This window comes from Argiope bruennichi, chromosome 6, assembly GCF_947563725.1.
Source record: "Argiope bruennichi chromosome 6, qqArgBrue1.1, whole genome shotgun sequence".
NCBI classification, from domain to species: Eukaryota; Metazoa; Arthropoda; class Arachnida; order Araneae; family Araneidae; genus Argiope; species Argiope bruennichi.
The window spans coordinates 81,836,205-81,973,651 of NC_079156.1; the positions used below are offsets into that span (position 1 = coordinate 81,836,205).

A 137,447-nucleotide genomic window follows, 5' to 3' on the forward strand; every position below is an offset into this window, starting at 1 on the left:
CTTTTAACTTTCTTATACACAAAGAGAAAGTTTTGAAATGGTTGAAAAATTCGACCTTGAGATTCAATGACAGAACAGCGAAGAGTTGGATTATTTCAATTGTTGAAGCCAAATATGAGGATGGGACGAAAAAAAAAAAAAGAGAGAGAGAGTCCCATGGATTGTATACATAAATGAAAGCAAACATACTGAATTTTTTTATTACTGATAATTCTCTAAAATTTTCAAATTGGATATGTTTGTAAATTGCTGAAAGTTCCTTAAATACTGAATGTAAAATAAAAATTCTTAATAAAAGAAATTTAATTCTGATATACCATGACAAAAGTACATGAAAATAAATTATAGTCTGAACATAAATAATATAAAGGAATTCGATCTTCATGGGTAAAATAATGTTATTATAGAAAAAGTTCTTTTATTCTCCATATTTTCATTTATTAAAGAATAGTATATTGTTTGAATACACCTTATATTGAAAATTCTCCAGTTCTTGTTAAAAGAAAATAGTTAAGATTTATTATTATTACTATTATTGTGCCAGAGTTGCACTTCTCTTTAAATTTTGCTTTGATTGTTAACTTAAGCAATCGCAACTTAAAAGTTTATCTTTTATATATATAGCGTCATTATAGATACATGACGAAAGAATAACGCGTCTATTTTCAGACTCAACAACAATTAATATTTTAATTTCAAGCTGGTTGACTGAAATGCGTTTGTCTAAAGTTTCTAATGCACGGATAAACAAAAATAAAAAAGTATTATGATCTTATAAATAATTTGCTATTATTTATTTTTATAAATGATTTACTGGATTTACCATTATTTACTTTTTTAAATACTTTACTTTTATAATTTACTGAATATATTAAAGACAGTAAAAATAAATTAGAATTACCGACAACAATTTGAGGATAAAATTTTCAAATTATCAGTGATGATATTATACCCTGAATACCATTTATTTTTGTAATACCAATACCGAGATTAAAACTTTTTATCCTCTACCACCACCTGAGTGTAGAAATCCATTAAAGGCATTATGTTTGTTTCTGCTAATCTTTGTTATCGCAATAAAATAATAATAATAAATAATAATCACTGTAATTAAGAATGACAAAAACAAAGGAAAAGGCTCCACAAAATCAAACAACTTTTGTTCTAATTATTGCGCTTCATTATGCATCTATTTATTGCTGGTCGTAAAAACTTGAATCCTATTCAAACTTATAAATTGCTTTTAAATTACATTAGAATCATATGTAAGAAGGACTGTCCATATTCATAAGGACTGAGAGCGTATTTCTCTTCATTATTCTATTTGATATAACATCACTATCTGAAAAATAATGAAATTTAGAACGCGGTATTTTCATCCAAATTGTAGATCATATGAAATTTGGGAGCAAATTCTGAAAATGAGAAAATATATCAAAACAGGCATTCTTTTTAATTGCTCAATAAAACAGCGAAAAAAATGCCATATATACAAGATTTATCATGAACGTTGTGAATTAATTTGAAAGGAAACCTTTTGGGCATTTTTAACTAATAATTATTTTGTGACACTTCTTATATTTAAAAGAAATATAATGTATATTTTTATTTATTGCATTTATTTTACATGCATATCGCTTCGTTTAATGAATATATACATTAGTAAAAAAATTATCGTAGTTCTAATCATTATGTTAAGATGAATGCCTATTTGTAAATCTTTTAGGCATATCTATAGTTTTTGTCCGATCTTGATGAAATTACGCACATATGTTCAAAAAATTTTATTTTTCATAAAATCGATTTCATTTCTGTTCAATTTCTTCACTAAAAAATATAATTACATACTATATCTATAATAATGCTTGTTTGTTTTGATGAAATTCAACCTAATTTCATTGTTCCAACAATGGCTTTGCCAATTTTGAAATTAAGATTTTAACAAAAAATTCATTATTTGGATATTAACTCCGAAATAAGATTCTCATTTCTTCTTTTATTTCGCAGTTTATGCATTTGTTAATGCACATGCGCAGTAATTTGTAGCAAACAGAATCTGTTACATTCATAAATTTTCAGTTTTGTGAAATAATAAGACAAAATTTTAAATAAATGCATTTTATATTAATAGCATAGAAAGAAGATCAGAAAAGTCAATGATCCGGGAGAACAATTAGTTAACAAAGGTGGCTAATTATAAATAAATATCAATATTAAAGGAGAAAAACAGCGACACGGAATTAACAGTAATGAATTAATAAAATTTTAAAATAAAGTAAAAATTGTTTCTTTTGAATAAAATTTTCTGTAAATATCTTAGAAAAATATCGAAATCATATAATCAAAAAGCAAGCTAAACAATTCCAAGACATCTGAGCCAAAATTCTTTAATTTAGAAGAAGCTCTGATAGAAATAATTAACATTTTAAAACATTTTCTATAATTAATGCATAGAATTTTAACGATAAGAAAATCTTGTTTGAAACGTGAGAGAAATGATGAGTCAATAAATCTTTTATATCTCAAAGAGTCCATTAAGTCACGTAACAATTTATTTGCATTTAGACACTAAATATGAACTCTCACTAACGGTTTTTTAAAAAAATCTAGTGCGTTAGAAGCAACATTTCTATTCAATTCGAAAATAAAATCTGAATATTTTGTTATATTTTTCTTTTTCTTTTTTGATTTAAAATATGAAATAGATTCTAATTTTTCCCCCCTTCAATGAATACTTTACCGATAAAAGAAATGTAGAGTGAAAAGAAAAAACACTTAGTAGCATTCTCTATACAGAAAACCACAAAATGACTAACTGGGATATTTCCATTTCAAAAAGACCACTTTTGAAGCTTCTGTTCCAGGAGTTTACAAATCGTGTCTGAAAGGAACCTTTGTTTGCTAAAGACCGCCTAATAACAAGATGGGAAATGTATGGATTCAGCTATGTAGGCTGCAACAGTAGCTTCCGCTGCTTAAGACACCACTCCCCTGCCAAAAAAAGAAAGAGAAAATCCGAATGTAAGTTTTGGCCACGCCAAAGAAAACTATCTCATCTTTGTATCGGATCCAGATGAATCCTAGATAGGAGTGCAAGTAGCTTTATCAGTAACTGTATCTGTCGACGGTCCTTCTGAGCTGGGGAATATCGGACTGTTAATCTATGTAAACTGTAACTGTATCCACCGATGATGGTTCTCAATCGTAAGCGAAATGAACAAGATCTTTTAAGATTGTGTTTTCCTCTATTGTAAGTTTTCTTCTGTTGATGAATAAGCTTTAGAATAGCATCTGCAGTTATACCAGTGGGTTGCTTGTGTGGTGATGGACTTGATAGAACTAGTTTGAGATCGAAGTGTCTTTTGAGGTCATGTAAAATTTTAGAACATTCACCTACTTCTGCTTTACGTTTAAATACCAATGAAACGAATTGGTGTATTCATTTACTTCCGTGGAGGAAAAATATTTCACGATTTTAAAATTTTGATCACTCAATGGCAATAATTGAAAATGACAGAAGAAAGTAATTAAAATTTGAAAATAATTGTTCTTAAGATAATTATTCTAAGACGAAATGATCATCTCATTCAAGAAAAAGCTAATTTTGTTTTTATTTTCACCAATTCCCAAATATTCTCTTTATGTCAGTGAATCCTAATTGTTGGTATGCTAATATTTTGTTCAAAACTATACTTTTAAATTATAATTTAATTTAACTACACCATCTCAACACATTTACATGGTTAGTTTTATCCATGCAAAGAGCAGTTTACATGGATAACACACTTCACCCAGTGCAATATTCACAGTTTTATATTGCATTCATTTGAAGAATAACCTTAACGAAAGGTCCTCATAATAAATTTCCATGAAATTACCGAATACATATTTTTAATATATCATTAAAATTGAAATCTCATGTATCAGTGATGACAGTTAATGAATTTCACCAAAATTTTAATAAAGCAACTTCAACAATTCATTTAATATTTTCAGCATCCATATACAGTTATAAAACAAATCAGACAACTGTATAAACCCAGATTATAGAAGAAAACGCGTGTCCGGGGAGTGGAGCTCTACACATAATAAAATACTGTTGCATCGAGATTTGACTCATCTGACCATGCGTGAAAACTGCCCATTGTCCATTCGAGAGCCACGGACCCTTCAGATGTCCCTGCTGACATCAATTGCATTTCGTCCCCTAAGTGTCAGGCAGGGAGTATTGAATTTCAGCCATCAATAGGAACCCTTTTTCATTCATCAATAGATCGTTGACAGTTGCCCCGAAAATTGTCCCCTACGGATCCGTCTGTCGATACCGAAAGAGCAAAGATGTATGAAAGTTTATTGGAATTGATGTATGCATAGAACAAAAAGCATGGAATATGTTTTATGTATTAGATTAGGGTTTATCATTATGAACATATCAAATTGCATAAGTGAAAAAAAGTTGTGATGAGTGTGAAAAAATAAGTGAGTTAGAGGTTAAAAAAAATGCATAAATGGAATTTCTTTACCTTACTGCGAAGCAGAAAACAATGCTTTTTGTATTAGTTACATTTTTTATTATTTATTTAGAGTAATTCAAAGTTATATCAGCTTTAGAGTAATTCAGTATATATCAAAATCATATATATTTGTATCATTTTATTTAAAGTAATTCAAAGAGATTCGAATTGATATTTATGGTGTATGATTATATATATATATATATATATATATATATATATATATATATATATATTACATAAGTAAAAAGTTTATCATAGTCATGCGTATTTTTTCAAATGCAGTTAATTGGTAAAATTAAAGTTTTTTTCTTTATTTACCTTTGCGACCAGCTGGATTACCTATAGTTATCGGTTGTATTTCATTTCAGTTAGATTGTTAGACGCAATTTCACGTTCATGATTCCATCAATTATGAAATATTGAAGACATTATTTTTATTGTTTTACAAATTATGCGTCTCTTACATACATGAAATTTCCTAATAGACCATGGACCACTTTTGACGATATCATAGGATCATAAAAATCGTAATTGTTTGATTCTTCTAGCTCCTAAATATAGCAATAATGTAGCTTCACATTATTTACTTTAAAATAATTATTTTTAAATTATGAACGACACCTAAAATGAAGTCGCATGAATTAACTTTAAACGCATGGATTTTTTCTTTTTTTTACGCATTTTTATTTAACATATTTTTATACCCAATTCAGCTTTTTTGATGCATTGATATATTTTTTCCGGCATCCTGCCAGGTTCATGTTAACTCTGTATTTCTCTAAACCACTAGAATCTCCATAGCGAGTGCTCATTGTTATAGAGTTTGTTTACTGCTTTCACATAAATAACTATAGAAAATAACCTAGGATTATTCACTGGAAGTTCTGTATACAGTGCTCAAGTGCGCCAGATCACGTTTTCTAGACTTGCGCAGTATGAGCTTGCACTATAAATGAAAGTGCCAACAACCGTTCAATGGCACAAGGGGAGAGAGTCAGGCGAAAAATCCAGAATTAATGGTTTCGGTATGCTTATGAGAGAGAAAAAGTGGAGTAAACAGAACGCTTGTCCATTGTGATTAATGAAAACCCCAGAGTTAACTCCGGTTTCCGGATATATTCTTACCCTTTCGAGCGAACAACTGTTGCTGGAAAAGGGATCATACTTGTTTCCTATTTCTAAATGCAAATATTATGGATAGTGCAATTTAATAACGAACTTTAAAAAAAAAATGGGATTTTGACGTTTTTTTAACCAGATGCACAATTTTATTAGTTAATTTTTGATATAACGTAGTCTATTTTACTGGGAAAACCTCTATGTACCACCAATATAAATTTAATTTCTACAAAATCGAACTAAAAAAAATCAAAATTCCTTGTTTGCGAATTGTTAATAGTAACTTTAAAAATATTTTTAAGAACATAAAGTTAATTTATCGCAAAAGCGGCGCAGAAGATTCTCTTAAATTCGACAGCTTAAAAGTTCTATAGAAAGTGTGGTGCAGACTTCAAAAATTTATTTTCAATTTTTTCCTTCAGATAATGATTATGAAATCGACAGCTGAATCTGCAAACACAATGGACAGATTAATTATTTATTCAAAAACTCCATCGGAAATAGTTGGGATAAATAACTAATTATTTTGTTAAAATAGGTGACTACGTTGAAAAGTCGATTTTTTTCGAAACTATGAATTTTTTATTTAATATTCTTTATGTTTTAACAGGTTCCTTTATAAAACAATCAGAATTTTGTTCCCAAGTCTATTTTATGGGAGGTTACATTGATTTTTATATCTGCAATAACTTACATTTTAATACTGTTTTACATCTTTAGATGCTATTTTCTTAAATATAGAATATGATAGAATTTTCTTACGGAGCACTTCATAAATTAAAATCAAATGCATATTCTTTATTCAAATTTGGTATAATAATTTCTCAATATATTCTACAGTTCTTGAACAAAAGAATAAATAATCCATTCATTTAGAAATATTTTATAGTTGTTTTAATGCTTCATAATATGAAAAAAATTGAAAATTTCGTTTTAACTATCAGTCGATGACATTATTTAAAGAATGGATATAAATACAGCTTATTTTTTAGTTCAGGAGCTAGATAATATATTCCTTATCTGCAAAACTTTAAGCAAATCATTTGATAAACTTCTAAATTAGAAAAGTTTTGGTGTATACCTATTTTTAGTAAAAAAAAAAAAGAAAAAAAGAATGCTCCTTTTTTCCAATTAGAAAAAAAAAAAAAAAAAAAAATTGACACTTACCTGGCAGATTTTGCTTTAATAGATTTTTTTTCAATCTCTTTTACGCAAATATTCAAAATTATAACAGTTTTCGAAAATTTTTCAAAAAATCCGTTCCGAACGTAGTCACATACTTTAAATGAAATTAAATCATCCTCATCTATTACTGCCATTTTTACCTATTAAATTAGGATGACAAAATTTTGCAGACGAAGGAGAATTCATCTTGACCTCCCACTTTTACCGAAAAAGGTCAACTATCTCTCTCAACTCTACTCATTTTTCTTACTCTAATGGCTAAAACACCGGCAGTTAAAATTAAGGAAACCCCCCACATCTTAATAGGCGGTTATCTAAAAGCGTAACATTTGTTCAGGGAAGGGAGACAGTTAAGTCATGTTTTAGTGCGTCATTTTATACTTCACAAACATTTTCACACGATGTTTTCATTTTGTTTACCATGTGATGCGGTCGTTAAAAATGATATATGCGTTCCGAATGTCAGGTTGTCAATTGAGCGTCGAAAAACCTAATGATGTTCTAAAAAAATGTTCGGTCTTTTTCTAGGATGTACTATATTAAAGTTGTTTTTTTCCCTCCGAATTTTGGGATATAATTTCTTTTATACTATTTATGAATAAAATTTTCAAATTCAAAAGAAAAAGTTTATAAATATTGTTAGCAAGATGCTGCACAATTTTAATTTATGTTGTTATTTCTTTATGCATATTTCTTGTGGAAAATTGCATGGATATTGCCGTCAATTGCAAGAATGTGTTAAATGAGGCATTATTTTTCGATTATCAAAATTGCTGGTAAAGTAAAGAAAAAAAAAATGTCTTCAGGTTTTGAATTATTTTTATCGCTTGTTTTATTTCTTTTTATTTATGATCTAATTTATACAACAAGATAATTAACTTAAAGAAATATTGATTCGCCATATTCGTTGACTTATCTTCTTAAATAATTCGACCTTTCTTAAAAGCAGTACGAAATGTCATTACCGAATCAATATTTGTCCTTTTTACATGGTAGTTTAAAATAATAATGTTTATAAGTTAACACACTAATCTCAAATTGTGGTATACGTGATTTAAAATTCGCGCAAAACACTCTACAATGCCAAAATTAGGACGTACACATTTTTACATCTTATGGAGAACTAACTCGTGACAGACAGAATTTTCAAAATTTTGATTACATTCTTAGTAAAAAAAAAAATAATAATAATAATAATAATCGTGATTTTATTGTGGTTTTTTTTATTACTTAGAAACTTATAATCACACAGAAACCATTTTTACACTACTTTAAATTTTAAAAAATAGCTATTCACTGAAACCAATTTCAATTTTGTGAAATATTTGTATTTTTGAAATGAATTTTTTAAATTGGTTTCAGTATATTTTACAATAATATTTTTCTGTTGTTTCAGAAATTGTGTTTATGGACACTCGCGTTGCATAAATTTTAAATGTATCCTTTAAGTGCAAATTATCATTGCTATGATTAACAATGAATTTTTAAATTCATTGTTTTTTTAATTCATTGTTACAGATATATGGATCAATCTTAAACCATTATCACGCTATGACGCTCCGAAGTAAAGGTTCGAATCTTATTTAATTGTTTAAAAATATTGAGGTGCATAATAAAACGAAGTAAAATTTACAATATTCAATAAAAATATTCGTTTTTCATTTCCTATGATACCTATTCTGTATTTTTTGCACTCACATGACTTTTTCTAAATCAACAAACATTTTACAAAATCACATTAGAGAGTTTTAATGCTTTCAAATATCATTGTCAAAAAGAGCAATTCGAACGAAACCATGGATGATCATAAGTTATATAATCTCAGAAAAGGGGTATTTTTCAAAGAATTAAAGCATACAATACAGCAGAGAAAATTTTGCATGTAACCAATTCACCTAAACCAGTTACTTCTGCTCTTTATAATAGAGAGTTCGTCAATCTCTCAAAGCATATTGTAATAAATAATGACTGATATCAACCTAATTGAATCATAATATTGTTATTTACACAATTCATAGTGAACTGCAGGTCGTAGGTGACGTCCAAGAGAGTGCTAAAAGACCAAACGGGGCCAATGGACTCTGAGTGAAGAGGGAACCGTAACTGGAGAGGGGCTTTGAAGAATCGTGAACAGGGCGGTAATCACAAGGTTCATTTGAAACGTCCATCAACTAATAGGATTGCTCGACACCTTTCCTGAACTTGGAGCAGACCACTCGCCATCCATTTGGTTGGGGGATTTTTACCAAAGGTACACCTAATAAGGCCACCAACAGAGGTGATAAAGCGGCTTGTGGGTAAAGGTCAAAGTACTCCAAAGTTCAAATAATCCTTAAGTTGCTTTAACAAAAAAAAAAAAAAAAGTTTTAAAAATTAAAATTTTTTTTACACAAATTTTTATCCCTAACAGGTTTTTTTTAATAGTAACTTTAAAAATCCAAAAGGCTATAAAGACAGTGTACAATTGTATTTTTATGATCTTATATTACCATAAATTATATAGATTATTGTCAGCAAAAATACTCCTGAGTCAAGGGCATGGCCACTGCAATTCAAGATGATATAGTTAATCCAGGCGCCAACCTTAAAGGGCACTCCAGTGACACAATATTATATGATTAATGCTTCTTTTTCTAAGTCTAAGTAACATAACACTGGAAAAATAATATCACGCCCCAAGTGCTATCTACTTTTTCACGGTAAACCATAACAAAATCTTTTTATGTCCTGACCTCAATATATGAATGATCTTAAGAAGATTTGCATTAAAACATGCAGGAATGCGATAATTAGAAAATTATTTATTTTATTTAATAAACGTATAAAATTCTGCTTAATATATGAAATAAAATACAATGCATATAGGTTAACAATTCTTAAACTTTGACCAGAATTCAAGCTACTTTTCTAAGAAAGTATATTAATTCATTTTAATTCCAATTTTCTTATGAAATCGATATTTTATACATGGGGTAACTATTTATAAAATTTATTGCCTAGTGAAGGCAGTAAAATTTACTTATCTCTTTGTAAATCAACTTTGATCATGAAAATCCCGTAGCAAAATAAGAATTAATTTTACGTAATGATGAAAATTGCACGTTCTATGCCTAATAAATCAAATATGTCTTGATAGTAGTTTCTCTTAAAATGTCTATACCATTTAAGATCTCTATCTTTTTTTACTGTGAGAAAATACTTATTTTACTGTAAGATAATATTACTTAAAAAATAAATATTGCAGAAGCAGATTGCAGTCTTTTTGTCTTAGGGCATAGATATACAGTAACAGAAAAGAACAACTAACAAAATTGTCATTACTATGACCAGTTTGACACTATTAAGAATACAGTTTTATCACATTAAAACTGCATGAAAAAACAGGTAGTATACGTTTCCTTGGACCTTATTCATAAATCATAAGTGAATCATTGCTTTAAGCTCAAATATTTAGCATAAAATGAACCACAAATTAATAAAACTTGACATTTTTAACTCTAGAAAAACTGTAGAAACTAAATTCGGGTCCTTAATAATGTTACATTTGTTTTTAATATTCTTGTTAATTTTTATCAAATGCAAGCTAGTATTTCATACAAATTTTCAAGTAACTTATATTGTATTTGATGCAAGTTTTAATATCAGATACAATATTTAACATATTGTAATTGATATCAAACATAAATTGCATTTGATTCAAGTTTTCTGCAATATTCTTTCAGAAATATTTCAAGAGCCGAGCGGAAGTTGAAAAAAGTAGTATATCGTTGACGATCCAAATATTTTTCTTGTGTCCCAAACATTTGGTATGAAATAAATAGCAGCTGAAGCAACTTTATCCGTTTGCACAAAACATTTGGTTCCTCTGAATTTTGTTTTGCTCTGAGCACTCGAGATGCGCTTTTGCCCGAGCCTTTTTCAGGTCAAGTGCCGAGGGTCTTTTCTGTCACCGAAAGATGACTCTTAAATCCTTTTGTCGATGCAAAATGGAGAAAGAAATTTTGTCAACAAAAGCATTGGGGATCGGATTTTTCCATGCACAGTTACATACTTTGGGAGTGGAAGGCTTAAGTTATTAATAATTTTTTTTTAAATAAAAAATCCTGAGTTTGATTTATAAATAAAGATGATATAATTGTTAATCTCACATTCTGCTGGTCTTAAACTAAGGTTAGAGGAGTAAATGTTAGCCACTGTTCTTTTCAAAGAAAAAATATTATTTTTTTAATCGAATTCCTACTGATTAAAATGGTTTTGAGGACTCATGAAAAATAATTTACGAATTAAATTTTTTGACAGAGCACATTTTCTTTTAAAAGATTAAGTAGGATTTCCATTTAAACTTTTTTTTTCCATTCGTACGAATTTTTGGTTTTTGATTTAAAAATTTTCAAGTAATGCGAATTGAAGGAGAGCATCGTAAAAATTTAAACATGCATTTAACTAGGAACATGAAGAAATCTTTTTGAACTAATTTAATATTTTTAGCCAATAAGAAATAAATGTTTTTTCCTTCATTTTGTGCATATTTTTTTAATGTAAAATAAATTAGAGAAAAAACAGTTAATACGAAAGAATGATAGAATGGGGTCGATACTTCCTTTGTAACCACAAAGGGTCTCACCTCCAGCAGCTAATATGCTGAAAAGCATAAGCATTGCGACAATGATCTGCACCTAAGTAATACCTAGCTAAATTATTATAAATTAGTCGCCTATAATGATCAACTGTATCGCAAGAATATTGGATGTATTTATTTTCAAATTGATGCTCATAATTCGTCAACAAATTATTTTTAAACATAAAACTGTGACATTGTTCTTTTCAGTATCTCGAGACTACCACTACTACTTCGCCAAGGGACGAGATGCGGAAGAACGAGCCCTTTCTAGAATTCTTCGTCATTTTTGGGTAATTTCGTCGCATTCCAGGTCATTCGTAGCTTTTAAAGCAGGCTTATACAATATTGCTAGGATATAATTTCTATATACGAAGTCAGCCCCATACCATCTGCATATTCGATGTTTTTATTTTTAAAAAATGGCGTGTGATCTTCATAATAAATTATAGATCTATATCAAATTGGGGACGAAACCCGTCAAAAAGAAATCTGTCTATACGTATATGTACATGAATAAGATTACTCAATCAGCGCAGTGGTCTTCCTGAAGCTTTCTCGCATACACCAATAAAGTACATGTCCTTCCTTTCTCCGCGTTAAATTATAGACCCTTGCTGAGGCCGCGAATTGTAAACGACTTATCTTTCACCAGTACAAGACACTTCTGAACGGTAGTCATGAAATAGAGATGTTTGGTGTGAATCTAGCATTTTTACTGAATCCACCGTTGTCCATTGACACCAACATTTGACACAAATCTATTATTGTAGTCACAACGTAACATACAGAATTTCATTGGTTTACGTTTTTACATTTATATCCACGCTAAAATACAAATCAACAGACTTCCAACCATTTGGCGAATTTGGTTCAAAATTTGATAAGCATCTATATTTCTAAAGTTAAACTTGTGTGCTAAAATTTATCTGCTCTTTTCGTTTTGTTGTCATCGAATTCATTTGAATTGGAGCTACCAGGCAGACAGACTTCCTTTGAATGGATTTCGGTCAAAATTTTATAGAAATCTACTGATTTTATAATTCCATATAACAAATTTCAGCAGTCTAGTTCAAAACGTTTTTAATTTATCGTGTTTACAGATAGAGACATAATGTCAAAAAGGTGTTTTTAGTATTCAGCGAAATTTGAAATATAAATCTCGAGTTTGTCAATTACAAAACTTCGTATAGGCAACAGTAAAAAAAGTAAACAGCGAAATGAATGAAATTTGGCACTTTAGCTTATAATCGGAATCATAGATACGTGACGGATTTTTAATTACTTATCTATTGGTATATCTATTTGGATATTAAAATCAAAAGTTAAAAAGGAACTTTATATATATGAAATTACGTATGTCAACTTTAATTAAAATTACATATCTATTACTTATTATTTCAGATATTATGTATGTTACATTTAATGGCTTAAAGAGAAAAGCGTACGATTCCAGAATGCAGACTTATTTCTCTGAATTACATTTCAAAATTAACATAAAAATATTCCAATTACATCAATATCCGAGAAAGTCAAGGAGAGAATACTCCCGATGATTTACTAACCATTTAAACTCGTACCCTTAATGCATCGTTTTGATAAACATTATACACATTTTAACAAACAAACTTGAAAGACCGAAAATACTGATTATTCTCAATTTAATGTAATGAGCTCGCTAGCACAAATTGAAACTTGTTGAATGACACAGAATCAATTTTTTTAAACATTATAATTTTTTTTAAATATGTGAGATAAGTTGTTTAAAAAAAAAAATGGAATTTTTTAAAAGTAGACGAGGTTGATGCTAAAACGCTTTGGTGCAATACAGGCAAATATAAAATTTTTGTTTTCGTTTATTTTTGAATACCTAAACCATATATTCAATCTGCATGTGTCCGAAAAAGCACACAAACAGATATGGAAACAACAAGATTCAATATTCACTGAATCACTGTACGTTCCATTAGGCATTTTCAGAAATCCTGTTCAATAAGGTTGTGGCTTAGCAACCTAATGAACCATTCCATTAGAGCACAGATGGAATAACTTCGTCAGGAAAACACTCCAACATCCTGCCGTTAGGTTAACGAATAAAACCACCCCCACAGAAAGAGAAGAGGAGGGGGAGTTGCACGGAAAACAACAGAATTGTCCTAGTCTGTACCCCGTCTTTCTTTATTTTATTTTATTTTCCTTCTTTTTTTTGCCCTATTTTTATTTATATTACGGATATGGTCATCATTGAGTAGATTATTTTGTTTGCGCAATTGCATCAAGGCATCTAGGTTCCATTTTGCGATTCATTCGTTGTATGAGTTAGTTGCTTTCGTCAACATGTTATTCAATAATTCATATGGAAGGTTTTGCAGATGTAAAAACAAGATTGCGGGGAACCGCAGAACACTTTTCCCATTTTTGAAATTGCTTGAATTGACAATTGCGGAGAAACTTAGGGTGTAAAACATTTCATTGAAATGTAATTCAAATTTATAATGCTCGGAGTTTAATGGAGTGTGTATGTTATAGAAATTTTAGGGATGAAATTGCTCTTGTTTTGGAATATAAGCAATTTCATATGTTAAATTAAGAGCAAGGAACATAACTTCATCAGACAACACATATATGGGAATGTAATGCTGTCATATATGTTAACAGGTTTTCACTTCCTTGGCAAGTACAATAATAGTGGTGTTACTGTTTGAATTCAACGCCGATGGTGGGAATTACTTCTTTATGAGAAGCTGGTACATGTGCTGCTCCTAATTAGAGCTATTATGTCTACAATAGAATCCGAATGTTAGAGAATGGTTGCATCATTTAACTTGTCGGTGGCCAAGGCAGGGTCGAGGTAATTCTTTATTCTATGTCTTGATAAAAGCCATGATTATAATAATGGAACAACTCTTCATAACGACAGCGAATTATTTTCTATTATTTTAAGAGTTGAAATTTTTTTATAACATTTTCTTAAACTAATGGGGTTTACCCCAGGTACAAGGAAGAGAAACTTCCCGTACGATGTATCTTTCATTATCTCATCACCCCGAATGGACATAGTAACGGTGTTCGACTAAATAATCCGCCGATGGCTGAGTTCATCTTTTAAGCTAAGGGTTTATATCATGATCGGTGAGGGTCATTGAGGTCAACCATGGTTCCTGCCTTATATCTGCCACGGAGGCGTCCAGGTCATTCAATAAATCCGTATATCTTCGGACTGCACAGGTGTAATTCCGTTGTGGCTCTGATATTTTCTTTTCTTTTATAGATATTTTTCATAAAAGTTAATTTATTTTTAAGTAATTCCTTGCTCCTATTATTTGTGTTAAGAAAATTAGTTTTTTAAAAATCAATTTTCGATTATATATAGGTGTCCCTTTAACATATAGTTTTTAGTTTTCTACATAATTTTTGCCAGAATGAAATATAAAAAGATTAAATTTAAAAAAATTAGAAATACTAATTTTTATATTTTTTTTATAATTAGAAATTTTGAAGATTTTCCTTCGTTTGTAATATTAACATTAAAAATCCATTAAAAATATTCACATTCATTTCAGTAACGTAAGCATATTTCTGAAAAATATTTAACTTTGAATGTATCTTTTAAATATACTTAAATCTGTTAGGAAAAACCTTGGAATATCTGAAATTCAAAAAAGTCATTTTTTTTGTAAAGTCTTCAATTAGAAGAAATTATTATTCAGCATTTTCTCTTGAACTAAAATATGTGCTCACACTGATAAGTTTCATGAGACGATTGTACAAAACGTCATATTTATTATACCGATGACAATGTAGGATGGTTTTAAAGGGTTTTTTTTTTTTTTTTTTTTTTAAGTATAACAATCAAGACAATGAGAGCAGGTAAAAGATGCTTTTCCACAAATACAATTAAAGAGACCGAATATATAAATTCTGAGGCCGAAAATGTTGATTAGCGAAATATACTGAAACTATTAAATATTTAGGCTTCAGAATGCAGAATAAAAGCACTCTCCAGATAAATATGTACAAATTTAAACATGTTCTTCTTAAACTATAAATATTGACTACAAATGGAATTGCGTAAAATTTGATGATTAGGACATTTGCTGAATTATTCAGTATTAGCAAGAAAGCAATATATATTTGAAATATTATCTCAATAAACATGAAATTTTATCGATTAACATATTTAATTAAATTTGTTTTATCATTAATTAAAAGTTCATTTATGTGCATATTAACTGATTCTCGTTCAATTTTCTCAATTGTAAGTATTTTGTAGGTAAAAAAAAAAAAAAAAAAAAAATTATTCACAGATGGGGCGAGCATTATTTTTGTGAAATACTTTTGCGCATTTAGCAAAAAAGAAACAAAGTAGTAGGCTCTTAAATTCATCTTTGGATAAATTTAAGAATATATTTCAATCAGTTGTGGGTAGACTAAGAAACGATGGGGAATAAGGAGGTATAAATAAAGGAGAACAAGAAAAAAAAATTCAAAATCATTTTTTTTTTCATATCACTATATTAAGTTAAAAACTGGCTAGAAACAAAACTAGTAAAAAAAATTAATACCATTGATTTCTGCCACTACTGCTTAAAGCTTAAAAATAGCAAAAAAGCGGCTAGAATCGACTTTTTTTTCCCACTAATTTTCGAAGTTTTTCTCTTTATTCTACCATTATCTGTCAAGAACTCAATTTCGTAAGATTAATAAAATTTATTTTATCTGTATTTACCTATAACTTTTGGTGGGACATTCATTCCAAATTTAAAAAAAAAATCATTAAATTACTTCAACAAGCAATTTTTAATTCCTGATATCACCATAATTTCCCCGCATATATATATATATATATATATATATATATATATATATATATATATATATATATATATATATATATATATATATATATATATATATATATATATATATATATATATATATATATATATATATATATATATATGTGTGTGTGTGTGTGTCCTTTTTAGTGCAAATTATTTTGCAAGATTCTGAACAAAATGATCATATTATAGCCCACCTCGAATTACTTTGTCTAGATTTTTGATTTAAATCACAAATATCTTCTCAAAGCCATCCTAGCAGCCTTTTAATAATGCATTGATTAAAAAGCAAAAGCCACTCATTTGTGAACTTTAACATTTCACTCACTCAGAATGTTATAAGAATTAATCAAAATTACTCAGAAATTACCAAACTACGTCAACAGAAAATATATGGAAACAAATAGAGCGGTAGCCGTTTTAGATTCCTGACTTAAGATAACACTCTTTTTAATATTTCTTTTTTCACACCATCACGACATTTACGATTCAAACATCACGCCGACGATTATCTTACAACTCCCTAAGAAGCTTATTCAAATTTTTCAAACAACGGGACATTGAATCATTTCAAGGATTAAACCTCTCTCATAAGCCTTGTTCCCATGTCATTACTATTTATGAGACTTGCATTCGTTTTTATTCAAATCGCCATGCTTTGACAGCCGAGACGAATCATCACAAAATAGAGATATCCAAAAACGATGGGCGTGCTTTTTTCCCTTCGAAATTTCTCGCTGGGGAATGGCATCACATACCCAGCGACACCTACTGCCACGCGACTCAAACAATGGTGACCATTGCTGGCCTCTACAAATGGGACTCGTGTTAAGGCTTAGATGCACGCGCCAACTGTGGGGTCTACAATACGAATGTTTTTATCCCAGCGTGGGTTGGTACTTGACACCAACATGGGAACCAAACGAGGCGTGATTATGCTAAATTTTCGCTCAGCTTTTGTATTTCATTCTTTTGTTTCGATTTTTTTTATACCGTGGGCTTCTGGAGTCCGTGTCCAATGAGGTTTATGGATGGAAATCTCTTGAGAACCGTTTGATCTTACTTTATGGGGCTTTGCGGCCACGTGTTTATGCTTACAAGTCAGACTCATTTTCATGTAACATTGATTTTTCAGGATTTACGATAAGTAAGATTATAAGCTTCATATAATAAGGGATGAGGTATTCCACGGACAAAATATAATCATAATTGATTGTTGATGGAAGAGAAGGTAAAAAAAAAGATGTATTTGATTAACACTCGAAAAGGACAAATGGCAATTGATTTCATAACGTCTAAGAAAAAAAACAATGAATAATTTTTTAATTTACTTATAAAAAGTATAATAATTACTTATATAAAGCAGTACGAAAACTTCTTCTATAAAATAAGTGAGCCTAATGTTTTAAAAATAATTTTTCAAGCTGAACAGATAGGAGTGATTTAATCCAAATACACAAAGCAGTAAAGAATTAAGCGTTATATAAGTTATCAAAAATGTAATGAAACTGCAATAAAATCATTCATTTTTTTTTAATTGTTAATCTAAGCATACATATTCTTCAGTTTAATTAAAGGTACAGCAAAATATAAATCACATTAACCTTTTCTAATGATTTCGCAGTCTCCAAATTACAAACTGACAGACTCTACAATAACATTATACGCTTCAAAGTGATCAGTACTCTTAAAACAAATACTCTTTCACACTTTCTGCAATCTCATTTGTTTTCTAATTATTCCCTTGTATTCAGCATTATAATCACATATAATAGTAACTTCCATTTATGAAAGAGATAATGATATGGTCTGTGGTGATAGGGCTAATTATGTGATTATATTAAGGTTAAAAAGAAATAGTTTTTAAAATACAATACAGAATATAATTCTCAATAGGGTAATAAAGTCATTAATATCATTATTTAATAAGATTTTTAGACCAAAATTGGGACAATTTGCTTTAAATATTATTTGATTTCTAAAATTTTTGTTGTAATTTCTATTGACATGGGAAAAAAAAAAAAAAAACCGCGACTGTTCCAAATAAACAGACAAAAATAATAAAATATCATGCTGTAGTTTCTCATAAGTAATGATGACCTGTTTATTTACTAGTCTACTGATTTACAAGCATTCATTTCTTAATTTATAATTTATAAGCAACTTTCTACCAATTACCATTTCTACCATTTAAAAGGTATATTTTGTAAAGCAATATTACCAACTAATTCAAATAACAGTAAACATACTGCTATATCTTAATGGATAGTCTGCCAGTCTTTAGAGAAATATAGTAGTCATCTAGTATATCTTTAAAATAACTAAGAGTCTTCCGAATGTTAAATTATCTAAAAATTAATTGATTATTTTTCTGTAAATCCTAATTGGAAAATAGCAACATTATCAATCATAACTAATGCAAAAGCTGTTTGGAAACCTAATCTACATTAATACACTGAAAATTATTGTTTCATTTCTATTAATATCTTTTCTTTTTTACGATAATCCAAGAGAGAAGAATGCTACAAGTTATCGCTATTACAACTACAAGTAAAAACAATTAATTGATTCCCTTTAATCAAAATAATCTAAACAATAAACATGATATGATTCTATTATTGCTGGTACATTTTCTGCAGGCCCAACAAGATAGATAGGACGTTAGCATTCATTCCCTTTAAAAAATGATTCACATTTCAAATGAACTCTCACCTAGGTTTTTATCTATGACTCTACCCTCCATTATAAAATATTATGGCCTTCACTTTACTCATGACTATGATACTTTGGAACATGAAAGAGCTTCTTCAAAAAAATGGCCGATTTATCACCACGCTTTAGCACATTTTCTTCAAAATCCGCGCTAACTCTTCCTCAAAAACCTGCCTACCATTAAAATATCGACAAGACCTCTCAGCCCAGAAACGCCACATTAGTGGTCGTAAAAGCACTATAAGCGTGAAAGAGGCTTTTGGAGGCACTCACACTTGAGGAACAGAGTACCATAAACTGGCCGACAATGCCCAAGTGTGAAACTCTCTCTTCTGCGGGACTAAACGACCTTTAAAATGCATCTCTTTCTTCAGGTAACGAGCGCCGGTATCCGTTACAAAAACCCTTTTTATTTGCTGTGTGACGTGTTCTCTCTTCATCACCACTTGAGGTGAGAGTGCGCTTTTATTTCGGCACACCTTTGGCACTTTCTTTTCATTTGCTGAAGGAAGGGAAAGAAAGGGAAAGAATCCCTCTTTTTCTCCCTATTTTAAAAGGAAAGGGAAATTTGAATTTGTGAAGCTGAAAGGGAAAAACGAAGTAGTTCTGGAGATTTTCGATATTATTATAATAAGTATTGTAGATAACAGAAGTTAAGTTACAATACAGTAATGGGACACATTTGTAGGACATTACTTGGGAACCCATAAAACATGGTTCGCATTGTAATACCAGATTAATGATTAGACAAATAAGAAATGAGAATTCGATATCAACTATTTGACATATTAATCATATCCCCTGGCGCTATAATGAGGTCTCTACTATTCTTGCTCTTATGTTGAATAAATTTTATATTGAATACGAATTTATATTCTCAGAGCACTCTTTAATTCATGTAAAAAATTAAAATCATTTTAAGGTTACTCTACTCGGTGTCTGATAAGTGAAATGCAAGAAAGAATGGATATTAATGCCCACGAGCCTATCGCAAAGATGAGACCATAGGCGAAAAATTGCACCTTTTTATACTCGGCTGTTATACAAATGTGTCATTGTAATGTTTTTCGAAATCATAACTTCATTAACGGGCAAATTACAAGAAAATGAATTAAAACTACAGCTTGCAGTTTTTACTAGTATTATTCATAGTTATGTATTTATATATAAAAAATATCAGTCATTATTTTTAAGATTTAGGGTTCACTATTATAAAACTTTGGAAAATGTGTTATTTTATTATTCAAAACTGAACCAACTCCAAAACCACTTTCCAAAACAACTTGTAACCACAAGAGACCCCTCCCCCCCCCCTCAATAATTATTAAAAGAATGTAGCGTTAAAAATTTTTTTGCAACGTTTCGAGAAAAATATTAAATATTAAAATGTATATTTAAGGCGTAGTTCTCAGTTGTAGATCTATATCCAATTAATTTTCCATGTATATTTTGCATTCTTTTCCTTTTGATTGTTACATGAGAATAGAAAACCAGCTCTCGTTTCCAATCCTCGTCACAAAGATGTAAGCAGGTAAATTTAAATTTAAATTTAAATAAAGATATACATACATCATGAATTAGGAATTTCCATCATTCATTTGTTAATTGTAACTTATTTTTTTCTAGTTGACGAGCTGAAAAATATTCCCAATGCAAATTTCATATATTCTTACTCATATGTATGAACACACTGCAGTTGCGAACGAATAATTTAGTTCACTAACCTGATAAAACAAGAAAATTAGAAGAATTTTTATTATTATTATTATTTTGCCATTTTATTTATTTATTTAATTTTTTGTCAAAAGTTAGTAATCCAGTTTTCCCAAAATTTAAGAATTCGTTATTATATACAGAACCATTCAAGCACTAAATACGGTATTTTCATGATTAATAATAAATCTTATATATATATATATATATATATATATATATATATATATATATGGTAAATTGGGCATTTAACATGCCAAGTCAAAATTATTACTAAGCAATTAAGTGTTTCTTTCTAAATTATCTTTTACCGTATGTGATAAATTTTTTTGCATATCTCAATCAACTCTCATCGCTTCATTGTTTAAATAATTATGACTATTTCAATCAGCTTTCATCGCTCATTAAAATTTTCATTTTTTTTTTATAAAAGTGTCATCATGAAATCCAGAAAGCAAAAAGTCAAAGGAATATTTATGAAACTAACTTATAAAATAAATATTTCCTGAGTCAAAATCTATTAAAAGAAAGATACCTTAGCCGGCTGCTCCGATCCGTCCAAAGCCACAAGGGAAATATGAATGGACAGACCTCCTCAACAGTGACACTTAACTATGGTCCAGTCCTAAGGACCATCACCAGCCACGGTACAATCCTTCCCGTTGGAAGTACGCTCGTCATCGATAGGAGGTATATCCACAACGGAGGGGAGAACCAACAACCATACCGGAAGCTTCTCATCTTCATTTCTGAGGTGGCCCCCAGTAGAAGATAGATACATTATATTTAAAGCGCGCCAATGCTGCTATAACTAAAACACACATGAACTTAGCTAAATTAGAAATAAATATTCAGTTTAATTTGTAAAAAAAATGAATAAAATGGAATAAAAAAAGTAGAAAATCATGAATCTGCCCGAAAGACTTTATCAAGGGCAGGTATCATCTTTCAAGATACTCTTTCAGGCAGGGATTTTTTTTTTATATAAGGGGTGTGATTTTCATCGTAATATTGACCTTCGTAACCTGAAAAATCCCCCCCCCCCCAATTTTTTTTTTTTTTTTTTTTTTTTTTACGAAATTTTATCATACTTATAAATAAACTTGCTTAAGAAAGTATAAAACAAAATAGAACATGATGACGTAATTTTCATTTTTAGTTAGAAGACATCACATTTGCACATGCATGAGTTAAGAAAATGCTTAAGAAATGGCGACCTAAATAAAGTTTTTTAAAATCTAAATTTATATTCTTTTCTTCCCCCCCCCCCTTTTATTTAGAGGAGAAAAAAGAATTAGATTGAAAAAGTATATTTTATAAATATTTTTTTTCACTTTCAAATATATAATTATATTTTTTAAAGCATCATTTGATATTATTGATAATTTACTTTCGAATAATTAAAATAAAGGTAGCTCTAAAAACTTTAAATCATCGAGTAAACAATTAAATTTCTTCTATCAAAAAATATCCCTGTTTAAGAAATAGACAATGATTATGCTTGCTGTAGAAAATTCATTAGACAATACAATTTTCAACCTCTTTCTTCAATTTCTAAAACTAGATATTTTTTTAATTGATTTTAACTTGACTCTGCATCGGTAATTTTTTTTGGGACAAATACTACCATAAACTGAAATGACAAAATTCATTATGTATCATCTTCATAACTTCAATTATAAAATTTTAAAATCTAAAAAATATTAAAGAAAATTATAAGAAAATTCAAAAATTTACTTAATTATGGTTATCTATTAACCGCCTGACTGTTGTTGACCATCTGTCGGTCTGTTATTTCAGAAGCATGTAAATGCGATAACTCGAGAACGCAATATATCAAATATGATATATTTAAGGCAAGTGATTTTGTGACTATCGATTTTGAACTACAATTGCGGCTCTTCATCAAATTTTGGTTTCAATAAATAGAGAAAAACACGTCTAAAGCACAAATTCGATTTTCGGATGCTGTTAGCCGCATGTCAAAAATTACTCGCCAAAGATCATTAGATAGATTCAGTAAAAATGCCCGATTCACGCCATTTTGTACGCTAGCACAAGGTAAGATAAAGAAGCCCATTGCCTTACCCAAAGTCCACAGTGTTTTGTAGGGAAGGAGGGAAACAGTTTTATTAAAGAGCACGCGGGAAAGTTTTCGGGAGACCACTCCTATTGGTTTTATTTAGCAAAGGGGTAAGAAACATAGTTCCGAGCAAACTTTAGCAGGTAAGAACTTCACGCTCTTTGTGTACATACACTCGTGTCGAGAGTTGCCGTCAGTAAAGATCTAAGCAAACTTAGTGAAGGAAGGTTCACACCTATTTTTTTTCCCATGCATTAGTATTGAGGGATTATTGTCAAATCTAGATCTTTGCAGAATTCAGAGACCAATTTATCACTTCAACAATACTATTGCTGCTGTAACATTTTCTGCAGTCAATGAAAAAAGATGTCGTTACGTGATATTATATCCATAAGAAAAACACAACTGCGTATAATATTCAACGTCTAAATTCATGTTGCCTTAAGCTAAATTGCAGCAATATATCTTTTATACCCTTCCCTTCCTAAAAGAAGCACGTTGGATTCCGAAATTAAAGTAACACACACGACTGGCTAACATTAGTTTTAATTTAAGTATATTTAGGATTAGAGAAAATAAGCAGTTGAAGTAATTGAACAGAGAATGTCCTCACATTCTTTTTTTAATTTCTTGTATACGTAGTATAGAGAAAGTATAGTAATCGTCAAAAAATTCGAGATTTTGACGGATCTCCCCGTTTAGACTTCCCGTTAGAACCTCTCTATTTTAGAAAAATACATTTTTGGAAAATGCCCTTCCTTTTGTCTGTACTGTGACAAAAATAGCTCAAAAATGCTATGAGTTGGACGATTAAAATTTTGTATATGGTTTTTTACACTAAATTTGCATTTTTTAAAAAATCTAATTTTGTGTAAAATCTGTTCAGAGGAAACTTGTCTGTCAGGTTGTTCGAATATAAGTTAAAATGATAGCTACAATACGAAGAGAGCCAGAGAGAAAAGATTTGGTGCACAGATTTAATATCTATAGTGTTGACGCGAGTCAAATTTTGATCCAAATCTCACAAAAAGTTGATTGTATGTCTGTCTAGATTTTCAGAAGTATGTTAACTCGATAACTCAAAACCGCAGTGACTTAAATACATCAGATTTTATACAGGATTTTGTGACTACAAGGGCAGGCGCCAAGTACGTCAAATCTTTGTTTCAATCGGTTAAAGGAAAATGCGTCTAAAGCACAAATTTGGTTTTCGGATACTATTAACGATATGCCAGGGATTAATAGCCAAAAAACTCGCCAAGGATAACACAATAGATTCAGAGAAAAAAATGATAAATACATGTCAAAAGTTAATATATTTTAAATATTTTACGCCAATGCCATGCAAGGTGTTCTCCAGTATGACATGATTATTAGAGAGTGTGCGAGAAAGTTTTGGGAATACCATTCCTAGTTACTAACAGTATTCAAGCATTAATGTTATAACTTTGTGTAATGGGATGTTATTGCAGAGATATCTTGAGTTTAAGCAATTTTGGTAGCTGCCTCTTTACTAGTAATGAAGATTCTGAAACATTTTTCATATATTTTAACAGAGATTTTATATCATTTATACCAATAGATACTAGAGACTCGCGGTTATTACTAGAGAGTGTTTTAGTAAGAGGCGGATAGTAGATACTGAGGTCGCCGTTTTAGGGTGAGGAACAGGTGGGAAAAAAAAATATTATGACGTATATTTTAAGTTTCTATAGTCAAGAATAGAAGAACGTGAAAAAGGCATGATTTTCATCCTTACCCACCGTTCTATAAAGAGTACCTCATAATAAAGTGATCTTTTCTATTCATTAATTTGTTAAATCTGTAGCAAATGAGCAAAATCTCTTGTTATTACAGTGTTTTTACTTTGCCACCATTGATGTCAGTTTTTTTAACAAAATGTATGTTAACGAAACCAATTCATATAACATCATAGTCACCTGAATAGAATAATCCATTTTTAGTAAAGTCTCACTATATGATTGCTACCTTGTGGCATGAATATGACGGTGTATCGTTATCCTTCTGCCAGATTCTGAATGGGTAATTTAATTATTATTTTCATAATGAAATAGTAAAATATCTTTTCTTCCCTAGCTCATTTATTAATTTTTTTTTCCGTCAATTCACTCTCACATGAAAAATTAACAAATTAGATTGGAAATAAATCAAACAAGATTTTTCTTTCTTTTTCTGCTACAGAAATAAATAACTTAAATATAACTAATACATAAGTTAAATTTATATTTCAATTACAAGCTTCATTCAGTTTCTAGAAAGTGTAGATTGACTGACTTATCGAAATTAATTTGGCTAAATCCTTTGAGCTCTCTCATTGTTTTTCAGTTGTTTTCTAATGGGGAATTGAATTATTGTTTATCCTCTACATACAAAACCACAATTTTTTAAAATAACAATAATTTAATGTAATTAATTAAATTATATCAAAATAATTATTTTTTGTTACAACATAACATAATTACGATACATTTTAAACAAAACTTAGAAATCAACCATTGAACTATAAATCAATGGATAGCTATGGACATGATAGTGGAGTGGACATGACTGCCATCTATCGGATAAATATAGAACTGATTGCTAATTTGAAGATGAAAGCAGGCAGGCGCAACACAAGGAGTTCAAAACTTCAAAAAGTAGTTATCTCAGATAATTATTATACCTAAATAGATATAAAACTTGGCTAAAATTCAATATTAAGCAGATTAAACTGCATGTTTATCTTTTTTTTTTTTGCTTCCTTCAATTTATTTATAATTTTAAAATATACTTAAAAATATCTTTAAAGGTTATTAAAATTAGTTATAAAATCTATAAAGAAATAAAATTGTTGTAACAGAAAACTTTGAAATTTTAAACAGGTACAAAAATTGTTTTAGGAAATAATATACTTTTTTATTGAGGAAAAATTTTAGTTATAGATCTAATTTTGAAAAAAAAAAAAAAAACTTTTATTTACTGAGCATCTACTATCCAAGAAGTGCAAAATTTAGTAGTTCTGGATCAGTTCAACGATTAACCCTACATAGCGCTTTCAAAGAGTTCTTCATCACGCGTCATCATTTACACAAAGTATGTAAGCTTAGAAACATTATCATGTTAAAAGCGAATGGCACTTATTTAATACATTATTATTACAATAATGATTGGGGGGAAAAAGGCAGAGAGAGAGAGAGAGAAACCCAGCTAAGAATGCCTAGTTGTTTTTTAAAAGAATTTAACAAAAGTGATTCAAAAAATTTTTTAATTTTCGAGTTATGAAAAATAAAGAAATTGAACTCGGTATAAATGACACGTATAAAAGACACCCTTCGTAATCAAAGCAACTATATATACATATATATCAATTAGAAACTATGCAAATAAATCTTAAAATTTCTTTCACTGCTGAGTAGAAATTAATCTCAAGTCTTTGAAATAAATTGTATTCGAATGTGAAATGTAAGAATTTATCTGAAATCTTAAAATTTAAAAACTGTTGAAAAGGTACTGAGAATGAATAGTATACAGAAATTTGGATTTTAAGCATTAGAAAATTGAGAACCACCTCTTTTGAAAAATATTAAAGTTCTTATCATAAATATAAATTGATGTAAGAGGATGCTATTCCTAGAACAAATTATTATAAATGGATTTCATTTTCAACATAATTAAATATAAGGAATATTACTAGCACAGTTTTGATCTTCGAAACATATTTAGAGTTTACAAAAGTTGAATGAAGATTTATTTATAATTTTGTTCGAAATAAAAAAAGAATATAAAATTTCCTTTTTGGAAACGAATTAAAATGAAATAAATACTGAAGAAATAGACAGACAGAAATAAATATTTTCTGAATTACCTGAAGCAAGTCTCAATGAGAATCAAGAGATGAAGAATTTTAATACCTAAATTTCTTCATGATTTTACAATAAATCTGGTTGGTTTCTCAACAATTTCCACTTCGATACTAATTCTACACAGTTTTCAATAAAAAATATTTCTGAAAGTTCCTAATATTGCCATTCTCATCTTTGTTAACTCATATGAAGGAAATAAATATATAAATCGTTTGGAAAATAGGTAAATAAATAAAAATTTAAAAAAATCATTAATTCAGATTACAAACGCAAATGAATTAATAAATAATAAAATTCGTGCGAAATTCTGTAACAAATATTCTTCCTTCCGAATTGAGAAACTGAGTCAACTTTTCTTTATTTTGCGTATGGCAATATATTTTTTCCTAAGGAAAGTTTTTCTCTTAATTTTTGTGCTTCATCTAGCTTTAAATCGGAAGTAAAATTTATTGCGTACAGATACCTAGGTCCATTGTCGTCCTTTTTTCCGTACTCGATTAAGAATAATGCGTATTCTTTATAGCATTTCTAATCCGCGCGTAAATAAGAATGAAAATATGACCCAAACAGCTGGGTGCCTCCCCCTACTGGACCTTCATAAACAGTCAGGGCAGACGATCAATGTCAATAGCATTCGAAACCTCAATAGTAAACGGCTCCAAGCAAAGCAAACGATTTCTTTTGTTCACATATCCATAAATTCTGCGCAGACGACATATATTTTGCCCACTCTCTCTGTTTGCATCAACTCAACTCGATCACCATTGAGGTTGAAAAAAAATAGAGAGAGAAAATATAAAAGCAAATCGATGTTTGCATCAGAAAGTGAAAATAGGGCGTTCTTTCATCAAAAATTTTTTTGTTGTCATAATGCAGATGATATGACCATAAGATTTCCTACAGCCGTAGCCTTAAATTATTTGTTTACTTACTATAAACAACTATATTTTCCTTTTAATATTTTAGATTCTAAACAAAAATGCGAGAAGTGAAGTTCATACCACCCAAATTTGTTCACGGAATCAAATGTATTTTTTCTTATATATTCTGCTTTATATCCTATCTAAATGAAAGTTCAAAGTTAAAAAAAAATTAACTAATAAATTGTTCTAAGATTATTTCCATAAAACTATTCTTCACTATGTGTCTAAATTAAACAATCAGTTAAATATATATACAGTGGCTCAAAAAATTAAGAGTACACCGTACTTTTACTTGATAAATCCGAGTTCCAATATAAATAACATATTCCCGAGAAGTGCAAACATGTTTTTATTTTTATATATAAGAAGTGGTTTAATTTAGAGTAAAAATAAAGAAAAATCAAAGAAAAACTTCTAAATTGAAAAGTTCCAGAAGCATTTTAAATAAAAATGCGTAGAATTTCACTTCAAAAAATTGAGAATACACCAATGAAATTTTTACAATATCACACATAGAAACAAAGTGTCACTATTAAGTTGCACGTGTTTTGGCTCTTATAATGGTCTCTAAACGTCATGGTACCGATTTGACCCATTTTTGATGGTTTCTGAAGATATTTTACCCCATTCTTCTTGCAACACTTGTTTTAAATGGGTTCAGTTTCTAATTTTGTGTTTTTGTACCCCTTTTTTGGGTATGGTCCACGAATATTCAATGGCATTGATTTCGGAGTACTGTGGTGGTGTGTGTAACTGCTGTTTACAATGAAAAATTTACCATATTTTGAAGTTACGTGCATTCTATTTGGGGTCATTGTCCTGCCGGAAAATGGAATTTCCATCTAAGACCAAATTTTTACACTTTCCTTTAGATTGCTGCGACCATATGGTTCATCCAACTTGTTGCAGAAACTTTTCAAATCATAGGCAGATGTGTAAGTGCTGAGACTGCGAGAAGTGCCATTAGACAAGCTGTATATAAAAGTCGATTGTTAGAGAGAGAAACCGTTCATCAGCTGCAAATTCAGAAAAAGCTTTTGAAGTTTGCAAAAACTCATCAACTGAAGACTAATAACCTTTGGAAGAAAGCTATCTATAATAATGAAAGAAAACTCAACATTTTTGGCAGTGACAGCCATCCTACAGTATGGAGAAAGCCTAATACTGCTTTGGATCCAAGAAATTTACGTCCTACAATTAAATATGATGATGACTCCGTCATGATTTGAGGTTGCATGGCTTCATCTGGGGTTGGAAATTTAATCTTTATGGATGACATTATAAACGTTATGGTTTACTTGGATATACTTCGCAGCAATCTAAAGGAATATGCTAAAAATTTGGGCTTAGATGGAAATTTCATTTTCCAGTAGGACAACGACCCCAAACAGAATGCACGTAACGTCAAAATATGGTGTCTTTTTCATTGTAAACAGCAGGTACAAAAACCACCACAGTACCCCGATATCAGTACCATTGAATATCTATAGTCCATACTTGCAGCAGTGGTCCAAAAACACAAAATTAGAAACAAAACCCATTTAAAACAAGTGATGCAAGAAGAATGGGGTAAAATATCTTCAGATAAAACCAAAAATTGGTAGAATCGGTACCACGACGTTTAGAGGCCATTATAAAAGCCAAAACACATGCAACTAAATACTGACACGTTCTTTCTATGCGAGATATAACAAGAATTTCATTGGTGTATTCTCAATTTTTTGAGCCACTGTATATATATATATATACACACACACAGTGGCTCAAACAATTGAGAGTACACCTTACTTTTACTTGATAAATCTGATTTTCAATATAAATAACACATTACCGAGAATTGCAAACATGATTTTATTTTTACAAATGGTTTAATTTAAAGTAAAAATAAAGAAAAAGCAACAAAAAGTCTCTAAAATGAAAAATTTCAGAAAAATTTTAAATAAACATATGCAGATTTTTGCCTCAAAAAATTGAGAATACCCTAACGAAATTTTTTGTATTATCTCGCAAAGAAAAAAAGTGTCAATATTTAATTGCATGTCTTTTGACTTTTAAACGTCCTGGTACCGATTCGGCCTATTTTTGGTGGTATTTGAGGATATTTTACCCCATTCTTCTTGCAAACTTGTTTTAAATGGGTTTTGTTTCTAATTTTGTGTTTTTGAACCACTATTTCGAGTGTGGCCCACAGATATTCAATGACATTGATGTCGGGGTACTATGGTGGTGTGCGTAAATGTTATTTACAATGAATAAAACACCACATTTTGACATTACGTGTTTTCTGTTTATTATTGCTTTCTGCTGGAAAATGAAATATCCCTCTAAATCTAAATTTTTAGAACGTTCCTTTAGATTGTTGAGAAAGTATATCCACTTAAGCCGTATATATATATATTTGTTAAATTAATATATTAATTGACAATTAAGAGCTCTGAAATTATTGCAATATTCTATAATTATCGGGAACTAATAACTGCAGAAAGTTTGGAAATACAGTATGTAGCAAAATGAATGAAAAATCTATTACAATATTTCATCTTTATAAATATAAAGCATGCGAGATTAAAAAAATGCCTAAAAATGTTTATAAAAATTTGAACAATTTTAAATTGTTTTATAATCGCAATCACAAATATTTCTATTTTAAGGCTTGATTCATGTTTAATTACTTTCGTCACAACTTATTATTTTACTTTTAAAAATGCAGCAATTTTAAACAATGCAGCAAAATTAATTAAAAATTATACGTTGTTTACTTGCTACCTTGGGTGATCAGTTGACAGCACACAATATTGACTTTCTTGTCTGTTAAAATATTAATACGGAATGCATAACTATTTAAAATGTTGAATATATTTCTTGATAAAACTCAGAAATATGATTTTAAAGTAAACTGAAATAGGTACGAAAATGTATTATCTATTTCTATTTCTATTGTTTTCTGATTGAAAACAAAATTTGACCATGATTTACATTTGTAGTCACAAAATTACATCAGTAGCGATCGTTCTAATTCTCTCGAAGAGAGCGCGCCAAAGTATTACGTGTGTTTCATCTCCGTTAATCATAAAATGGCCTTGAGGCGCATCATGACTCAGTATTTCCACCTCTCAGAGAGCGCGGTTGAATACAAGCAGAGTAGCTCCCAAAGACAAGGTGCACGGTGTTAGTTGTGGAATAAAGATATATTTTTGATATAAAATGGAGAGTGATTGCTTTCAAAACTTTACATGGAGTCAGATCATGAGAAATAATACTATGGATTAATCAATCCTCTTCACATCCAAATTATACTGAATTAAATCATTGTGTTTATGAGATTGCTTTCGCAAGCCCAACACACCTCCTGCGAATGGAATTTGTTCCAAGTCTACAAACTTGTTCGGAAGTCCATAGACCAAATTTCATCGAGTTAGCTTTTGAGCTATCGCATTCACAGACTGATAGACATAATGTCAAAAAATGTGTTTTTAGATTTCAGGGAGATTTGAAACATGGCGATTCTTCCAAATCTTGAGTTTAATAATCACAAACATCTATACTTCGTATACGATAAAGTTTTTTTTTTTTTAACGTATAGTTTTCTTTAAACATGACCACTCAAAGACGGACAGGCAAGATGACTGACATTTGAGCAAAATTTTGCATATCTGGATCAAATATAAAACAAAATCCATCAATGAAAAGCCTAACCATCTTAGTGCATATGAATATGACAAGACCAAAATGAATGATTTGGCAGTTGAGTTTACATATCGGAATTGTATATCTTGCATGCGATCAAATCCATCGACTGTTTGTTGCTCTGTAAAATCGGATGTGTGCGAAAGCGATAACTTAAAAACGCAACAAGCTAGCTTTATAAATTTGTGTATAAAGCAGAAAATGAAATATCTGCATAGAATTTCGGACTCAAATACTCAAAGGAAGGTCAAAATGTATATCCAATTCTGAAAGAGTATGAGCAAATCGAAAAGTAAACGTTATACAAGAGAGCGGTTTCATATTTCCAGTGAAATAAAGACTTGAACATGTTTAATGATGTGCCACCTTTTGTAAGTGAAATAATAAATATAAAATTAAATAAACTTGAAGATAAATAAAATAATACAACAGAAATAAACTTGAAATATAAAATAAATTTTTATAAACTTGAAATTTGACATGCATTTTCTTCGGAGAGAGAAAAAGAAATTGATAATAATGACTATTTTAAGTAATTTTAAATTTATTTATTATTTATTTTAAATCACTCGTTCAAGCCTAGGAGATGGGAATGGAAAATTGTGGGTACATAAGACGATATTTTAAAAATAAACAGGGCCGGATTAAGCTCTATCAAAGGCCTCAGACAATATACAGGCCTCTTGCCCTTTTCCAAAGAAAATATAATATATATACTGATTTTTAATTTAAATCAATATAAGCAATTTTCAAATAACAAAACGTTTAATTATGGAGCATTTCAAAAGAATTTAGTATTACTACATATAAAAAGAAATTTTAAATAAAATGGTAACTAGGCAATACAGAACTTTTTAATGCATTCTAAATGGTTGAATAAAAAAAAAAATGTAGAGATGTGGAATGTAATCAATCAACCAACAGCGCAGAAACATATTTTTGATTTCTACGCAAATTTAAAAATAAAGGAAAATTTTAAGAATAATGTTCTTCAATTTAAACAATTCATTTTGATTAGAATATGCTTGATTAAATAAGTACATGGACTTGGAACTTGATGAAAGTGAATAGAAAAACTTGTAAAACGTACATAATATACATTCTTTTCCAGACATTCTGTTCTCCAGTTTCTGACACTAAATATTAAATTAAGGATGATATTTCAGATTAGCAGGTAATGGTCTGGATAGCTTAAAATATCTACCTCATCATCTGGTTCAAATAACTATCTAGCAGAAAATGAAAATAATTTCATTTCCAGCAGTGCACAAACTTCCAAGAACATTTACCGACTCTGAAAATTTTTTCAAGTAGTAATGTAAGTAAATTTATGCTTTTAAACAGTAAATAAATGAACTCATGCTTTAAGATTTTAATTGCAATCATAGTTTACAAAATAGATTCTTTGATGGACTTTTTTTTTTTACAAAAATGCAATAAATTGGAAAAAAATCGTGCACTTTACTTTTTGTGATATATACTTATTGCAGAAATGAAGAAGCTTTTTAATGTTCTTAGCATGATTACTTATTTTATAATGAATGTTTGCAGAATAATATCTAATAAATTGATTGACTTCATTTGGTTTGCAAGATCTGAGATGAAACAGGCTTGGAATAAAAAGTTGAAAAAATAATGAATGGTGCCAAATATAAGCACTGAGATATAAAATAAGTATCATTAATTGCATAATGAATTTAAACAAAAGGTGCTTGAGAAAAAAAAAATTAAAAATATTGTAGAATTATTACATAAAAGAAAACTAATTGGTCTCAAAAATAAAATTCAACTTCAAAAATGCTGAAATCCTTAGAGATGTGCCATGTCTGCACAATGTTAGGATATTTGCATTACATACTAAAGAAAATTTCTTTTTGTTCAAAATCAAAATTCACATTAAAATAAATATGAAGCTCTTAATTTTATAAACATATTAGTGTAAAATATTATTACTTAATAAGCAAATAATTAAATTAATGCAAAAATTACACAGAAATTCTTTAAATTTATTTTTACCACAGTACTTTATTTCCCTACTTTTGAGAATGTACTTGTTTTAAATTTTTTTAAAAATATGCTCTAATATGATCTCAGTATCTTTATTGAAAAATTAATATTGAATTTTAAACAACATTACAACATGCAAATTTGTAAAATGTATGCAGCTTTATTACTACAATATATAACAATTATAAAGTTGAAATTTCAAAATGTAGTCAATTAAATGGCAATGATTAAGATTGACCTGATATTTTACTTGAAAGTATGTAAAGAAATAAAATTTAGTTTGATGAAAGAGAAGTGAAAATATTTGCTATAAAAAAGAAAAGGTTTTAGAGGAAAAAGTCTTAAATAAACTTAGCAAACTTGAGGAGTTTTAGACAATGAGAAACAACAGATCTTCAATGGGGAGAAAACAAACTCCCATGTTTACATCATATACAGTGATGTGATGATGTAAAAAAGGGGATTTGAGTAAAAACATGATGCAAACACCTATGATTTCCCCAAAAACATTTAATAACTAGTTCTCTTTTAAAGAAAGAGAAATAAGAATTTTCCCCCCCATTCCTAAAATAAAATGCTATAAACTTCAAGTTTATTCAAACATCCATTCATTCTAAACAACGATTCCTAGTTTACAATTTTAACTATAATCAATCTTTATATTTATTTCCAGATGTATTCAATATTTTAGACAAAAATTGGCATATTAATAGTTTAAAGCATATACTATATAATAATGATGGACATTATTTCTTAAATTTTAAATAAAAATAAACTATTTTTAATTTATACACTCAAAATTTTGTAATTCACTATTATCTGTGATTTATCAAAACTTCATAAGAAAATTGGAGAAGATGCCATTAAATTGTATCTCATATCAGATGGATATAAAGTATTACCAGAATTAAATACAAAAGGTGAATGCCACCTACTTTTTCAGTTTTAACAATTATTAGAATTATAGTATCAAAATTTAATCATCTCACATTATGAAAAAAAAAATTCTTAAAATAAAAAGTTAATCTTAAAATATACAAAAATTGCAATAAGAAATCCCTATGCTCTCAATAAAATCAAATATTTCATCCTTATACAAAGTTTCATCTTAAAATATTTTCAATATTTGTCTTCATATAATATATAATTAATTTGGCAGAAACAAATTAAAAATTTTTTTTTTGTCAAATATAATTTTTACCATTAAAATTTTTAATTTTTGGCAAGCAATAAATCATCATTGTCAGTTAAATATGTTATAACTATACTGATCATTTTGAAATAGAGCACTTAATACAGCGAAAACGTTACTTGCTTTCTCATTTATAAATGCTTCTAATAATCTATAACCTGTTTCACTAGAAAAGAGCAATTTTGAACGAGTGCTCTCAAACTTGTTGATCCTATTATAAATTTTTACCATCTTTGATAAAACATATATGCTAATAAAATTTTAGAAAATAAGTTTTTTTTTCTTTTTTTTTTAAATCTAATGATAAGAAATAATGTTTATTCAAAGATATTTCAAGAATACAATTAAAAATGTATATTTCCATTACATTATTACTATATGTCAATTTTAAAAAGAAAACAATAATAACAACCCTTCTATATTATGTAAAACAATTTTGCGATCAGAAGCAATCAGTCTACCTCAATAACAAATACATTTCTATCTATCCCTGCAAAATTACCAAAAAAATATATGTCATTACTAAAATTGGAATTAACATTTCAACTCCATAATATTGTTTCATCAATTTTTAACCGTTTTAAAGTAATGCTATGCATGATTAAATCAAGAGTGATTGTTTAAAAGATGCTATCTATTCTCAATAGCAAAGAAACGTGACATTGCATTTTCATTTTTGGGAAGGTAAGCACTAATGTATAAAAATGTATTTAAGTCTATTATACAAATAAACAAAATCATATTTTAGGCATATTAGTTTTTGTTGAATTTGATATATTTTTATTGAATTTTTAAAAATATTCATAAAATCTACTTCATTAAAGTAGTTAAATATTAAATATATAAATATGTATTTTTTTTTTTGTAGTTCATTCAGAATTTATTGAATTTTAACAGTTACCAGATGCGAAATAAAACCTTTGTTGTTTTTAAATGTTCATTTCGATAGCATCAGTCCATTGTAGGATATATTATATATATAAAAAAATTAGCAATAACATTGGATATAAAGGTGACTAATTAAATGCCCCCCCCCCAGCCCATCACATTCTTCCTGAAATGAAAGTAGCATTGACAAGAATGAGAAATATGCTCTTAGAGAAAGAGAAAATTTCTAATAATAATAATTGTAATAACAAATTGTTATCTTGATATTAGACAAACAATGTCGTTTTGGGGAGAACTAATAAAATACACATTTTAAATATTCATTTTACAAAATAAAGCAACAGTTTGCAATTCATGTGTTTAAATTGTGCTATAAATAATGTGGAAGCCCAAAAAACATCAATAATAAAGGAATTTAAAGCTTTATTTTACATATATAAAGGTCACATACTTAACACACATGAAAGACGGCTCTTAATTTGGTAAAAGTGCATCAAATAAGTTTGAAGTGATTTGTTTGATCAGGAAATTAATCATACAAAATTAATTATCAGAAAAGAAAAAATATGAACATTATCTGGAATGAATGAACTACACAATAACATTTACACAATTAAATAAAATTATACATTGAAATACACGTCATACAGCATAGTTAGTTCTATGTCCAGCAAAACAGTTTCAAAAAAGATTATCAATGATGGAAAACATAGAAAGACTTAAAAATATAATTATATAAAAGCTTTTAATCATATGTTTTATATTGGACAGCAGTATCTACTTTATGCACAGAAGTAGAAAAATTGCACAGTTTTACTTCTTCGTATTCTGGAATAAAATGAGCTGTACTTTCTGCCCATTCATCAGGAATATTTACATCTTTGTTTGTGTATATCAAAACATCAAAGGAGCCTAGGAAAAAAAAATCAAAATATTCAATTTTATTATACAAAAACAATGAATAAGTATGATAAAATATCAAAATGTAAAGCAATGAAATTTAAGTTTTATTAGTTTAAGACAGAAAAAAAATTAAGAAAAAACAATAAAAGAAACATACACTATATTATATATATATAAAAATGGCAATTCTAAAAAAAATCATTAATACACAATTCAAAATTGAGCCAGAGCAAAGAAATGTTACAAAAATATTTAATTTATTAAAAAAAAAACTAAAATATAAAATTGTTTACGCAACAAAGTAAGAAGTTGTTTAAATGACCTTATTTCTGACAATTGAATATAATTTTGAATTAAATTAACATTATTTTAACTTCAGATGGGACAAGACTTGAAGGAAAAAATCTGAACTTCATGCAATAATAAATTGTGCTAAACATAAAACTGAGAAGGAAAATAAATCTAGAGATATTAAAAATGTGGTCAAACTATTACAGGATGCATAGATTAATTTAAAAATATAAGCACTTCATAAGTATTTTTAAGCACTTTTAGAGGGAGGGAGAGGGGTTAACAAGAACCAAATTTAATGTTGTTTTTTTTTAAATTATAGAACTATGAGTTTGATGAAGTAAATTAAGTTGGGTATTAACTAAGTAAGTGCTCCAATTTTATATAAATATAAAATTTATCAGGAATTACTTAATATTTTTCACTAATATTGAAATTAAATTATTTAAAAATGTTTTTTAATGCAAATTTCGTTTGAAAAATCTCATCAAAAGACATATTTTAAGATTATTTAATTACATAAGAATTAGTAGTATATATATAAAATAAAAATTATACTGCTATTTTATTAACTTTCCAATTCCTCAAAAAAAGGTTAAGAAAATTAAAAACTAGCATATAAAAATCAAGCTAATTTTATTTAATACATAAATGAAAGCTTTTTACTTTTTAGAGACTTTTTCCAAAACATTCAATTTTTTTTCTTCTAATAATAACTTTTCTCAACTCATTAAATTTTGTTAGTAAAAAGCATCTGGCTGGTCAAACAAGTACAACATTAGCTTTACTTTCAATTTCTGTAATTTCCTTTTCTAAGAGAAATTTCTTCACCCCCCCCCCCAACCACAATAAGCAATATTTTGAATGGGCTGGTGTTGCTGATTCTAAATTCTCTAGTAACATTTACCTGCTTTATGTGGCTATAGCCTACATGTTGTGCAACATATTTTTCATTCAACATATTTTCATTTAATTTAATTCAATTTTATTGAAATTAATATTTTAATCCGTGTTTTATTTTCTTTCAACAGATGCTTGTTTAATGCTGAAAATATTAAAATAATTCTCAAAACTTTCTGCATTTTTTAAATTTATGGCCTTCAAATAAAGGATTAAAAAAACTCATCCAATCTCATTTTCTAGACATGAAAACCATTGCAATACGGTAAAAATCATTTCAATAGAAAATCTATAAATTCTATGAGAACAGTATCTACATAACAAATTTCCATCCTTTCTGATGAAAATACAACACAGAACATCCCCCCCCCCCATATTCATTTGCTCTCTGCCAAAACAACATCTCTTGTTGATCCAAAATTTACCGAAGATCTATTCATTATGCATTTCAACATTTTTAAAATAAGCTACAGACAATCATGCTTGAAAAGCATACAATTTTTATCCGATACTGCTTTTGTGAGATGCGAACCTTTCAATAATTTGCCCTTCTTATGTATGCACTCAATTTAACAAGATACATTGTTAGAAAAATCTTTCTGGTATTGACAGTTTACTGAAAAAAAAAAATTCAACTGTGAAATTTAATTTTAAAAAATACAATCAATGTTTCACTTATGCATATCATATGCATAAAATGGATCATCACTCTGATACATTTGAAGAAATGATTCAATATGCTTTACAATATATTTGAAATAGCTGAAAATGTCTCCAAAACTTCATTGCATATTTTCTAATAAAGATATTTACCACCCTTCCCTCTAGTATAAAAAGTAAGAAGTAGCTGAAAATATCTCCCCCACAACTTCATTGTGTATTTTCTAATAAAGGTATTACCACCCTTCCCGCTAGCATAAAAAGTAGAGACTTTGGACAAAGCCATGAAAACCACAAATTTTTATTTTAAGAATCCCAGTATGGTAGTACTAGTTAAAAAAAAAAAAAAATGAGAATGGTCGGGAAAATTTTTGGTCAGCCAAATGAATACAAAATTTGGGACAAATAATTTTAGAGGAAGGGAAAAAAAAAAAAAAAAAAAGGATAATTTATCGAATGTTATTTATCTAAGATCTTGTACGGTTTTTTTTTTTTAACAGCGTTTACATGCATGTAAATGTACAGATCAACAGATGGTAAAATCATTGATGGATTTGGTTTAAAATTTGGATACAAGTCTATAGATGTTAAAACTGTGCCCCAAATATTAACCAATTTAGAACTTGAAGTTATTGTATTCTCCAGCGTCCAACCAAACAGAAACCAAATGTGTCATTCAGAGGTTTGAATCATGGAGATTGGGCAAAATATCGAGTTCGAAATTTTTGCCTTCTTTAAATAGTTCGTATACAAGAAATAAAGGAATTTTATTGGCATTAATTTAATTTTGGTTTCCTTTTTAAAGAGTAACAAATGACTTAAAAGTAAATTTAGAGCATCATGAACATTTCGCTTTATTTTTATTTTTGAAAACCTTGAATCATTCAGTGTATTCACTTTTAGAAGTCCAAAATAAATCAAATGCACATTTTCCGGCATTCCGGCGTTAAAAAGTTCCAAATTTTTGCACAAAAATTAATCGAAATAAAAATATTTAAATGATTCACTAATGATAAGTTACTAAATGATGTTCAAATAAAACCAACAAATACTTTACAAACAAATAATCATGTAGACATAAGCAAGGATGAGCAGAAGTTAATGTTAAAAACTTAACATTACATAAAATTACTTCTAAAAGAAAGGATTTTAACCTTATCTAAACAAGCAAAAGCAGATGAAAGAAGAGTCAAGCAAATGAAAAGGATATATTTTTTCCTATTCTACCAGTATGTCCCTACTTAGAAGTAAAAAAAAAAAAAAAAAATTTGCTAATCTCTGGATTTATTAAATCATAAAAAGATCCAACACCACAAAGAAAATAAAGAGTACAATCAGGCAGATCTAGCATAGTAAAAAAACAAAGGAGAATATAAACAACTTAATAAAAAATGTGTACCCTTATATAAAAGCTACCAAAAGTAAGTTTTTATGGATTTTTGAAGATGCTATGCATCTTGTATTACATAAAAAAAAATTAATTATCTCAAAAATGATAAAAATTGATTCTAAAAATAATAGAAGAAGTCAGAGCTCCTGCAGAAATGTATTATGTCTGTAATTTGGATCAAAGATCAATACTTAGAAAATAATAATCAACTTCAATCAAAACTTTTTTAAAGTTTTAATTTATTAACTAATTAGTTATTTTCTTTACACAAATACTGACACAAAATTTACATATTCCATAGAGGCATGCAGTCAGTTTGTTCTGAAAGTAGTCAAAGAGCTAATTTATTATATTGCTGAACTTACAACCACAAACTTTGAACTTGCATATTTTTTTTTCTTCCAGAATATTACAACACTTTATGACTATTATTAAGTAGAGAGTGAATCAGTATTTTGAAAATGGTGAAGTAATGTTTAAACAAAATCTTGTTTGAAACTAATAAAACCTATATTGGTATAGAAGATTGCTATAGCATGCCTAATATCATAAATGGTACAAATATTTCAATATATTGCATGCCATCTGATCAAAGATTGTATTTACTTAATTCACTGGTAAAGAACCAACTGCAGCAGCCACCCTTTGCACTTATGACTTTTTCATTAGAATAGTTCTGCATGATTGACTTATATGTATGAAGTTTGTATTTGTTAGCTGCAGTCTTTTTAACATTTCTTATCAAAATAAATGTAAAAGCAGACTGCCTGTGTACTCACACAAACACTTTAAAGACTGAAAGTTAATTAAAATCAGAAAATTCTTGGGTTGTTTTTTTTTTGCTATATTATATCACAAAAATAAATAATTTGCCATCTTAGAATTACAAAAAAAACTACCATTTTAATGAAATCAATTTCATTTATGTATTTCAGAATAAATTTGTTAAAAATAATTTGATATGCAATATGCAGCAATACTTTTCTTAATATGATGAAGTTCAAATTTATCCCAGAGTCAATAATAAGGGAAATTAAATTGACTGCCAATGTTGACTAAGCTTGGATGAAATAATTTCAACTAGCACTAATTTTTATATAACACAGTTTAATTTCTAATCAAAAACTTTTTGATGCACACAAAAAAAAAAGGGGGGGGGGGGTGTATAGCCGGATATCCGACTAGTTCTTTACATCTAATTTTGAATCCATCATCAAAAACGCTTAATTTGTGAAATCAAAACCACAGCTTTATCAAGGCATAACTAAATTTCTACACTCGTAAATAAAGTTGGAAATTAATAACAACATTCAATAAAATAAGTAAGTAATAAATTATACTTACAAGCATTGTCCAAAAGAGGAAGAAAGGAGACACTTGCTGTAATTTGACGAATAATATTTCTGATTTCTTTTTGGATTTCTTTGATATCCTTGGATTTTGGTTTTCCTCTAAATTAGAATTATAAAAATTAAAATTCGTAAAAGGTATCTATTATTCAATCATTTTTATGACACAGTTAAACAACTTTATTAATTGAAAAGCTTAATCAAAAGCCAAGTTCCATCTTTGTTTTTAATCAATATTTGCAATGTTACCACAATGAGAAGGTAGAGAAGCGAGACCAAGAGACTTGTAACATATAATCAGTAAAATATAAACAAGAATAACAAATATATTTTTCATTGTCAAAAACTTTTAGTAAAATACAAAGACAACGGAGAAAAAAAAAATGGTATCAAATAGTTAATTAAAAGGAAAGTTCCTTCTTCCTTCAACTAAATTCAATTTTTTTTGTAGTATTCTTCATAAATATAAAACAATCTGCTAAAAAAAAATGTCTTTTTTCAGTTTCATGACTACAATAGTATTCAAGTGACTGTAGTCATTATTCACTACCAGCATTATTTCAATTTTAAAAATTAAATTTAAAGAATTTCGTAAGAAAAAAAAAAAGGAGTAAATAAAAGAGAAAAGCTTCCAGAGTTTACTAGCAAATAATTTCAGTTCAGTTCAATGATGATGATCTTCTATTCTTGCTATTTTTAAGGAAATCGACATTTTTAACTATATTACATTTCTACTAATAATAAAAATGGAAGTTCTGTGTGTTGTGTCGGCACTCTACAGGCCAGACCGTTTGATTTAGAACAACCAAACTTGGCACAAAAAAATTTCACTGGATGGAAATGCACACCTCAGAGCAATTTTTTAAATAATCAGTTATAAATTAAGGGAAATTTTATATATCTTCAAAATTCTAAACAATTATGTTTTTAATGATTCATACGTATTTCATAGTCATGTAAATTTTTTCTGAATTTTGAAATTTTTTTAAACTGTCAAAATATTTTTTAGATTAAAGTACTACATTATATAATCTTGAAATTCAAAGCACTTTCCTTGATTGATGAAATATTTAATCATGTGCTTTTTGCTTGCTAAAGTATGCTGAAGAAAGAGTGTTTAATATCTGTATAGTTTACATGGTAAATAAAGGTGTGAAATTACAATGCCACAATATTTAGAAATTTAGAATAAATAAACCACTTATTAACATTTTAAAAAACTCTATGATATTATGGGGAATGTCCCCACAAGAAAGGTTCATGTACTCAATAAATAAAACTTAATTAGAATAATATAGCATTAATGTCAGATAATAAGCAAAATTATGAACAGGAAGTTACACTCACAACTTTTTTTTTTTATGAACACCTATCATAAGAATTGATCTGCATAACAAAGCAAAATTAATCTTAGCAAGCAATATTTTGTAGAAGGAGTGCTATAGAGACATAGTAACACCATATCAGATAGTATCTTGCATATCAGTCTGTGTTGTAAAAATGTTTGAAGAAAATCTTTATTTCTAGAAGCAAGAAGCGTTTTGGAAGGATAGCATTGTCAAACAGACTCAAAGAAGTTTGAGCAAGTGCCTGTGAAGTCTTAATGGACGAGATTGTGCCTTTAACCAAAATTATGGGAGGATAATAAGGGCAGCAGTGGGATGGGGGAAGAACATTGCTTGAACTACTGAATAGCTTAAGGAGTTGCATTTGTGTCACATTATTGATGAAATTTAGTCAAGAAGGAAGAAAATAATAGTCTCAGTAAAGCAACAAACTTCCAGTGAAGTAAGGAAAAGGCTAAAAGCACAGGAAGTTGTTGTATTATATGTTGAAAAAAAATTATCCTATAAAGGAGCATCTATGATGCATGCTACAAATTCATTCTTAATTGCTCTCATCTTCACAAAATTTTGAAGTATGTCAAAAACAAATTTGTTTCAACAAATTTTTCGAAGGAAAAAAAAAAGCAAATATTATAATTAATAAATTATATTATCAATTTGTTTGAGCAATCTGTTTCAACAAGGAACATATTGTCCTATTTTACATGCATTCCTACAAAAAAATATTTCACTTAATAAGACTGGAGAACAAATTATGCTTTTAAAGCAAGATTCCACTTTATATCTAAATGATTTATTTGAAATCAAAAATAACCAACATTTTCAGAAAACCAGCTAGTTGCCCGAGGTGATTATTAGTAAAAATAGAATTATTAAAAACATGGCTTATTAATTTAATTAACATCTTATCTGAATAAGCAGAAAATTTTGTTTCCCCCCACTTTAAAAAAAGGAGGGAGGGGAGGATGCTTTGCAGCCATAATTAATTACAGACGTGAAAAAAAATGGAAAGATCAAATAAATATGTTTCAGTAATATTTTTTTTTAAATTACATTTATTGCAGCAAAGAAATATTTTCTTTTACTAAATATTGGTAGCAATAATATAAGTATTTTTTTTTTTTTTTTTTTAAATATAGTGGCATAATATAATTATTTAGATCTGAACATGAACTGCCAATTTCTTTGCACTCAATGTTTCATTTAATAACAAAATTCCTATTTTTTAAAAATTAATTTACATAAGTTAAAATGAACATCACTCTGTACTATTAAAAGGGAAATTTCCTTCTGCCTTATTAAAAACATCAATTTTTTTAAAATGTAAAAAAAAAAAAAAAAAAAAAAAACCCAGCATGTATAAATTGATTATTAAATTCATCAACGTAACTATATCTTAATATAGAGCAATTACATTTCTAATAAGTCCATGAAAATCTAAACTTTCAGCAAGTATATACCACCCTCCCAAATTCTGAAGGAGAAAAAAATCACAGTTTTGAATTAACTGTCACTATGTCCTAGTTAGAATATTCAATTAAATAATTTATGTAGCTGGTTCTTGATAGCTTCTTCAGCAAGAAAGAGCTTGCTGATTCTCCAATTTGATAGAAAAGTAGCAGATACTGTTTTAAAAGCTTTATATTGTTATATTAATTGTGAAATGCATTCATTTTTCTGCCATTTCACCTATAACATTAATTTCCTTTTAAAAGAGAAATGTTTAAAATGTAATTAATACTAAAACTTTCTTGGTGAAACTAAATTTTTTAAAAATAAAATATAACAAAAAATAAAATTTTTCAGCATTGAAGCTTTATGTGTATTACAGCATATTTTTAATAATTTGTGAAATAAATTGGAGCATTACTCAATGAAAATTTGATTCAACAAAAAATTTATTGCATGCATATCTACTATATTATTAGGACGACTCTTTTCAAAATTTCCCATGCTTCAACATTTTCCTTATTTCACTATAAGGTTATAACTGCATTGAGGTTGTTATCTCTGCCTTTCTTGGTAAAATCTCCACAATGTTTAGCTATGATATAAATTATAGCTCCTAACTACAATTTAAGGGCTGTAAGGTATTTATTAAGGTAAGGTTAAGGCATTTGTATTTGCATGTTATGGAAATTATTTCCCCCTATATTGTAATATAAACCATGGAACTTACTGAAAAGACTTTCTTTCAGGCTCCATTTAACTATATATTTTACAGTTTTGATATTATTTTGAAAATAAAAACTCATGAATAAACAAGCATTAAACACAGACTGATAGCTGAGATACAGGTGGGATTCTGTATGTGCCATTAAGATGTCTGTCACGTTTCATTAAGGAGTAATTTTTAACATTTTGTGAATCACTCATTGAAAGATGACTTTAAAGTAAGGTTTGATTTACTAAAAAAACATTTATTAAAATAGGCAAAACAAATATACATAAATTGCATGAAAAAAAAAAGGCATGTTTTTATATTTTGCAATTTTTTCATTTTAGTTCTTTAAATTTTTAGAATGATTAATAATTATTGAAAGATGAAATTTGATAGGAATGATAACTCTCCAATGTATCATTTCAATTTAAAAATATAGTGAATTAATAATTGTAAATTTTATTACATACAATTAAGCTGTTATAATTTTGTTTGCAAAGAAATTGGTAGGAAATCTTGGAAAGAAATTAAGAATATTCATTACCCAGAGTCCAGTTCTCCTTCACACTGAATTTTGAATTCCCATCGCTCTAAAGTCTCTTTAGTGTGAAAATTGGATATAACAAGAACAAGTCTGTGTACTTCTTTAGTCATTAGCCAATCTATAAATATAAAAGATATAATAAATGCAATTTATAAATCTGTATTAATTTAACATGGTATCAAATAATTAACATTATAACACAGCTAAAAAAATTAATTTTAACAAAAATTAAAACCAATATTAATTTCTTATTTTGGATTATTTTCTTACTATTAAGAATACTTGAAGCAATAATGTATTTTAAAAAAATGCTTAAAAAACATTGTTTGCATATTTTAAAAATGCATTAAAAAATCTATTTATAGGGTATATAGTGGAATGTCCACCAAACTTCATAACAAATAATGAAGCTTCATTCGAGAAGAAAGCATGAAAATGTAGATAAAACAAAATCTGGCCTGAGTGAAGATTAGTGTGCACCAGCTGTTTGTCGCCAATATTGCAACCCATCGGATTCCTCTTCTAGCAACCGTACTGCTGTTTTGTTTACAATTTTTTGCAATGGTTGAGTTGTACATAAACTACAATTACATTATGAGAAATGTTAAATTAAAAATATTAAATTATCGATTAAAGATTTTAATTTTGTTCTTTATTATAATTAAAAGTTTATTAAATGAAGAAAGTTAAGCTTATGATTAAAAGTTAGTTTCTTCTTTCTTTTTTTAATGTCAATACGAACAGAAAATATTTATTCTTATGCAATTTTTTAATTATAAATATACGCATTAAAAATCCATCTGAATTCTATTAAAAATGTTAAATTAAAAAATGTGGATTAAAGATTTTAATTTTTGTTCTTTATTTTAATTAAAAATTTATTAAATAAAGAAATTTAAGCTTTAATTAAAAGTAATTTTCTTTTTTTAATGTGAATACGAACAGAAAATATTTATTCTTATGCAATTTTTTAATTATAAGTATCCACATTAAAAAAATTGCCTGAATTTTTAATTAACGAAATTGTCTGCATTCTCACTTTAAAAGACGGCTGCAATGGAATTCTTCGCAGTTCTCGTAATTCTTTTGGTGCTCTAACGGTTGGTTCCCTCGATAAGTTATGTCTGGAATTGTTCAGGAATGGATGTCGTGCAAATGGGATGTAAAACAGTATTTCGAACCTGCAGAATGGATGAAGGGTGAGTGGAATGTATTTTTTTTTTACGAGTTGAAAAAGTTAGGACAGAATGCGTGTTTAAAATTTTGTATGGAGAATGGTTTGATTGCATCTAAGTGTGTATGTCCGGTGTGTGATGAGAATATGAAATTGATTGATTTAGGAAACAGAATCGATGGAAAGATCTGGCGTTGTAGAAAGAAAGGATTGAATCCACACCACATTAAACGTTCTGTACGAAAGGGTTCCTGGTTCAATAAAAGTCATTTGGATTTAGGAACAATTTTGTGCTTAACGTACATATGGTTAAACCGAATGAGGCGTGAAAGCATTGTGAATGATTTAAATGTTTCAGCAAGAACGGTGACTGATTGGATGATTTTTTGTCGAGGAGTATGTGAGGATGCTTCTTTGGCTTTTGACGGAAAAATAGGTGGTGTTTGAAAGATCGTGGAAATTGACGAGAGCAAATTTGGAAAAAGAAAGTACAATAGAGGAAAGCAAGTGGAATGGAAATGGGTGTTTGGAGGAATAGTTCGATACACAAATGACTGTTTTTTGAAGTAGTGCCTGAAAGATCTGCAGAGGTATTACTTGAAATTATAAAAAGGCGTATTCTTCCGGGAAGTACCATCATTTCAGACTGTTGGTCATCATATAAGAGTCTTGAAAACGAAGGTTTTCAGCATTTAACGAGGAACCACAGTCTGACATTTAAAGACCCGGAAACAGGAGCTCACACCAACTCTATCGAGGGAACCTAGAGTGCAGTAAAAAGATCTTTACACGGGACAAACCATGTAGACGGAGAATTCGACGGCTACATGGCAAAGTATATTTGGCGCCGACAGAACAACGTCGTAATAACAGAAAAAATACGCTGATTCTTTAGTGAAATATCCAAATCGTATCCTGTCGAGACAACTGCTTAAATCAAGTAAGTACATTAATTCTTTAAAATTCTCTTTGAAATCCGTTCGTATAACGTACTTCATTCTCTTTTTTTCAATTGATTATGTTATCCACACTGTTCTTATATTCAATGTGCTAGCAAAGCCGTAGGATGTTTTTTTTAAAGTTAAAAAATTCTGCCCGGTGCCTTCTACAGATGCCTTCGGCATCTGTAGAAGGCAACAAGCAGAATGAAAAAAAAAAAAAAAAAGAATACTTATCAGTAAAAAGTCCTAATTATATGCCTGCAAATAGTAACCGTAACTGTTCCACGGAAGTATTTGTTTATTTTGTCCGCCATCTTTATTGGCGACTTGGCATTGTTGGCGCAGCTGGGTGCACACTAAAATTCACTTTTACCCAAAATCTCAGTGTGCACAAGGATGGCAAGTTGCACAGTACACATGTAAGCAGCAAATCATTAATAAACAGCCACAACAATACAAAGTATTAAGATAGAATACTAAAGACCAACACTCCAAAGTAAGAATACATTCGACTATCAGCATCAGCTCTTTTTCGAGCTTTTATAGTTTCTGTAGCAGGGAATCATTCTTGATAGATTGTGCCAAATGTAAACAATAAGAAGTAATACAAGTGTGATTATCTGAATAATAAAATTCATATAAAAACACTCAAGATTAAAAAAAAATTGTAGAATTATTACATAAGAGAAAACCAATTTAAAAAATAAAAATGCTGGAATCCTTGGAAATGTATCAGGTATATATATATGGAAAATGCACTTCATAATCTAATTCCTGAAATAATTTATCCCTGATTTACCAATCAAGAAATGGGGGGGGGGAAGAGATATTGCAATAATTTTTAAAACATACAAATGCATAAAAAAATAAAAATTCCCATACATACAAGATTTAAAATAAATAAACTTACGTCTGAGTTGCTTTAATATTGAAGCAATAAATGTCTGTAATTCATTGTCTTTGGTCATAAGAATGGCAAGACCATATTTATCTTCTCTAGAAAAAGACTCTACAGGATATATACCTCGCTGATAAATTATACTGTTGATACCATAATCTGTAAAACAAAGTACATGTTCATTAGAAAAATAGCAAGATTTCACTACTGTACACACACCAGGTGTTCAAATGAAAAGGTATGAAATTCACTATGGGTATAAATGAAAACTTTATTCAAAGTATAAACGATAGGCAAAAGCACAATGATCCCATTGATTAACGAGCCAAAGGATTCTTTGTTCCCAGAATTCCTTTTGATGTATTAAACATATCAAAGGACTTTTAATAAAATAACAGCTTTCTGCTCAGAAGTAATGTTTGATTACATATTTTTTTAAAATCTTATTTTTAGTGAATACAAAAAATTATAGTTCAAAACAATATAAATATAGTTACCTACATGTAAAAAAAAACTAGCCAACTTTTTAAGTACATTATACATTAATTATGTTAAAATATGTATTAACCTTTGCTAAACAATTTATCACCAATTATTTTGCTTGCATTATAAAGGTAATAAATTTAAGAGGCTGTATTTCAATTTTATTCAATAAGTCTATTTTTGTTTTTATTATATTTAATGATTTTAATCAGCCAAATTTTCAATAAATCTATTGTTTTCCCATGTTACTTTGTCTGATTCAATTTCCACTGTATTTGAATAAATTGAAAGTATTGCTTCAGAAACTAATTGCTTTTGATTAATCACACATATCAATAATTCTATATTACATCATATAAGGAATTATTAGATGGTATAAATGAAATTAATTCATTCTTCAAACATTTCAGCTTGAGTGCAATTTGAAATTTTTGAAAGAAAAACTCCTATGTAAAATCACTTAAACAGAATTCAAAATTATTTTATATTCCAATGCAAGAACTACAATATTTTTAAACATGACATTCAAAATTATTTTACATTACAAAACAAGAACTAAAAATATTTACATAATGACACAGGCAAGAAATAAAAAAAAAAAAAATATTACATAAAAAAATGAAATGTGCTAAACTTAAATTCTGAGAAGTAAAATAAGCAAGATTAATTGAATAATGAAATTAATAAATTTATACAAAAATTTTTCGTTGTATTAAAAATATGGGGGTCCTTACCTTACTATGACTGAAAAAAAAAAAAGACTGCATTTATACGAATGCAAATTAAAATCTAATGAGCCGTTGCAAATATTTTAAAACTTAATTTTGGGGGATAAACAACGCCTTATTTTTCTAATGACTGTAAAAGGGATGAAACTACAAAAAAGTAGTCTAAAAAAAGCAATATCTTTAAAAAAATTTGAAAATATTTCGTTTATAAATAAATCCTAAACGGCGAGACAAAATATTACGTAGAATCAACAATGACCAAATACGACTAAGCTTATTAATTAATCAAATTTACAGGATAAGAAATACATTACAACTTACTAAAAAATTCAGTAACAATATCAGCAGAGCCTTTTAAAGTGATAGCACTTTCTGTTTTTGACATGTTTAAAAGTTTAAAAATAATTTGATTTTTGCCGCTTATAAAATCGGTATTCTTCTTCTCTGTGATTCCATTCGAGTTGAACTGTTCTGAAGAAAAAGACATCGTTTCCAATCGAATTTACAGAAATTTTTCATTTAAGTTTTTGAGAAATTTCTCCTATTAGACAGTATAATCTGTCTAAAAATTACTAAATAAAAGTAATTCTTGGTTTATTGTGCTAAATTTTTAAAATTTATCTGACAATTTTCTTTCTTATTTAATCCCGGAATTTCTAAAAGAAATCTGGCATTTCCGGTAAATTTTACTGTGATTACGTAATATCGTCACAGCTCTAGGCCAGTTGTTTATTTGTTGACACTTTCACTTATACGAGGAGGTATGGTCGATTAGAAAAAAGTTATTTTTGTGAAATATGTGACGATGTAAGCTATTTTAATTATGAATTTAAAACTGTTGGAGCTTCATCTTTGAGGGAGTGATTTTAGAATCCCTGTAAGGTATGACGTTTTTCTCTTGGGAACAATTTTTTTCCTGTTCAATATCTCTGTGATCAGAGATAAAATTGCACTTTAAATCATTCTGTTTTGAAACATGTTTATCATCCTTTTGACGTTAAATTAACATTTTATATCCTACTTATACTTTATTTTGTTGCAAATAATTGTTTAAAATTCATTTATCATCTTTAAAATAAAATGATTGTTCTATGCAGATAATTAGAGGCTGTTGTCAGTGTGGTCTTGGCCTTGCAACGTGAGATTTGGATTTCTTAAGAAAATATCGATATTTTTTATGTTTATATATATAATAATATTTTTTATTCTTACATTATATTAAGGTGTATAGAAAAAATGAAGCATTAAAACGTAAATAAAGTGCTGATCATCAAAAACATTTCAAGGATGTGTATTACTGCAAAAACAACTAGAAGTTGTGAAGGAGTGTTTAATAATTTTATGAATTGCCCATTTTCAAACATTTTATTTTATTAAATGTATTATAAATGTACATTTATATACTATAAATGTAATTAAATTGTTTTTGAATTATAATGATAAATAATTAGTCATATTTACAATCTAAACATACATTGCTATATGTGTTGTAAAGATTTTCTAATGGTATTTCAGGATGATATTAATATGTACACAGCACTTATTATTGTTTTTAAATGTGTTCAGATATACTTTGGTATGTGGTCATTTGTGACATGGGGTTATTTTTAAAAAAAATTTAATTACCAATTGAGTAACCTCTTTGTTATTTTTTTACAATATATTCTGAAAATATTGTTGCACAAAACTGATATTTATAATATTTGAAAAATTTCCTTTTTATAAATACCAATTTGTTGCATGAATTTTAGTATATATATATATATATATATATATTCTTAATTTTTAAAAATAAATTTCATTGTTGAACTAAAGTTCAAACAATTTTCATTGTTTTATAAAATATTTAATTGCATGTTGTTGTTAGAACCAATGGAGAAATGGGTCATTTTTAGTATTTGTATAGTTTGCATGAGAAATAAGATAGTGAAATTGAAGTACCACAAAAAGAAATTAGATTATCTGAATAGTAATGTTTTGCATAGCACTATGTTGTCATAGACATTGACTCTATTAAGATTGTTCATATGTGCGATATGCAAAACAAGAAAAGCTAAGAATTTTATGTTTTTCTTAATGTGACATTTAAAAATATTTTGATAGGGGGAATAATAATTTTTTTATAATAATAAATTCTAAAATAAATAATAATAATAAAATAATAAAAATTTCTAAAATAAATTTTTTTCATTTTGTATGAATAAAATGAATACCATTTGAGTTACAGATGGAACTAATTTTCTATTAAATATTGTTTTCTTTTCTTTGCTAATTATGTGTTTAAACTGCTAAACATAAAAAGTTTTTAAACTAGAATATAGAATTACATTAAAAATAAAAATAAAATGTTCATTGTAGTAATTTGTACATTTTTTAAAATTTTTTTAAAATTCTTATTTTATTCTGTAATGTATTTAGAAAGAAATCCAAATTTGTGTATAAATTATAGAGTAATAATCTTCTCTTTTATATACTATATGACTCTTAATATGTTACCTCTTCAAATATATATGTATTTCATTTAAAAGAAAATATTTACGTGCTAATATAAAGCATTATTTTAATAAAGTATAGCTTTTTTTTTGAATAAAGAGAACAATACTTATTTTTATTTGAGCAGAATTCATTATTACTTTTTATACAGTTTTATACCAAATTTCATGGCTTCTTTTTTATTTTACATTTTAACTATCAGTATTTTCTCAAAATAAAATTTTCAAAAACTTGTGTTGTGAACTTGAAATGTATTGATATTAATTTTCTGAACATATAGTGGAATAAATGGAGAAAAGATCATTTCTTTGCTCTAGTTAATAAATAAATAAATTTAAAAAAAAACTAACAAATTAAAAAATTATTTTTGATATCACATATTTATTTCTTTTAATGCAGAAGTCCTTTTATGTTAAAATAGTTATCCCATTCTTGAGTCCTAATTTATAAACCATTGAGTTTCAACCACTAAAAATGCTAGTTAGTTACCTACAGGGACAAATTTTTTTTCTCTTTAAATTTACACAAACACTTTATATTTTTGTATTTATTTCAGTATTAGTATTTATTATAATCTTGAATTTATATGAATCTTGTGTTTATTATTTTGATATCCAAGTTTTTTTAATTATAAAATCATACTTATGCTGATATTTTATTATTACATAAGCTCATTTTACCTGTCCAATATTTTATACTTAAATTGATAATCTTGTTGAGTTAAATATCTACTATTAAAGAGACAGTTCTTATCAAGAAAAGACTACCAGCTAAGTTTCTGAAGAAATCAATTTTATGCATTACATGTTTTATTAATATTTTTGTTGTTATTCTTTATTCTCTTCTAAATTTACATAATATTTTCTTTTACATGTTAAATTCTTTAGAGCGATAATTGAGATAAGTGTTTGTTGAAATGAACTTAGTGCTAATGTAAATGTAAAGGAAACTTGTGTATCACTATTAATATACATTTAAATTTTAATTCTTACTTGGGCACCATTGTAAGGTAAACATGCATATAGAAGTACCAGTGCACTTCCATGTATTCTGGTCGTGAGTAATTATGATGGTATCTCGTAATTTAATTTCAATCCTAATTGATTTTCAAATTAGCCCATGTTAATTACATTTTAAAATGTTCACTTATTTCCTGATCTAAATCCCACTTTTTTATTTAATTATTTCATATATGTGTTTAAAAAAAATTGCCTGAATCCGTTATTTGCCATGCCATACACAAAGGGTAAAAGAAATCGTTGCACTTATGCATCCTTTTCTTTTTGCCTAAGATTCCCTTACCTAAGTTGCCACAACTCAAAGAAATCCTTATCAGAATCTCGTAATAAACCCACTAAAGGGAAACATTTTGTTACTTTTGCACTTGTCTTCTGGTGCAAATGTATGCAATGCATCTAGGAAATAAAAATTATGCCTCCTGTGGTAAAAAAAAATTAAATTAATTCATTCATTTAGAAAGTCTTTTTTTTTTAGTCGCATAACTGCCACAATTATATTATGTATAAAGTGTAATTTTACTGTTAATACTGATGTATATATATATTAATTGCCATGCCTATCAGTTAAGTTATTGTATCACAAAAATATATATGAATTCTGTAGTTAAAAATAGTATTCTGCAATTAATTGCATTTGTGATTAGTTGTACGATTTCAGTAGGTTAAAATTTTGCATTGAGATAGAGAAAAATAAATGTAAAAGACTTTTTTTTTTTTTGTGTGTGTGTGTGTGTTATACTTCGATTAAGCATTTCATAATTAAATAAATAATTGATACCATACTGAAGTGTGTGGATATAATTAATCATTAATTTCTTTATTTTATATTAGCCTTTTCTGATGCTTAATTTAAGTTAATTTAAAACTTAAGTTAACATTTTTGCTCTTTTATAACCATTGTTTAATCGAAATTGAAAAAATATTAAATAATGATCTTTTTTTTCCTTTAGTTATTAATTGGTGGCTAGTTTCTACTATAAACAGAAAAAAATGCTTATTATAATTTCTTTATAACATGCCTTTGTTTTACAGATCAGCTGTGCTATAGAAATGGACTCCAAAATGGATTCGCAAGGGTCTTCTCGAAAAAGGAAGCTCTGTGACATCATGGAAACATCAGAATTAGATGACAATTCAAAAATAGCAAAGTCTGATGGGGAAGATCAAACTAAAAAGCAAAATCACAGTGAAATAGAAAAGAGGAGACGAGATAAAATGAATACCTATATAACAGAGCTTTCTTCTATGGTGCCAATGTGTAATGCCATGTCCCGAAAATTGGATAAGTTGACTGTGTTGCGGATGGCCGTTCAGCATTTGAAAACTCTCAGAGGCTCAATCAACTCTTATGCTGAAGGTTTATATAAGCCTTCCTTTTTATCTGATGAAGAGCTTAAGCGACTAATTCTGAAAGCTGCAGAAGGTTTTCTATTTGTAGTGAGTTGTGATCGAGGACGCATGCTATTTGTATCTGAATCTGTTTCACAAGTTCTTAATTATTCACAAAATGACCTTTTAGGTCAAAGTTGGTTTGATATATTGCACCCTAAAGACATTGCTAAAGTAAAGGAGCAGCTATCATCTTCCGATTTATCTCCAAAAGAGAGATTAATTGATGCCAAAACTATGATGCCTGTCAAGACAGATATTCAACCAACTCAAGTACGGCTTTGTCCTGGAGCTAGGCGGTCATTCTTTTGTCGAATGAAATATAAAGCTTCTTCATCTGTGAAAGAAGAAGCTGATACCACAACAGGTATGCACAGGAAAAGGAAATCTCACAGTTCTGATCGCAAATACCTTGTGATACATTGTACTGGCTATTTAAAATCATGGGCTCCAGCTAATCTTACCATTGATCTTGAAAGTGATGTAGATAGTGACTGCAATTTAAGTTGCTTAGTAGCCATTGGTCAAGTTCAACATTGCTTACCAAATCCATCTCCTAAAAATGGCATTGAGTTGCGATCAATGGAATTCACTTCTCGTCATGGCATGGATGGGAAATTTCTCTTTGTTGATCAAAGAGCATTTTTAATGCTTGGTTATCTACCACAAGAACTGCAAGGAACATCTTGTTATGAATATTTTCATCAAGATGATATTATGCAGCTTGCAGAATTCCACAAACAAGTTTTGCAAAGTCAAGAGAGATTGACTTCTCCCGTATATAGGTTTCGTCGTAAGTCAAACAATTTTGCCTTCCTTACAAGTAAATGGAAAACTTTCAGAAATCCGTGGACTAAAGAATTAGAATACATAATTTCTGTAAATACTCTAGTCCCCATTATGGATTCAGGATTGGTAGAGAGCTCAAACAGTGCAAGAGAAGAAATGTACAGCAGCAATTCTAATAGTTTAGATGCTGTTCTATCTATTTTGCCAAATACTGTTAATATGGGGGATCCTCAGAAGTTATTGGGGACTAAGGTAGGTGCAGGAAAAATTGGTCGTCAGATTGCTGAAGAAGTACTTGAGAGGCAAAGAGCTAATGAAATTGACCTTTGTGCTATTAGTCCTACTGGTGCAGACACTTATGCTGCACAGCAATTTCCACCTGCTATGTTAAATTCACAGAAAGACAGATCTAATTACCTTAGAAATTACCATTCCAAGCAAGATCTTCCTCCTGCATTTGAAAATGAATTAGCTGCCAGTTCGCCTTCATCTAACAGTACTTCATCTCAATACACAATTCCTGTGCATAATCCTGTTCTTATGAATGAACCTATTCAGATTCCTAACATGGATTCTGTCATTGGCCGAGATATGTTGCAAGCTTCTTATCAAAGCAGTAGTAATGAAGGCAATGATGAAGCTGCCATGGCTGTAATTATGAGCTTGCTTGAGGCTGATGCTGGTTTAGGAGGACCAGTTGATTTTACTGGCTTGCCTTGGCCTCTGCCTTAAGAAATTTTAATTTGACTCTCTAGAAGCAGCTATTCAACACATATTATTAATTGTGTGAGTGTTTGTATGTATGTATTCTGGTAAGCTGACTGCTGAGGTTTGACAGCATCAGATCTTTCAGGAGCTTTTCAGTGATGTGATTATGTGAAGTCACCCAACCTTTAACTCTGGAAGCATAAAGGATTGTATTGCAAGCTATAAAAATTTGTTTTTCTATAAATATATATCACTATCAATTCATCTTTAAGATAAGCTTTTAAAGTTAAATTTTTTTTTTCTAGATGCTAAGTTCCATTCATGGCTTAAATTATTTTTTCCTTATTTATTAGACAATGATACATTTAGTATTTTTTTATTAATTATTTTAATAAAGTTTTTTTTTAGTATTATTGACTTATATAAATAAACCAGTAATATTGATAAAATATTGACTTTTTGATTTTATCTATGCAATATTTTTTAAAATCTATTCATTTAGTTTTTTAAAATGATCTAAAAGCACAGATATTGAAAATTTGGTCTCCAATAATAATTAAAGGAACTTGGGGGTATGTTAATATTTCTTAATTATATTGGTTTAATTTTTTTTTCTGCCTTGCAAGTTACTGGTGATATCTAAAATATTTATATTAAAAAATAGAAATGTCATAATTAGTAATGGAAAGAAATATGAAAAGTAATTTTTTTTTATCGATATTGTATTTTGAATAAAATAAAACTTGATATTTTATTTTTTTAAAATAAGTCTTGTATCATTTATAGAGTTAATAATTTAATTTATTTATAAACATAATTTAAAGCCTCATATTACTTCATTAAAAAATTAATACTGTTTTGCAAGGTATCAAATTTTACAAACATACATCATGGAAAATTATATATTTATATGAATTTTCCATTGATATCTAAATATTATATTTTCCCTGAAAATGTGATATTGACTAGTAAAAATGATTAAAGTTTTTAACTCTCTAAGCTACCAAACCAGCTTTTCCATTTTTATTGTATCCTGTTTGTTTGTTCATTTATATTTAAATGTACATTTTCATAAATTTCAGTTGAAAATTTTTTTTAATTCCAGATATTTGATCAGTTATGAAAAAAATATAGTTTATTTGTTCTGAAAGATGATTTTTCAGACCTTATAAGCTATTAGATCAAAAAGTAATCAAAAGGTAATTAGAGGGTTAGAACAAATGATTAAAAATATATTCATTTTATCTGAAGACGAAACAGATATTTTTTAAGAGAAAGTTTTACTTTGTGATTTTTATTGTACTGTTTAAAAAAATATACTGTCAAGTACACAGCATAATTTGCTAGATGTATTTTAATATTCAAATTATGTACATGAATCAAAATATTCCTCTATATATTAGTTTGTATGTTTTAATTAGCACATAGCTAATAGTTAATCATCTTTTTAAGGAATTTTGTAATTCAATAGATTTTTATTCTTGTGTTACTATTGTTTTGTGGCATTTTTAATATATATTAAAAAATTATATATATATTGGGTATTTCATTAAGAACACTTAAACTGTATAAAGTAAGCTTTCTTCTATAGAATGCATAGAAATTCTATAAAAAGAATATACCTCTATAATTTATAAGTTTGAAGAAAATTGCAAATAAATAGCATCATCTTATGTCTAGTGCACAAAAAAGGAATCACTAGAGCAGAAGTGCATACATTCAAAATCTTTATATAAGAATGTGTAAGAATAACCTACCATACGTATTGAGACATGGCTGTTATTGTTAGATTGTTTGTTTTTGCTCCAGTATTACATGTACAAAAGTTAATGAAATCTCCTTTTGTTATAATGGGGTTCAATGTTTCAATTCTTTTAGAAGACCTCATTTGAAAAATCTTGCAGACTTATCTGGCAAACATGATGGCTATAATATGATTGTTTGTGATGCCAGATATCTCCAATAAAATTTATTTTTAATGGTTCGTAACCAACATCATACTTTATCTTCTGCATTTTTCTACAATACTGTATGTACATTATAGAGGTTTAGTGTTTTAATAGAATTTTTATGCTGCCTGAAGGATACTATGTGTAAATGCAAAAATTTGGTGGTTTGAATTTTGACAAATCTCTAGAAACCGGTTCCTCTTTGCAGATTTAAATAGATTTTTGATGTTGTAAAATTAGTTACATTAATTATTATTCTATGAAATTATTCTTTTATCAAGATGTTGTGCTTCAGATATTTTTATTGAATATTTTATTATTTGAATTTTACAAGTTTTATATAAAGCAAATGAGTTTGTTTTATGTATATGTAAGGTAAATAGGCAGGTGGCATATTGGTGTGTAAACAAAACAAGTATTTTATTAGGATCTGGTTTATAGATTAAAGAGTTTATATATGTATATATATATATATATACACACACTGTTATTTTACTGCTGTTTTGTAAAATTTAATTTGTTAAATTAATTTGTATTTGAAAGGTTTTATTATACATTGAAACAAATTATTTCCCAAAAGCTGTTCTCATGCATTAATTTTATTAAATTTTAATCATGTAATAGGAAAAATGTGAGATTTTTTTTTTGAAATTTTAATTTCACTATACATATAATTATGATAATATTTATTAATGATGAATGCTATTAGGAAAATTTAATTTGTATAGTATAATGTGGTGCAATGATGATGTGATATTACTTAATTCTTTATTTTCCTTTTGCAATCTTGCATGAATGTCGCAAAATCAAAATCAAAATGATTTAATGATGATTTATTATAATTGTTTGTTGAATTCTGATGTTTAAAATTATATAATCTTTTGAGGATTTTTATTTATTGGTAAACTACAAAAATACCTTCTTACTAGTTTCTTTTTTTATGACTACATTATTGTTCTTTGATAACCAAATTAAATAATAGTTAATAATTTAATTGTTGTAAATTCTTTCATCATAAGACTTAATTTTGTTCTGCATTCCCCCCCTCCCCCCTTTAGAAAAATGCAAAATGTCCTCTCTCTTTTTTTTCTTTTTTTCCTCCCAAATATTTGAGGCATAAAAATGTGAAATTTTCCATGTTTATTTTTTAAAGATAATTGCTAGAAAAGTGAAATGTGTGTGTGTATGGGGGGGGGGGCATGAATGATGAAATTTTTTAACTTTAACATGGTTAAACATTTTTTTTTCTTTTTTCCCCTGCTAAAGAGAGAAATCCGTTATCATTTATAAGAATTAAGATTAAATTTTTCTTTAAATATGTTCATTAAGATAATTGAAGATAAGATTAATAAAATGTTATGGAGTTGGTATTTATTCTGTATGTAAGTTGTTGTTGTTATCACTTTTTATTCACATTTTTTATCATAGGCGCATATTAGTTTGATTGGTTTTTTTTTTTTTAAGTTTTAGATTATACTAGGAAATTTCTTGCCTTGTTATAATTTTCAATACAAATTTAATATATTAATTAATTTATCGCAATATGATAGTAGTAGTTATAATTAATTCATCTTTTTTTCATAAATAAATTATTATTTGTAAAAATAAGCTGAATTGTCCATTAACTTGTTATTTATTTATAATCAACAAGTATGATTGTGTTCCCTGGTATATATGGAATTTTAAAATATTAATTTCCATACTTTTTTTTCAGAAATATCTTATTTAATTTAAATTTTGTTTTAGAATAAATATATCATTAAGGTATTGAAATTTTTCAGACTATATTAAGTTTAATGAACTATTTTTTGGACAAAACTAGTGAAAATCCAGATATTTCATTAAAATATGCATGTATTTATGTGAATTATGTTAAAATTCTGAATCAGTCAAACTTATGTTGAATTTTACACAATGTCAGTTTTCAAGATTTTTAAATTGAAGCTACATTAATTTCTTAACTCACAAAAAACAAATACATGAATTTTAATTTCAAGCTTAATTAAATATTTTCACAAAAAAAGAAAGAAAGAAAAGGCATATTAAAACAAATTAGATATTATATTTGAGCAAAAGTATATCAGTTTTCTTGAAAAGTAGCATGTATATAAATTATGAAAGAAAAATTGCACAAGTTTTTTTTTCTGTGATAAACATATAATTTTTCTTTACATTACTGTGATAAATTATTCATTTGCTTTTCTCCCCCAGAAATTGAATAATTTAACTACATACTTGTTCAGTATAAGTGTTTTAGCCATAAAAGAATGCAGGAGTTGTTATTGATATATTTTTTTTAATTCCACTAAGAATAATTATAAATTTAATGTCTTATAATGATAGATATCATTTCTTTTATTGAATACACAGTTTAAATATTTCATTAGGCAACAATGTATTTATATATTTTCTTTTTCTTTTCAAATCTTTTGAAATTTTTAACCATTTTTTAAAAGTAAATTAATTTAGCTATTTAAATTATGTCTTACATATTTAATAATATAAGGTTAGATACATAGAGGATTTTGGATAAAGGTTAATAATGGAAATGCTACACATTTCATTGGTAATTCTTTCAAATTGCCATTTAAGTTTCTGCCCAGGTCACACATGTCCATTACTGTTAGTTACTTTGGAATAAATTTTATAGCAGTCAGCCACCGAAACCAAGAATATAAATGCCATTCTTTGCTCTCTGTTCTACATGTTTGGGCATAGCATTTGTGGATTTTGATACATTTTACATGTGATTTCATTAAAATATTTGTACACTTGTTAATTGTGTATGTGTGTATTATTTGAACTTGAAAATCATTTCAGCAAATTTCATTAAACACTTTACAAGAAATTGCTTGTTATTTGAATATTTACGGATATAGTAATAGTGTCATTTTGGGTTTCTTTAACTCAAAAGTTCCAACTATAATGTAATTGGAATTTTAACTAATTATGTGTGATTTTTTTTTTCTGTATAAGCTGTTTTTAGAAAACAGCTTATACAAAAAAAAAAAAAAAATCACACATAATTAGTCCTTAACTTACTTATCCTGTTTTCAAAATCTTAGATAAATAGAAAAAAAAAATAAGACGTAATAGTTATTGTCCTAAATGGAGTTATATTTTTAGATTTTTACCATTGTTTTCATATATTTTATCTCCTTTTTATAAATAATATAATAAATAGTAAAATAATGAATTTTTCTTCATATCGAGTTCTGATTGAATATGAAATTTATGTTACTTTTATATGAAAAAGCTTTTGTTGCTTGTATGTACTTCAGTTGCATGTAATCAAACATTTGACAATTTTTAGATTAGCAATTTTTTCAAATGTCTTGCTTAATGCATCTGTTGATAATATTTAAGTTTGGATTTGTATTTTTTAGTGTATTTGAAAAAGTAAATAATAAGAGAATTTATGTAATATTAATGACATTAATAAGTATGTTTTGTGCAGTACATATAATCGTTATTTTTAATGTAAGGCTGATATTAATTTTAAGAACTCAAATTTGTGTAAATATATATATCATTAGTCAGTGAACATGGTATTTTAAAAGTTATTAATTTACTATTAGTGTTTTGTACAAGTGATATTTGATTCACAAGTGAAGTAATTTTTCTAAAAACTGTTTAATAATTGTTAAGTATCTTGGCATTGTTGGTTGAATGCCTGCAAAATATTTGCTTCGGGAATAATAGATTAATTTTGTGAATGATTTTTATCAATATTTTTTCCCGTCTAAGAATTAAAATTTTTTTTTGAGAAATTCTTTTGTTTTTGCTTTGAAATCTTTTTGAAAATTGTTTTTTATTAAGAAAGAAAATACAAGGATAATTTAAATTGTTTCTTTTACTAAATGAAGTTTCAAATAATTTTTTAACTGTATGTATCCTGACAAAAAAACTTTCTATTCATTCAGGCTTTCATATGATTGCTTTGCTATGGAAATGAAAATAATTTTATGTAAAAAAAAAGTTAACTTTTAATTATTTTATCTTTTATTTGTATTCAGTTTAATTTTATCCTCAAGAACTTATATGAAAATATTTTTAATTATTTATAATTGTTCTATATTTTTTAATTGAATATATTTTATTAAAAGTTAATGTGATAATTTCATTTTTTGTGATGTATTTCTTTTTATTTTAAATTGAGTGATTTTTTTTAAAGATTTAAGGATTAAAAAGTTTTTTTTTTTTAATGACCCTGGAGATTTTTTAACTTTAAAAAAATTGCCTTTCTTAAAAAAAGACAAACGTACTGAAATGTACAAAAATATCATTAGGCATTGCATTTAGATATTAATAAATAAATAATAATGCAAATTGCTTATATATTCTATTACAGATTCTAGATTGAGTCATAACACCCCTATAGCTTCCTATTGAGTCACATCCCCCTATTTCAACTTGATCGCTTTTTTGTTTCTTGTTAGTTGACTCTAATTTTTAACTCTTTTGAAAAGAAATTTTTAGTATCTTTTATTCATCATGATTAAAAGAGAGTTAGGAAATGTATTGTTAAAAATCTAATTTTATCAAACAAATCTCTTGCATCCTATTTTGAGAATTATTTTGCTTTTCGTTATTGTTGTTTTTCAAGTGCAGTTTCAAATGTATAGTTAAAAAAACCCAATATTTAACTTTTATTTTTTTTCATAAATTTTACATAAAAACTGTGAATAAGGAAGAAAATATAACTTTTTATTGCAATTCAGTCTATTTTAAGCATAAATTTTTATTATAAAATAAGCATTTGAATAAAATCATGTAACAAATTTTAAAATATATAGGTTGAATAATAAAATTAGGCAAAGTTGCTATATTTTCTCACTAGGTTTTAGCTTATTAAAAAAATTACTGATGAAACCAATGATATTATAAAGTCCATCTCAAAAGGTTTGACTTGGTTTCACCAATAATTTTTTTCTTGATATTATATAATTCTCTAGTTCTCTAGTCTGTATGCTTATGCTGTTTAATATATTGGAAAATGTAAATAACTTTGAATAAAAGTTATTGATGAATGAATAAATGTATGTGCATGAATGAAACATTATTGATTTATAAGTTTGCCTTGAAAAAATATGTTTTAGATTTCCTGTGGAATTGTTAGATTTCCTATTGTTATTTGCTGTTGAGCATTCAAGGTATCCTAAAAGTGTATGTCAACTTTGAATGATTATTACATAAATAATTAATAACTTTAATTCATGATTCACATTAGATGGAAGTGTATTTTTTATAGACTTTGGGTGAATTTGTAATTAATTTGAAACAGAGTTTTGAATTCTTCCATGTATGCTGGATTTTTTTCTCAATGGATCTATTGTTATGAAAACACCTGAAACGTTATGTATATAGTTCAAAATCATTTACAACCACTTAGTTACAAGCTAACCATTGAAAGAAAGTATATCCATCCACATGCCCTTCATAAATGCATCAATACTACCTATACATTAATTTCCAAAAGTTTACTATTTCTTGATAATTGCCGAGATTCTTATCTTAAATGAGCAAATTTTAATATACAGTATTAATTCTTCATGTAATAGTTATTCAAAATATGTCTGCATTTTTTTTTCTTTCTTTTGGAATACCTTTTGTTTGCTCATATTAACATTTATTTTTTTGTTATGTCAACATTCCTGTATGAATTGAAGCCAAATAGTTGTGAATTGTAACTAAGAACTGATCAAGGCATTTACAACCTTAAATTGTGATACAAGAAATTGAGTGTATATGAAAGGTTTATTCTTATGTTTATATGAGGAAAATGGATTTCATTACTATCGAGTGCCATAAAAATATATATTTGTACTTTTAAACAGTATAAATGTGCATTATTTTGGTTCATCAAATTGTGAAATGTAAATATTTTCATGATCACCATCTCTCAAGAACAAGTTTATTATTTGTGAAATTTACAAATATCGAATTTATATTTCCACACATTTATAGTAATTCTGGCATATTGTTATTATTTTATTTTTTAGTTTGCATACAACTCAATTGATTTAAAAGTTAGGTGCAATATAAATGTAATTTTAAAATTTAGTTCATTATTGAAAAAAAAAAAAATTATGTGATGGTCGCAGTTTTTCAATTTTCATTTGAATGCTCATTATGAACATATCATATTTTATATTTTATTTCAGTTGTGTTTAAAATGTTTATGCAGAAATCATATTATAGTTATCATTTTCCAGTTTTTGATTTTTTTTTTTCTTCCAAATGTGATTCAAAATTCCTTGTAGTGATATTATTCTTGAGTTTTGGTTTTGAATTAAAATATTTATCCCCATCATTTTCTGTCTTTCTTTTACCATTTGTTAACAGATTCATTTATTCAATATGAGAACACATCTTTCATTAACTGTAATCTGTTAAAAATATTTGCTATAATTATATAAATTTAAATATAATGAAACTTGACTTATTCGAATTTGTTCTTCGATTTTCTATTATATAATTATAAAATATTCTCTACAATCCCAAATCAAAACTGAACATTTTATTTCTGTATTAATTTTGTTAGTTAAATACATCCATACCTTTTGTCCTTAACCTTTTATTTACCAAATTAATTTACCATCAATTTTTCAAATTTATTTTTGCAGCACTAGTTAAGCTTCCTTGCAAAATAATGGCAAGAATCTAAGATTTTTTTTAATTAATCAAAATATCTTAGTTAATAATTAAACATTTTATATCTGGGTTACAATCTCTGTGTTCTTTTGAGTATTTTTTTTTTTTTTTTTTGTAATTTAAAACTTTCTTAAAAACGGTCAATATAATCTCGCAAAGAAGATTTTAGATAAAGTTCTTATTTAATACCTGATATTTTTATGTCATTTTTAAAGCAGCTGATGAATAGATTATACAACCATAATTTCAACCATTGGCAACATATTTTTAATTAAAATTTTAATTTCTTTAATATTTTTTCAAAAGGTTTGGTAGCAGGCAGTTACCCAAGACCGTACATAAAGTTCTTTGCTAATATCTGATATTTTGATGCCAGTGGATAAAAAAATGGTAAAAAGTAATTGAACAAATAATATTTCAACTACAGCAATTGAAAAAATATTAAGTAATTAAAATCTTAATTTCTTTGGGTTCTCACCCCCCCCCCCCAAAGGTTTTGGTCATCTCAATTTCACACCTCACATACCCCAGAATTGTGTAAATTGATGCAAGTAAATACAAGTCAATTACACAATATTTCATTTGAAGATTTTTTAAAATTAAACTGGTTGAAAAAGTAATTTACTTATACATGCTATTGCATCAAAAATTAGTTAAATATTAAACTGTACAAAATTCATTTAAAAGAAACAAAACTGTAAGTGATGCAGCGGATAGTGTAAGATAATTTTTGTTACATATTTTCAATTTTTCTTTCTGCCCCAGATTCAAAATACAATGCTTATGCATTATATTTTGGAGCTTAATGGATGCTCAAATAAAAAAAAAAAAAAAAACCCAAATCAATTAGTATTTATAGATGATGTGAAAATATGCACACGCACATACACACATATGTATAAATACAAATCTTTTATGTTTTCATGACATACAGATTAAATTTTATAATACTACAAATGTCTTATACTGGAATTTATTCAAATTTTAATTAATACTTCTAAAATTTCCTTCCTTTTTCACTTTAAAATCATAAATTTTCAAGTAAAAAAAAATGTCGTTGTAAAAATCTTTTGTTTCATATGTAGAAGGCATTACGATTCAGGTGATAATATTATTTTACTTTGAACTGAATGATTTATTTTGTAGTTCCTTTTTCGTGCTTCTTTGGGGAATGTGACAGCCTTTTGACTTCACATTGTATTGGTGTTTGATTCGATTAAAAAAGTTAGCTTTGATTTTAGTTGCATATATGAGTAGCATTGAAATAGCGTTGTTAGATGTATATCGTTTTCTATTTATTGTCTAGCTTTCTTTCTTTCTATTTTTAAATTGATGCCTGGTGAGTAGTGAATCAAACTGTTGAAAAGTGACGGGAGAGTGAAGATTCTCTTCCATCTGCTTTATAAAAACAAACAAAGGGGATCATTTTAAGTAAAATAATTTATTATGAAATAAATAAAAGTATACATAAATATAGCATTTTTATATAGAAATATAATTAAATATGTACATATTCAAGTATGGAAAGGCGTATTTTACATTTGCTTATAAAAATAATTATATTTCAATAATCTATGAATGCCACATTTTGCAAGTATTTTAATTAGAAACATGCTGATAGAAAATAATTATTAGACAACTAAAACAATTACTTTTCTCCCACTGGATCAGTGATTTCTAAATAATTTTTAAATGTCTACAGTGGAGTTTTTTTTTTGGGTAAAAATTTACAATTGGGTGCTACTTGATTTTTTGGTGATTTTTTTTGACGCCAAGATTTTGGTCGGTGACCAAACAGCAACGTCAATGAAAACAAAACATTATGGAAACCAGAAGTAGTGTTTTATCGCTAAAATTTGTTGCCAATCGAAGGGGCACCCAAGTCTATACTTGAACCTTTTTTTTTTTTTTTAACATATATAGATATTTTTTTTTTTATAAAATAGTAATACATACACATCACAGAAAATGCAACATACGAGGATGTATCATTAACAAGAAGCCGAAAACTGGTTTATACTTCTACATTTTCTAAATGAACATTTTCCAGAACAGATAAATATATATATTTTAAATGTTACTTTTGATATCTTACACTATAAAAACTAACAAAATAGCTGTCATTAAAAAAAGTCTTCAAGAAAATACGAAAGTTTTTAAAAAAATGGTAGATTGAAATCAACTTAATAAAAGATCAATAAACAAATATATTTGTACAAAATTCATGTTGCAACTAATCCGAAGAATTTAAGCTGCATTTTCTTCTGAATTCGTTTTCTTTCTCATGAAGCCACTTGTTGCCAACTGCAAAAGAAAAAAAAATAAAATTTGTCATTAAATACAGGGTGTTTATAAAGTCCCGGACCCATTTTAATGTTTAATAACTCATAAAATAATAAAGATATAAACACACTTATGACATTTATTGATGGAATAACTCATATATTTTCCTTTTCAGGTTTGAATATTTTTACTTTTGTAAATATCGTCTGCGCGTGTGGTTAATTTCAGATAATTTCATTTTCCAGTCTAAATATCTGTACTTTTCTAAATATTGTCTGCTTATTAATTGCATTTTTCTCTCTTTTGTTTTTGTCAACTATTGCAATGTTATGTTTACTTTTGATGTGTTTGTTCTATGTAGTACTTTTGTATGTGATGTTTTATTCGAGCGGATATTAAGGAGAATACATACACCACAAGAGAAAGCACAGATTTTATGGTGGTTCATAGAAATGAAATCGATAGTGCAAGCACAGAGAAATTTCAGAAGAATTTACCAAAAAGATCCTCCATCCAAAAACAGCATCTTGCGGTGGAAAAAGAATTTTCTAGAAATTGGAAGTATCGAAGATAAGAAACGTTCCAGACGTCCTTGCACAAGTGATTTTGATGTTAAGCGTGTCAGAGAGACATTTTTACACAATCCTAGAATATCTGTGAGATCAGCGGCAACAGAATTGGATATGCCAATTTCGACGGTGTACAAGGTTATTAAGAAAAAATTAAGACTGCATGCATACAAAGTTCAAATTGTTCAAGTTTTGGAACCGAACGATAGACCTAGGAGGATGGCCTTTGCAATAGATATGCTAAGGAGGATAGAAGATGCTGCTGATTTTCTGAAGAGCATAATGTTCTCCGATGAAGCATCCTTTCATTTTTCTGGCATTGTTAATCGCCATAAAGTGCGCAAATGGCTCTGTGGATGCCGACATGCTTGTCGCTACCTGGCGTGAAATTGACTATCGACTTGATATTCTCCGTGCGACGAAGGGGGCACACGTGGGGGCACAAGTTCATTGACAAGGGTCATGAAACTTTTTGAGTCTATTTAACCATTTATGTTATTAATTTAAATCTATCTTTATTATTTTATGAGTTATTAAACATCAAAATGGGTCCGGGACTTTATAAACACCCTGTACTTTAATTTTATAAAAAAATTTCCCCCTCTCTTTTACTTTAAAAATGCGTTCGAAATTCAATCAACAATAGTGTACCATTTGAATGAATGACATCTGTAATTAAGAATGTTTTTAAGCAAAAGAAGCCGAAAGATTTACGGAGAAACATTTTTTAAAGATTTTTTTTTCTTTGAAAATAGTTTTGAAAAATGTTTTAATTCGTCTCGATGATATAATTTTCAGAATAAAGAAAATAATCTGGAATTCGATATCTTTAAAAATATTTTCAGCAGCTATTTCATTCAATTAAATTAAGGAAGTTTTTAAAGATTCTTACATACTTTAAATAGCCTTTAGATTAATAATTTATAACTTCTATCAAATTTCATATCTTCTGTTAATTAAAGCAGTGAATATTTACATGTTTAATGTATAAATTAATTTACAACATGAATAAATTAGCGGATGAAATACTGCACTTCATTACACTCCAGTAATTTTCTTTTTTTTGGAGACACTTGTAAAATACATGAATTAAAACCATTGCTATTATTAATCAAAGGTATTATTTAAAAAAAAGTGTGTCCAAAGGTCGACTGATATACTTTGCAAAGTTTGCTGTCCCGTTGGTCCTCTTTACCCCAATTCCGTACCACATTAATGGGAGAACGTTTAGCCTCGACGAATTTAACCTATACCAGATCTGCTTACATAGCGGTTCGGAGGAATCGGGCCTCGAACCTGGAATCGTTCGATCCCGAAGCCGACACCTTTCTAGCAGACTTCGACCTCACCGACCAACAGAACTGCGAGCTAAAATTTTGCTGTTGTAGTCTTGTTGTAAGTTCTCGGTTTCAAGACCGGAGGGTTCTCGGTTCAAAATCCGATTTCACAGAACTGCCTTGATGGAGTTTCACATTTGATACACATTTACATTTTAAATGTCAATACAGTGTACCGAATTATATCCATCTGACTCTCACCGTTTTGCAATTATCTGGTTCATTTATATTCGGGCAGTTGGATAAACAGATTTCCTTTAAATGATCCCGATCAAAATTTGATGGAAATCTACAAATTTGGTGTAAAATCCATATACCAAATTTCAGGAGTCTAGCTCAACCATTTTTGAGTTACCTTGTTCACAGACTGACAGATATAATTCCAAATATATATATTCATTCTCGGGGGTGTCTGAAACAAGGAAATTCGTCAAAATTTAAAGTTCGTATTTTTTAAAAAAACTTACAATATTTTTCTGTTTATATTTCGTGTACGAGAAAGTCATAAAGAGAATCAAATCAAGCTTAAAACAATATTGTGTACGATGTTTCGCACTAAAGAATACGAATCCTTTTTGAGAATAGAAAGAAAAAGAAGAATTGAAATAGAAAAAAGAATCATTAAAGAATACATTTTTTTTTTTTTTAAATTCTTATCTTATAATCTCATACCTTTTGATATCTGTATTATATCAAGATCTGATTCTGTCTAGAAATGAATCGATGAGTTCTGAACAGAAACTTTTGCAACGGATGATGTAATCCAAAGATATTTCAGGTAACTTCAAGCCGTGGACAAGTTATGATTTCTTAATAGCCTTTATTTTTTCTATGATTCAGATGCAGATGTAAAATGGTGCGTTTCTCATCTGCATACAATGCGTTCACTTTCGTGTTCAGCAATATAATAAATTCATGTGAATACAATATTTTATGCATAAATGGCAGCAATTCTTTTTGTTAAGCTTTTTTCAGAATTTATGGTAATCAATATATTTACCACAAAGTACCGAATTATTGTTTATTTTACTGAAATTTATATATAAGATAGAAAAATAATATTCAAATCGACATAGCACCGAGAGTTATCAAACAGGATATATTTAAAATAGACATTTCATATATACATGTTTTTTTTTTAATTGAAGCAAAATAAACAAACAAAAAAATGGGTGGGGTGGACTGTTCTTTACTTTCTTGTATATTACAGTAAAAAAAAAAAAAAAAAAAAAAAAAAAAAACTATCTATAATGTTTGATAAAAATGATTATGTCAGGATTTTATGATTTCTATTCTAGATTTGCATCCATAAAATATTCTTTAAAAACTTACAGAATAGTTTTATTTCTTAGTGGCAATTATTTGTTTATATTTGGAAATTTTACTTAAAACAGAATTTACTTATGAAATCAATGACTTTCATTACGATAAATTTTTAACTCTAATTTTTACACTTCGTCAAAAATTTATTTACAATTTTTTTACACATTTATTTTTTATTTAGATATCGGATAGGATCGATTTTATTTGTTTACGTTTAAATGGAAGACTACTAATCAAATATGAAAAATTATATGTATTAAAGAGAACTATACATGAGCTAATGAATATTTAAAATGGCTTAAATAGGACAGGAGTAGATAAAATTAAAAAAGAAGCATAAATCTGGTGAAGTATTTATAATTTTTTTCGATATATGTATACATTTAGAAAAAAAATAGTCTTTGAAGAAAAAAGAAATAGAGTCATTGAAAAATGCTTATTGGCATTTTTCAATCTGTCCGAGTTCACGGAAAAAATCTATTTCTAAAAATATTGTTTTCTGATTTTAGATGATGTTATAACGGTCAATTTTCAGAAGAAAATAATGAAATTGGAATATAAGGAAAATTACTTAGGACGATTACTATATTTGCAATCAACACTTTAAGCCTCCTTGTGTTTCGTACAGGAATTATTTTGAACTACTCAATCCAATTTAGCTGAATTTGATGGACAGATTCAAATCCTGTCATACTATATCGACAGGGGGACAAAAGGATGTTGTTGATGTTTTGGTCGCCTGTCTTGGAGATGCGCCATAGTGAGCTTACGTCATCTTTTAAAGTAAATTATCTTGAGGGGAATAAATAATAACATCATTGGCCGATCAAAAATTATCTGTATATCTGGTGACTCATTTATTCTTGCTACGACACTGTTTTTGCCCATTGGCAGATGGAGAGTAAGTATACTTTGACAAAAATTTTTGTTTTCAAGGGATGCATATACTTGTATATGGATATAAACATATTTGTTGCATTGTTTACCCGTGTTTGATGAGATTTATAAAGCAGAGTTAAAAGAACTTAGAAGGATATTAATAAAATAATATTTAACGAAGGAAAAAAAATGAAAACTGTTAAATTTCACATCTTTTGAAAGGCAAAAATGAAAGAATAAAAACTAAGATTAATAAAAAATCAACATATGATGCCAACAACAAGAAGAAAAGAAGAAGAAAAATTAGCTGTTGTCATACAAAATTTGATACAAGAAATTTACAAAAGAGAAATGCATTGTAAATAAAATGAATAGGCTGTACTAAACTGAATGCAAAAAAGTATGAATAAATATTAAAATTTGAATTCGAATTACCCCATTTGCTACCAGATAACACTGGACAAGCCGCATGAATAGTGTTGAGGTCGCCCTCTCCATTCTGCCTCAAGTTGTACCAGAATGCTGCAGAACCCTGCAAAGAGAGACACAAATAGGTAATTAAGTCTTTAATAGTGTTATATTTCATCAAAAAAATAAGAAATTGTATATTCTTAAACCAACTAAACGAAAAGAAAGAGAGAGAGAATTTTTTCTCTATTAAAGAGTCAAGTAATCCGATTAATGTAGTCTCTGTGTTCAGCTGATTTTCCTCTTCGTTGATATAACCGCAATATAACTTCGCTCGGTAGTTTTTATTTTTATAAAATCGGTTCCTTTTAAAGAAAATATTTAGATACAAATTATATATTGATAAAATATGAATATTTTTCAGTTTTACCTCACATCCATCAGCGTCATATCATAAAATTTTGAGGTACCAGTAAGTTATCATCCAATGGCAACAAGGCAAGCACCACAAAAATTTACGAAATGACGCTATGTGAGATTGTAGGCATGTGATCTGATGACAAAGGCTCTAATAGTTAGTTATAAAAAAATTTCCTTGAGTGTAAAATCAGTTTTTTTTCAGGAAAAACACCTATATAGATAAACGTAAAAAGCAAAACTTTGTCTCAATATAAAATTTGATCCAAATCATTAGAACCGTTTCCGAGATAAATGAAATAATTTTGCACACACACACACACACACACACACACACACACACACACACACACACACACACACACACACACACACACACACACACACACACACACACACACATATATCGACGAATTGTTCATTTAGAATTATAAGATTACTATGACTATTATAATTAGGAGTAAATATTAAGAAAAATATAAATAAAAGGAATGATGATATAAAAATAAACTAACAGGAATGCTCTCTTGTTTAGTTTTGCCAAATGCTCAAAAGAATCGGGAATCAGTTTTCTGTCTATTAACTAGCTTTTCTATGTTTTTGAATCATCGTATTTTCTTGCTCATGATTAGAAAACTCGACATGATCAACAATTTGCAGATATCACAATGATCTCCAGTTATTGCAGTAAAACGAGTAATCCATCTAGTTCGCTGCAATGTTAAATTATGGTATTCACATTCAGTTCACTAGTTTATAATTTTTTAATGAATTTCATGTAATATAAAAGTTTAATTTAAGTGTAAAGACACAGACTCAATTTTATTTGTCTAGTTCATTTTGTTTTTTAAATACTATTTTGATAGAAAAAAAGATAATTACGAAATTTGTCTTTTTCGGTCAAAGTAAAACTTAGATGTCAGCATTTACTTTTATTATATTTGTAAAATATTATTCGTATAATATTTTCTGTTTAAAAATTGTTATTTTTATCAAAAATCGAAGACCAAAACAAAATTCTTAAAAGCTTGAGGCTCAAAAAAGTGATAGATAATTATAAAATACATTACATATTATAAGAAAGAAAAACGTTCTTAATCATTCATAATATAAAAAATTAGAAAACATTACAATATGATTGCAACCTTAGTTTATTAAGAGCTTTTATGATTTTTATTTTGACTTCCATATTTTTGAAAATAATTATTTTTCGTCCTTTAATATATTGATAAAAGCTTTTTATATCTAAAATAATAAAACATTTTATATTTATTGACTTAAATATTTCTTTAAAACTTGTTTGTACATGTGAATAAGAAAGAACGTGTTTAAAGGTCTATATGAATTTTTATCTGTTTGAGAATTTTTGCATCGCTCTGGACATGGAATAATAATAAATAAATAAATAAATAAATAAATGAAAAGGAAAAGTAAAAGCTTATTACTTAAATTCACTTCTATTCGAAATAAAGATATTACCTTATAAAGCAATAACCACCCGCTTCCGTAGCAAACAAACCCATTTTTCAAAAATTATTATTACTTTATACCATATGATTTATTTGTTCAGGGTGCTTCAACTGAATGGCCAGGAAATTCTTCATTTATTTAAATATAGGCCAGAAAAACTATTCTTTTGTTTTGCTCTGATTCTAAAAAGGAAACCAACCACAGAGTTTATTGTATTGTTGAATTTTACGACACTTATTTCAAGGTTAATTTATAAATATATATATGTATATATAAATATAATGTTTGAAATTTTTGCCGGCATTTTCTGTGACACACTTCAAGACTGCCCATCTGTAACAGCTGAATCCTGGCGTTCTGGGAGAGTCAACATTTAATTACTCATAAAATTTAATGTCTTGAAAAACGCAAATGCAAATAAATAGTTATTAGATTTAAGGATTATGGAATGGTTGTTGAGTCCGAAGGATCAATGAACAATAATTTAATTTTAAATGTAGAATATATAGTTCTACCAACCAAGTAAACATAATTTTCAGTTCGAAATGGAGATACAAAAAATGGTATAGAAAAGTACTTTTTTCTCTTTTTACTTTCTAGTACATAAAACCAGCGGGTGAGGTCTCTTTAAAACGTACTCGCACACCCTCAAATAAAAGTGTTATATTAGAGAACGTCTTGCATGGCACTGGCCTACAATAATTACGAAATATTAACCTTTGGCGTAAATGTAGCCTTTTTACTTAATCTATGGTGCAATCCTTGGAGAGGTATTTGGCGATTCATCTCTGGCATGCGGTTAATAGTACTCGAAAATAGAATTTGTGTTTTGGACGCGTTTTTTCGAAGCGATTGAAAAAAAATTTGACACAGTACTACAATTATAGTCACAAAATTCCATACGAAATTTCATATATTTAAGTTTTTGGGTAATCACGTTCACATATTTCTGAAAATACAGAAAATACATTTGTTTTATTTTTGTCAAAACAAAATTATTGGAATCGATTTATCACTCATTTCCTGTTGTATTAGATTTCTGAAATATTTTTCACCTATTTACAAACTGAATAAATTATTTTAATATTTTCAGAATTTATTTTTAAGTTAATCAATTAATTTAATTAAAATTTAATTACATAGAAATGCTGTCACTTTAGTCGCCAATTAAAGAAAACTGATTTCAAAATTTTATATTTTTAATAATGAATTAAAGGACTAAAAATAAGAAAAACAATGAAACAAAGAGATTTAAATGAAATAAAAATGTATCTTTAAAAGCATTTTTATTAAATTGAATATTGTCACAACTAGAAAATATAGAGCGTAAAAATTTACACACGTCATTTTCACAACTTTTGAAATTACAGAATAAAACTTATTTGGCATGATGTTATGAAAGCACACTGAGTTGAACATCGCTGTTACATGTTTGTCGAGTTGAAATAGCTTTATTTGCAAATAAAACCTGTTGACACTTTTTTTGAATAGTCTGTGTATGATATAATAAACCAGAAAACAAACATTTGTAAAAATTAGTTATTAAATATGTTAAATAGGCAATATTTTACATGTTTGTCAGACAATATTTTTCGTGTTGAACTTTACTGTTACATGTTTGTCGGGTTAAAATAACTTTTTATTTGCAAAAAAAAAAAAAAAAAAAAACTGTTGATATTTTTTTTAATTGCCTGTATATGATACAATAATCTAGAATGCAAACATTCATTAAAAATTAGTTATTGAATATGTTAAATAGGCAATATTTCTTAATTTTAAAAATAGCGTGACTCTTGTGAATTTTAGATCAGTTGATAAGAAAATTAGACAAAGAAAATAGAAATAAAAATGTCATTTACCTTTCTGGGCTTTACTGAAACTCCTACTTTTGGAAATACTGTCGCACCGCCGGCATCTACATCACTGAGCTAAACAAAAATTTAAATCCATTAGAATAAGACAGCATTAAACTGAAAAGCAACAATAACAAAATAAAATGGTGTAATAAATTACATCATTTTGTATATATTTGTTACAAAAAGCAAAGTAATTGTTAAAAAATTTTGATTTAACATCATTCTAAGTAACTATAAATTGAATTTATAAATTTTTGTTGATACTTAAATAAATAATATACGAAACAAAGAGACTACACACTGAATAGGATGTTGTATTAATGACACAAATAGTATAAAAAAAACTTGAAAGATAGAATCTCGGTTTTGGAATCGTGGAATCATTGGATAGACTCTGAGTTTTGTTGTACTATAAAAACTGCTCTAGTTGTTGTACTAGTACACAACTGTACTAGTGCTATTACACAAATATCAGTATGAAGATTTAGAAAGCAGAATCGGAATTTTGAAATCGTCAAATCATTGGAAAGAATCTCAGCTTCATCAAAAATCCGCATTTTGTGTGATGTTGCTGCAAATTAAATATGCAGATCGTGGGTGAAGTTCTTCAGTTTTGTTGTGATAAGATCAATATAAAGAGTTCGGTGACAGCTCAGGTGTTGTCTTCGTTATCTACCAAGGTTAAAAATTGTGCGGCACTCCAAAGTAACTTTCATGCAATTTCAAAATGGCAAATAGGTAAAAGCAGATCAAGTTACAAATATCTGTGAAATTTACGTAAATAAAAGATAAATGCATCTCCTGATTTGAAAAAAAAACATTATTAACTTTGATAAATCAAAATTTTCATTCACAAATTATATTTTATTAATTCAGTCAATATTCTAGTAACGTTCTGATGTCAGCCTTAATTTTAGATAATTTAAATGATTTTTTGGAAGACAATTACTTTCAGAATAGGTCAAGCCATTGGCTTACCATATAGTTTTTATGATTACTGTTCGCCTTTGACGACCAGCTTGTCCGTCCAGTTTACTAACATATTAGAATTTTAAATTATTAATATGGAATGTATTTTTTAAATTTCGCCTTGTTATTTGATAAAACTGAAAATCATGAATTTAAGTGAATCAGTTCTACTATAAATCATTAAGCACGGAAATTGAAAAATGCCTATATTATAAAATAAAAGCAGAAATAAAAAACCTATTTGTTTTGAATTAAAATAAGATCTACGATTAGTAGAAGTGATTTCTCTAAAACCATCTCGTTTACTTCTGAACGGTGGCCTGGTGGTAAGGTCTCGGTTTCGGAACCGGAGGGTTTCAGGTTCGTGACCCGATTCCATCGAAGAACCGTCGTGTAAGGGGGTCTGTTGCACGTTAAATCCGTCATGATCAAACGTCCTCCCACTGGGGTGGTGTAGTGTGGAGAGGGGGGTGCCAGCTCAGGTGTCGTCCTCGTCATCTGACCGTGGTTCAAAATTACGAGGTCCGTCCCAAAATAGCCCTAGTGTTGCTTCAAACGGGACGTTAATATAACCAAACCAAACCAATCTGAACGAAGTAGGGCCTCGGTGGTCTGGTGGTAAGGTCTTGGCTTCGGAACTGGAGGATTTCATATTCGAGAACCGATTCCACTGAAGAACTGTCATGTAAGTAGACATCATGTAAGACCTGGTGCATGTTAAATTCGTCTGGGCGAAACGCCCTCTGTGGTGGAAGTGGTATGGAAGTTTGGAGAGGGAAATACCAGCCTAGGTGTCGCCCACGTCATCTGACAGCGGTTCAAAATTACGAGGTCCGTCCCAAAACAGCCATATTGTTGCTTTAAAACGGGACGTTAATATAACTAAAACTAAAAAAACTCTTAACGAAGATGTTGTTCCCCTTTCCCCAGTATAAAAACTGTGGACCTTTGGAAAGGCCATGGACGCTACAAATGCATTATTTAAATGTAAATCATGTCAAAAATTTAACAATTTTAGTTTTAGAGTCTCGCACTTGAGTGTTTGGGCTTCAGTAGAAAGACAAAGAAAGCCGAGAATGCATTTTGAACGCTTTTCTCTACGTTTTAGAACCTCCTTGAGATCGAAAAACACATTTTCGGAAAATGTCCGTCTGTGTGTCAGTGACAAAGATAACTCAAAAACGATTTGAACTAAACGGTTGAAAGTTAATACAACAAATTTACAGATTTCTATCTAGTTTTGAGTAAAATCTGTTCAGAGGAGTTCCGTCTGTCCGGTAGTTCGAATATAATACAATAATTACAAAACGGAAAGAGCTAGAAAGATAAAATTCAGTATACAGATTTAACATCTATAATACAGATACTTGTCAAAGATTGAGCCAAATTCAATTGCGTATTGATTGTCTGTACTTTCAGAAATAAGTAAACTCAATGACATAAATGAATCATTTATTATCGGAATTTGTGATTACACGTCCAGCTTTGTGTCAATTTTTTTGTTTTAATCGGTTGAAAAAAACATGTCTAAAACACAAATTCGATTTTTTGATACTATTAACGCATGTCAGGGATTAATCGCCAAATAACTCGCCAAGGATGACACGATAGATTCAGTAAAAATACTACATTCTCACCAAAAGTTAATGTTTCGTAAATACTGTATGCTATTGCCATGTAAGACGTTCTCTGGTGTGACAAGTTTATTAAAGTGTATGCGAGAAAATTTTATGGAGACTGCTCCCACTGGTTTTCAGGCGATTGAAACAAAAATTTGACACAAATTACGATTTTAAAAACAAAACCAAATTCGCTTACTTAAATTATTGCAACTTTGAATTGGCGTGTTTATTTACATGCGAATGTATAGACCCATATACGATTAAGTAATTGATGGATTTGGTTCAAACTTCTATTAATACTCGTACTTGTACTTTAATTAAAAAAGTATACCATATTTTATCTATCTAGCTCTTTGCGTTTTGTAGCTATTGTATTCACTTACTCTTGGATAGACAGACAGACAAATTTCCTGCCAATAAACTTCATTATAAATTTGTAATCTACAAATTTGGTGAAAAAACACCAAGTGAAATTTTATCCCTCTAGCTGAACAAATTGTTTTTGAGTATCCTATTCAGAGACAGGCAGACAAGCATCATTCTAAAAATGGATTTCTTGGAATCGGAGAGCTCTGAAGCAAGCGAGGAGATTTGCCAAAACCTCGAATTCGATTTTTTCTTCTAACGTATATAATATTTTATGTAAAGGAAACAGTAACAAGATAAACAGTAATTATAATAAGGGTATAATTTCCATCATAGTTTCCAGTTTTGAATTAAATAATGTAAAGGCAATGTTCTGGATTATTCTTCCTTCGAAACGAAATTTGACATTTATTTTTTAATAGATGCTTTTAATGATAAGAAATAGAGTCAGCTCATGCTTTAACACAGTCACATGGCAAACGTAAACTGCACGTGTCATGAAATGTGCATCTGCATCATGTAATGCACAAATATCTATCATCCTAAGTCATATTTACATTTGCGCAGTCTTTTTGATTAGAATAATGCGTTATTCTTTGCTTTTGGCGGTTATAATACGGAATAAAGAAAAGGATGAATATTTTTCATGTATCTGTTCGTTTAAAGATACCTAATGTCCCTAGACAAATAAAAATTCATGTTCGCCTAATTAATGCTCATAAGCATATTCGCACCTATATCCAAAATTAAGAAATTCGACATAGAAAGTTTTATAATTTTTAAAATTGATGAAACAATGTACAAAAACAATAAAATATACACAAAAAGAAAGACCTCCCGAATTTTTAACAATCTTCTTTAAACTGTATTTGAAACCTGATTAATTTTTCAAGCATATTTAATTATAAATTTATAATTAAAATGATTTAAATGTAACAATTCAATATTTATAATGAGGGCTGGAAACCCTTGAAGAAATGACGGTTTTGTCTGAAAGAAGACGACTTATTATTTTGAAACTCTTTAGTGGTTTAATTGCCAAATCTGCTTAACAATTGTACCATTCGCTTGCCAAGCATGAAACTAATTTAAATGTTTAAATTGTTTTACACAAAACAGCAAAGGTAGAGAAATGATAAGACAATACAGTTTTTTTAAAAATTCCTTTAAAATATAAATTCAAATAAACCTTGTAGAATGTATCATTGTAGATGTAGTTTTTATTTAAAGAATTATAAAACATAAAATATATCATATCTTTTGAATATTGTTATTATTAAAATGCTGGCTTGGCTGAGAGAATTAATTGATTTGACAAGTGAAAAAAGTGATAACATCAGATTCCCTCCACAAATTTTTTTTATTAATGAGAAACTTCATTATCATAAATTAAACTATACATTTATATTAATTATATATTATTATTATTTCACTTCAATTGATTATTCAGAAACATAAATTATGTATTCTTCTTCAACTGTATTTGAAATTCTATCATGCCAATTTGATTTTAAGTTTTTATAATAATCATGTTTAATAGAAGAAATGTATTTCTATAGGTTCATCATATATTTCCTTTATGTTGCTTTCAGAGTTCTATCTGTAGAGTATAATAAAGGCGGGTCTACATTTTTCTGATCTGCATGCTACAAATTTTCTAATATTAATGATATGAAATTGTGATCCATTATTGAAGTCACATTTAAGCTATATGACTTGGGTTTCGACTTATTTAATTTTATCCAAGACATTTTGAGCCAATTATATTGCTACACCTGTAAGTCTCCCTAATTACATGTAATTCTCCCTAGTTAGAAATGTCTAACTAATTTCTTTCATTTACTTATTGAAATGAGATAATATTATTTACAAGGTATTTTCAATATATACACTCTCTGGGGGACATATTAGAAAGCAATGGATACTGCTGGGCAGTTTGAGGATTTATATAAGTGTATAATGTTAAATAAATTGACAACTAAAAAAACATTTTTTTCTGACTGCCTATGAAGTTTTTCATTAAGTAATCTCCATACTTATTATTAAGAAAACATACTGCATATATAAAATTAAGATTATATCAAGTGCTTTAACAGAAATTCAAGAAGTGGAGTTAATCGATTTAGCTTGTGAATCACTTAATTGTAAATCATTAAATGCTTTACTGTTCCTGACTGCACATGTTCCAAATAATATTTTTTTAAGCTGACATCAAATTGAATACACACTCTTGTAGGCTTTAATTTAATCATGCTAATTAACACAATGATTTGTATATTTACTCTTTTTTTAGAAACACAAAATGTTCTTATGTAAACTCATAAATTATTTAAATTATTTTACTAAAACTTTTTTAAAAGCGTTAACGATTTAAACAAGATTGAATTAAATAATCCTATCTAACAAGAATAATTTTAATTTAATATAAAACAACATTAAATATATATATATTTTAAAAATTGGGTTTATTATAATTTATTTAAATAGCACATCTGAAAACAAGTTTGTCCTCTTACTAAGTGGAAATCCGATTCAAAAGGATCTAATAACAATTTAAGAATTTAATTAGTTTGAAACAACAATCTCTCTGCTTGACTTTATCTTCCATTCGAACATGTTAAGAAAAAGCGTAACATGATAATACTATAAATTCGAAACAATTCACTAACAAAAATGAAAATTTATAACTTAGTTTTGACAAGCAATTCATAATGTTATTTGAGATGAAATATAATACTCTTCGAATAGAATTTCTTCAAAACAATAGATTACTTTTTCCTTTTCACAATTATGTCGTTATTAAGATTTCTTTAGAAAAATATATATATCAGGTGACTACGTTTTCAACAAAAATCAAGTATCATGCGAGGGATAAATTTAGATTACATATGACTTCAGTTTTCTACTCTGTGAAGCATATAAACCAGTCAAGCAATTAGTTGACCTGAAAAGATGGCATTACGTATTGCTTCACTGGATCCGCAGCTTTATTCAGAAAAAAAAAAAATCGTTCGCTAAATAAAGGAAAGAAATTCTAGAAACTGTGTAATATTACTTTCATGAATATAATGCAAACATAATGTCAAGTAAACACAGTGGAGAATGCGAAACGAAGTATTTCCAAAGCAAATAAAAACTCTTTTCTTTATGCATTTTACTTGAATTTGAATTGACTTTATTGGAGCCAACTCATGGTCTCATGAGACGCATAATTCAATTTAAATTTGAATTTCACTGTGTAACTGGCATTTACCGCTCGTGACATTCAGAATAATTCTATCTGCTTGAATAGATTTCTTTATTTTTCATTTGGTATTTTTATTGGGAATTTAATTCAAGTTATTAAATTACATTTTTCTTTGCTTGGTTTTAATTTGGTTCTTAATCTATGCCTAGTTTATTTACTATTGCCTTTTTTTTAACTCATTCGTTCTCTTTATAATTAAGAAAATAAGACTAATACAAATTGTACTGGCATTATTTGAATTTATAGTATACTTGATTTTTTTGAAATTATGCAAAATATTACTTTTAATCTATACTAATAATAATGATGAATACGTGCGTTGACACTCTACGGGTCAGATAGTTTTACATATAACTACCAAATATGTAACATATATATCTTGATGGATTTCAAAAAATTGCACCTAGGAGCAATTCTTTTGAAATTTTAATTAGAATTTAATTGAGAATTTAATCGTTTTTCTGTAATAACTTCCAAAAATATCTTTGCTCAAAAGTAAGTTTTACACCGCTTCAAAATTTAGAAAATTGTCTTTCTAATGATATAAATTTAATAGTCGCGAAAATGGTTCTGAATTTTAAAAATTTTTAAAGAAATATATTTTGCCAGATTTCCAACAACAGATTACATTATTGTCCTGATATTCAAACCATTTTCATTGTTTCATCCAATATTAAGTCGCATGATTTTCTTCCATTATTAAAAGCTGAAGAAGAAAGATTCTCTTAATATCTGCATTCACAAATAAATAAATAAAATAAAATAAAATAAAAAAATAAAAAGTGAAGTCAGGTTACTAGAAATTTAGAAGGTAAATAAACCGGCATTTGCATTATTAATAGTACTGTGATTGGATGGATCTTCATTTGAGAGTTTCAAGTATACAATAAACAGAGGTTAAGCAGTGTGATTAAAATAAAAAGGCTTTTATGTCTGATATTTTGCATAATTATGAACATGAAGTTATAATCAGAAGGTTTAAGTAACATTAAATATAAACAATAATGCTGGCGAAACATCGAGTTGCCAAGGGCGACTAGTAAATAAATATATATGTCAATTAGTTCGAAAATTTTTTTGTCCAAAGATTACCATCAAATTTCAACTGATTATATTTTTAATTATTCAGGATCGTTGCAGTCAATAAATTTTGGGTCAATGAAATTTTTCAAAATTATCATTATTAAGGATATAAACAAGCCACAATGATCGAAACGCAATTTTATCTTATAACTCTATAAAAAATTTTTTTATAAAAACCAAACTAATAGTATTAAAATGCTACAAGCAAAGATAATTTTACTAAATGTAGCCAATCTGATCGATAAAATTTTAAAACTGCATTTTGTTAAAAATTAAAATTGAATCCAATTTTAATTTAACTAAAAGATGCAGTTTGCTTATTTAAAAATTTTTCCTTCACCAACTATAAATTAAGCTTCAAATATTCCGAACTTTGATATGAAGGTGTAGATTTTAATTTCTCAATACAGTAGTCTGTAAATCAAATATTGTTGCCACTTCAGATGGAAATAATTTAAATTTATTTATTCATCTTTATTTACTTTCTTCATACAGTATTCCTAGAGTTTATTTAATAAAGCATTTATTTAGTATATTATTATTTAGTAAAGCTGAATGTTATATTTTCAGTGCAAATACGCTTCAATTTTTTAACTAACTCAGTACGAATTATTCTGTCCACAATTTAAATTATATCATGCGTTTCTTTAAAATTTTTAAGAGTTTTTTGATAAATAACTTAATGTGTAGTTCGAGACCTTTAAAAATGTCACAATCTTGTTCTGTTTAATATACCTACTTTTCATAGCACCACTTGGATGTTAGTTTTTCTTTTTTCTTTTGATAGCATACATAATTTTGATAAGATACATTCACGATAAGTATTTTTTCACTCTTTAACTTGTATGTAAGAGAGATGAAACAGTACTAAACAATTTTTTGACAAGTAAATAAAATTAGTAGAATTAATTAATTGATGCGTATATAATTAACTTACGTAATATATCCATGTGGCTATTCTGTTTCCAGTACCCAAATGTGCAAATCCGTCTGCCTCTCCTTTCTAAAAAATAAGTATCAATATTTATAATTGAAAATAGATAAATTTACTAAAACCGATTTTTAAAAATGCAATTTTACTAGAGTATGAATAGTATATATTTTAGTTTTAATTATTTTCAACAGTTTAGTTTTTAAAATTAATAATTTACTTTCATTCTCTTTTTCTTTTAAATTCCCCAATAGATGGAGCTATTGGTATTCCACCAAAATTTAATCTTCAAAAGCGAGTGTGTAAAATTTTGGAATTCTTATTATCAGGAAGTCAATTCCTTCTTCACAAACATGAAAGGAAACAAATTAAAGTGCTTAAAAGGATTTTACGGCTTCAATTCAAGAATCTTGCTAAATAAATATTTAACGCAATTATGTGTTGGTGTATCCCATTTACATAATTTTTACTGAAAGTTTGTGTTTATATATTTGTTTGATTACATTTAAAAAAAATTTAGATAGATAGTTTATATAGAAAGAAGGGTCAGACGCTAATGAAAGCAATTGTTTCGTATAATACTAGAAATGATGATATGGTAATGGAACACTAAAAATTACTAGAAACTGCAATGATCTCATCATATGCTTAGATGATAATAGAAGCCGATATAACGTACTCTAAAATCAGTTTTAGAAAGAGATTCTGACACACACACACACACACACACACACACACACACACACACACACACACACACACACACACACACACATATATATATATATATTATATTTTCGCCTTCCATAGACCTTTTTAAATGCTTTCTGAGCAGTTTGGTTTAAATTATTTATAAAACTATAAGATGTTTTAATGGTTTGAGTGTCGAGAAATGTGCCCTTTACAAAAACTATGCAAAATGTATATAATATTGTTATTACTGCATTAAGTACAATAAAAAATTATATAAATATTTTTTTGGATCCCCAAAATTAACACAGATTTTTTTAACAGATAATATTCATTAACCGAATATTCTTTGTGTTTTTCGGTTGATGCCAAAATTAATACAAGCTTTAAAAGCACAATGTCCAAAATCAGAATAAGAGATTCAAGAATAAATCAGCCAAGAATGTTGCAAAACTTACCTTCTTGAAATCATAATGTGGTTCATAGTGGCCGCCAATTCCATAATTTATAATGTGCAATTCTTCCGCTGTGCTTGTTTCGAGTCCTGTTATATCTTTAACCACTTGACTAGCGTGTGCTATTCTCGGATGAACTACGTCTTTTAACCAAGCACTAAAAATAAATTAATGACATACGAATAAAAATTCATCCTTGAGTTGATAGGAGTTATTCATTTTGTTATTAATGGCCAACCGAAATGAGTTAATCATCAAACCTATTATTGGTCGCTCTTTCGAATGCCCTGATCAATTAAGATCCGCCTTTCGTATTTCACGCCGTCATGGCTTCAGTTTGAAGAGATTCGTGCCAAGCATTGTCAAGTGACAAATTTCTTATTGATCTGTAAGTCGTTCTGCTAATTTCTTAGCGTTACATATCTGTTTGTTACCTATCTAAAAGTAGTGTTTCAAGGGTCCAAATTTATGATACACGTCAGTCTGTAATGATTTGACTGTCGTCAAGGGACATTTAACAAATATATCCTTAAGATCGGAAAATGAGCCTAAATTTCTCTCATACTTAGCTTACATGTAGATTGATGTATATTTCAGTTATATAAAAAAAGTTTTTTTCTATTTATAAAAAAAATGTATTTTTTAACATTTTTCTTATGGTGGCGCATGTACTGTACTCTTATATTTTCATTTTCTTTGTAGGTTCGGGTACGGTTGCAAACCACCAAGCAACTTAGAATTTCATTACATTTCCTCTGATGGTGGTTATCAGTCTCTCATCGGATTTCCTAAAATTTAATTTAATTGATGCATTTTAAAGCCTCAATCAATATGCAGTGGTCTGATGCATTGCTAATTACTATTAGCAATAAGCAATTAATATATCCATGGATTGTCCAATTATTATGCATTGAAAGGAAAGAAGAAAAGCGCTTCAAATTTACTCAATCAATTCCTGCTTCAAAAAGATATGTTGAGATTTCGTTCCTTACCCCGTGATATGCTAGTATAACAAATATAATATAATAATTGCAACACAGTTTATATCCCCCCTCCCTCCATTACAGCAGAAAGATTAGAGACATGCAGTGGTGTGTTTAAACTTTACCATTCTTTCCTGAAAAATGGTTGTATTTCAACCTTGGATCGAAATAAAAGTGCAAATAACTTCAATTTTATATTTATTACTCTAATTGTGAGGAGCTTTCTCTTTTATTCGACAATCAAGTTCTCATTTTATTGATACAATCCACTCAAATTAAAGAGAATATAAAATGATAATAAGACTGTACCTCTGTTAAACACAATTAGAAATAACATTCCTAATTTATATTTGCTTATTAAGCTTACCCAACCAAAATTTTAATATTTCGCAATGAAAGAAATACTATTATTTGAATTATTTTTATTATTAAATGGAAGTGAAAAAAATTGCATGCCTGCTTGTCAGTGTATTGTCTCTTGGTATTTATTGAATTTTCTTCCCTATGTTATTTTTAAGTTATATATCCCTTTGTTATGCTTAATTGTTTTTATTCCCTATATTATTGAATTTTCTCCCCTATCAAGGAAATAATAATAGGTGGTTTGCAGATACTGCACTAAGAGACTGCACTAAATATAGAGTAGTGCATATGTTTTATGTTGCCACGCTGAATTGGTTGAAACAGTGTCGCATAAAGTATTATTTGAAGATTGATAATTCGATATGGCAGCTAAATTTCTAGAATTTCTTGTTTTCCAAACTAGAATATTTTTGTTCGAATTGCCCTTCTATAGATTTCCGATTAATGCTGCAAGTTGTTATACCATCAGCTGATAAGTTCAATAAAAATAATAATTTAAAAGTATTTCATATCAACTAGTTTATAAGCAAAATACTAGAGTCAATAGCACTGAAAATAAGTGCACAGTTTTTTTTAATAAATTGTTTTTATATTTGTAAATCAGGGTGTTTGTTTTCATTTAATAACACCATTTATGGATGTTTACAATGTGTTGAAAGAGCAACAAAACTACGGATCGTAAAATTAGGAATATATTATAGACTTCTTTATCATCGATAAGTGTTTTTAGATAAATCCTCACTATAATTGATTTAGCTTTAATTTAAAAAAAAAACGATATTTTCGTAAACTTAAAAATAAAATATTTTCTGAAAAATTAAAAAAAACAATTATTAAAGTAAAAACTGAAAAATTTGATGAATGACTTAATATTCAATATGAAGAAAAATTTCATGATGATTAGCTTTACCAGAGAAGACAAAAATTCTATTGAGTGAGAGTGGAACGTATCTAAACTTTTTTGTTAAAATATATGTCTGCTTTTCATATTTTATGGACTGAAAAATTATATGTTCCACCTTTACAAGTACAACAAAGAGAGGACGGAGTAAGGTTATACAGAAAAAAGTTTGGATTGGATAGATAAGTTTGAATTCGGAAATACATCAGAATAACATTCATTTTTCTATTGTAAGATTTGATGTTATTAAGGGTGCATTAAATTTTCATTATATTTTTTTAATTTTATATCGATTTCGTTCAGCTTGAAAGTTTTCCTTTATAGTGTATTTTTTATCCATTTTTCAAAAGAGTAAACAACTTACCTTTTACTTACTCTGTAGGTAGCTGTTTCCAAAACACCTGATTTCGGATTGGTAACGGTTGCCCTCTCAAGCTAAATCAATATGACAAAAATAAAATATAAATTTAATATATATATATATATATATATATATATATATATATATATATATATATATATATATATATATATATATATATATATATATATATATATATATATATATATATATATAATATATATATAATATATATATATAATATATATATATATATATGAATTATTGTAAAATATGCCTTGATTTAAGTATTAATATGCAATGGAATAATGAAAATTTAACGAAAGGATTTTTTTTTGTCGTGTGACTATTTTAAGCCAAATTTTTGGCAGTAGTTTCTGAGGGTAAAGACCCCTGAGCACCCGAGGGCAGAAGTCTGACTTCTAACTCAAATGAAGTTAGCACACACGCACTCGCTTGCACAACCCCTTTTTACAGGGGGCTCATTCACGCACCTCACAGAGAGAACACAACGAAGAGAGCAAACATGCCCGAACCAGGACTCGAACCCGGAACGCTTAGATCAACGAAAGGATTCTAAGGTAAATAATATTTAAACGCAAGTTATAAAATTTTGTAACAGTTTTATCAAGAAGGATTAATAGTTAAATTAAGACTGAATAGCAGATAAATGAGCAAATATAGCTACTTGATATAGTCGAAATATATATAACAGAGAACAGAGAATATGGTATATGCGTTATTCCTTTATTTTAACATCAACATCATTTAACGGTCAAAAACAGTATTTTTAATTTCCAAACCCTAACAGCAAATAGAATTTCATAAAACAATTTAGTGATAGTATCAATGTTTCTTCATTCTGCTTCCGAATCCTACAATAATAGTGACTTGATTATCAAGTTACAATCACAAACGACTGCTCCGACTCGCCTGGAAGTAATGGGGAAAACCTGAATGACGGGACGCGGTTACAGCATAGGTAGGAAATAGGATTGATTTCTAAAGGTAGTCACCGGCCATGGTGTAACTCTTCCAGTAGATAGCATATCCCGTCATCGGTAAGAGGTAGCCGACTCCATGCCATTACTGCATTCATATCGGAAGCTTCTCTTCCCCAAATATGAGGTACCCCTAGGGGGGATACTATCAAATAAAAAGAGTATCAAGCGTCGAGTTTAGTAAATTGAGTATTGCCTCTATTAGTCAATTGACGCTAAACATTTTTTTGTAACTGTTTAAATGACAATTTTAACTTTATTTTTTATTTACAGTTATTTTTCTTCATTATTTGCTTACTTACTTTCGGTCTTTAACAAGAACGCCGCATGGAATTATTCATAAAATAATTTATGTAAATATTTCTTTCTTGCGAACTCAGGAAAACAAGTTATTTGGCTATAGGATTTGATAATATTTACAGCAATTCATCTTCATGTGATTTCATTATCTATCCTAAGCAAATGAATGTGTCTTGATTTGAGTTTTCTTTTTTCTGGTGGTTAAAATGTGAATTTCAGTTGTGCTGTTAAATATTAAGGAAAGAATGAAATCAAAAAATTTAGCCTGCAGATGAATAAAAAAAAAAAAAGGATTTCAAAAGCGTTAAAAAAAAAGGCGAGAAAAAAAAGATGTTGAACATGTTTTGATTTATACGGACTACTGGAATGTTAATGTTAAAGAGAACTTTTCTCTCTATTAAAAAATCTGAGTAATTTTTTAAAGATATTCATTATATATAAATTAATACTTATTCACTTCTTCCCCGTGATCTGAGCGTCCCGGGTTCGAATACCGGTTCGGACATGGTTGTTCTTCATCTGTGATCTATCTGTGAGGTGTGTGAATGTGCCCCCCTGTAAAAAGGGGTTGTGCAAGCGAATGTGTGAGTTTCATCTTCATATGAGCTAGAAGTCAGACTTCTGTCCTCGGGTACTCAGGGGTCTTTACTCTCAGAAGCTATTGTACCCCCTTTCCGTGGTAACGCGGACACGACATCATCAATACTTATTCACTAACTTAAAATAGATCTTTTTCAGGAGCAACAAATTTTATACTGAGTTGATGCAATGACAATTGAATTCTATACATTACAGCTAATCAATTAAGCCAATCAATAATCATTTTTTTCACACTAATCGTTTTAGGATATACAATATCCATATTAAAATAAATAGAATTTGCTTGTGGAACCGGGGAGGTTTAAGTGATAATCTTTTTATGAAACGGTCAATGTTTGTGAACAGGGGCAGAATCTTCTAGTATAAAAATATTATTTTAAGTTATTATTTAGAAATAACAATAACATAAAAAAACTCAATTAAATGAAAAATATGGTCATCTGTTAGAATTATTAAATATGGGTGGTTATCAAAATAATGGAAACACCTGTGAATAAAAGTGACATTTAAGAATGCGCTTCTGTCCCTTCAGTTGTAATTTTGTTCTGATCACTTGAATTGCAATTTTGTTCAAGACGCCATTCGATATCGAATAAAGCAGCAGCAGATCAATTTTGTAAGGGCATTTTTGATTGTTTGAGAACTTTGTAAGCGATTTCTAAGCATATATCTTCAACCAGTATCAACGCTTTCTTATAGATTTATGCTATGAAATCCATTGTCATATTTGAATGCTCTTTGCGTATTTGAAGGAAAATATTCCAGCCATGTGCGATTTATATTTCTCTCATAATTCTGTTGAAAATAAAGGATTGGGGTACATACCAGAGGTAGAGCTATCTGCTTGAAGAGCTCTATGTCTTTATCTGAAATGACGTCATGGAACATGCAGATGAAAGGATCTAAGCTCAATATTTCTTGCTTGACCGGTTGCAAAAGAAGATAATTATTGTTGTTAGTCGTATATCGGCATTTCAGTCGACTCTCCTCAAGATAGGACTGAAATAGAGAAAAATGTTCGTTTTAATGGTATTTTTGATATGTGAAAACTATATTATATAACTCTATCTTATTTCCTTACATACGTAATATAGAAAGAAAATATTGTAACTGAGAAAAAAATATCTGGCTTCAAGATTTATAACTATATAAGGTTAATTAAAGTTATTCGGAATAAATTTTAATGACTGGACCACCACGACAGCATTGACAGGAACTCAGGTTGAATCCTAAGGGCTATCACCGGCCACGGTACAACTGTTCCCATAGGAAGCAAGTCCCGTCACCGGAATTAGGTAGCCGCTTCTCATAATTTCTGTATCCACTCGGGTGGCGAGAACCAACCACCATGCCGGAAGATTGTGATTCTCATATAAGGTGCCCCCTCCCCCTGATAGAAGGAAACAACTATATAAATTTTTATAACATTAATGCGAAAAGAAGTGAATGGAAAAGCGATTACAAAATTCAATCCTCACAAACACGAAACATTTCCTGTTTGCGTAAGTAATTCAAATCGCTTAATATTAGAAAAAGTAAGAGTAGTAAGAGGAAAAAAGATTTCTTTACATCTGTATCTATAAAATGCAAGGATAATTAGTATAAAAAATTATCAAATTAATAATATATAATTACTCGAATGTGCTCCCCTCTGCAGAGCTTTTCGTAATTGTCAAATGCAGGTATAAGAGCTCTTTTCAGAGCCCGGAGTGAGTGAGAATCGTGTTCATCTGATTCTTCGTATTCGCTATAATAAGCTGAATAATCGTCGTAATCCTCTTCCGAAAAGGCGGTATCTCCTTTTGTGTTCAAAACGCTTTCGTAATGGAGGAGGTTGTCATGGGCTCTTGGATGTGTTGGAGCTGTAAGAAGATAGATATTTGATGTTAAAATAAAAATATTAATTGCTTTATGTGTGCAATGAATTTCTGGTAAAGTTAAAAATCGTACTTACCTATTGCGAGTAGTTGACGGGTGATTTTAATGGCATGTTTAACATTGTTTAGCTGAAAGAAAATGAAAGAAAAAAAAATTGGGTGGGTGTGGTTATTTTTTGTTGTTGAGATAAACAGGTATATTAACAGGTTGCAACAGATGTTGCATGAATCGATTCCATTAAAATTGTGCTTTTCAGATGTTAACTTAAATATGGAAACAGTTATTTGATGATGATTTATACTATGTATAAAAATTTTGCATTAAACATATAATAACATATGCATTTCGTTACTATCAATACATCCAGAAAAAATTACTAATTTTTCTTTTTCGTATATTCATTTAAAAATTTTCATAGAGAATGTTATAGAATGACACATCCAGAAAGAATTAATTCCACCTCATAGCTTTTTGAAAAAAATTTGTCATCTGCAATTGTTTAAACAGTTAAAAATACTAATAATAATTCCTCATAGATTAATAAGCATAACAAATATTTTAAGGACAGTATAATTCATTTAAAAGATTTAATTTTGCCCTTTTTATATTAAATTTTTGGACATTTTATATAATATATATTTACATCACATAATTTTGTGGTTGAGTTACTTGGATATTTTTTTCATTAAACTTTAATATGAAAAGAAAGCTTTTGAAAATAATTTCTTAATATTTTATGCTTAACAAATATTATTACAAAGTTCTGCATTTAGCAGTTCGTTTTACCAATAAGGGAATCATAACATTAATTTTTGAAAAACGTGTGTGCATAATAAACCTAAAGAAACAATAAAAGTTAAACTCACATTTAGAAAGAAAAAAAAAGAATTTAAAAAAAAATTTTCTGTTAAATTTTTTAAAAATAGTTAATTCTTAAATTGTCATATTCATTAGACTTCTGTTATATTATAAGTTATTCACTTTTAAGAGCTTGCATCATAAAAAAGATCATAAAGAAAGTTGTTATTTAAAAAAGTACTGATAAAAGAGATGCTTCTATTAAAACAAACATTACTCATTACTCATCCTTTTTTGAACATAGCTTGCACTTTATAGACAAAAAATGGACTTTAAAGAATGCAGTCTGCCATATATGAAACAATCGAATCAAACATATTATGGATATACACAATAGACTCATTTAAATTTGACGTACATATTTTAGCCTTACAACAGATAGAAATGTGGGTTTGGAAAAAATCTAGGCTTAGTTACGTTGAATAAATAATAAAAGCAATATATTTTTTCCCTCTTTCACGAAATATAAGAATAGAAAGTATTACAATCGCCAAAGAATCCGATCTCATTATATTTTATTTCTGTTCCAGAAAAAAAATAATCTATTTTTAGAATTATATTGATTTATATGTCTTTGAACACGATATCTCGAACTTGGAATGAGCTTTGAGGTTGAAGTCTGGCACACGACTTTTATAATTAGAATTGGTACTACGTATTAACCACGCCAACGAAATTCGCCAAAAAAAGTTGCCTATGATTGCGCGCATATAAATTTTTTCAAAACTAAAATTTGACTGTGTTTGCTAATGACTTGCATTTGATATGTCAGCGTTCTAGAATTTTAGATTCAGACAAATATCTAATTTTACTTCGAAATCTAAGGCCAGATTTATTTCGGCATCGATGTGTCTGTTCAGAGAACAGGGAGATTGCAATTTAAGTCCCTCTTTCAAAATACTGAGAAAAAGAAGAACGACTTCAAATTTGAATTGAATATACTTCAAGAAAGGGAAACGGTATGGCCTTAGAACATGCTCCTCATATTGTATCAGAGCAGCATGTCAGGAGTCTGTAAATGAAGAAATGCGCTCTGCTTGTGAAGCTCTTTTACAAGAATGGTGAGTGTGCGCTGGCAGTTTTAAAGAAATACTGGCCAGTAAAGGGTATGAAGAAAGGCTGTTATCCGATGAATGCTGAAGAAAATGATTAAGAATTCGAAGAGGCAGGTTCTTTTGGAATGAAATCTGGTATAGGGAATAAATCAATTGTTTCGACGTCAATAAAAGATATAGTCACAGCATTACAGGAAGGAACGACCAGTAATGTGCAAATGTGAAGTGCACAGGTAATTGCCCGATCCTTAGACATGCTTGTGAATATGTTCCATAAAATTTTATGCAATATTCTGCATTGTTATGCATATAAAATTACCCATGTTCAGGAGTTTCTTCCGGCTGATCTACAATGAGACAAACTTTTCTTCTAAAATTTCTTACTCTCTTGAAAGGGGGCAATGAATGACCATGGAACATTATGGACAGACGAAACTCATTTCTATCTCCAACGCTTTGACAATATAGAAAATTGCAGGATATGAACAAAAGAATATCCATTCGCACATACACCAGTGCTTCTTCATTTGGCAAAAGTAATTAGGTAATGCGTGTTGACGATATCCTTTATTGCAGGGCAATTTTTTTTTCGAGCAGATGGTTCCAGAAGGTTCCGTTACTTGTATCGTCGATAGTAAATGCTATGAGAGTCTTTTGCGCAACCAGATCATTCCAATACTTCATCAATATGCATGTCTGAATAAAATCATTTTCAAACAAGATGGCTATGATCGAAAGACTACGATATAATTGCTCAAGAGGCATTTCGGAAAGAATATAATTATGAGTCGCCATTTTCCAATAACCTGGGCTTCAAGATCACTAGAACAGGTTCAGTGGCCCGATTGCAAATTTAGCTGAATTGAAGGCACGAATTACACAAAGCATTCACAACGTGACGCTGAGACACTCTGGTGTGTTATGGAACATACTCTTCATCAGTTTCAATTTGTGACGAAAATCGGTGGGCAGCAAAATGAACATGTCTTACAAAAGTCTAGCGATAATTAATAGGCATTTTCATTGTTGCTTTTGATACGGTTTTTGGCCACGGATAGTTAAAAACCAAATCATTATGTGCTTTTTATGCAGTTTTTTGACCTAACTGTAATTAAAAACCGATTATTTCCATCCATTGTGGTATGACCTTGCCATGGTGGATGAGCTTTTCACTAACAGTGCAACATCTGTTAAATGGCTCGGAAGTCATTTTTTTCAGCCAAAAATCCGAAATATGCAAGTCATGCCAAAGTTATAGTATTTTAATTCAAAATGTTACTTGTAGTACAATCCGCTTTTTCATTATGCCGCTTACATCGCCATCTATTGATACACTTTGGTAGTTTGGAAATTTTAATTATAAAAATTCCATACAGTTGAAGGGGAGTTTATTTTTCAATTATTCTTTCAAATCATTTGTTCTAAAAAATTTGCATCCGGGATCCAATTTTTTTATATATAATCAAGCGCCCTCTTTTAATGGTAGTAAAAATATTAAATAATAAATATCGAAATATATTATGTGCTATTTTTAAATTGTACAGAATTGTACAGAATATTGGACTATATTTTAATTTTAAGTGAAAAATACATTTGAATTTCTGCTCTTTTATCCATATCTATGTGTTTCTTCTGTTATTTAATTCCGTCTTAGTCAGTGTTAAATCAATTTTTGAAGGAAAATGGAAATTTTTAAAGAACAGTTTTCTTTGAAATCTAACAAAACTGATCTTACTTTAAACTGTTTAATTACTAATGTTATTTTAAACTGTTTAATTTGTCAATGTGATCGTTCAAATGAAATATTAAATATGATTAATTTCAAATCTGTTATACATAACCTGATATTCACGTGCCTTAAAGAAAATATTTTCAAATTTTAAATTCAAGTAAAAGTATTCAGCGTTATTATTTTAGCAGTCTTACACCTGCTCTGATTACACATGCACGCAATTTTATTATTAGTAAAAATTAAACACTAAAAAAAGAGATCGAATGATTATCCCTTATGCATGTAATGGGCAACATTAAATTATAATAATTTGAATTCCAAAAATTTTCAAAATCATTACCTTAAATGCACAGTGTGCCAAGAATTCCAATATTGATGGTTTATTTGCAGATTTTAGCTCTTCTCTTTCAAGTCTGTCGAGCGCTTCTTCGAGCCATTGAATTGCTCGCTTGTAATCTTCTAAAGCAACGGCCTGATATCCAAGTTGAAAGCAATCTCCAGCTAGGAACATTCAAGAAATAAATTATTCGTTTGAGAGTTAATAATGTAAAATTATTAAAACAGAACAAGTGCCATGAAATTGTTGATAGCATTTTAATCAATTGCCGGGAGTTACGGTTAAAAGGTTCAAACAATCACTAAAAATTTTGGAGAATTAATCTTTTGGGATTTTTTAATCGAGTGCAGATCAAGTTTAATAGTTGGCAAATTTCATGTTTTTAATTACTTTATAAAAATGCGATAAGGAATTCGACTGATATTTTAAAAGTTACTCCACACGTTTGGATCTCTAATTAAAGATAATTTTATAATTGGTCTTTAAATAAGAATCTGTACTTATCTTATATATATATCCTAATTTTTATTTTAATTTAGCCCATATTAAATTAATTCTAAAATGTTCTCTTATTTCCTGATTCAATTCCATCTATTTTTATTTAATTAATTCAACAAGAGTTCTAAAATTGCTGACATCGGCAAGTTCCCACACTCCGAGTGAAGGGATAAAGAATTGTCAACCTAAAGGAATTCTTTTTAAAAGATCCCTATAATTCCTTTACCTAAATCGACACGTGTTCGAAATCCCTATCAAAATCTCATAGTGTGTAGTCACAGGGATAAATATTTTTTTCCCTTTTTAGCTTTCTTCTGCTCTTGTGTCACACTGTGAACGGACATGCTTTGTCTGGGCTTCTTGTATTATGCCTCCTAGGATGGAATAAAAGCGAACTTAAAAATTCAAAGTGTCTTCTATCTCTTCGGCCACGAAAGTGCTCTTATATATATATATATTTGAAGAAAAATATACTTTTTACTTGGAATAAGCATTATTGATGATCTTCACATAGTTTTTCATAGATAGACATAAACTTTGGTAGAATATATAGAGTTTCGTATACCTGTGAATTCTAAAGATCTTGATTTTGCTCCTTCGATTTCGCCTCTAGCTAATTGAGAAGTCTCCAACAGGTAAGTGTCTTGCAACCTTAGAAGAGCAGTTGCAGCCCCACTTAAGTCTTCTCGGTCAGGGAACAGCAAACCGGAGTAGGAGACGTTTTGTACCATAACTGTGTGAGTGGACAAAAGAACATTTTAAATATGCTGAAACATTAATTATTCATTAAACAATGCGGAAACCTCCTCACTTTTCAATATGAATAAAAGTTTTCAAATAATACATTTGTGAGACGATTCTCTAAAACATTAGATTTCAATTTATGGAAAAAATGTTAATTTCATATCCTCCTAAACAAATAGTAATGTATTTATGACATCATCTTATTTTGAAAATTTCGTAACATATTAGATGTACAACCTTGTTGTTGCCAGTCCCCCACCCCTGAAATTTGAGGCTTTACTCTTAAAAAGTGCTTATGATTGAAAATACTATTATTCACAAACTATTACTTTTCTCATTTTTCTGGCAGTTGTCAGGTACCATCTGGAAAGAAACGATGTCTCTTTTGAGTCAGTCGATCTATTTTTGGTCTTCTTCATAGGAATGGAGCATTCAGGCCGTATATCATCGATCGAAACAAATAGTAGTCGGAAAGAGCAAAGACTGGAAAGTATTGCGTGTGGGATAAAAGCTCTTATTTAATCATTTCCTAGTATGTTTTGACATGTGGCCGAGCATGGCCTGGATGGAAGGTAACATTGTTGTGTCTCTCTTGGTACTGTCGCTGTTGCTCCTTCTATGCTCGGCTCAAAAATTGCATTCGATACCTATCTTCAAAGCACATATAAATTGCATTCGATACCTACCTCCAATGAGAGATCCGTTCGTTTCAACCCCTCATAATATATCTCACCTAGCTTATCCCACCATATGCAAAGCATAACATTGGCACCATTGGCATCTGTGTGAAGCGTCGAAAATACTCACAGCATATTCTTTCACACTGACTACACTCACCATAAGTATTTGAAAGCATTCGATGCGCCTCAATAGCAGTTTTCTTCAAATACAAGCAGAAAACCAACATTTTCCGTAAATGATGAGAATTTGGCTCAAAAACAGACGTCTTCGATTGATAATAAATTTGTGATACAAAAACAAATGCGCTAATGTAGCGTCACCGTTATGTTGACAGATGTCCAAGTTTGCTTCGTGACATTTTTGATCTACATATTTCGACCAGTATTTACAGCTGTAGCCATCTATCGAAAACGGCGAAAACAAAGTTGTACACCTGATAGTTTAAATTTTCTTCTTGGAGTGTCTAAATCTGCAGTGGAATATTTTACTTAAAATTCAAAACTAGCTGATAAAATTTTTAAGATCTGAGGATAGAAATTCACACAGTGATATATAAGGTGAATATGTGACTTCGAATCCCCGTTTGTTGAATTTTTTAACCAAAAGTTTCTAATAGAAAGAACGTTTTATGGAAAAAGTTATTCGTTAAACCAAATATATGACTTATTTTATTATAAAAGAATCAATGCAGATTCACGTGAAACAAAAGCATACAATCAATTTAATCTTTGAAGTCAAGCGCTCCTTGTAAAAGGAGAAAGATCGTGACCTCAATGTACAATATCAGGCAACATTCAATAAGATATTAGACGTTATGTGTAGTTACTTTCGTCATACGTCTATAACTTTATAATAATTGATTTCTTTCAGATGATTTGCTTTCGAATAGGGCCGCGATGGGTAAGGTCTAGGCTTCCTATTCAGAGGGCTTCTGGTTCGAGACCCGATTCCACAGAAGAATCAACGTGTAAGTGGGTCTGGTGCACGTTAAATCAGTCGGGGTCAAATGTTCTCACACTGTATGGCGTGGAAGCTTGGAGAGGGGGATGCCAGCTCAAGTGTCATCCTCGCCATCTGACCGCGGTAAAAAATTACGAGGTCCGTCCCAAAATAGCCCTAGATTAAAAATAATGATTCATCTCTTTATGGAGAAATTAACAATAAGATTTTTATTTAATGAACTATCCTTGTCTCTTCAGTTTTGTTTCTTTCTAAAGCAAAACAGTTGTCTATCCTCGAAGGTTTTATACTTTAAATAAAATGGGTTGAAATCGCCTTTAGTATGCCTTTTCTTATAGACCATTCGATTATGTCGAAATGCAAGAAAGGTTCTAACACAACAAGTTAATTAAGAGTTATAAGTGAAATTTTTCAGCTTAATTGTTTTAGTTGATGTATTTGCAACCATTCAAGCGGCATAATAAATTTTAACCTAATTTAAAAACGCGCTTTTTTTTCATTATCTTGAGAAATCACCCAAACAGAAATGAAACCATTTCAGGTGACTCAGATAGTGTACCTTCCCAATGTATTTGAAATTAATCTCACATTTTGCTACTTTTTTTCTTCTTCTGCAACATGTTCAATGGATTCAAAAACTAAATTGCCGTAACATATTTGACATATATGTCAAATATGAATATAAATTTATGTGTATAATAATGAATATAAATTTACTGTGTCATTTTATTTTCAAAAGCGAACGAAAAATAAAGATTGTCCCCAAATATCAAGGCAGGTCATTATAATCCCCCCCCCCCCAAAAAAAAACGCCTGCTAATAGTTTTTTAGTACAGTTCCTTTATGCATGCCTTTTGACCCCGGGGGGGGCACCTCGAAATGAGGATGAGATGCTTCCGGCATGGTGGTTGGATCTCTCCACCCTGGAGGGTACACTAATAGGTGGGGGATCTGACTCCTCCCATCGATGAAGGGACGTACTTCCTTCGGGGAGGGTTGTACTGTGGCCAGTGACGGCCCTTAGGACTCAACCACAGTTCCCGCCAATGTTGCTGTTGCGGCGGTCCGGTCATTCAGTTTTATGGTTTAAATCCGTGTGCCTTCGCGGCGGGTCGGAGAGTTAGATGGTTGACTTATGCATGCCTTTTTGTAACAGGAATATACGATTTCATAATATATTAAATCATTGCACATTACCTTTGCTAGTAGCTGCTTCTATTATACGGTTTGTGGTCTGCCAGTCTTCTGACAAGCGTTTCACTAACAGAAATGCATTAATTGGATTGGTCAGGAAAGATTCTTCATCCTGATTTGCTGTCTTGTACACCTTTTCAAATTGCTCCTTCAGCCTGTGAACAGAAATATGAAATCTATTTTAGTTGCCTTTTTTCTCCACCAATTCTATTAATTCTACAACATAACGATGGTTTGAGAAATGTTTAATACCCGATGCTAATAAGGTAGAAAGTACAGCAAAGAAGAGACTTTAGGATTTATTGAAAATCTTTTATAAAAAATTTATCTACAAAAATATTTACAGAATGTCCACTCTCATTGGTGCCCATTCGCCAATTTTTACACCATAAGAGAAAATTTATATTTCGATCTAGAAAATTACTTTAAATAGCATAAAGAATTTATTTTATCTTGTTGGAATTAATAAAAGTGTCAATGGAATGAACTGCCATTTGAAATTTCTTACACATCCAGTTTTATTAATCATATTTTAGCGAAACATTCTTGAAATATTAATTTCTTTATATGTTCTCTGCCACGACTCATTCAGAACATCCATCTAATTACATGATCATTTTTCTGAAACTTGCACTGAAACATTTGAAAATTCTTAGATTTGAAAGCATATAGAGAAATTTAGAAAAGAAAAAAACTGTACTCTTATAGAAATTTTTCTTCCATTTTGGTATAAAATTCCAATATGGTGATTCTTCCACGATTTTGCATTCAGAGCTTATTTCTTATGGCAGCAGAAAACTTTTATTCAAGAGCTAAAGAACATAATTCAATCTCTCTTCTGGATGAAGTTGTGAATTATCAGTATTTCTGAGAAATAAACTGTACTTTTTAAATACTAAATTTCTAAAAATATAGTGAAATATTTAGAGGAAAGAAAACTATGCACAAAAGTTATCCTCTTTATAGATTCCTTCGACAACGAAGCTAGATCTCAAAACCAAATTCTCTTGAAATAACAAAATTTATATTTATTATTAGTAATAATATATTTAAAATATTTTTTATGGCAACGATAAGGAGAAAAATCCAACGAAAATCATTGGAAAAAAAGAGCACGATTAAAATTGATAAAGAAGTTGCATTTCGAACATAAAATGTTGAACACTCTAAGAGGGTGAGAAGCGAGATTATTTATTTTAATAAAGGTAATAAAATCTTCTTATAAAAGTAAAAAAAGAACCACCAAATGATTGCATTTCGATTGATAGTACAAATTTACGAAAGAAAAAAAAATCAATAATTAATTTCTTTATTTTCAATAATTTATTCCTTAAAAGTAAAAAAAAGTATTATAGTATAAAAATAAAGTTTTAAAATAAGTAAATAAAAAGTAAAAAAATAAAAAATACATTAAATAAAAATTTTTTTTAAAATGATTCCATTTGAAATTATAACACAAATTTACAAAAAAAAAAATCAATAGTTTATTTCCTTAAATTTAATAACATATTTAATATATTCAAGATATGTGGATAACAGATAAAAATTCCGTTGAGATTTTTAAAAAAATTATAATTCGTCATACAAATGATTTTACTATTCCTTACCATATATTTTTACAACTTGCAAGAATAATGTAATCAATATAGAAACAGGAACAGGAGTGAAATAGGATATGGTTTATCGTATTTTTGGCAGAATGCAGAACAGAAAAATTATGAAAAAGTTACCTTATAGTATATTATAATTCTTGCATTTCAAAGAAAGACACTCAAGTAACTACTTCGGACTGTGTAATTTCTGTCGCTTTATAAACAGAAAAACCAAACTTCTACAATTGTTGGAAAAGTTTCGTACCTACACGCTTCATCGAGTCTATTTATAAATTATTCAGTGGCAATTTTATTTGTCTAGAATGTCTTCAACACAGAGACACAAGATTTTGCAAAAAATCTTCAAATTTTTGCAAATCGTCTATTGCTGATTATGGTAATCTAGTTTTTCGAATATTTGCCTCGTATTTTCAATAAATTAGATGGTTAGAACAGTGACACAGATACTAAAATGTTAAAACTATGCAAAAACCCAATTTTTTTTTTATTGGAATCGGCAGAAGTCGCCATTTAGTGTTTCAAATTTTTCTCCTAAAAAGGCCTGATCCATTGCACATTGCCAGACGGATCATCAAAAACAGAAATTCATTTTCATTTCGAACTGACTATATTTTCTTAACTTCCCATTAAAAACAGTAGGATCCTGCGTGTTACTCTGATCACGCAGTAAGCAAATACTTTTAAGGAATAAGCACATTTTTCATCTTTGTTTTTCAATCATAAGGAGCTGTTAAATGTAATAAAATGTATTTGGATTGTTCCTCTATCACTTACTGCTTTACGTTGTCAAACAAATGCAGTAAAGCAATTAAATGCACTTGAATAAAAATGCCAGACAGCACAAACAAATACAATAAAATGTCAAAACGTTTTCTTAGACATACAACAGAATATTCTGCTTGAGAATGGTAGATGCTATTTGTAACTTCTTCGCTTTGCATTTCCTAATATTACCTGTTTAAGACAGTTCAAGGTCGTAAGGATTTTAAATTCTTCGTTTAATTTTGTAAGAATTGAATATGCTTTTATGCGATTGTAGTAATAAAATGGCTCTAAAAAACAAACTTTATTTATTATTTTTAATTTTTAGATAAATTTTTTATTTCTGTTTGATTCAAAATATTATGTATTTTATTAAATATATTGTATATACTTGAAATAAAATAGTAGCAAGTAGTAGGACTAAATCAAACCTGTTGTGGATTCAGGTTCCATTAATGTAAAATGGACGCATGTATGAAAAATTCGAAATGGAGATTGATTAATGTATCAAATGGTAAAAATACGAAGACATACGGTTGATAGCAACTATGAAACACACTGGCAATCAACTGTTCTTTGGTGATATTGGTTATATTTAATTTCAGTCAAATCGATAGGCAATTAGTTAATCGAATCAAATTCAGTCATCGAGTTTAGATATAACTGCATATCCGTGATTCCCTCAAATTTTCATTAAATCTGTACTATTTTAATTCTTTTTTGTCCTGTTTATTTTATACATGAAACTTCCCAATACAGATCAGTTGTATGGCATCATATTGTTATTAAAAAATTTTAATGTCCAATACATCGAACTTCTAAATTTCATGCTATAATAAGTTCATTTTATTCGTCTTTTAAACTACACATACTAATCAGAATCCTTTTTCTTTGGCTTTTAAAAAGGAAGAAAATCACGTGATAAAATATTTGAAGAAACAATAAAAACGATTTGATTTTCACGGCAACATTGTAATCTATTATTGAAAATCATGCAAAAAAATATTTTTTTAAATTGCCAAAATTTAAGAAAATTTTTTACGACTATTAATTTAGTCGAAAGGATAATCTTTAGTTTTGATATTGATGAAATTTTGATGTAAATGAAAATGGTGTAAAATTTATTTTTGTTCAATAATATTTATAGTTTAAAGTATGCAATAAAATTTCAATTATTATTCTTCGGTAAATGATTGCTATAATGTGAAAATGCAGACCTTAGATGAATGTGTTAAAGCTGATATTTTTTATATTTTGAAAAGTCTTTTTAATGGATTTCAGCGTCTTGGTAAAATAGATTATTTCACATTTCATTACGAAGAATTATCTTTTATATTGGCCGGATAGTATGGAGATTCGGATCGTGCATACGTCGCGAGCCGGAAAATCGAGAGTATACTGTAATTGTCTTAAACACTTGTGCACATTTAAGGTACTCTTTGCTTTATGATCTTCCATTTTTATTTTTCATAGGTGTCCTTTTACTTATATTAGCTGTTTATTTATATGCTTACTTATATTTATATATTAATATAAATATAATTGCTAACTTATATTTAATTGATCACTTATATTTACATATATCCTCCAAAACCTTTAACTTTATGGTAATGAATGCCTCAGAGGGATATGGGAATAAAAAGCTTCTGGTACGGTGGTTGATTCTCACTGCCCTGGCGGATACAGAAATAGCGTGGCTTTTGGCTAATCCCTAAAAATGTCAGGGCGTGCCTCCTGCGGGAAGTGTTGTACCGTGGCTGGTGATGGCCCTTAAGACTCAACCACAGATCCGTATCTGTCGCCATGCTACTACCATTCAGACCTTTTCGTGTGCCTTAATGAGGGTCTGAGTAGTCGTTTGTAAATATATTAAGTGATGTCGAGTAATTTACTCTTTTCAAGTTCCCATTTCTATCTGAAGAAGCGATTTTTTTAAATGCTTTGTTTTTCATTTTTATCACTCCCCGTTATTCAAAATTCTCATAATTATTATTATGTAATTTTTGTCCAATCTTTTTATTTTTTTTTATATATCATATAACTACAATTGATTGGTATTTCTCCTTTTAACACTGCAATATCCGGAGGTTAAGACTTCTATTTCTTGAATTGTTGTCACCCTTCCTCAAATCGGTAATCGACTTTTTAAAATTAAAGCTTCCATCTTTATATTAGTCTGAAATATGAAAATAACGAGTATATAAATTTAAGAAATCGTACTTACCATCTAACATTTGTTATTCTTTCTTGTTCTATTGCTAGGTAATTTTCAAGGGCCTTAATAATTTCTCTATCTGTGTCCAGCAGTTGGCCCAAGTCTGCTATTGCCGTATATACTTCTGTTTTCGCTAAAGGACATATGTATGAGAAGAGAAACGTGACGTTGATAACTAGTGTGGTATGATACTTCATAATCTGTATTACCTGAAAAAAATTAATTAATTGCAGTACATTCCATTTAATAATTAATTAATTGCAATACATTCCATTTAATAATTAATTAATTGCAATACATTCCATTTAATAATTAATTAATTGCAATACATTCCATTACACATAGCACAAGTATAACATAAAAAATATTCTATCTGGAATCCTCCAAAAATTTGAAACTCAAAATAAATTCTGATTAATAAAGGGTGTCCCAAAATTAACGCAAGATTTGAATTTGCCACCATTCGTGCACCAAAGTTCTGGCGGCTCTATTAAAAAAAACCATTTGACAGTTGAAAGTGTAGGACTAGTAATAATGGAGCATTATAAGATAGAACACCATGTTTTTTTGTTAAACAATATTTCAAAAATAATGAAAGTCTGGAGGCCACAGCTCGAAAATTTGAGAATAGGCCCCTAGATCGTGTGATTTAACACCATTAGATTTCGTTTTACGGTGTTATTTGAAATCAGAGCTCTATGCCAACAAGCTCAGAAGCAAGCGTGCATTGAAGGTGGAAATTCGCCGCTGCATCAAAGAAATTCAGCCACATTTAGGCAAAATGGCCAAGGGAAATTTCGACAAAAGAGTGCATATGTGCCAGTAAAGTTGTAGAGGTCATTTGCCCTATGTGTTATTCCCCACATAATCCTATCCTATGTACTTTACGATTCAATAAAAATATAACAATTTAAAGAAAAAAAACCTGTGTTTTTTTTTATTTAATTCAAATCTTGCATAGACACGTTGTTCTATCGTGTAACACTCCATTTCTACTAACTCTACACTACAGCTGTCAAATGTTTTTTTTAAAATAGGGTTGCCAACACTTTACTGCACAAATAATGGCAAATTCAAATTTTGCTTTAATTTTAGGACAATCCTTATTATTGACAAATTTTTCGGATAACAAATAAGAAATTATTAGTAAGTGTGATGATTTTTCATTCATTTGCATTTGAGGGAATTAAAATATTTTTATGAATCTAATTAATATTTATATAGAATACATATAAGAGATAACAAATAATTAACATTTTTATCATGTGTAAAAGTTCGGAATAATTCAAACAGATTTCACTCACATTCAAAGAAATTACCAAAATGTTTATGTGTTGCCATTTTGACTTTTACAAATTATCTTAGAAAGAACGAAAGAAACTTCTTAAAAAATTAAATACAGTTTCGAAAAATTCATTATATATTTGATAACATTTTGTATTTTTGTGATATTTGAAATATTACTTTAATAATATTATGAATGTTATTATTTTGTAGAAGAACAGATGTTAATTTGTAAAATTTTTCTTGTTTTATAAATTGTTCTTGTAAATGACATTTAAAAATGTTAAGTTGACATTAAAAATGTTTCTTGTTTTATAAATGTTATTTAAATGACATTTCAATGAAAATTGCATGATTTATATGACAATTTTTAAAATAAGAAAAATTTGTCTTATCTAAATTTGTAACAGAAACTGATTGCCTAATAAATATTTTTTGTTTCAATAAATAAAGATAAAAGCAGTTTTTTTATTGATCCAGATCATAACTTATTACATTGTTTATATGATACAAAGTTTCATTGTATTGTGTAACATGAATATGATCAATTAATACCATTCTCATATTATCATCGGTTTAGTGAGCATTCTTTCAATAATTCAGCGTTTTAATGATACTCACATAAAAAAATAGTAGTGTTTTATTACTAAAAGCAACCAGACTACCAATAAAGCCAGAAAAAATTATGACTAAAAAACGTTTTAAAAATAGAAAATAGCAATGAAAGATTGACTTCTCAACCATTTTTAGAACTGATGACCTTCCATTTGTTCGGTTTTCAAAAAGTTCCTTTAACGCATCATTTTTTTTTACATATTGAAAAAAGTAATCATGACTTCAACATATTTCGATATTGTTTCTTTTTTCTCTAACTTAAGATTAGGCTGAAACTAAATGTAAAATATCATTGCATAAAAGGAAAATGAATGTTTTCAATATAATGGAAGCTATGAATTAAATACAGTTGATATAAAAACAATTTTTATTCCATTTGATACTTGGAAGGAAAAAAATGTAATTTAGGAATACAAATGGGTCCATATTTAGTTTAAGGTCTAGATTTGAACTGGAATTCACAGTTTGCATACAAATGTGTGACTAAAATAAAGAGAAAGGGGTAAAAAAAAAATTGATTTTATATAAAACATATAAGAACAATAACTTCATTAATTTAATCTGAAAGTACAAAAAAAAAAAAAAAAACTGATGAAGTTTAACCTGCATAAAATACATTTGCAAAAAATATCATATCATAATTTATTTTTAAAAAAGTATATATTTTCATCTCATGCTTGACCACAAATAATACAATTCTCAAATGATGTAATGTCTTTATTCAGATATTGCACGTATGTTTGAAAATCTATTTTGAATTTAATGGGATGATAGTTTCAATAAACGATGCAAATATCTGTAGAATAACTTAGAAAAAAGAATTAAAAAGTATTCCTGCATTTTCTTAAAAAAGTAGATAGCTATACAAAAAAAAAAAAAAAAAAAAACTTTTATAATACACGGTTTCTTTCTTCTAGGCCTGGGTTTTATTATTAATAAAGAAAAATAGCTTGTGAAAGTCAGTACAATCAGCATGGCAGGTGTCTTGGTCTAGGAGTAGCGTGTCTTCACCGTGATCTGGCTGTCACGGGTTCAAGCCCCGGGTCAGGCATGGTTCTTCTTCCGTGAGGTGTCCCTAGTTGGCGCTACTGAAAAAACCAGAGACACTCCCTCGGCTTAAATCGCTGACAGTTCTATCAGCGGGCTTGTAAAGCGCCCTAAGTAAGAACAAAAACGATTGCGGATAATCATAATACAAAGCCACGAGCATTAAGTTCAATTCAGAGTCGATTTAAACTTTGAGGTTCCCATCTCCACAAGGGTCAATCAAGCGTGAAACGAGAGCTTATGTGTCAATAAGTATAATACTTCTATGTTCAACAGTATAGCCAAGGAAGTTAATAGAAAAAGATATGTTCATTTTAAGAAAAAAAATAACTTTATGCAATTGATTTTACGGAAAAAAATCATTACTAGAACTATTCATTTCTCTATGCTTCTTTAAAACTACTTATTCTCTCCAGTCAGGCAGAAAACGTTATAAACTATACTGCTTTAATTTGATTGCCTTACTATTTATTATTTTTATGAAATATCTTTAAAGAAACCCTTTACGCACACGACTGGAACTATTCACTTATGAAAAATAAATAGTCAAAAATTCCTATATATATGGGCTACAATAGCGTGACAAAAATGATTTCGGTTCAGTTGCAAATTTCTGTTTTTGGAGCACACGGATTTCGTGTGGCGTCAAGCAAGATACACTTCACAAATAATCGCAAGTTCTTTTTGTTCCGACAACAACAGGAATAAGCAATGATTAGAAATTCTAAAAATTGCCTTGTCACACATGATATTAATTTCATAGCGTGATCGGTATTACGGGAGTGAAGCGTAGGCGAAGAAAGAAAGGAAATTCTGATTGTACTTTTAAATGGTTTTTCATTGACTTATTGGCACGGACATCTGTAGTAAATCGATACTCTTAAATGATATTTAAACGCATATCTTTTGTTCCCTAACATGAACATAATATATCCTTAAGTCTCCTCAGGTACCTAATTTTTAAAATTGCTTTATTTTATCAATCATACTGTGCATTTTCATGTTCACTCATCCAGTTTCATTATAATCCAGATGCTTTTCATTCTAATTTTTACCTTTTTTTGTTATGTTATATGTATTCGCATTTTTTCAGTTTTATGTTTCATTTCAATGGATTTCTAGGGTAATTTTTTTCTTTTTTCTATTTTAATAAAATCCACCTACATTTATACCAAACCGGAAAGGTGTCACATGAGATCCAGAAACGGAGGTGTGAGGTTAAGTGTAAGGTATATTTGCTAATATTGCTTGCTAGTGCTTACAAGGCATTTACTTCCTTATTTAAGATCCATAATTTTAAGTGGGTGGGAAGACCTTTACTGTAAGTTTATCTAGCTGCTTTTAAACAATCTGTGCCGACTTTCTCATAGGCGTTTGGTTTTTTGCACTTGTAAATATCCTTGTTTATTTCATTATTCCATAAATGCAATAAACAAGAATATTTCATACAATCCTCTTGCTAACCGAGGGGAAAGTGAATCATTTTTTTAAATACATACTAATTACCTAGTAACTCTTAAAACTTAATCATCTTCACTGTCAAAATTATGACATCAATTTTTTTTTCTATTCATCGCAGGGCTTTTAGTGTGCAAACATGTTTGCTTTTTTCACTTTACATGCGATTTATCTGTTTGAGGTATTGTTTAGAATATTTTATGATTTATCCTCAAATAATAAATATAAAAATGAATGAAGAACATATTCATATGATCAATCACGATGTTAGAGAAAAACATTTTTCATATACAGGGTTAGCAAGAAATAAGTTACCCACTTCAGAGAGCTCTAAAATGCGTTTTATTGGTCCAAATGAGATAAAATTTGAACTACAGATTGAGATTATGCGCTTTACATTTATTAAATTAAAAAAAAATAGTACAAAAATGCACCTTAGATGGCGTTGTAATACACATAAAACAATTTAATATGGTTTATAATTGTTAAATAAAGTAAAATTAAAATTGCTCAATATGTCTTCCTTCATTTTCAAAAATATGCTCAAATAGGAAGACCATATTTCCTATAGATGACCGGAGTGAGCCCGCCGGAATATTAAGAATACGGCGCCGAATGCCGTCCTTCAGATGTGGTAGAGATGATGGTCTTTGACGGTAGATATTGTCCTTAAAATAACCCCACAAACAAAAGTCGCATGGGGTGATGTCCGGCGAGCGAGGAGGCCAAACTCCTGCGAAATGACGGCTGATAATTCTTGCTGCTTTGAAAGGCTGTATTAACAATCGCTTTACACGACGATCAATATGAGGTGGTGCACATTCCTGCATGAAAATGATGTCTTGAAGGCATTTACGCTGTAGAAGAGTTGGCATTACAAAATCCCTCAGCATATCATGGTACCGTTGTACTGTGATGAAACAGGTTTGGATTCCTTTTGAAGTTATCTCTTCAAAGAAATACGGTTCAATGATAAAGGTTGTGGATGTTAACTTGCCCATTGAGGCAAAAGTGGGCCTCATCACTTCACAGAATTTTCCATGGCCAAGTTGTGTCAACCACCATTCGAGCAAGGAACTGAAAAGTGCAAAAGTTTTATGGACCTCTAAGTTTCCCGTCCTGCAACCGGTACACAGACTTGATTTTGGATAAAAATTCAAAATCTGCCATACAATTTTTCGTACAGTTGAATACGGCATATCCAGAACACGAGAAACAAGTGGTATACTCACACTATTATGCGGCGAATGACTGCTGGCTTCAACGAGCGCGGCCACAACCGACGCTGGAAGACAGGATTTTTTTTTTCGTCCTCTACCTGGAAGAGTGTCAAGTTGCCCAGTTTTTTCAAATTTCTACATGATCTTGCATAAGGCACCTGGAGAAATTGGACCTTTTCGTATTTGCTTCATACGACGAAATTCCTTTAGAACTGCAAAAGAATGCTGTTGGTTCTGGTAGAACAATTTCACCAGTAGCGCTTTTTCTTGCAACGTAGACATGACGAACAGAGAAGAAATCATGTTCGTGCAGAATCCGCGTTCTTTTTTATCCAAAGAAAAATGGTAATAGACATGCGCTATTTCATATTTTCAATATATGCAAATGAATGCCATTTGCGTTACAGCGGCATCTATTGGTGAATTTTTGTACTAAATTTTATTCAATTAATAAATATAAAGTGCATTATCTGAATAATCTGTAATTCAAATTTTATCTTATTTGGACCAATAGAACGCATTTTAGAGCGCTCTCTGAAGTGGGTAATTTATTTCTTGCTTACCCTGTATGTAACCAACACAACAAATATAATCTAAATCAGTTTAAAAAATTCCAAGAAACGACAATTTTTTTTTGTTGATTTGTGCCATAAATTAATTGCTTATAAAGATACAGAATTTAAAAACTGTGGTATCAAATTATTTTTTTATTCATCACAGGGCTTTCAGTGAGCAAACAAATATTAATGCTTGCTTTTTTTTCTTTGGTTTTTCACTTTTCATGCGATTCTTCTATTTGAGGAATTGTTCTTAAAAGTTTTAAATATTTTATGATTTAGCCTCAAATAGTAAATATAAACTGATTGGAGATCATCTTGATATAATCATTCAAGATGACAGAGAAAAACACTTTTCTTATCTGAAATCAATCAAGGCATCAAATATAATCAAAATCAATTAAAAATTCCAGGCAACAACAAACATTTTTTTGTTGTCCTGTGTTATCAATTAATAGCTTATGAAAAATGGAATTTGCTAATTGTGGTATTAAATTGCTTTCTTATTCATCACAAGGCTTTCAGTGTACAAATAAATACTAATGTTTGCTTTTTTCTCTTTTCATGCGATTTTTATATTCGAAGAAATGTTCTTAAAGGTTTTAAATATTTTATGATTTATCTTCAACCAGTGAAATGATTTATGACTTTTGATCATTCAAGATGATAGAAAAAAGCATTTATCATATCTGAAACCAATACATCAAATATAATCAAAATCAGTTAAAAAATTCCAGGCAACGACAAAAATATTTTGTTGGCTTGTGTCATGAATTAATGTCTTAGAAAGATATGAAATCTCCCTTTATATTGGTTCTCAAGTCTTTTCTCGAACCTGTAGGAAATAAAATCACCTGATTCAAACGATATTTGCAATTTAAAAATCGTCTGCTTTATCTAGAACGCGAGCGTTTGAAGCAGAACCAGCAATCATAACAGTTTTTCATACCACCTGCCATTTATTTCGAACAAGTATTCCAGATTCAACATTCTGAAAAATAACCACACACATTCAGAATGATTCAACGTTTTCGAAAATATCAGCCTAGAAGCTTACAGACAGAGAATGCATAAAAGAATATTTTTATATACTATTAAATGATCGTTTTACAGGAAGTATATTTTCTTATCAGTTGAACGGAAATTGGTTAAACGTGCGTTTTACCTAGTTATGCATTTGAAAAATTCTACCTCTTGAGAAAATATCTTTTGCCATTTCTTTAGACATGATTGTAAGATAGTGGTTAAAAATATAGAATAGAAAAATACCTATACTGAAATGCATTTTTTTGCATTTACTAATAAAATGAGAAATCATATTCATGCCACTTATAATTCTTAAAATAGTTATTTTAATTTGTCAAATAAAAATGAAAATATTTATTTTGAAAATTTTTTTGGGGTTATTCTGAATGGTTGAAATTTGGTTAACGGATCATTTTAGTGCTTTTTGTGTTTTCAGCTGTATAGTTCATGATGTATATTATAAAAAAAAATTTTCTCAAAGGCTTCTGTGAATCAATCTTGAAATGTGAATCTCCAGTCTTCAAGTTTCTCTTTTGGTTTCGTGAAACATCTTTTTATAGTTTCGTTTCGATGTTATGATCTTTTAATAATCATCTCAACTTGAGCGAATTCGGTCAAATTCATCTTTAATAAAATGCTTTCTTTTATATTTCTTCAGTCTATTGAAGCAATAATAAAATAATGTTTTTTACGTTTCTTTAAAAGACAATGACACTTTTTACAAAACTATTTCAGATAGATATAGTTAGCTTACTAAATTAATTGTCATCTGAATTAATAACTTACTAAAAATTCAATTAATAATCCTCTGGAGAAAGTCATTATAACTTTTTTGTTATTGATATCACATCCTTTTTCAGTGAAGAAATATATCCTTGCCAAATGGCAGGAAAGATGGGATTTGTAAATCAATACAAGCTGCATCTATTAGGTCCGTTACTGCATTGTGGCCCATCTTTCCTAATCGAAGATTCGATGTTAAATTGACTTGCCTTTGAATTGGACATACATATTATACCCACAAACACTTGCTCTGTAAAGATTCAGTACCAATGTGTACAACATGCAATGAAAATCAAAACTATAAATCATATTTTAACAAAATGTCCTGATTTTATATCTTCTCATTTATTCTATTTTAAAACTACCATTTTAGACTTGAAGGACTTAGTAGGAGAGCGACCCTACCCAAATGTGTTCCTCTTCCTTAGAAATATTGGTTTTTTTATCCCTAATTTAGATTTTAACTCACGTTTTTACTAATTTTAAGGATATGACTGTCTTTTAAACTTTGTAACAGCATTTGTTTTTCATTTTCATTTTTTAATAATGCTGTAACCTTGTTTAAAAGTTTTCTACTGATATATATTACTTATTTAAGTCATTTTACTTTGTTTTATTTTTTAATCTGGTGTATGGCGCAGCATACCCGACACCAGCGTTTGCTTACCTAACTTCTTTTTTGATCTTATTAATATTTTGTGCGACCATGGTGTTGCAAAAAGTTCTAGTAGAGTAATGCATTTTTCTAATCGAATGTGGAAGAATAGTGAAACCAGCTGCAGTGCTTACTTTCAGCTATCCAAACAGAGTACTGATTTTGAATTGCCATTAAAAATAGAGGAATACTGTCTATCTTTGTCATAATTTGAAATTGACCTATCTGGTATATCAGCTTTGTTTATTAAACGTTAGAGTTCAAACAGTAGATGCTATTTTCATTTTTTTTCTTTACCGCTGGATTCGTAAGAATCAATGCCTAAAACTCGTGAAATAGCAATGGCCACCTGTCAGACGTTCGCATGTATAAGATGCAAAATGTAAAATGTGGAACACAGCATTTTTACATATACCTAAAGCATCAGTTTAAGGAAATGCTTGCAACTTATGGAAAATATGACACTTTATATTACTTTACAGAACGCATGAAGAATTCATATTTCTTTTATAGCTCATAAAGGTGCCAAAGATTACTTCTGATAAATGCGTCAATACTTCGATTGAAAAATTATTTTCATAAGAAGAATCTACCAGACATTACTTATAATGTTCCTAATTTTATTCGAGTTCAAATTAATTTAAGGATTTGAAACAAAATTTATTCATTTAACTTTAAATTAAATTAATCTAATTGTTTTTCACCATAAAGAAAAAAATCATCAATATTTCTTGGGATTAACATATTTTCTATTTCACTTCTAGAATGTTTCACTTAAATTGCCAATACATAAAAAATGAGGTGAAATAATAATTTCTTACTTTTTTAATAAATGATCCATCTTTTTTCATTTCTTTTAATGTAATCACTTCACGAGGAAGATTTCTTATTTCTTTTACTTGAATTCTTATTGTAAATTTGTTTTAATAATAGAAATTAATTTTATGAAATTTGGAAATTTCATCTTTAAGTTCAAAATTTTTAATGCAGTTAAAATGTAACATTTTTTCAGATTTAAAATAATCTATAAATATTAGCTAAATTTTCCGTGCATTGAATGATGGCATTTTTAACAAATTTTACTCTGTTTTCAATATGTTAATCTACTCTATTTTACACTATTTTTAAATGTCTTTTACTTTTAAATTATCATCATTATCTGTCACTTTGAAAAAAGATTCATGTTTGATTGTGAATTTAATTTATGAATGCATTCATTCTACATGAATCTGAATGCAACAATAATAAGTGATTATGCAATTCAACAAGCCTGATAAGCTAGCAATGCTGGGAAAAATCATCGATTGACTTGTAGTTAATGGCTAGTGTTGAGCAGAATTTAAAATGCAGTTGTAAAAGGTGATACCAGATGAATTATATGATACGTTTCTTCAAATGGTCTGGTTTCTTAGAGACGGGCCTCGAAATTTTAAATCTAAATCAGATGACGAGGATGATACCTGAGCTGACACCTCCCCCCTCTCCAAACTTCTACACCACACCAATGGGAGGATGAGTAAAGGATTGTTAATTATTTTCTTAACTAATTTTAAAATCTACTGAATATTTAATATTCGATGAAATGCCCAGAATAATAATAAAAAATTTCAACAAAATAACTATAAAATAAAAATAATAATAAAAAATGCTGAAAGATTTAAATTTATAACTTAACTAATGATCTTCTTCAGTTTAAGCTTACTATAGTTAAAAATCTTTTATATATACGCCTTATTTGATTTATAATTAGAAAAAGTATTAATTTCACTTGTTAATGACTATAAATAAGCTTTAGGATAAATTTCCTGCAAAAAATTTATAAAACTTCAGTAATTGAAAGTTCTAAAGATCAATTTTTTTTAATTTCAATTTTTTAAACTTTTGAATGAAATAATAATTGAAAAAAATAATACGAAGTGTTTTTTTAACTGTAAAAATATAAGATCTTTCCTCTGTAAAAATTTAAAAGTACATATAAAATTATTGTACATATTAAAGTACATATTAAATTCTGATACAATATGTTGTGTTATAATTGTATCAGAAATTTTCATATGTAAGAAATTTAGATTATTTAGTAGACTATATATGATATCTCATTACAAGATTTTTTAAGTCTGAAATATATATTTTAATTAATTTATAATTTACACATACACACACACTTATTTATATATACATGAACTAAGCACAAGACAGAAAAGTTCTGACTTTTGGCTAATTGCTCTGAACATATTCTCGATTTAAATAAAATATTCTTCTAGAGTTATCTATATATTCTAGAGAGTATCTATATATTTTAGAGAAAAAATTCTCGATTTGAATAAAATCTGAAGAATTCTCATTTTTTAAAAATTAAAGATAAATGATTTTATATTGAAATTGACTGAAAAGATTAAGAAAAAAATTGCAGACAATTAAGAAAAAGTATCTTATATGCAGCATCAGATAAACATTATAGAAGCAAACTTCAAAATTGCATAAAAGAATATAAGTAATTTATTTAGAAATTAAATATATTAGAAATATTCTTCACAAACTAATTTTGAAAAATTAATTTCTTGGCGATTCTTTTTCTTAACTTTGATTACATATAGAAATATTACAGTTGTCATTAACATTTGAATAATTTATGATTAGAAAACATTTGGCCCAGTAAAAAAAAAAAAAATCACTCCTAATGTACCTAGATTAATTTTTTTTCCAACTCAAAATGCTGAGTTGTATTGCAAAATTTTTTTAATAAGAAATATTCTTCGTTCAATATATCATTAGTTCAAAAGCAGCACATTAAATACATACAATATGAAGTAATTAGGCTTAAGTACTATGTAATTGTTTAGAATGGATGTTTTTATAAACTATAAAATATTTGGAAAATATTTCATAAAATATTTTCCAAACAGTTTTAATAGCCACAGATTGAAGCTGGAAAAACCCACTGCTTTACTAAGACACATGAAGTAGTTTATCATTGACTCAACTCACGACATAATAAAAATATAACAAAAATCTAGCAAAAATACTCACTGAAAGAAAACAATTTCTATATAAGGCTCTGCTCTATTTGAAGGTTGAATTTCTTAAAAATAGTGATCCAACGGAAAGAAAATGAACACGTTTTGCAAGAATTCCCAAAATTTTCGGAAGAGAAAAAGTTCGTTAAGTAGGAGAAGACCTCAGTCAGTGAAGAGAAGAGTAGAAAAGATGATCATCTCTTTGTTGCTCAACTTCATCATAACTTTTGTTTTCCCTTGAGAACGCCATCTGGTAATCATTACGAGAGTTAAATTTCCCCAGAACGAAAGTTTTTTGTATTCTTTAATGAAAATGTTGTTTAATTAAAGGATTTATTTATGAAAAGCTTATGGCTCTGCTCTAATCTCGAAATTTTATTTTTTTAAATTCTTGACTGTAATCTGAATAATGACATATTTTTTTTCAAACAAAATTATATACCACCAAATATTTTGACTTAAAAAGTTTTTTATTTTAATTTTCAGTTAAAAAATGTTTATATTCCCAAGTTATTAAGTAGTAAAAATATTGCTAAAAATTTATTATTATATTATCTCTGATAAAAATATTTTTGCAGTATATAATAAACTGCTATTATATCCATTTATTGATTGAATTAAAAGATCAGATTAAAACAAAAATATTTGACTCAATTTAGATTTTCCTTCTGATATTCAGCTTAAAAAGAATTGATTTCTATGTTATTAAAAAATACAAGAGTTATTGTTATTATAAAAAGATTTAGTTATATAGATGACCATATTTATGAATTATCTCTATTAATAATTATGATAAATGTGGGTCTATGTGTATTCTGTTTGAATGTGTTAGTATTTTATAAGCAAGAACGTTTAACTTATAGCCACGAAACTTGATATATATATATTTAATGGGGTGGAAATATGTTCCTAAGAGGATTTTTAACATTTTAATTCATTAAAAATTAAGCGAAATTTCCCCCCTAATGATTTTCACAAATATTATTGCACAGAAGCACAACAATCACGCTGATCTTTTTAAAAATTTAAATTCCAATTCAATTTTTTAAAACTCACCACGATATTTACAGAAAAATGTGCCTCTGTAAAGTATAGTCCGCAATATACTTTGGAAAATGGAAATTAGCATTTCGAAATGATATCTTTTAAATTTTAAATAATTAGAAACTAAGCAAAATGTTAACATTTTTGCGTTTTAACTTCAGTAAATATTACCGCACAAAACTAAATTTTAAACAATCTTAAAATTAATGAAAAAAGATTTTCAATGATTTTCTTTATCATACAATTTTTTAAGTATTTTTAATTAATTTAAAAAAATATTTTAAGAGTGTTTTACATCGATGTATTTCATTGTTAAAATGAAACATTTCTTTTTCGTTGTTGCTAGTAATATCACATTTTGTTTTTTTTAGATGCGAAAGATTCTTCCTATTTTTCCATATTGTGTAGGTCTCAGTATAGATTTGATATAGCTCAGTATAGCTCAGCACGCTTTTAATAAATTTTTCAATATTTTGCTGTATTTACAATTGAGGTTTCACTTCAGAATCTAGCAGTGATGAAAAATTCTTTTAAGTTCGCAATTTTAAGTACTACCTTTCTTTCCTGTTGTATGATTGGATAAGGTAGAAAATTAAAGATATACATATCACAAAGATCAAAATGATGAAAGGCTTCTAGAATAATATATCACAAACTGACCATTCCGACTCGCAGGAAGGGACACGGAAACACTTGAATGACCGGACCACCGCGACAGCAGCACAGGCGAGAGTTGCGGTTGAGTCCTAAGGGCCATCACCGGCCACAGTACAACTTTTCCCTTGGGGAGTACGTCCCGTCATCGATGGGAGGAGCTATACCCCTTTTCGTGTACCCACAGGGGTGGCAAGAACCAACCACCATACCGGAAGCTCCTCATCTTGAATTACGAGGTGCCCCTCCATGGGACTCTAAAATAACATATATCTATATCTATCAAAATTTGACGATTAAATAAATTTTGCTGAAGAAGTCATTAAGACCAAGTTATGCAAAATGCTTAAATGGAATTTTTCGCAACCATTACTTCCGGCTAGCGAAGCGCCAAAGGCGGATAGTAAACAATATATTGTAAATCAATCATTAAAATTATCTAAGTTAAGAGTAATATAAGCCATAAAAGTTAAGAAACAATAGTACAATATGATTTTCGGTAAAATGCCGATTGTATTTCATCCATTGACTTTTTCAATTTTATGGTTCAATGAACCTCAAATGTTTATATTTAATTCAGCATAATTAATGTAAAATTGTAAAGGTAATTGCTCTTCGTAAATTATATCTGCTGTCCAATTGCAAAGAAATTAAATAACATCATCTATTTTGGACAAAAAGTATTATTCTGCAGTGGAAAATCTAGAAAACTATAAAATGCTTTGCTGTAATTGACATCGCAAGAAAAATGATTTTTACTTTCTCATAAAAATAACTTGCAAAAAGATCATATTGTCATCGTCAAATAAGTTGAACAATATATTTTGATAAATTTCAGCATTTTAAGAATGTTTTGCAACTTGGTATTTTCAAAAAAATGCATTTTGATAATAAAAGCTGATAAAGTTTTTAGAACAAAATCTTTTCATATAAAAATTCTTAACGAAACGTTCAGTGAACTAGATAGATGAATTTTGGTATAAGATATTTAAAAGAATATATTTCTAGTTAATTTTAGGCAAAATTGATCAAAGAGAAGTGTTTAGTTCATTCAAGTGCACATAAATGTGATAATTCAAAATTAAAGTGAGTGGTAATTTATCATACGATTTTATCAAGGGAATTGCATATTTATGTTAAATTGTGGGTCCAATATATTATCTGCCTATAAGCTTATGCACATGCTTTTGGGCGCCATGACTCACAACTGAAGAAAACTTGATACATGAATTTTAGAATGCGATTATAGAATTAAGCTGGTAAAACAGTGTCAGATTTTAGAAGGAATTTGAAAAAAAAAAAAAAAAAATTAAGACTTCTTTTATTTTGTTGTTGAAGAGGTTCGTCAGAAATATATGTTGTGCTTAATTTTAATTAAATTTCATGCAAACTCATATTTTATACATAATTTTCTCAAAAAATTATTTTTCAGCATAAAGTCGTGATGGGCATTAGAGCTTTGTTATTAAAATTAGCTTTAAATTTGTTCTGTATATTGCGAATGCGAAAAATTATAAATAAAGTTATGTCCCAAAATGTCAATAAATTCCCTTTCTAATTTATCTTTTAACTGTGTGCCAACGTCGCTGCACTATAATTTTATCTTCTTATTTGACATGTAACCTACGGAGATAATATACAAAATGTTTCTCTAGTTTTTGACAACAGAAGCAGATCACGCGCTTGATAATACTAATAATAAAGCCGAATGTGTGTTTGTATTTGCGCTCTACAAATCAGGCTATTTGACACTTCGCACATATATATCTGCACGAAGGAATTTTGTACTTCGGGCTAACATTTCTGAAATTTTAATTAATTGGAAACAAATCTGATTTTTTAAAAAAAATTTCAGTAATACAATTTGAAAATATTATTAAACAAAAATTAATTTTACATCGTTCAAAAATTCTTAAAAATTATCTTTTTAAGATATCATTTAATGATATCTTAATTTTTAAATTTAATTTTAAAAATTTCATTTCATTTAATTTTTTCTTAATTTCACAATTTAAAAAATATGTTTTGTCTATTTTCTAACAATATATTACTATGCTGCCATGAAATTTAAGCCGCTTTTTTTTGTTACATCAAATATTTAATCATGTGATTTTCTTGCAATGCTGAAAGTTAAGGAAAAAGAACTTTGTTTATTGTATATGTAGTTTCTATGATAAATTAAAACGTATATGAACCAGGCGTTTACGCTTTTAATAGCGCTTTGATGTCACAGGACTGGTCTCCATTAGAAAGCTCATATTCTCAATTAAATAATTGAAAGTTCATATTCTCAAATAATAAATCAGCGAGAATCAACAACCATAGCGGAACTTCTCATCTCATTTTTGAGGTGTCCTGCCTCCCCAGTAGGAGTTTACGGTAATGTAAGTTTACATTCTTATTTGTTAGATAATAAATAGATTCTTTCTTCTTTAATTTTTAACAATGGAAGGAAATCACCAGATTAAATATTAAATGAAATAAAGAAAATACTTTGAATTTCATTGCAACAATGCAATGAGTTGCTGAGAATTATGCATAAAATATTTTTGTAAGTATTAAGATAATTCAGAAAAAAAATTTAGAAAAAAGGACAATCAACCTGGTGCAAGTAAAAAAATGATTTTTTATATATATTTTGAAATATATATAAAAAAAATTAATAATATATATTTCAAAATATATATTTTTAATTTTATTGAAATTCAAACATCGATTTTGAACAAATATATTTCCTGGGTTGTTTCTTTCCAAAAAAGTACCAAACTTTACCTGATTTTTAATTAATTTCAAATAAAAATTTTCAAATAAAAAATTTCAATAAAATTTTCAAATAAATGAATTTCAAATAAAATTTTTTTAAAAAATCACTTTAAAGTGCATGTTTCTACCTTCCAATACGCATATATGTGCCAAATTTGGTAACTTTTAAGCCAAATGATCCGTCCTATAAATGTCAATACACACCCACACATCATTAATAAAAAAATGTTATTACAATCCACTTTCTCATGAATATAGAATGCTATACAAATATAACATATTTTCTTTCGTGTTCCTGAATATTAGGAAAAATTAAAAAGTCGTGGAAAATGTCAGTGAAAACTGGAGTTTCATGTTCTTCAGGCTCTTTTATGCATATCAAAGCAGATTTTATATTTATTTTCTACCGGTGTTTAAATACAGTAAAAAATATAGTTCTTTCTGCAAGTACTTCAGAAACACACGAAACGTTATTGGTAAAGAAATCGCTGACATTCATTTACTTAGATCTGAACTGCTTTGACTTAAATCATAAAATGTCTCCCTGCATGAAATTGCATATTTCGTAGCCATTCATAGTAAATTCAAAAATTGATGATAAATCAGAAATAATTTTTTTTGGCATAGAAGCCTGTTTATCTTTGACAAAATTTTTTAAAGATATGTTGTCTTTGCAAATCATATTATAATTTTTTATATTATCATATACGAAGTTTAGAGGATATAACGTCAAAAAAATCAGATTCGAAATTTTTGAGAATCCATACATATAAAGCGACAAAATAATCTCTCTATATAAAGATAATTTTTTTTCACTTTAAATGAATATTTATGAATTTTACCTAATTCTTATTCATCGTAGCTTAATTTTATTGCGTTTTTTTATTCAATGCCTGACATTCTTGTTTTATTTTAATCTTGAGATTTTTGATAAGAAAATTATGTTTTGCTTTTTAGTATATTGATAAGTTGTAATTAAAAAATTCTATTATTATTTTCCGCATTTTAGACTTTATATAATTTATAATATGTTGTTTACGAAGGAAAAGGTTCTGAAAAAATATTTAAAATCTTTAATGTTATTATTGTCCTAATGTAAAAGCACAGCATAAAATGAGCGACGAAATTCTATCTTTCCAAGTTTTAAAGAAGCCAATGTTAAATAAATTGAATAAAAGTTTTAAAAAATAATTTAATTTTTTTGTGTATTAAAAAGTGCATTTTTAGCAAAGTATATTTGTGCATTTGTAAATCTCTAACTATATTTTCTATATTACAATTCTTTATTATAAATATTATAGAATATTGGATTAATTTTATTCCAAATTAACTACCAAGTGATAACACAAATATGTAATTAAAATTTACTATCATTTAATTGATAATTAAATCCAAAAATATAGAAATAGTACATCTATATTCAAAAATCTAAAAATAACAACAAAAAACAAACTCTGGTAGGTGAGCAAAAATATGTTGCACTAAGCCGTCTTAATAAACAGTTAAATAAGTAAATTTATGTAAACGTATATGATAAAACCGAGCAATATATAATATACGCAGCAATGATAACATGCATTTATAACAATGATAACGGAGTTGCAAATCCATCATGAATTGCTGCCGCAGTGTTAAGCAATATTATATTTCTGTATACAGGAAATATATGAAAATAACTTGACGATAATTAAATAGAATTAATAAGATATTTGCGCTTTTTATCGCCAGAAAACGCAAAGATCTTAACTATAGCATTTTCCGTTTTTCCCATTACGCAATCAGAATCGGATATTTCTTTTTGTCTCTTACGCACGGGTCAACAAAAAACCTTTTTATTAGCAATAAAAGACGCATTTGCAGCGTAATTAATCGTCCAGCTCGTTATGTATGTTCCCAATTTTGCATTCGTGGCATTTATACTACGTTGAACACATAGATTACATGACAAGTTTCCAAAAAAGTGTATTGAGCTGCTTCTGTTTTACTACTTCAATTAAACATTTTAGTATTGCGTACGGATTTCGCTTTTTTGCATATTTGAACATCTGCTTCGATGATTCAAGGAACACCTGCAATAAAATTTGAATGTCATTGATACGTAGAGAGTCATTTTGTTAAGCATTCGAATTATTCAAAAGAAATTTAAGCGTAACCTTAATTTAATTGTAATTAATTTTGAATTTTTTTAGTGATGAATACTAATTTGAATGTAAATTCAATTGTAACATATTGAACTGTTCAGTTTTTTGTAAGAATCGAAGACATAACGTGCAAAAGAATATGTATTAATAATCAGACATGTAGAAATTAACACCTAAATTATTCTTTAAATGGCTTTTAATTTTAAAAATTATTTTTTTAATTTTTAATTTAGACATACTCATTGCGAGTAATAATAACAATTCATCTTACTATACTACAGAGTTTGAAATTTTTTTGCTGAAAATAATTAGTTAAGGAGAAAAAAAAAAAAAGATAATTTCAAATATTTTATATATTATCTATCTGTTTATAGCTGAATTATAAATTCCTTTTAAAAGAAATAAATCAAATTAAATAATTTTTACTTCTGAAAATAAGTTTAAAAGAATATGCCGTCTCAGTAATAAGTTTTTAAATTTCAAAAAATTAATTTTCATTTTGTATTCTAATAAAGCGATGTAGTTAAGTTAAAAAAGCTTAACGTTTCTGTCAAAATAAAATTATGACATTTTAAACGTCTCTTGAAATTAATTAGTTAGTTTTTTTTCTTCTCATTTTCTCTTTCGTACCAACATTTTTTTTTTTTTTCTATTTTCATACAGTTAGTATATAAAAATTCCTTTTTTAAATCTCATTCAAACAGTTACTTGTAATTATTTTTTTAAAATAGCGTTGTTGTTATTCATTGAATATTAGAGAAGCTATTTTTTCAGCATGTTATTTTTCGTGAAAAAAAAAATGCAGATTTTATGTATTAGTAGACGATAAATAAGTCTCTGCCTTATATTAGAACTATATTAAAAGTGAAATTTTCAAATTTAAGATTTATAACAAGTGTTAATCTTTGGGTTGAAAAGTATTGAAATACAATAATGAATAAGGACGCAGTTTTCCTAATAACTTTTTTTGGGATTAAACATTTGAATGCAATTTTAAAACTCATAAAATTAATTAAAATGGTAATTTAGGAAAAAAAAATATAAAATCGTGGGATAAAATAAAATATCAGGAATATAAAAAAAACCAGTAACACAATCTATATGCAAAAATCTATAAAAAATACAACAAAAAGTCTGAGTCTACTTAAGAATTATTTTAATTCGCTACAGGAATACTTATGTTATTCTGAAAGTATAATCAATAAAAAAGTTGGGGGTGCTTTCCTGGTAATTTTCTCGCCTATTTTCTAATACAGATGTTATCTTCTCTTCGTCCATAAATTTTGCGGACTTTTGGCACGGTCTTGCATACCCTCATCAGTACTCAGAATTTTGTTTTCAGAGTCTCACACACGAGCGTTTTGTGCTTCGTATTATAAAAAAAATGATGCAACAATATAATAATATATAGAATAATAATAAATAAATAATATAAAATAAAATTAATAATAATATAAAACTTCGCAATATAACAAAAAAATTGAGGATTTTGGAAAGAAAAATGATTATGCGTTTTGATTTTTTTTCGGCCAATGAAAATCAAAATTTAACGCAGAATTGCAATTTTAATAACAATGTCACATACCAATTAAATTCATCTGTGTTAAGTTCTTGAATTATTACATGCATTCAAATGTACATACTGACAGACGGACAACCTTTTTTAAAGATTTGGCTCAAAATGTTATACGATTAATGATTTAGATGCTAAAAATGTGCATTAAATTTTATCGTTCTCTTTTAAGGTTTTGTAATTATGGTATAATTCTAGGTTAAGGTATAATTATAACAATTTTTTTTCGGATTCAGATAGATATAAAACATAGAGATTCGTCACAATCTCTAGAGATTTTTTTTTTATTGATTGCAGCAAACAGAAATGATTCATTTCTGCTATAAAAAGAATTTGATTAGACCACTGTTGTGATGAAGCTTTTTTTTTCCCCAGAAAGCTACATACTGATACAACATCGTGACACACGTGGATTTCTCTATATTTTTTTTCCAGATCAAGACGTGTTTAACCAATTATTTTCCATCCTAAACCAAACGACTAAATGAAGTCTGGAAAAATAACTAATTGGGTTGTATTTGAAATGCAGTAGTTTCTCAATAGATATGGTGCTAAGATAGTAATGATTTCTAAACTTGCCCCCACACGCTATTAAATGAATATGAAGGAAGACCTTGAGCTCGTTTGTTCACCTGCACCAACAAGAGCTTCTGTTTTTCTTTTCATTTTCGAGTGTTTATTATCAGGAGAATGATGATGCTACAATGATTGTAAACAAAAATACTTTGAGCAGAATTTTTTTCCCATCTGCCGATCTGTTCTTTTGAAAAGCTCTCCCATTACATGCATACGATGACTTGCGAAGGGTGCATATACACGTAACTGGTATTCTGTTTATTGGTTTTAAATTCAAAACAATAATTAAATAGACTTAATTTATTTCTGCAGCATATAGCAATCAGATATATAAAAACTAAAGATATTAAAAGTTTTGCGATAATTTCAGTTGGTAAAAATATTTATTTAGATTGAATTTGCTCGCCTCCTTTTACATATGGAGTTCTGACAAATTTATTTTTAAGAAATTCTTTTTTTTTATGGTCAATGCGTTTTAATATTTCATAAAAGTAAGTGAATATACATGGAAAATGGATAAAAATATAGATACTTAAAACAGTTTATCCTTTTTCTACTAATCTGGATTATCCTTTCACTGAATATTTTCTGAATTCCTTTCGTTAAATATTTTTTTCTACAATCAAATAGCAATTTAGAAGTATTTAATTTGGAAGAGGAAATAGAATATGAAGAAATTGCACACCGAAATTAATATAATTTTAAATTATTTAATTTATGAGCATTTATAAGTTTGTGCTCATAAATTCATTTAATTTTTATTATTTATTATTTAATTGTATTAATTATTACTTATTTTTTAATTTTTAATTCAGTAAATTTATTTAATTTATGCGCATTTTAAAATATTTAAAAAATATTTTCATTTAATTGGGATAAAATTTTAAGAAAATTTCTGGAAAAATTTCTGCATAATTTTAATATTTTCTGCCTGATTTAGTTGAATAATTTATTTTTGTGAATTAAATAACAAATTCAAATCTCCACATTAAAGTAAACATTTTAGTTTTAAAGAAGGGCGGAAAATCTGACACAATGCCTAGAATGTATTCTAAAACTGCAGATAGAGTTTTTTTTTTGTAAACAATAAAATATGTAATTTATACACATTTAATGTATACAGATAGAATATATGTGGATGGTTTGTTTATGAATTAAATTAAAAACAAATGCATTAATCTGTTAACAAAAAAAAAGAATTTTCTAAAAATACTATCAATTAACATCAAAGTATACTTTTGAAAATGCAGCTTACCGTTTAGATAGAAAATGCCATAGCGAATGAAAATTCAGCTATTTTTTGATTTCTAATGTGGAATCAAATTATCATATTTCGAAAGCCGCTACTGACATTGAGAATGTTTACTTGAAAATATGGAACGAAAAATTTCTCGACAAATATCGTCTGCTTTCGCAATACTGACGTAAATTGTATTTTAAAATACAGTAAGTATTTTCATATCTGCATATTCGTATGACTATGGAAGAAATTCAAGACATTTTATTTAATCAACTGCATGGTCATTGAAATATGAAGAAAATATTGCCAAAAGATGTTATTGCCAACTTATTTATGATCAGCGACATGTTTTTTTTTCTTTTGCTTTCAGCTGCAAAGTGAAAAGAATAAAGAATGAAATTTCTTATTTCGTTTTTAACTCGTAAATCTTTTTTTATAGAATAGTTATGGATGCTATGCTTGAAAAATATTAATTTTAAGATATCCAAATAAAGAAAGTAGACATATTTTGTTCTCAAATTTCTTGTATAATTTTCTTCTGTACTAATATGTTAAAATAATATAAAAATGTGTTAAAATATATATATATATTTCTTGTGTACTAATGTATATGGAACCTTTTGGGTTCAGCTTAGTCATATAGTGTAGGAAATCGAATATCTATTGTGGGCATCTAACCTACGGTTGGTTTTAAAATATCATACAACTGCAATTTCGTTGTCATGATTACAAATTCAAAATCACACATATCAAAAAATAACAATTTTGGGTTATTATTTTTATATATAAAGATTTACAAATCCATCAACAGATAGTCACTAGAAGATAGAGTTAATTAGACAGTTGACACATAACTATAATTTAATCATTGATATGTTGACTTACCTTGCTTAGATATGAACAGACTTGCCATCGCTGGATATTATACACGATTGATACCAAATTAATTGATCTGCAGGTCAGGTACAATATCCACATTTTGAATTTTATCTATCTATCTTGTTTCGTTTTTGAGTTATCGTGTTTACGGGTAGACAGACATTACTCGAACTTACTGAATTCAAAATATTAGATTCATCAAAATTAAAAATAAAATTTTTTGATGAAAAAAAAATTTCTCTTTCTATGTTTCATGCAGTTAGCTAGATCTTTGAGTAAATAAATATTGGTTTAAAAGTAAAAACACATCTTAATTTTACAAAATTAAATTTAATTATATTTAATTAATTTAATTTTAAAGTAATCCTCGTCAGACATCCAGAAGTCTCTTAATACAACTTGTCATCCCCATAATACTGTGTGAACTCTTATGCAAACTTTTCTGAGATAGTATTTTCAGAGAAAAGTGCATATCTCCTTAAAAAGAATATACCTCCTTTTGAATTTAATAAAAAAATTTGAAGCACCTTCAGACGATAACTGGATTTTTTTTTTCATGTCTTATGGTTTTTTCCCCCTTTAAAAAAACGAAGCAGCTTGTTGAACAAGTTCAAGCGTGGCGGTGAGTGTGATGTGACAACCCACTGGGAATCCGGCTCTCCATGTAAAAGAGTCATTTACTCGAAAACGTTAAGATGACGTAATTAAAGAAAGTGATTCCATAAATTTCTGTTTTTCAATGGCAGATGAAATCAAGATAGTTCTTAGTTATGCTATTTCTAAGTGGGTTTCTACCGGCATTAAAAGAAATGGAATATTTAGAATAGTGAGAAGTAAAAATTACTTTATTGAATCACTTTGGCATTGGAATATGCATAAACATATCCGGTAACGGACGCTTAGTTGATGTCTATAGGCTGATTACAAAAATAGCCTCATGGTGTTTATCGGTCATGCCTTTTAAGGTACAACACTTAGATTTGTGCCTTAATGTTTATTTAATGTCTTTATTTTTTCGAATACAAATTTTAAAGTGAGGATATATTTTAATTCTCAAGAAGTTAATCTCGTAATTTAAATTAACCTCTAAGCCTTTGATTTTATCAAGTCCGAAAAGTCATATTTGAAATTAGGTCACTTTTTTGTTCATTCATTTAGTTGTAAGTCAATGAGATTATACAAAAAAGGAACGAACTAAATAAATGAAATTTTATTCATAATTTTTTTCCTAATAGAACGTCTGTGTGAGTCATTTTGGTCTTATGAAAAAATTTCAGATTTGTATTAAATGTTGGAAGAAATCAGTCAGGGAGAAGTAAACCTGCCTTTTAGTGCATGTATGAACAGGAAAAAGTAGAAAGGCTATATGAACAAAATGTTTCATATGATTTTAAGAGCAAAACTCCTCTGAAATTTAGGACCTAATTCAGCAAGCTGATGACTATTTGTGTATATTGAGGCGAAATAACTCAAAACCGAATCAGGCTAGATTTTATATGTGATCTTGACTGTAAAATATGGAATTGAGATATCAAAACGAAGTTGTATAAAATAAATATTTTCCTTTCTTCCCATCACTAGGAAGTGAAACACAAAATATATTTTATAAGATGGATTTTTATTATAAGATCTAGCTTTAAAGAATTAAATATTTCATTGCAGTTATTATTTATTACATATACTGAGCCGGCGTCCTGGCATAGGGGTAGCGCGTTTTCCTCGTGTTTAGGGCGTCCTGGGTTCGAGTCCCGGTTTGGGCATGGATGTTCTTCCATTGTTCTATCTGTGAGATGTGTGAATGTGCCCTCCTGTAAAAAGGGGTTGTGTAAGCGAATGAGTGATGCGTGAGTAGCAAAGTCGTACTCTTGGCCCTAGTTGGCGCTACATTAAAACAAGAGACGCTCCCCCATCGCCTTAAAACCACTGTCTTCTTAACAGAGGGCTTGTCCATGGCAAGTGCCATAAGAAACAACAACAACATATACTGAATGTTTCAACATCAGTACTAAAGCAACTAACAATTACAACTATTATATATATATATTTGATTTCGATGCCAAAAACTGTCGCGACAAGTTTTATTTATCTAGTTTGTTGATTTTTAGAAGAATTTGCCTACCAAATATTATGAGAATGAAGAGATGTTAGCTATTCTATTAAATTAAAAATGTGTGTAAGAAATTATGCTTATTAAGTTAAATAATAACGATATAAAACAAATGAAACGATCATTTAAATGAAATTTGCCGCTTTTATACTTCTAAATTGATGCATGACTAATAAAAGAATCATAAACGTATCATAAGCTAAAATGCCCATGATTAACAGCTGCTGTTTAAATGTCGCAGGTCATAACTAACATCTGCTCTTATAAAAAGGCGTCTTGTACGTGATCTTTGGATAAAATATAATAATCATAAAAGTATTCGTCAAAAAAGAAACACCTTAAGCACATTATGTCAATTAAGGTTTTTTTCTTCTTTTTTTTACCAAATTTGGATACGAAAAATATATTCGGATGCAACTCAAAAATTTTACCTCGAAATTTTGATGAATCAAATTTATTGATATTCTAACTTCGAAAGTATAATTTTTGGAAGACTGCGCGCCTCTCTATAAACTCGAAAAAATCAAAAATGGAACAACGTAGATGAATGTAATTTTACATTGAATAGAGATGAGTCCATCTATTTCATTGTCAAGCGTGTGAACATTATAACTAAAAAAAAAAAAAAAAAAAAAAAAAAGAAAACGTAATATGATGGATTAGGCGAATTTTAGTATAAATCTTATGTCAGAGTTGTAGTTCTGTGTTTAATCTTAGAATGATGTTTTGGGAACATTTTAAATAAATTTTGCACATTGTATTCTGAACATCATGTTCTATATACACTTTGCGTGTTCTATATAAAGTATTGTTGACTTCAAATGGAGAAAAATTCAAAAGACTGACAGTGGACATCAAGAGGACCACTATCGAGCAGTATATTGCATACCAAATTTCGTAGATGAAAATAGACAAATTATTTATGCAGTGTAACATAAAAGTGCAATGAAAATTTCAAAAGAATTTATTTGGCAACATGGCTATAGAATAGACAAGTACAAAACTATGTATGAAAATAATATAATATAAAAAAACATTTATTTTTTATGGCAATATTTATTTTTGTCATTTTGATTTTAACATAGAATTTGGTGCAAGGTTCATCTGACAGAAAAGATCAAGAGAAATACTTAAAAGAGCTGCTAGGATTTGGGACCATGAACATCATTGGTAAACCAATAACCATAGATTAACCGAAGATGCTCATACTTAGCACAGTGATTAAGATAATTTTTATGAAATGTTTAAGTATCGACACAAATAAACCCTCATAAATAAGTGATTTAAGGTATTCCTAAAAGAAGAAATCCAATAGATTGAACCTGGAGGTTGGAGAGATTAACCGTACAATTCACTTTTTTAGGAACATGCAGGTAATCATGCGTCGTGATGGGGAAAAAATGGAAGAAAATCATGTATAACAACACATTTTCTACTGCACAATGCCTGCACTGACAACATGCAATGAATTAAGTTCTTTTAAAGTAGTAACAAAGCATAATCATTTATTATTCAATCATTTAAAAATTATAGCAATTTTAAATTTTAAAACATTTCACATTGTGTTCATAACAGACTCAAATTATGATAATAAAAATTTATTAAATTGATAAGGGAATCTAATTAAAAATAGATCCATGTCTTTTTATTGAAATGCTAGAATAAGTCATTAATTGAGTTTTGAATAAAAAATCGATGAATCTTCTTTTGGAATGAATTCTAAAATAATATATTAACATTTTACTATTATAGTAATAAAAATTCTTTTTAAATAACCGATTGAATCCATCATTCACATTTAGTAATATTTTCAGCAAGTGAAAAATAACTTTTCTCTGAACTTAATTAAGACTAAAAAAGAACAACGACAAAATCCTTTCTCTTATTTTAACGATGAATTTTTAAAACACATTTGTCATGTACTTTATTTTCATCTAATGCTATCTCTCAATAAAATTAAAATGTTTTCACTTTTTTCTCTGACTGATAGGAGAAGATAAAAACCAAAGCACTTGCTTCTATTAAAAAAAAATTCTATTTTATATGTGGCCATTGATCTCATTAGAGGCTTTTAAAAATGACGCCAGTTAATAAAATAAGCTGATAGAGATAAGCAAAAATGTTTTGCCTATTGGGAAGTCTTTTCTTGTTTTCATTCCACTCGATAAAAATAATAAAACAAATTCGCAATATTTATGGCCATCTGTAAAAATAAAACTTTGCATTTCTTCTCGGAGCTGAAAATTGATAAAAATAATTGCAACTGGATTTTATTGGATAGATAATGTTTCGTTCATTTCAATACAATGTTAATTCAACTTTATATAACTTGATTTGTTCCATCTTTATACAGATTGAATATTGTAATCGATTTTTTTTTCTTTCCCTTTCTACTTGCTAGATTTTTTAAATTCTGCCTACTTATATATTCTTAATGGCAATATGCTAATTTTGAAATTTTCGGAGCATAATTATCAACTTAGCGATTAATATAATTTTATCCAGTAGGAAGGTTTTTCATTCCAAGCAGCACCATGTATATCAACTTCTAATGAATAATGTTTAAGAAAAATAACATTTATTAAATTTCTATATTTATAAATATTTGAAAATTTTATGGCAATATAATATTTAATATAAGTATATATTTATATTTTAAATCCTTAAATAAAAACCACCGAAGCTTAATGTGTTAGTCACAGATCCAATAATCATATTTGTATGACGTATAATTCAAGACGTTCCTGCATTTTCCAAACATCATTTTAATTCTTCAGGATAGGATGCAACATTTTTTCCGACCGAAAATAATCGTGTAAAAATGTCTTTTTAACATTTGCTTGCATGTAACTACTTCATGAAACCATGAACCATGATTTCATGTTGCATATATTTTCCAATACGTAAAACATATTTCTATAAACTTAAGACATTTAACATTTATGTTAAGAAGGAATGCTATACGACCGTAAATAATTTTTAATATAAAATTTTATTTAAAGTTCATCATAACTAAAGAAAATTCCGTTTATTTAATTGAATAATAAGCAAGCAATAAATATATATTTGAAGTTCATTTCTTTCTTTCATGTCTCTGGATAAAAAATTCATATTTCTAAGTAATACGATATTGAAAAAAATAATCTAACATTTAAAAATTAAATCCAGAACTGAGCACAGTGTACAATAGGATACAACCCGAAAACCATTTTTTTTAGGAAATTTAAAATTTGATATTCATAAAAATTTGTAGCTATGGTCATATTTATAAAAAAAGTTTTAGTTGGAAATATTTTATATTAATTAGAAAAATGAATCATAACTAACTGAATATATTTATTAACATCCAGCATATTGCTGTACAAAATGGAACCAACCAAAGAGTTTCCAAAATTGCTACACCACCTATTTACAGAAAACTGTTAACATTGGGATAACAATTTTTATTCAAATTCCTCCTTTTTGTAAATTTTAAGTTAACAGAAGAAACGAGGCAGAAATAATTTCATGAAGTTCAAGCTTGAAATTTATTTTATAATCTCTTTTTAACGAGAACCCTTTTTCTTTTCAGAAGTTAAAATAGAACAGCAACAGTCAACAGGAATTCATTTATATTACACAATCATTTGAATTTGAAATTAGTTGAAACAGTGCAATTCTTGCCGTTTCGTACCAAAAATTCGCTTTTCCATGACACTTTGTAAAACTATATGAAATTCCAAACGGAAAGTAATTTCTTTCCTTTCATAAGTATTCAAAAAGATTATTTTCTAGATGCTGAATATTCAATCAAAATCCAAGCATATTATTAATTTTAATCAAAGAAAATTTGTAATTTGTTATAATTCTGAACGCCTTTTCACTTAAAATTTAGTCCCTAATAAGCCATACTGTTAAAAATTGAAAAATTTAAAAAAAATTAAAATAAAAAATATAAATGGAATCATGGCCCCACTAAATATTTTGGGAAAATTGTCATATGAAATATTCATTTAAGACAAATGAGATTTACAAACATTTTCATAATGCAAAGAAAAGTTAACAGAAAATTCAATAGATGGCAGCACAGCTACTTTTAGTTTTGAACGTGCTTTGTTTACATTAAACCAAACAATTGTCACTATGATGCCATTTTAATAAATCAAAGATTTTTAAACATTTTTGAATTTTCGGTTAAAAAATATTGCATTGAATGAAAAGAAAAATTTTCAAAATTAATTATTGCAAGAAATATATCTAGTCTACGGATTAAAATTTATTTAAAATTTGTGTGCGTAGGCACTTTTAAATGGTATTTCTATTGTGCCTTTCGCTTTATAAATTTTTCATTTTTAATTATAATTTCATTTATTTCAAAGCTTTTCTCAATAAGTAATTCTTAATTAATTTAGCAAAGCACTTTACTAAATGCTGGTTTAAAAATGCATTTTTAATATGTTTATTTTCCAGGAAGAGAAATAATATACTTATCTGAATCATTGATATACAGACAACATTTTGAAAAATTTAAATACTACACGTTAAACATAAAATATTTCTATTTTTCCAGGAATATTAAAAGGAGACTATTGCAAAATTAAGAAAATAGTTTAAGGAACAGAAAAAAGAATAAAGAATTAGAAAAAAAAAACGATCTACCTAATGATTAGGAATTATTTATAAGCATCACAGTCTTAATAAGTATATGCAGAATCACCATTCACATATTGATATGCAGCAAAAAAAAAAAAAATTTTTCCTGTGAGAAATTTGGAAATTTAATTATGTGAATTTCTAATGATTTAAAATGTGCAATTATAAAATTATTAATAAATCAATTTTTGATATTTTCAAAAATTTTCTTTTTTTTTTTAAAGTCATATCTTCTATCTATGATTCTATCTATTTTCTATCTTTTCTTCTAAGTCATATTTTTTTGCATGCATTCTGAAAACTATTTCTGATATAGCTCAAACACTTTCCTTGATAGGTTTGTAAACAAACCTTGGATGATTCACAAACATACGAATCACAATTTATCCCTCATTTCTTATATATTTTTTTATCCCAATTTTTTTTTGAGTTTTTATAGAAAGTTCTTTCTCAATACAAGCTTATTTTGATATTTTTTTTCTTATATACGAAGTAAATGAAAGGCAAGTAGTTAACTCATCAGACAATTTATCGCAATCTCTTGACCAATCTTTCTTTTTGAAACCTCACTGAAACCAGAAAAACGCATTTTTGGAACTAAGTCCCTGTGTCTATATAACTTTTTCTTTGCTATATAAACTATATAACATAATAACTCAAACAATGGCAGATATATGACATTTGCTACATTGCCTTTACACCAAAATTATATTTGTATCAAATTTTGAATTAAATTAGTCATCAAGAATATATTTTTTTCATTGTCTTCTATAGATAACGAAACTAAACACAAAAAAGCATCATATCCAGTTCCAAGTAGGTAGACTAGGACACTACCTAAGATCAATAGGTTGAGAGTGGCCGTAGAAGTTTTATTAAAAAAAAAAATTTATTTTAATTATTGCCAATAAATGAGTTCGTAAAAATTGCAAATTTTGTATATAATAAAGTGTTAAGAAAATACTAACAGTTACACAAATATAATTAGCTAGGTTCCTGTTCATTTCATTACATTCACTTAGTTATTATAATATTGATAAAACGGAGCATCTACTTCAATAATATTGCATATAAACAAGGGCATTGAAACTGGAATAATCATAAATAAAACAAATGTATATTCACAAATTAATAAAATTTTAAAAAAATCTTTAATATGTTATAAATAAGCTGACGAATGAAACTAAATTGACTATTTTATTAAAAGAGGAGCCTGATAATGTACATTGCTTAGGGTAGCAAAATACTTAAATCTAGCAGTGATCATGTAGTGGAATTTTGTGTGCAGGATAAAGAATTATCAAAGAAAATGGGACCTGTCGTTATAATTGATATAATTTGATAAGCCTCACATAAATCTATTAGCCATTTTCTTGTAAGCTGTGATCACAATCTAAATGTTTACTTACATGTTGTTGTTATATAATTACAATACTACCATAAAACAGCAATAAAAACAAAGGTTCAATTACTGATATATGATTTCCAAATTGTATAGTCAAATGAAGTACTCTTTATATTCTAACATATTCGCATGAACATACATATACACACATAGAATCTTGAATAAAAATTTTAAATAAACATTTGACGTTTAATATTATTTAATTTTAACCACCAGAATAATTAATTACATGTTATAATTTATAATTTTTGAATATTTTCAAACTAGACATATTTATTTTTTTAAAAACACACCGATTATGAAATTTCTCTAGTTCGGCTAGTTCATATAAAATTTTCTGTGTTTGCAAGCATCAGACTCTGAACAATCATAGGGATAATTAGTTACTAAAATTAACGTAAAAAACTTTTATATGTTATTCAAACAATTCAAACAGGAAAAATTGAAATGAAATATTTAAAAGTTAATATGTAATATGAATATGACTACAAAATATATATTAGTGTACAAGTCACTCAATTTGATGGAAACTGAAAGACATATCGTATAAGAAAGAGATAATTTTTCAAACTTAATTCCAAAAAAAACCATAAAATTAAACCATAGACTATAATTCTAGTATATAAACGGTTTGCATTATCGTCTGCAATTAAAATTCAATAACATGTGAAAGAAGTACATAAATTCTAATAAACAATAATCCTCTCTTAAACTTAACAATTATTTCCAAAACAATTAAAATTTATTAGGGTTTAAGAGAAAATAAATCTGAAAATGCATTTTATGCTCATATATTTATGACATCTATTAAAAATAAAGGAGAACCTGTGTATGTGTTAACCTTTAACAGGTTCTATCGTTGGATTTAAAGCAAAGCAGTTTGGAACAAATATACTTAAGTGGATGGAAATACTCTCCTTCCGAAGAGTTTTTAGAAATCTTAATTAAAATTAGGAGAGATTTTTTTACTTCTTACTTTATCATACACAAGTTTAAAGAAAGTATTGTAATCTTCAAGAAATTTGAATTCGAGATTTTGACGATTCTTCACATATTAGAAATTCCAGAACATTATGTTTGTCTGTCTGCCCATCAATCTGTTTGTTTGTTTGTAGCAAAGACAACTAAAAAACGCATTCAGCTATACTGATGAAATTTGGTATATGATATAGATATGTAGATTTCTTTCAAATTTTAATCGAAATCCATATAGAAAGCTCGATGGCTAAGAGGATCGATAAGAGGACGCATAAGATCTTTTTTAGAGAACATACAAGGATGTTTCGGGTGGGGTGGGGTGGGGTCACTCACTCTGGTTTTATGATAATTTCTGTAAATACTATTGCGCCAAATGACTTTTCAACCTTTTTCATTCACCAATTAAAATTTTTCCTTGTTAATGACATTAGTAACTGTGCAATGTTTTTTTTTTAATTTTATATTTCTTTGGAAAATTTTTCCAACCATATCTTCCGCTGTTGAAATAAAATGTAAGCCATATTGAAATATTTCCCATCAAATACTGCAAACCATTCATCAAATGCTTTCCATCTTTGACAACCTGTTGGTTCGTGAATACTGATTGTCTTGATGGTTAAGATTGTCGTGAAATACTGACTGTTAAATCTTGAGTAATTTCATGTACATCATGTGCATTCTGAATGGGATTCAATCTATTAAGAGCAATTTAAAACTTAATTTCCCGGATTATCCATCTTCTAATTTCATCTCATTTTTTTTGTGGCACTGGAACTTCACATTCTTATTCAGTATGTAATTTAACACATGTGACAAATATATTCCTTTAGATTTTAAAATTGGAACCTAATCGCATGATTTAATGTTTGATGAAACAGGAAACAATATTTTTCATCCAATTCAAACGTTTTTATTGATGCTGTAATATTATGGAACTTGATTCTAGTAGAAAGATTCATGTGTTCATCAAACAAAGCAAGTTCTAAATAGGTATACGCTTTAATGAATGCCAGAAAGTGATCTTTAAAAAAATTTTGTTGAAGGAAGAATGAAACTGTAAATAAGAGAACTAATTCAAACTATGCACAACAAATATTCCGGGGAACCAGATGGTCACCAAGAGCTTCTAATGAGATTATAAATTGATAGATATGATAATAACTTAATTAAGTTGTTTCACTATTTGTTTCTCATTTTTGAAGTGCACTTTGGTTAAAAGCGTGGCAAGAAAGAAAACGATTTTTGTAGATAAATATGATAGAATAATCAAAAAGAAAATTTGCAGTAAAGTGAAAAATGAACAATTGTATTGGTTTCATTAATTTTCTGATAAACTAAAGAAATTAGAATAAACTATTTCTTAAAATCATGACGTAGAAATTATAAACTGTTCAAAGTTTTGAAACACACTAAAAAGTTTCGATAGATATTAGCACGAGTTTTCTGTGCTTTAAATTTTAAAAGAATGACTACAAATGTTTTAATATTTTGTTTCAGGATCTTCATTTATTCCTTTTTGTATGTCATTTGTAGCAAAAATTTATAATTTTCCTTTCTTTTCATGGATATTAATTATTCAAGAGCAAAAGTTTAACATTTCTTAGCTTTCTTGTTAAACTTCCAAGATGTTTTAACTTTATGAACATTAAGCGGATTTTTAAATATTATTTTTCCCAAAATTCAAATAAATTTTAAATATTCTATCAATAGTTTATTCTATAACCTGGTCTTGAAATTTACATAAATTTAAATAAAAAAAAAATTAATTCTACCTGAAAATGGCAAACTATTTGGTTTTAATGAAAATATCTTAAAATATTAATCGTTTTCATTTTAATCATTTTAGACATTATTTCAAAAGAATTTGTATGGCAAAAATGATACCTATTTTATAATCGTCGAAGCTGAAAAATATTTCCATTGTTATAAAAATGTATAAAAAATGAACCAAAAGATAATTTTGTGACTATATTTATCCAGCTCTTTTAAAGTTATTTTCATATGTCTTTAAGAAATATCTGATTTTTCTACTTATCTTTTAATTAAAGTTCAGATGATATTTATGTTCATTCCGTCAAGTCTTGTATTATAATAATTAACTTATGTTTGGACCAAATCTGAAAATTTAGATAAAAAAAACTTTGCTTAAAAACACAAGAGTGAATTTCCATTTATTGATGTAAGAGTAGATTTATGTTTTTTAATTCGTCAAATTTCTTTTTTAAAAAATTCCAGAGATAATTTCTTAAATAATACCTATTTGCGAGTAATATTAGGAGAGACATCAACATTTAAGAATTGGTTATGTTAGTGATATTGGTCTAACTTTACGATCTTTATACCATAACGTAAAAAAATCGTTTGAATTTTAATGAACAGGTTATTAAATTCTTCTATAAGAAACTAAATAGTTATTTAAGAGTTATTTTTATCACCAACATGAAAAACAATCATTGGGATAAATTCAGTGTCTTGATATCTTTATGAAGAAAACCGTGATTTTTTGACCGTGAGTAAATTTTTTCATTTGTTGTTTTTTCTACTACTTTTTTTATTACTAATTTCTTTTAAATTTAATCACAAATATTAATCACAGATTTACCTGGATTATCATTAGTTTGGCAAATGGTTACACAAGTGGCTGGTAGAGCTTGTTTTTGAGAATGAAAGTTAGAGGTTTTGGAGACTTGTATTTTGCGGAAAATGTTGCTAGCTTAGGTTCAAATTAAGTTCTG

At 28.3% G+C, this 137,447-nt stretch overlaps 3 protein-coding genes across 3 annotated transcripts; 1 reads left to right on the forward strand and 2 right to left on the reverse strand.

Annotated features, from left to right (window-relative positions):
• Positions 1-35,643: 35,643 nt before the first annotated feature.
• LOC129972318 (mitotic spindle assembly checkpoint protein MAD2A-like) lies at positions 35,644-49,567 on the reverse strand. The gene is made up of 5 exons (XM_056086413.1): positions 49,438-49,567; positions 47,918-48,064; positions 44,893-45,010; positions 40,837-40,943; positions 35,644-36,260 (listed from the first exon to the last, which is right to left on the reverse strand). Exons 1-5 carry the CDS (start codon positions 49,499-49,501, stop codon positions 36,094-36,096), a joined length of 603 nt encoding a protein of 200 aa, XP_055942388.1. The 5' UTR covers positions 49,502-49,567; the 3' UTR covers positions 35,644-36,093.
• Positions 49,568-49,858: 291 nt separating this feature from the next.
• On the forward strand, positions 49,859-55,832 carry LOC129972815 (protein cycle-like). Its single transcript, XM_056087095.1, has 2 exons — positions 49,859-49,998; positions 53,661-55,832. Exon 2 carries the CDS (start codon positions 53,679-53,681, stop codon positions 55,536-55,538), a length of 1,860 nt encoding a protein of 619 aa, XP_055943070.1. The 5' UTR covers positions 49,859-49,998; positions 53,661-53,678; the 3' UTR covers positions 55,539-55,832.
• Positions 55,833-65,539: 9,707 nt separating this feature from the next.
• Positions 65,540-114,906, reverse strand: LOC129972916 (prolyl 4-hydroxylase subunit alpha-1-like). Its single transcript, XM_056087236.1, has 14 exons — positions 114,734-114,906; positions 103,068-103,267; positions 98,472-98,623; positions 95,455-95,622; positions 94,395-94,555; positions 90,486-90,537; positions 90,167-90,393; positions 89,357-89,530; positions 86,634-86,704; positions 84,026-84,179; positions 82,884-82,949; positions 74,663-74,731; positions 70,944-71,040; positions 65,540-66,421 (listed from the first exon to the last, which is right to left on the reverse strand). Exons 2-14 carry the CDS (start codon positions 103,253-103,255, stop codon positions 66,351-66,353), a joined length of 1,650 nt encoding a protein of 549 aa, XP_055943211.1. The 5' UTR covers positions 103,256-103,267; positions 114,734-114,906; the 3' UTR covers positions 65,540-66,350.
• Between the last annotated feature and the right edge of the window lie 22,541 nt (positions 114,907-137,447).

Excerpts from the sequence above, each read along its gene's own strand:
- LOC129972916 (XM_056087236.1), bottom strand. The coding sequence starts at position 103,255 with ATGAAGTATCATACCACACTAGTTATCAACGTCACGTTTCTCTTCTCA. Across the intron at positions 89,531-90,166 it reads GCAGAGGGGAGCACATTCGA|TCCTATCTTGAGGAGAGTCG; the intron begins GTAATTATATAT and ends TCTCTATTTCAG. Across the intron at positions 74,732-82,883 it reads TAGCCACATGGATATATTAC|CTCAGTGATGTAGATGCCGG; the intron begins GTAAGTTAATTA and ends ATTTTTGTTTAG.
- LOC129972318 (XM_056086413.1), bottom strand. The coding sequence starts at position 49,501 with ATGTCAAAAACAGAAAGTGCTATCACTTTAAAAGGCTCTGCTGATATT. Across the intron at positions 48,065-49,437 it reads TATTGTTACTGAATTTTTTA|ATTATGGTATCAACAGTATA; the intron begins GTAAGTTGTAAT and ends TTTGTTTTACAG. Across the intron at positions 40,944-44,892 it reads GAAGGAGAACTGGACTCTGG|AGGAAAACCAAAATCCAAGG; the intron begins GTAATGAATATT and ends ATTCTAATTTAG.
- LOC129972815 (XM_056087095.1), top strand. The coding sequence starts at position 53,679 with ATGGACTCCAAAATGGATTCGCAAGGGTCTTCTCGAAAAAGGAAGCTC.